Here is a 144,179-nt window from a genome sequence, read left to right as displayed (position 1 = left end):
TCCTGTGCGCGCCGGTGCGCACCGCCGAAAACCTACGCCAGCTGAGGACTGGAGTAGGTTTTCGGCGTACATTTGGCCGTTCCGCCCACTTCCCGCCTACTTTCCGCCCCCTTTCCGCCCCCTGGCGTACTCGGCGGAAAGTGCCGATTTGCGATTATTTTATTCGCAAATCGGCCATTTGCGTATAAAATAATACGCAAATCGGCACTTTCCGCCAAAAATCATCCGTCCGCTGGATGATACATGTGGCCCTGTCAGGGCTCCAGACTAAAAAATTTACCTGGGAGCCATTGGCTCCTAACCTGAAAAATTTAGGCGCCAAATAGAATATTTGGTCGCCAACATTTTAAACCATGTAAAATTAATGTTATGTTACTTGGGACTTACTGTGTGCAGAGGCCGCGGCAGCCTCCTCCTCCTCCTCCTCCTCCTCCTCCTCCTTTAGATCCTCTCTTTTCTTAGTTTGAAAACGTTCAACATGGAAACTTGCAACTTGACAACCATATCCAGTCTGACTCAGTACTTCAGCCTCACTTGGCTAGCCTATTAATGAGGCTTACTCTTCTGAACTTGAACTTAAAGGGAACCTCTCGACCCCCGTACCGGGGTGACAGGCTCCCAACCCCCCGTTAGAGCCCCCTATACTCACCTCATCTTCACCCCGCTTCTGAAGATGGTCGGGTCACGGAGATCTCAGCCGCTGCAGCCCGGCGTGCGCTGAGAGATGAGTCCAACACTCATAGAGAATGACGGGAGAGTCCAGTGCTCTGTCATTCTCTATGAGCGTTGGACTCATCTCTCAGTGTGCGCGTCGGGCTGCAGCGGCTGAGATCTCCGTGACCCGACCATCTTCAGAAGCGGGACCCAGCGCGATGAGGTGAGTATAGGGGGTTCTAACGGGGATTGGGAGCCTGTCACCCCGTCACCGGGGGTGACAGGTTCCCTTTAAAAGCTTGCAACAGTCTATACATACTGAGCTAGACTTATGACTGCAGCCATAGTGACCCCCCACAAGATGTGTATATAGATAGATATATCTCTCACCTAGTGACTAATGCAAGTGACCCCCTACAATACAGACACCTGAGGGGCCCTGATAATAATAATTGTGCATATATCTATCTCCCAGTGTCTGCAGCCAGTTTGCCCTACACTTATAGATGGCCCCCTCCCCTTATAGATGACCCCCTCTACCCCCATTATAGATGCCCCCTCCTCCCCCCCATTATAGATGACCCCCTCTACCCCCATTATAGATGCCCCCTCTTCTCCCCCCCTTATAGATACCCCCTCCCCTTATGGATGACCCCCTCTACCCCCATTATAGATGCCCCCTCTCCCCCCCCATTATAGATGCCCCCTCTTCTCCCCCCCTTATAGATACCCCCTCCCCTTATGGATGACCCCCTCTACCCCCATTATAGATGCCCCCTCCTCCCCCCCATTATAGATGCCCCCTCTCCCCCCCCCCATTATAGATGCCCCCTCTCCCCCCCCCCATTATAGATGCCCCCTCCTCCCCCCCATTATAGATGCCCCCTCTCCCCCCCTTATAGATACCCCCTCCCCCCCCCTTATAGATACCCCCTCCCCTTATAGATGCCCCCTCTCCCCCCCATTATAGATGCCCCCTCTCCCCCCCATTATAGATGCCCCCTCTTCTCCCCCCCATTATAGATGCCCCCTCTTCTCCCCCCCATTATAGATGCCCCCTCTTCTCCCCCCATTACAGATGCCCCCTCTTCTCCCCCCATTATAAATGCCCCCCCCCCTCTCCTCTATGCTAAGCAGTATTTAAAAAAAACAAACACACAAACTCACCTGACAACCCGCTCCCCCGGCGATCCTCTTCTTCTTCAGGCGCTGTCCCCGGCTGATGTGCGGCTGCCGGGGGTGTCCCGTCCTATCCCCGGCAGCGCGGCGCGTCAGTGAGCTCCCTGTACGCCGGGGCTGTGACTTCTGACACAGGAAGCGTCTCTGACGCGCGCTTCCTGTGTCGGAAGTCAGGGCCCCAGGCAGCTCACTGATGCGCCGCGCTGCCGGGGATAGGACGGGACACCCCCGGCAGCCGCGCATCAGCCGCGCATCTTAAAGAGACAGCGCGCCGCCGCCGGGGCCAGTCGCAAATGGCGCCCAGATTAATAAATCTGGGCGCCATTTGCAAAAGGTCAGTCGCATTGGCGACCATTTTGGTCGCCATCTGGAGCCCTGCCTGTGTGTACACTCCGGCCAGGATTCCATAGACTTCAATGCAATGCATAATTTTAATTAATTTGCAACAACGGCTGTGATTGATTGAGGGTATAGGTTGTGTGAACATAGCCTATAGCTGTAAAGACCTTATAAGCTTCCTGGTGAAAGATGTATGCTGCACCATGAGAGTACACAGGGGCGCCCATTTCTCTGCTTCTTTCACTATGTTTAGTCCCATCCATGCCAGTGATGGGCCAGCATATAACATTGGATTGTGGCACATGAAAGCAGCTCAAATACTGGATACCAAAAAAGTATCAGAAATGTTCCAGACTAATGAGAGAAACCTGGCCACAGTATTGTGAAAGAATCGGTACTGTCCCTTTAAGGGCAATTCAAATACATGGTGCAGTTTTGTCCCATTTGCACCATTTTATCATCACTTGCACCCACCCTGTGACACCGATGTATCCGTGCCACGGAGCCCTGACTGCCCTGACAGGCTATCTGCCCTTGTTGCCCCAGTAGTGGCAGTGCAGCTGGGCCCACACTCCGTTAGGCCTAAGTGACACCAGTGAGGCCGGACAGGTGGCAGATTATCAGACATGGCGGACGTCCCGTCACACTCCCCTCCATATAATACAGATCAGCGAAGGCTTCTCTGTCATCTCATCATAATTTGTTGGGGGAAATTACGGCCTTTTTAGCCATTTGTCAACACAAATAGTGACTGTGAGTTGGATGTGAGGATCTGAGGCGGCTGATCTCCCGTCCGTGCCCCCGGGCCACCCTCCCATTAGGATTTATGATGTGTTTGTTTTTATGGGGACGTCTCTATGAGGATGAGTGACGGCTCCTAACCCTGAGAAACAGATGTTACCAGAGCGTACAGGAGTGTGGATGGAGAGGTGTGTACATAGGACCGCCATACTCCTGACTATATGGCCGCTCTAAGTTGTACAAAGATAATGTTTTAAAAGGGGGAGATTTATCAAACATGGTGTAAAGTGAAACTGGCCCAGTCGCCCCTAGCAACCAATCAGATTCCACCTTTCATTCCTCACAGACTCTGAAAAATGAAAGGTGGAATCTGATTGGTTGCTAGGGGCAACTAAGATCTATTCTACTTTACACCAGTTTGATAAATCTCCCCCAATATGTCTCAACTATCGATCTAGGGGGACATGAGTGGTGGAGCTTGTGAGATGTGCCACCACCCTTAGCTTAGGGGAGTCATAAAAGGGGGGGCTGGGGGAGTGCCTTAAAGGGGTACTCCAGAGAAAAACTCGTCTTCCAGTACTTATTAGCTGCTGTATGTCCTGCAGGAAGTGGTGTATTCCTTCCATAGTGCTCCCTGCTGCCCAGCACAGACCATTGTGGAGCTGATCAGGAGGGTCACCTATTTAGGAATAGGGTCCCGAAGTGTATATGCTATCTCTCCATTAAAGGGGTTCTCTGGGCAGGAGGGCTTATTTTCACTATGGCCGGGGAGGAAGTGGATGAAATTAGATGTTGCTGCTTTCATCCACTTCCTCCATAGCCATAGTGAAAAAAGCCCTCCCACCTGGAATACTCCTTTAAAGTGTCACTGTCGTTTTATTTTAATTTTTTTTCAGAAATCAATAGTACAGGCGATTTTAAGAAACTTTGTAATTGGGTTTATTAGGCAAATCTGCCATTATCTGCATTCAGAAAGACTTTCCCTCACTGCTCATTATCAGGAAATCTCGACTCTTTTACATCAGTCGGCCCTGTCTATTCTATGAAGAGGGGAGGGGAGGAGGGAGATTAGTCGTCAGCAGAGAGCAGAGAACAAAGGATTACACAGCAGGAACTGTGTGAAAGCCGCTATTCAGGGGTGAGAGAGAGAGCAGTGCTGACTTTCATAGGTGAAAGCCGGGGGATGTAGCTGTAAATTAACTCTTTGTTGTCCTGTTTTGGTGCCTCATCTCCCTTCACCCCTCCCCTCTCCATAGAAAATCATGAAGACAGGGGGGAGAGCTTCAAACTGCTTTTTCATGATAAAAATGCATTTTTCGGCTAACAAACCCAATCACAAAGTTTATTAAAATCGCCTGTACTATTGATTTCTGCAAAAAAAATTTAAACGACAGTGACACTTTAACTCTCCAGATATAGTGACTGCATTCACACAGAGGGAAGGGACACTTGCGGTCATGAATGGTGGGGATGGGTGCCAGTGTTGGGACCCCCATTGATCAGATACTCATCTTCCTGTCCGGTGGGTAAATTGTAAGTTTAAGCCCCTTTGAGTCTTTGGCCGGTGACAATGTGGCCTGGAGTAAGTCATCTTTTTCTTTTGCAATCTTTATAGTGTTATTGGCTTTTCCATTGACTTTGTGCTTTGTTATTTGCTGAATGAGGGTTTGGCTTTGTCATCGGTTTATAAAGTTTTAGTGGGTGTTTCATATTTTTTTCACAAGATTGGTGGCTTTGTTTCTTTGAATAATTTCCCTATTGTTAAACAGTTATTGCAACAGGTCAAGAGGTCTGGCCGAGCTTGGAGGCGCCCAATGTCTACGTTGAGGAGGCTGCTTCAGTTTTCCTGCCTATAAAGATGGTATGTTTGTATGCTAGATTGTTTGTGCACCTTTAAGTATTTCTATTAGTTTGTTGTTACATGTTCTTCAATCCACATTGATCAATTCTTTGTATTTATATATGGGTGGTCTTGGTCCTGCTAGTGACTATGTTTGGTCCATTTAACTCAATGGGCCCAATAGGAGTATGCAGTTGTCTACATGATAACACCAATCTGCCTCTATACCGATGGATACTTGCAATAGAGTGCATGGACCAGTTTGGTAAGTTTATTTCTTCAATGTAAAAATCTCCAGTCTTTCAGTACTTATCAACTGCTGTATGTCCTGCAGGAAGTGGTGTATTCTCTCCAGTTTGACACAGTGCTCTCTGCTGCCACCTCTGTTCATGTCAGGAACTGTCCAGAGCAGAAGCAAATCCCCATAGAAAACCTCTCCTGCTCTGGACAGTTCCTGACATGGACAGAGGTGGCAGCAGAGAGCACTGTGTCAGACTGGAGATAATACACCACTTCCTGCAGGACATACAGTAGCTGATGAGTACTGGAAGACTGGAGATTTTTAAATACAAATAATTTACAAATCTGTATAATCTTTTTTGACACCAATTGATTTGATCTATCTCCTGAGGTGACCCCCAAATCTCTATTTCTTAGCCTGGAGACAGTGATGGTATAAGAAGGATTTCTTCACATCAATGTTAATGAGAGACATTTGCCTATAATCCTTACAGACCGGGGGATCCTTCCCATGTAGAGCAGCTAGGGCTTCCTAGAGGACACACAGACTCTGGTTATAGAGTTAAATCCACTCAGTAAAGATGTCACTAGAGATTGGGAGAACATTGTGCAGAAGCGGGATAAACGCCACCATCTGCTCCCGAGGACTTCACGACTCTCAGTTCCCTAATGGAATAGGACAAAAGTGACGGGGGCTCAAATGTAGTGTGATCTGAGGCTGAGAGGGAAGAATTTGTACCCTGTGAATTGCATAAGATTTCTTAGCAGCCCTGGATTTCCTCCATCGTGTGAGTGAAGGTGCGGATTGTCCATCGTTATTGGGAATAGACGGCCACAATGTAAGATGAGACCTGCTCGGGGCACGTGGCTTGTGCCAGAAGCCACTTCGTAATACAAGATACTGAGTTTGTATCCAGAACATTTATCTTTCTAGTCTGAGACACGTCAGAGACCTCACAGACCTGGCCTGGTCCCATGTTATTTCATATTCGTGTCTGGGAACATGGCCTGTCGGTGCAAGGATGGAAAGCCTGGTACTCAATATGGCCGGGTCTCCTGCTCTTCATTCAAACCTCTAACACGTATTCCCAGTCCACATAATAAGAGATAATTGTCTGATTGACTGCTGGGACCCCCTTCAATCTTGAAAATGGGGACCTGAGTCTCCTGTTAGAATGGAGTGACAGGTCGAGCCTCTCCATTCATTGCCTAGGCGAGACGCCGAAGAACCTGAATAGAGCGGTGGTTCTCGTGTGACCCATCACTTTAGTCCAATGGAAGACTTGGGTCCCATTTCTAAGATGAAGGGGGGTCCCAGCTGAAACCAGGTACATGTTGCTTATCCTCTGGATATTGGATAAGTGTTATAAACTGCAATACCCCTTTAAAGGGGTACTCCGGGCTAGGGGGCTTTTCTTGCCAGGGAGGAAGTGGATGAGGCCAACGACGTTCACTTACCTCCTAGGTTCCAGCGCCGGGTCCCAGATTGCGCTGCTCCAATGCGCTGCCCGGCCGCTTTTAACCGGCTTCCTGGTCTCTGACGTGGGCTTGAGACGTTACATTTTAAGCCCCCTAGCCCGGAGTACCCCTTTAAGGGCTTTGGTGTGAGCAGGAAGGCACTAGGGAACAGGTTGGGTCCTCAGCAGGAGAGTCAGCGCCAGAGTCAGACAGGCCAAGGGTCAGGGCAGGCGGATTCAAGTCAGGTAATCGGAGTCAGCACATGGGACAGACAGGGGTCAGGCAATAAAATAATATGGAGAACAGGGACAGGTCAGCAATCACAGAGAGTCAGCAGAATGGCAGAAACACACCTTCGTTTGGAATCCAAGAGTCCAACAACGCTCAGGCAGGGGGTATCAAAAGGTGCAGGTGGCTCTGGATTGGCAGTCGGCAGTAGCAGGTGGAGACAAGCTGACTCCAGAGCAGTTGGATGCCTGCGCACCCTAGTGGCCAGAGGTGTCATTACAGCAGACGGAGGAAGAAGATGCTGGAAGATGTGAGCACGGAGAGAGCAGTGGAGCGGACAGGACAGCGTCAATACTAGTGAGTCTTGTCCGGCAGTGAGAAAGATCTACCAAGTTGGATAAGGTGAAGTTTTACTCTAGGGACCATGTCGAAAGACAAGAAGGACCCACCAGCAGTTGTGTCCAGACCTTGTTCCCATTTCAAAATCTTCAGAGACTTAAAGAAGTAATTTATCCCTTGCTAGGTAAATGGGCATTGGCCACAACTATGTGACGACCGTCTGTTGGGGGATATGGCGATCAGTGTCGTCCATCTTGATATTACAGAAGGTCTGTTTCTTCAGGAGGCAATTGACATCCCCTTGGATTGGGAACCACCTGAAGCGCCATGAAGTGTAGTATTTATGGCACAACAGGGAAATGCATGAGGTCTTGTACATCTTTGGTGGTTCAATAGATTTTTATTGTGTAAATTTTTCAAATTTTTATCAAGAAAGGAAACATTAATAACATAATGAGTACTTAGTAGACGCAAACAATCATTGTCATTTCTTCTGTAGAGATACATCCTTCTCTCCACAGATATGAGTACTCCAGATATTAATACAATCACATAAGAATACAGAAAGAGAAAGAAAAAAAAGACAACAACAAATAAACCTATCGTTGCAGGTATGTTGTAATAATCTCAATCCAAATAAGTGTTCATCAATTTCAAATTCAAACATCTTTGGTTCTTGTTTGTGGAAAGAATAAGGAGATATCCGCAAGTTAGAATCTTCCTGATAGTTTCCCTTGTAATGAATATAGGCTCAGCTCATCCCGAAAGAGCAATTCCCCCTCCCCCATTTACATACACCTTCCTGCTTGCTTGTTGTACAGGGCCCCAATGTTTTTATAAAACCAACCTAAACCTCCTGGGAAAAAAGAAATGACTAATACAAAGACATAATGTTCTATATAAAGTGGAATGTTCTATAGATGTGAGGAAATATAAACATGTAACCCTGGCGGAAAGCCTGACGTGCATGTTATTTATTGCTCTTAATTGTTTCCTTTTAATCTTTAGGTATTAGAGATCGCAGCATCCCCCCCCCCCCTCCTCTCATTGCTCAACTCTGCTCAAACCCTCAGAAGTCAAAGAATTGCCAATCCAGCAACAAAGAGAAATTTTATGAATACTCTTAAAAAAAGAAAGTTATATTTCTTTTTACTCATATTGGAAATATTACTGCATAAAATATATATATAGTAGCAGTTTGGGGTGTGAGCTCAGGTAAAGAGACACTCTAAAGGCAGGTTTCTTGTCACCCAGACGTGTCAGCCGCCTTATTTTCAAGCATAGAGGCTCCACAAACAGAATACAGCTTTCTTCAGCAGAAATAAGTCTTACAAACGGCATAAATGAAAATCCACAGAAATCATACAGTCCTGTACAGTCTCCTAGAGCACAGTCACAGCAGATACGGGTTATCTCTCACTCATCTGCAGGTTAGAAGTCTCTCCTGGGAAAACAGTTCCAGAATCAGCAGCAGTAGAGCAGTGTCCACACCAGGCTGCTTCCAAGTCCAACTCCCCATCAGACTAGCTAGGGTTTTAATTTCCCTGCACCTGTGGGGAGATCAGCCTCCAGGTTAACCTTTTAGTAGCCGGAGAGGAATATACCTGCCTTGCCAGATTGACCCATTCAACCTTTCAACCTGTTACTATATATATATTTATAGTAACAGGTTGAAAGGTTGAATGGGTAAATCTGACAAGGCAGGTATATTCCTCTCCGGCTACTAAAAGGTTATGTTATCCTTGTACATAGGGTGCAGAATTACTGTATACATAGTAGTAATATCCTTCTACATAGGAGCGGTATTATAGTAGTTATATTCTTTTATATAGGGGGCAGTATTAGAGTAGTTATATTCTTGTATATAGGAGCAGTATTATAGTAGTTATATTCCTGTATATAGGGAGCAGTATTATAGTAGTTATATTCTTGTATATAGGAGCAGTATTATAGTAGTTATATTCCTGTATATAGGGAGCAGTATTATAGTAGTTATATTCTTGTATATAGGAGCAGTATTATAGTAGTTATATTCCTGTATATAGGGAGCAGTATTATAGTAGTTATATTCTTGTATATAGGAGCAGTATTATAGTAGTTATATTCCTGTATATAGGGAGCAGTATTATAGTAGTTATATTCTTGTATATAGGGAGCAGTATTATAGTAGTTATATTCCTGTATATAGGAGCAGTATTATAGTAGTTATATTCTTGTATATAGGAACAGTATTATAGTAGTTATCCAGCAAGGGAAGAAGGTCTGAGTTAGCACCAGAGTCTAATGTTGTATCATGTACACCCGTGAGCTAGGACATGTATATTAAGGATAGTAGGCTTACGGTATGCAGCATAGGGGTGCAAAGCTATAACAAGAGTATAGGTAATCCAACGAGGGAGACAAAGAAGCTTGCACTCACCAAGAACCGCTGCGGTATAAGTCCGTTTATTTCGTCTGAATAGACCGAAGTGGGGAGGGGAAGTGGAAGCAGGGGCGTCCGATGGCTACAGCCGTTTCACGTGACTAATCACGCCTCTTCTGGCCTGGGGACGCCAGAAGGGGGTCCCCAGGCCAGAAGAGGCGTGATTAGTCACGTGAAACGGCTGTAGCCATCGGACGCCCCTGCTTCCACTTCCCCTCCCCACTTCGGTCTATTCAGACGAAATAAACGGACTTATACCGCAGCGGTTCTTGGTGAGTGCAAGCTTCTTTGTCTCCCTCGTTGGATTATAGTAGTTATATTCCTGTATATAGGAACAGTATTATAGTAGTTATATTCCTGTATATAGGAACAGTATTATAGTAGTTATATTCCTGTATATAGGAACAGTATTATAGTAGTTATATTCCTGTATATAGGGGGCAGTGTTATAGTAGTTATATTCCTGTATATAGGGGGCAGTGTTATAGTAGTTATATTCCTGTATATAGGAACAGTATTATAGTAGTTATATTCCTGTATATAGGGGGCAGTGTTATAGTAGTTATATTCCTGTATATAGGGGGCAGTGTTATAGTAGTTATATTCCTGTATATAGGAACAGTATTATAGTAGTTATATTCTTGTATATAGGAGCAGTATTATAGTAGTTATATTCCTGTATATAGGGGGCAGTGTTATAGTAGTTATATCTTTCATTACTCCATAGAGACAATGAGCACATGAGAAATGTTTTGCTTCATTTAGAAAGTTGATGGGGAACATTTCAGCATAAAAGAAAATGTCTTTAGCAGTTCTCTTCTCTGCCGCTTTGATGTGAACGTCCGTTATAACCAGAATTGCTCTATAATGAACCTCTTAGACTTTCTCTTTGTTCCAATATCCATTGTGTGTGAGTAATATAACTTATGAAGACTACAGCTCATCCTTCCCCTCTGCTCTCACATTACCATGCAGGCCTTGGTCCCCCAGCCACGCAGTAATCATTGCTGATACAGACAGATGAGTAATTAATCCGCCTTCTTGGAAGATGTGTCAGTTTTTCTGTTTTTGTCCAAGTACAAGATTATAGTTTGTTATGGTTTAAAGGAGTTTAACCCCTTAACGACATCGGGCGTAAACTTACGCCCTCGCGCCCTGGTACTTGGCGCATCAGGGCGTAAATTTACGCCCGATGTTTCCCCGATCGCTGCGTGTTCACACACAGCGGTCGGGGAAGATGGCCTGCTATAAATCATAGCAGGCCATCTTAGCTTCACGGCACGGGGGGTGGTTAACACCCCCCGTGCTTACGATCGCCGCTATAGGCTGATCAATTCAGATCAGCCAATAGCGGCGATCGGAACCTTTCCGGGTCATCGGCGACCCGATGACCCGGAAAAAAATGGCGGTCGGTGCTGTCCGAGGACGGCACCGACCGCCATTACTGTAAAAAGTAATGGTGATCGCCGTGCCACCGGCCCGATCGCCGTGAACGGCCGGCCGGTACCGGCCGGCCATTCACGGCGATCGGGCCGGTGGCACGGCGATCAGAGTCCCACAATATAGTAAATACCTGCCCTGGACCCCTCAGCTAGGTAGCCGAGGGGTCCAGAGCAGGTATTTGTACATTACTCACCTGTCCCGGGCTCCTGATCGGCGTCTTCCGGGTTCGCGGCGTTCTCGTCTTCGTTCGGGTCTTCGGCTTCTTCCGTGACGTCACGTTCGGCTTCTCTCGGCTATTTTCGGCTCCAGCGTCGGCTCTTTCCGTATTTTGCGCTCTGCTGCCCTCTAGCGGCTGATATGTGTAATACACTTATCAGCAGCTACAGGGATGTTCAGAATTTTTTTTTTTTTTTTTTCAAATTTTTTTTTTTCTATTTTCCGCACCCTATCGCCGCTGAGTGTTGATCAGCATCGCACGAAAGTGCGCTGCTAATCAGCAACTCCTCCTTTTTGGCGTAGGGTGTTTTTTTTCTATATTCTACTGCCACGGTCTGCTTATAAGTGCCGCACATAAGTGCGGCATTTATCAGCAACTCCTTTGTTGGCGTAGGTTTTTTTTTTATACTTACTGTAAAAAAACACGTAAAAAACACTACATTACACCACACTACATTGAATAAAGTTTGACACTACACCACTACATACCCCATATACTAATCCCCGTATAAAGATGGCCCCCAGGGTGTTTTCGGCGTCAGAGGGATACGTTATTATTACCTCCGACACCGAAACAGCCAGTGAGGATGAATGGGGGGTCCTTCGTTCCTCCATTCATCCTCATCATCCTCATCCTCCAGTGACGTGTCTGGGGGTAGTGTAGCGTACGCTGCCCCCCAGACACATCTTTTCCGCCAGTACCGTCCCAATAAGAGATGACGGTATGGAGTGAAATTCTACAAACTCTGTGAGCGTACCTCAGGGTACACTTACAGATTTCGGGTACGTGCACACTGCGGAATGGCGAAGGATAACCCTTCGTGCATTCCACAGCTGGCACCCGCCGGCGGACTGATGCAGGCATGTGTCTCCACCCGTGTCATAGAATCCATTCTATGCACGGGCGGATTCCATCGTCCATCCAAAGAATGAACACGTTGGACGGAGAGCGGAATCCGCCCGTGCATAGAATGGAGTCTATGACACGTGTGGAGACGTGCGCCTGCATCAGTCCGCCGGTGGGTGCCAGCTGTGGAATGCACGAAGGGTTATCTGTCGCGATTCCGCAGTGTGCACGTACCCTTAGAGTGTATGTAGGAAGGGACACCCGAATCCAGCCCCAGATGCCCCCTCCCCTCCCATCCTCGGAACAAGTGGGAAGATCGTCCGGGAACTGATCTTCCCACTGCTGGATAAAGGTCACCACCTGCACGGGGATAACTTTTATACCAGCGCCCCCCTCTTCCAGTCCCTCGCTGCCCTGTAGCTTGCGGCACGATCCGAACATATCAGAAGTAGTAATAGCGCCCTAATATTTAGCAGCCATGGAGCGGACCCAGCGCTTCTGGATATGAAGGACCCCGTATCGCACCAGGGCAACATTTTCCAGGTGACGTCCCCCACACTGGAGAAAGGGAGACCCCAGAAGAAGTGCAGAGTGTGGTGTAACAGGGGGATCAGGAAGGACAACATTTTCCAGTGTGACGCCTGTCCTGATCACCCCGGCCTCTGCATACTGGATCGCTCCAAGGCGCACCACACGTCACTGGGGTTCTACATTATCTATATTCTGTCCCTTATTCCTATTTCAGGGGTCACGTTGATCCAGGGATTATTCTGATCGCCATTATGGAGTCGGGAAGGAATTTTTCCCCTGTGATGAGGCTACTGTCGTCTGCCTTACGAGGGTTTTTTTTTGCCTTCCTCTGGATCAACACAGGTTGAATTTGATGGACACCTGTCATTTTCAACCTTATAAACTAATAATTGGCCTAATACCCCCAAATAAATTAGAATTGTCCCTTTTCCCCAGCTAAATAGGTATGGCCGCCATTCCCATTAGAGGATGCCATGATGCAATTACAAAGCCTCTGTGCGGCCAGGACAGTAGAAACCCCCCACAAGTGACCCCATTCTGGAAACTACACCCCATAAGGAATCTAACAAGGGGGGCAGCGGGGATATGGCCCCCTGGTGACGGCCACATTTGGGACGTGAAAATGAAAAAAATTGTATTTTTTATTTTCTCGGCACATGTTCTACGTAAGTGCCCGTCACCAGTGGGGTCCATATGCTCACTGCACCCCTTGTTGGATTCCTTATGGGGTGTAGTTTCCAGAATGGGGTCACTTGTCGGGGGTTTCTACTGTCCTGGCAGCACAGGAGCTTTGTAATTGCGACATGGCCTCCATCCTCCATTCCAGCCTCTAAATGGCGCTCTGTCCCTTTGGTGACTTGCCCTGTGCCCATATGGCACATTATGTCCACATGTGGGGTATTTTCGTACTCAGGGGAAATTACCCTACACGTTTTGTGTTCATTTTCTTTTTTAACCCCTTGTGGAAATGGAAAAAAATCAAGGCTAGACCAACATTTAGTGTAATTTTTGTAAAATTTTTACTCTAAATCATTAATCTTGTCATGTTTTTTCATTTTCACAAGGGGTTAAAAGATAAAAAAAACATTTAATGTGTAGAGCAATTTCCCCTGAGTTTGGAAATACCCCACATGTGGACATAAAGCGCCATTCGGGTGCAGAGTAAGCCTCCGAAGGGAAGAAGCGCCATTTGGTTTTTGAAGGCTGGATTTGGATGGAATGGATTTCGAGGGGCCATGTTGCATTCAAAAGGCCCCTGTGTTGCCAAGACAGTTGAAACCCCCCACAAGTGACCCCATTATGGAAACTGCACCCCTCAAGGAATGTAACAAGGGGTGTAGTGAGCATATGGACCCCACGGGTGACGGACACAAATGTGGAACAATGTGGCGTGAAAATGAAGTATTACATTTTTTACACTATAATGTTGGTTTAGCCTTGAATATATCATTTTCACAAGGGGTTAAAAGAGGAGAAAAAAAACTAAATGTGTAGCGCAATTTCCCCCGAGTCCGTAAATACCCCACATGTGGACATAAAGCGCCATGCGGGTGCAGGGCAAGCCTCCGAAGGGAACGAGCACCATTTCGTTTTTGAAGGCTGGATTTGGATGGAATGGATTTTGAGGGGCCATGTTGCATTCAAAAGGCCTCTGTGTTGCCAAGACAGTTGAAACCCCCCACAAGTGACCCCATTATGGAAACTACACCCCTCAGGGAATGTAACAATGGGTTTAGTGAGCATATTGACCCCACTGGTGACGGGCACAAATGTGGAACAATGTGGCGTGAAAATGAAATATTACATTTTTTACACTATAATGTTGGTTTAGCCTTGAATTTATCATTTTCACAAGGGGTTAAAAGAGAAAAAAACACACAATATGTGTAGAGCAATTTCCCCCGAGTCCGTAAATACCCCACATGTAGACATAAAGCGTCATGTGGGCGCAGGGCAAGCCTCCGAAGGGAAGGAGCGCCATTTGGATTTTGGAGGTTGGATTTGGCAAGAATGGATGATGAACGCCATGTCACATTTACAGAGCCCTCCTGCTGCCAAAACACTGGAAACCCCCCACAAGTGACCCCATTCTGGAAACTGCACCCCTCAAGGAATCTAACAAGGGGTGCAGTGAGGATATGGACCCCTTGATGACGGGCACATTTGTGCCATGAAAGTGAAAAAATGAAATTTTTCCCTTTCACGTCACATTGTTCCACATTTGTGCCCGTCACCAGTGGGGTCCATATGCTCACTGCACCCCTTGTTAGATTCCTTGAGGGGTGTAGTTTCCAGAATGGAATCACTTGTGGGGGGTTTCCAGTGTTTTGGCAGCACGAGGGCTCTGTAAATGCGACATGGCCCTTGAAATCCTTTTCAGTGAAATTCAGCTTCCAAAAGCCAATTGGCGCTCCTTCCCTTTGGAGGCTCGTCCTGCGCCCCCTTGGCACTTTATGTCCACATGTGGGGTATTTCCGTACTCGGGAGAAACTGCGCTACACATTTTTTGTCTTTTTTTGCCTCTTATCCCTTTAAGAAAATGAAAAATTGAAAACTAGAACAACGTTTTAGTGTAAAAAATAAATTTTTCTTTTTTCACGCCATATTGTTCGGAAAATCTGTGAAGCACCTGTGGGGTCCAGATGCTCACCGCACCCCTTGTTACATTCCTTGAGGGGTGTAGTTTTCTAAATGGTGTCCCTTTAGGGGTGTTTTTTAGGTTTTGACACCCCAGAGCCTCTGCCAACCTGAAGTGGTACAGTCAAAAATGACCAAATATAACGGAGGCGTTGAAATTCACTAGGCGCTCCCTTATATCTGAGGCTTGTGGTTGCGTCAAATAGCGCAATAGGGCCACATATGGGGTATTTCTATAAACTGCAGAAACGGGGCAATAATTATTGGGGTGCATTTCTCTGGTAATAGGTTTATAATTATGAAAAATATTGGATTACAATAAAATCTCTGCACAGAAAATTAAAATTTTCAAATTCCTTACACACTTGGCTTTTATTTCTGTGACTCCCCTAAAGGGTTTAAACACTTTCTGGATGTGCTTTTGCAGAGTTTGGGGGGTGCAGTTTCTGAAATGGGGTGCTTTGTGGGGCTTTCTAACATACAGGCCCCTCAAATACACTTTAAACCTGAACAGGTCCCTAAAAATATCTGATTTTGAAATTTTACTGAAAATTTGGAAATTTGCTGCTAATGTTTTAAGCTTCCTATCGTCTAAAAAAAATGAAAGATAGTTTAATAAATGCCGCCAACATAAAGTAGACATGTTGCTAATGCTATTTAATATATAATTTATGTGGTATAACCACTTTCTGTATACGCAAAGAAGTTTCAAAGTTGGAAAAATGCATTTTTTCACATTTTTTCACCTTATTTGGGTTTTTTTCATAAAGATTTGTTATGAGTATCGACTCCAATTTACCAGAAATGTAAAGTACAATATGTCACGAGAAAACAATCTCAGAATCAGCCGGATAGGTAAAAGCATCCCGAAGTTATTAATGAATAAAGTGACACTGGTCATATTCATAAAATTTGTCTCTGTCATTAAGGCCATTTCAGGCTCTGTCCTTAAGGGGTTAATCCCGACTCACAATCCATCACTGGAGGATGCAACAGGAGTCTATTAGGACATGTAAATTTAGTTTATTCCTGTGCGGTATTGGAGGACAGTGTGATGGATGATTATAATGCACCTGGGTCTGTAAGATGGAAGGAGAGATGAATGAGGAGGGAAGAAAGGAGCAAAAATGATCAATGTCTGAGCGCCTAATAATTAATGTTGCGCATGGCAAAAATGTGCACAGAGTTTAATAGCTGACACCTGTGTAAGACAATTGTGCAGATCATACAACCCCCCCCCCCCCCCCCCCCATAGTTTAGAAAATAGCCCCCACATTTAGGTAGATTTTTTAGACACAGTAATTTCTGGATGTGGAAGCTAAATCCATATTCCATGCACCGCTCTCTCTTCTCTACTCGCTGCTTCTCTCCACCTCTATCTTCTCATTTTCTTCTTTTTACCATGATAACATATTCTCTCCTCCATATGTCTCTTCCTTTCCTCCCTTCTGTTCTCCTCTCCCCCATTTTATCTTCTCCCATTTTCCTCTCATGATTTTCTCCACCCCTCCTTTCTTCCGTCCTTTACTTCTTTCTTCTCTAATCTCTCCTACTCTCTTCTCTTTTCCTTTATTTCCCCCCCCCCTTCTCTTCCTTCCTCTTCTCCCACCTTTCATCCTCCCTTTCCCACTTCTTCCTCTCTTCTTCTACCTCCCTCCTCCTTCCTACATTTTTCCTTTCATTCCTTTTCTCTCTCTCTCTTTTCCTCTGCTCTCCCTAAGGGTCCTATTCCACGGGCCGAGGAGGGCCCGATCAACGATGTAAACGAGCAGCGATCTGCTAGATCGCTGCTCGTTTACTGGGCCTATTCCACGGCCCGATGATCGTTGAGCGAGGGCTGCAAGGACATAGTTACCAATGTCCTTGTAGCCCTTGCAGCATCATACATTACCTGGCTGCAGGGCTTGTCCTCCGCTCCGTCTCCTCCCCGGGTCCCCCGCACTCTATCTTCTGAATGGCCGGTCAGCTGACAGGCCACACTCAGCCAATCACAGGCCGCGGCGGTCCCGGCCTGTGATTGGCTGAGCGCTCCATCAGCTGACCGGCCATTCAGAAGATAGAGCGTGCGGGACCCGGGGATAAAGACAGGGCCGGGACAAAGAGTAGGCAGGGGTAGGCGATGGCCTAGGGCGCCAAACAGCAGGGGGCGCCACCAGGCCGAACCCGGAAGCAGTATACAGGAGCCAGGGGCGGGCTGGGCCGGGGGGCAGGGTGGCATCTGCCCCCCGGGCCGGTCTTCCCCTGTACATTAGAGGGCTGCGCTGAGGCTGCTTACCGCCCCAGCGCTCTCCTCTCTGACTCATAAACAAGCTGCAGGGCCGGCCTGGGATGCGGGCTGAAGCTGCTCCCCCCCCCCAGCCGTTAAGCCCCGCCCCCTGTGGACGTGTACCATGTTCCTCCTGGCCCTGGACTTCCTGCCTCTTCTGAAGGAGTAGAGGACAGCAGTGGCGGCAGGGCAGGGCAGCACAGCCTATTATTCACATCCAGTCACACTCACTGACTGTTGGCTGTGAGGAGACCATAGGTGCCCTAGCTCCAGCTGCCACCAGCAGCTCCTGTATGTGTCCTCAGCAGCTGCCTGTACTACTCCCTGTATGATAGAGTGTGGTGAGGAGGAGGCTGGCTGCTAACCTCCAGCTACACAGCCTCCTCCAGCTACACAGCCTCCTCCAGCTACAGGCTCCTGCTTCCTGTCAGGTACTGGGCTGTAGATAGGAGGGAGGTCGGGACAGAGAGAAGGGGGAGTCTGCAGAGCTGAGAGAAGCACACACAGTCTTCTAGCATTGTAGCCGCCGCCCTGTTCCCCCTATAGCTGCACCATCTCCCCCAGGCTGCTTTGCCTCTCTCCACCTGTACCTGTCATGTACAGTGTGCTGCAGTGTGCCCCCCCCCCAGACTGCTGTCTTCTCCCCCTCAGGGTGCTGGGCCCCCACACACTTCTGGCTGTTAGCATTAGCATTCGGATTCCTAATTGTACCAGAAGACGTCCAGTTATACTGCACAAAAGTAAGTGTGACTGTATGTACAGTATGACTGAACTACTGTATGTATACTTGTCTGTAACATGTATGTGTATGTATGGCCAGGTTCACACTATGCATTTTTTGCACAACTACGGTCATTGTTATAAAATATAGCTGTTGTCTTTACATAGAGTGAACCTGGCCTATGTGAGTAATATCCACACACACATACACACACACTTGTTGTTTCTGCTCCTGATCACTAAAGGAGAAGAATGGAAAAAAAATGCAGATGCTGCAAAAATGCTCCAGATAGAATGATACGCACCCATACAGAACAATAAGCACCCATACAGAACAATATACACCCATACAGAACCATACAGAACAATATACACTCATACAGAACCATACAGTACAATATACACCCATACAGTGCAATATGCATCCATACAGAACAATATACACCCATACAGAGCCATACAGTACAATATACACCCATACAGTACAATATACACCCATACAGTACAATATGCATCCATACAGAACCATACAGTACAATATACACCCATACAGAACCATACAGAACAATATACACCCATACAGAACCATACAGTACAATATACACCCATACAGTGCAATATGCATCCATACAGAACAATATACATCCATACAGAGCCATACAGTACAATATACACCCATACAGTACAATATGCATCCATACAGAACCATACAGTACAATATACACCCATACAGAACCATACAGTACAATATACATCCATACAGAGCCATACAGTACAATATACACCCATACAGTACAATATACACCCATACAGAACCATACAGTACCATATACACCCACACAGAACCATACAGTACAATATACACCCATACAGAACAATATACACTCATACAGAACCATACAGTACAATATACACCCATACAGTGCAATATGCATCCATACAGAACAATATACATCCATACAGAGCCATACAGAGCCATACAGTACAATATACACCCATACAGTACAATATGCATCCATACAGAACCATACAGTACAATATACACCCATACAGAACCATACAGTACAATATACATCCATACAGAGCCATACAATACAATATACACCCATACAGTACAATATACACCCATACAGAACCATACAGTACCATATACACCCATACAGAACCATACAGTACAATATACACCCATACAGAACAATATACACTCATACAGAACCATACAGTACAATATACACCCATACAGTGCAATATGCATCCATACAGAACAATATACATCCATACAGAGCCATACAGTACAATATACACCCATACAGTACAATATGCATCCATACAGAACCATACAGTACAATATACACCCATACAGAGCCATACAGTACAATATACACCCATACAGAACCATACAGTACAATATACACTCATACAGAACCATACAGTACAATGTACATCCATACAGAGCCATACAGTACAATATACACCCATACAGTACAATATACACCCATACAGAACCATACAGTACCATATACACCCATACAGTACAATATACACCCATACAGAACCATACAGTACCATATACACCCATACAGTACAATATACACCCATACAGAACCATACAGTACCATATACACCCATACAGAACCATACAGTGCAATATGCATCCATACAGAACAATACGCACTCATACAGAACAATATACACCCATACAGAACCTCACAGTACAATATGCATCCATACAGAACCATACAGTACAATATACACCCATACAGAACCATACAGTACAATACACACCCATACAGAACAATACAGTACAATATGCATCCATATAGAGCCATCCATTATGTGACCATTACAGTCATGTGACACAGAGCTGAGGGAACATACAGAGCACGAACTTCTCTCAGTTTGTTCTGATTAATTGCTGTCTAAACATTCACACTCTGACCAATAAAAAATATTTATATGTTTTTATGACATATGAAACATTTTTTTCTGGTGACATTGCCCAGGAAAACTCCAGTGATAATATAATTTTAGACTTCTAGCAAAAGTGATAAAAACTATAATGAAAATACAGAAACCCCAGTTTCCCAGCATATTGTATTGTAGTCAGTATGATGTGGTCATCCAGCTTTCCCACTATCTTATATTTAGTATGATGAAGGTCACCCAGCTTTCCCAGCATCTTGTGCTCAGAATGATGGAGGTCACCCAGCTTTCCCACCATCTTATACTCAGAATGATGGAGGTCACCCAGCTTTCCCAGCATCTTATACTCAGAATGATGGAGGTTACCCAGCTTTCCCAGCATCTTATACTCAGTATAATATGGTCACCCAGCTTTCCCACCATCTTATACTCAGAATGATGGAGGTTACCCAGCTTTCCCAGCAACTTATACTCAGTATAATATGGTCACCCAGCTTTCCCACCATCTTATACTCAGTATAATGGAGGTCACCCAGTTTTACCAGGATCTTATACTCAGTATAATATGGTCAACCAGCTTTTCCACCATCTTATACTCAGTGGCTGGTAGCCTCAGGGAGCTGAACAGTAGCTCTATACTGTGCAGCTGAAAACCATATCAGCACAATTGTGCAAATTGGTTCCCTTTAAGGAGCACTCCAGCCCTTATTACCCTCCTCACATCACTGCAGGGACGGTGGATGGCACCCCAGGCCTGTACTGCCCTGCTGGTCATTTGTGACCAGCGAGTTCCTACTGCTCTGTGTGAAGGGGCCTAAAGTCACTTTGTCAATGTAAGTCTATGGGACTATGGTTCTGTGTCAGTGCTGAGCTGTCCCATATACTTATACAGGAAAGTGACTTCCGACCTCTTCACAGCGAGCAGTAGGAAATCCCTGTTTACAAATGAATGGAAGGGTCGAATGTGTTATCCGAACTGTCAGAACATTGCCGCTGGAGGAAGTATTGGAGTGGCTGCCATCTACCTTCCTCGCACTGATGTGGGGAGCGTAATAATAAGTGAGGGCCAGAGTGGTCCTTGAATGATGGGCCGCTAGCCGGCTTCTCATGGGCCACTGCTGTGTGCTTGCCCCCCAGGCTAAAATTTGCCAGCCAGCCCCTGACAGGAGCTGATTACATCAGCCCCATGTCGGGAGATTCACAGCCTGTGAGTCTTCAGCTGCTGCTGTACATAGGAGGGGGGAGGGGCGGCCTCCTGCTGAGGACACTGCTGTGGCTGAGCTCCCACTCCCAGGAGGCGTCTGACTTGGTGCAGGACGGCAGCATGGGGGAATGTGCAGCATTACTCATCCCCTGCTGCACATCCGCCTGCCTGTGGGAGCTGCTCAGCTGTCGGGCCAGAGAGGAGGAGGTGAAGAATGGCAGCCTGCAGAGACCACACAGCACATGGGGACCAGGAAGTGTCTGCAGCTCCGTCTGTCCTGGGCCTCTCATCTGCATTGTTGTCTTCATCACCAGCAGACCCCTCCATGACAGTCCCAGAATGGAAAGAAGGTGCAAGCGCCACACACCTAGATGGGAGGTAGCTGTTGTGTGTGTGTGTGTGTATATATAAATATATATTGTACATAAATGTGTGTATCTGTGTGTGTGTGTGTGTGTGTATACATGTATATATACTGCCTGTCTGTATACATATATGTGTGCCTGTGTGTGTATATATACTGTACATAAAAGTGTATGTATATGCATAAATGTATTCGCATACATAAGTGTGTATACATAAATGTGTGTCTGTGTGTATATACATAAACATGTCTGTATACAGTATGTAGTTTTTTGTCTATGTATATTACTGGAAGGTATGTATAAGCTCAGGTTCACACTGCATTTTGTGTTCATGTTTCACAGTTTGAATAGAAAAGCGTAGGTGACTATGCTATTGTATATACAGTAATATAGATGACTATGCTATTGTATATACAGAAATATAGGTGACTGCTATTGTATATACAGTAATATAGGTGACTATGCTAGTGTATATACAGTAGCCTAGGTGACTATGCTATTGTATATACACTTTATATACAATAGCATAGTCATCTATGTTACTGTATATACAGTAGCATAGTCACCTATATTACTGTATATACAATAGCAGTCACCTATATTACTGTATATATCAGGGGTACTCAACAACTTTTAGTGAAGGTCCGTTTACCGGGGTCTATTGTCAGGTGAAGGTCCGAGCTGAACATCAGTAGGAAACGTGTTTTGTTACTTTTCACAAACGTTCAACTATTTACGTACAGAATTGCTGCTTATTAGTGGGGAAAACTGGCATTTTTTCTCTCTCACCAGCCCTTTGATATTAGGTACAAAGGGGGTGACTGCTCTGGTAGTATATAGCCCCCCTGTTGCTCCCCCAATAGTGTATAGTCCCCCTGTTGCTCCCCCAGTAGTGTATAGCCCCCCTGTGCGCTCTCCCCCAGTAGTATATAGCCCCCCTATGTGCTCCCCCCAGTAGTATATAGCCCCCCTATGTGCTCCCCCCAGTAGTATATAGCCCCCTGTGCTCTCCCCCTGTAGTATATAGCCCCCCCATGTGCTCTACCCCTGTAGTATATAGTCCCCTGTGAGCTTCCCCCAGTAGTATATAGTCCCCTGTGAGCTCCCCCCAGTAGTATATAGCCCCCCTGTGAGCTCCCACCAGTAATATTTAGCCCCCCTGTGCTCTCCCCCTGTAGTATATAGCCCCCATGTGAGCTCCCCCCAGTAGTATATAGCCCCCCTGTGCTCTCCCCCTGTAGTATATAGCCCCCTTATATGCTCCCCCCAGTAGTATATAGCCCCCCTATGTGCTCCCCCCAGTAGTATATAGCCCCCTGTGCTCTCCCCCTGTAGTATATAGCCCCCCATGTGCTCTACCCCTGTAGTATATAGTCCCCTGTGAGCTTCCCCCAGTAGTATATAGTCCCCTGTGAGCTCCCCCCAGTAGTATATAGCCCCCCTGTGAGCTCCCACCAGTAATATATAGCCCCCCTGTGCTCTCCCCCTGTAGTATATAGCCCCCCTGTGAGCTCCCCCCAGTAGTATATAGCCCCCCTGTGCTCTCCCCCTGTAGTATATAGCCCCCTTATATGCTCCCCCCAGTAGTATATAGCCCCCCTATGTGCTCCCCCCAGTAGTATATAGCCCCCTGTGCTCTCCCCCTGTAGTATATAGCCCCCCATGTGCTCTACCCCTGTAGTATATAGTCCCCTGTGAGCTTCCCCCAGTAGTATATAGTCCCCTGTGAGCTCCCCCCAGTAGTATATAGCCCCCCTGTGAGCTCCCACCAGTAATATATAGCCCCCCTGTGCTCTCCCCCTGTAGTATATAGCCCCCATGTGAGGTCCCCCCGGTAGTATATAGCCCCCCTGTGCTCTCCCCCTGTAGTATATAGCCCCCTGTGAGCTCCCCCCAGTAGTATATAGCCCCCTGTGCTCTCCCCTTTTAGTATATAGCCCCCTGTGAGCTTCCCACAGTAGTATATAGCCCCCCTGTGCTCTCCCCCTGTAGTATATAGCCACCCCGTGCGCTCTCCCCCCATAGAATATAGCCCCCTGTGAGCTCCCCCCAGTAGTATGTAGCCCCCCTGTAGTGTATATAGCCCTCTGTGAGCTCCGGCCAGTAGTATATAGCCCCTGTGCTCTCCCCCTGTAGTATATAGCTCCCTGTGAGGTCCCCGCAGTAGTATATAGCCCCCCCTGTGCTCTCCCCCTGTAGTATATAGCCCCCTGTGAGCTCCCCCCAGTAGTATATAGCCCCTGTGAGCTCCCCCCAGTAGTATATTGCCCCCCTGTGAGCTCCCCCCAGTAGTATATAGCCCCCCTGTGAAGTCCCCCCTGTAGTATATAGCCCCCCCTGTGCGCTCTCCCCTTATAGATGGCCCCCAGTCAAAAAAAACAAACCAACCACAACTCACCTATCACCTCGCTCCCCCGCCGCGCCTGTCTTCTTCTCCTCTCCTGGTCCGGCCCCCGGCTGATACGCGCTCTCTAGGGTTGTGCCGGGGATTCCCCAGCAGAGCGCGCACCAGTCACCTCAGTGTACGCTGCCGGCCTGTATTTCCGGGAAGTTCAGGCCGGCAGCGTACACTGAGGTCTGTGGTGCGCGCTCTGCTAGGGAATCCCCGCGACGTCCCCAGAGAGCGCGTATCAGCCGGGGGCCGGACCGACACTGCCCCCAGCCCCACAGGCGTACTGACATCTAAGGACAGTATGCCTATGGGGCGGGAGGCAGTGCGGTGGGGAGCGGGACCTCCTAACTTCCCCGGGACGGACCGGATCCGGGGTGGTTAGGAGGTCTGACCAGGGGTCCGGTTAGCTGTCCGCCAGTTGAGGACCCCTGGTATATACAATAGCAGTCACGTATATTACTGTATATACACTAGCATAGTCACCTATATTACTGTATATACAATAGCATAGTCACCTAATATAGGTGACTGTGCTACTATTGTATATACAGTAATAAGTGACTATGCTATTGTATATACAGTAATATAGGTGACTGTTATTGTATATACAGTAATACAGGTGACTATGCTATTGTATATAGAGTAACACCTAGGTATTCGAAACACATTTCCCTCTGAAGTTTTGTTCGGTACCGGAACATTGCTTTCAGAAAATTGGGGGGAGAACTGTCAGGTTGTATTAAGGTGTTCAGACACCAAGGTTACAGGTTCTGGATACCCACTGCAAATACTACTGTGTGTATTGGGGCTCATAATATAGTGTGGGGGCACTTTCAGGGCATTATACTGTCTGTGGCGCACCAATTCTGATAACACTGGGATCGGGGGGGGGGGGGGGGGGGGGGTGGTGGCGCCATTTGCCTTCTCTGCCTAGGGCACCAAAACTTCTTGTCCCGGCCCTGGATAAAGACATCGCAGAGAAGAAGCCCTGCAGCCAGATAATGTATGATGATGCTGCTGCTGTTTCTTCTCAAATCGTTGGTTGCCCGCCGCCCGCCGCTATTCAACCGTACCGATGCGCGGTGGGGGAACGATGATTTTAGGTCTGGCCCTAAATGAACGATCAGCCGATGACACGATCATCGGCTGATCATTCTCTCTATTTCACCGAACGATAATCGGCCATATCGGGCCAAATGGGGCCAATCCGGCCGATTATCGTTACTGTGGAATAGGGCCCTTACTCTTTTCATTTCTGTCCCCCACCCATCTATTTGTTGTGTCCCACCACTGGTGTAGTCCTATGCACCTTAGTAAGTATTTCTCTCAGGTTAACAAAGTGAGAGATGTAGTATTGTATTTTCCCCACTAGGTGTCACCACTGGTTTTTGTCTTCTATGCACAGCTGAAGAGTTAAGGGTTAACTGTTTTATACCATGTGTTTATATGCTGACCAGTCACAGGTTCGTTCTTTCTTTCTTTCTTTCCTTCCTTCCTATTCTTCTTTGCTCTCACCCACACTCAGCCCCACCACTAACAGGAGGGTTTGGATTTACCCCTGTAGGAGGAGTAAGTTCCGTGTGGGAGGAAGTACCGGGAGTTAGTTGTTGGAAATCCAAGCAGACAGGTGTGTGAGGGACTAGCTTTCTACAACAGACTTTCTTTTATTCAAGCAACTACTTTCACTATGAAGTGCTAAGTCCACCTTAGGGGAAAGAAGCCACCTAGGATAACCCTAGCCCATGCCAGGAACCTTTCTAAAACATGTAGGGCAGTCTCCTGACTCTGAAGGAACTGACCCAGTAGGACAAAGCTACCAAGGAAAAGGTCTACGTATCCTACTGTGCAGTGCAGGATGATTGGGGCTCGTGCTACCTACCTAGGATGGGTTCTATCCAACTAGGGGGCATAGGCAGTTCAGAGCCACAAGTAGGAATCCGTGAGTACGATAATCACTCATCTCTTCTTTTCTACACTCCTGTTCCAGCGGAACACATATTCTACATTGGGCAGGGCTTCTCTTGCAACTCCTCTCCTCTTCCTTCTCTTTGCCAAGCACTTACTACTACAAAGCACCTACATCCACAAAGAACTGGTTCTACCCTACTGTCAGCAACTACATGTCAGTGTCACGATTTGCACTAAGTGTATTACGTTAACTGTTCACCTCAAGCCTTGTTCAGTAAAGTGTTTAATTTTTTCTACTAAACGCATGGGACTCTGTCCTGTCTGTCTGCACCTGCACCCACGCACACCACTCTGTTTCTTGGGTTATTTTTCCCATTTCTGTGGGTGGCGGTACCAACATCCTGCGTGTGTCTACTACCACTTCAGGTTACTGTGACAAGTGCCCAAGGGACTCTCAACACTCCCAAAGGTTAACCACCACTTGGGGACAGCAAACCGGCCAAACAGGTATCAACATCACACCTGTGTGCACCTACACCCGAGGTCCTGATTCCATCACAGAACTGGCATCACAAGTTGTCACCGGCCGAGTCACCACATAGGCACTTCCGCATTTCCACTTTTGTCTGCTCTTTTCCTGTTTTCTCTTCTCCCCTTCTTTCTCTTTCTCCCCCTTTCTCCATTGGTTTCCCTCTACTCCCCTCTCACTCCTCTCCCCCCCCCACCACCTATCTGTTTTATTTCCTTTCCTTTTTTTCCTCCTCTGCTATCATCTTTCATTCTTCACCATTCCTCTCATCCCTTCTTATCTTCTCCTGTCAAGAAGTGTATCCTAAACCTACTGGACCCTATATACACAATACACAATATGGAATGTGTGACATCGACAGTAATGGCCGCCCCTTATATGACAGAGGAGTCTTTGGGTCCTGTACCAGGACTGGTGTTACTGCTGCCTCTTCACCCCTGATAGCTTCACCCCTGTGTCTATCCTCTCCTTTTGTTTCCTCCTCAACTTCTCAGTTTCTCCTTTCATCCTCTTTTCATTTTCTAGTATTCTCTCCTCATCTCTTTTTCTTCTCCGCTACATCAAACTCTACTACTCTGTATCGTAAACCTGACCTAGTCAATATCTGGGACATATTCTGCCATGACCTTCGTCTACCTCTGACCTCAATGCAATTTATCAGATGTTCTAATACTGTGTTGAGATTAGAATCCCTCACTACAACGTTATTAAAATCTATGGGTTCCATGTCACCTAGACTATGAACCGCCAAAGTAAAACCCAATTGGACCTTCAAACTAAGAAAAAAGTCAACTGTATATGTGGCTGTTGTGGAAATAGTTGTCCTTGTTCATCTTGTCTTGAAATTTGGAGTTTTCCTTATCTATTTGCCCCTGTCCACCAATGGTCTTCTAAAAGTAAGACCCTACCCTCAGAGGTGTAATTTCAACTTGATGTACCTCAATGCAACAGCCCTCCCTATCATTACGTGCCATTTATAACAGCAGTCTACTTATGTAGGGTAGAGGAACCTTGTAGACCTCTTGTGGACGGGAAATGGTTGTATAAGTATTTTCAAAGTCAGGAGACATCATTGATTGTCTTGCGTGCGTCTTTAAGAACTATGAAGACCGAGTTATTTCATCATCGTTTTAGACAACCCTCTTAAGCTCATAATGTATTATTACTTTTCTAAATGAAATCTGGCTCCTCGTAACCATTACAAACAAATGAGGGAACATCTATATTGGGTTTATGGGCATATTTACGGCATCAGAAACCGCCATAAATTAACTTCTGGCCTCCAGTACAAACTCCTGTCATCGTGTCCCAGTCCTGCGAGACTGACTTATTGCATCATTTCGAGATTTCAGAAGGAACGTCTTTCAGAATTCTTGTGTTTGTTCAACTACTGTGCCATTTCGGAGGTGAGAAGTGACTGGTTAAAGACAACTATGTTTTTATTATATAACATCGCACTGACGTATATGGGATATAGTAATGTAAATCCTCTATAGACATTGCCTATAAAGGAATGAAGGTAAAGCTGTTTAGCTTGAAGTCTGGGACAAAATTTTTGAGACAATTTGAGCAAAAAAAAAAAAAAAGAATTCTTTCCAATTCATGTATTAGCAGACCAGCCCTGCAGTTGTAACATATGTTAGTGTAATGGTCCAGTAGGACAGGTGTGTTATAGATCTCTTATACCATATGCGAAGAAGAAGGTCCGTAGTGTTGGGTACATGGGATACAGCTGGATGACAGAGGTGGACTGTCCTCCAGTCTTCTCTGGTGTCCCTGGGGAGAAATAATGGTCACTGTGGTAAAATTGGCACATAGCGGATCCTGTTCTACTATGCCAGGAAGACATATTTTACACACAGAAGTGGTGGCCCTGAAGCCTAGTATGGAGTAGTTGTGTAGATGTCACTTGGCAAGGTGGTGTTGCCCACAAACGAGAGTCTCCATGAGGTGGAAAGTCTTTCACCCCTGGGTTGTTCCCTTGTAACAATGCCCTGGCTGGTGGCACGTGGGTGCCCTTAATGTTTAGCATACAGTGTCCAGACCAAGACACCGGCATACAAAGGTGGCTGCAGCATAATGGATAACTTCGTCTACGAACATTTTCCATGCAATAGAGGCACAGTTCTGGTTGCAAAGAGAAAAGAAGAGTTAACCCGTTTGAAGTGCAGAAGTTATATAAAGCAGTTCCTGAGATGTTAAATCCCAGAAGTTCCTGAGCTTGGCTTTAGGCTGGGTTCAGAGGCTCTGAAGAGGCAAAAACTTGTCTTTTCTTGGTTTGACACTTTCTAAGAAAATCCTTCAGGTCAAGGTTAATTGACTAAAGTCTCTATCTCTATCTCTTGGCTGTAACTGACTAGGCCAGAGGGTTAAAGGAGATATCCAACGAAATTTTTTATTAAAGTATTGCCCCCCCAAAAGGTATAGAAATCCCCAATATACACTTATTAAAGGAAATAATTATAAAGTGCTTTTTTCCCTGCACTTACTACTGTATCAAGGCTTCACTTCCTGGATAACATGGTGATGTCACTTTCTAGATAACATGGTGATGTCACTTCCTGGATAACATGGTAATATCACTTCCTGGATAACATGGTGATGTCACTTCCTGCATAACATGGTGATGTCACTTCCTGGATAACATGGTGATGTCACTTCCTGGATAACACGGCTTTGGCTGTCCAGGCATGATGGGAATTGTAGTTTTGCAACAGCCAGAGGGCCGAAGGCTCCCCATCCCTGCTGAAAACAAAGGACCTGGTGCTTGAAGGGGCCCAAAGGTCACTCTGACGGCACATGGTAGGTTAGGGGCCTCTTACGGTTTTGCAATGACTTCGAATAGCTTCACGTTTCACATCTGGGTAATGCATATATCTCGGTGATGGCATTTAGGAACCATAAATGAAGAGGTGCCCTGTATTTCTTCTCCACTTAGAGCTTGTATTTCAATTTAATGCATTAAAAATGGAGGAACACTTCATAAGGAAACGTTCCAATATTTTCCGGCCTCACGGTCGGGCATGGGATTGATTATACTTAGTGAATTCCATGCATGTTACCCAGGGTCAGGAGCAGTGCACGGCTTACCATGGTTTAGTCTACATGAAGCAAATTACCGGCTCCTCGTGATAGAAGAGAAGAAGAGCTTCCCCGGTGGAGACGCGAGTGGCTTCATGATGGCGGCCCGGGCCGAGGGTAGATCGGGAGATCATGGCCTGGGCTGATTTACAACTTTCCAGACAACCTCTACAGCTCACATGTTTATTTGGTTAAATAATCAAAGACGAGTTTCTAATCAGACGTTGAGGGAAGATAAGAGGAGCGGGAGCCCAGATGAGAGAGATCTGTTGGCGGAAGAGCAAACCCGTCCAAACGTATCTATCTATGTAATAAGCCATGGCAGCCATAGACCGATGCCCTGACCATAGACTGATCACTGAGTATCTTGCTGATCACTGGGTAACCTGTGAAGGAACCTGCGGCAACTGTTCAATTTCCCAGCAGCGCCACCACAGGGGAAATAAAGCATTACACAGTCACTATTAAAGGGGGTTTCTGCTCAAACACAACTTTTGATAAGATGCTGCCCACGGTGAGACTAACAATTCCTTCCATACTTCTTGTTATCTATTCAGTCTCCTTCCCCCAGTTCTCAGCTTCTTTCTGCTGAAGACACAAAAATCTGTGTGTGAGCTTTTCTCTCTGTCTCCTCCTCCTCCCCCCTACCTTCTGAGACGGCTGATGTAAACAAGTACCTGACCTGTGATTAAAATTGCTCTATTCCACTATTCCATCATTGTAATGCTTTAATTTTTTGGTCTATGTGGTGTCATTTTTTGCACCATGATCTGTTCTTTCTATCGGTACCTTGATTGTATATATGCAACTTTGTAATCACTTTTTATTTTTTTCTAAATTTAATTTGACTAAATTTTGTGCTTTGATATTTTTTTGCGCACTTTGTGCACTCATTTACTGTGTGAGACCAGGAGTTATAATAATTTAATAGTTAGTGGTACCATTTCTTCTTATTATTTAGATAAAGAAGGGGGGGGGGGATTTAAACTTTTATTGGTTTTTTTTTAATGGGATTTTTTTTTTTTAAATAGTAATGGGGGACCTGGGGGACTTCTATTATGACCATTTTGATCCCTCATAGAGATCAATGTAGTACATATGTACTGCATTGTTCAATGAGATCAGTGCCCGATTACTATGGGCTGGTGGGTCCAGAGTAAGTGATTGCCGAGCCGGGATCAGGGTCATGGTGATGCTGAGTCCCCATGTGACCAGAAGCAGGGATTGCCCCTCCATGAGAGCATAGTGATGGGGGCAATCCTGCCACTAGACCACCAGATGAGTCCAGAGCAGGAGAGGTTTTGTTACTGCTCTGGACAGTTCCTGACATAGACACAGGTGGCAGCAGAGAGCACTGTGTCAGATTGAAGAGAATACACCACCTCATGCAGGGCATACAGCAGCTGATAAGTACTGGAAGACTGGAGATTTTTACATAAAAGTATATTACAAATCTACTGTATATAAATTTCTGACACCAGTTGATTCCCCCTTTAAGGGATTACTTCTAGGTCGCTTACATTATGACGCAGTGTGCTGTGTATTATCGCTCATTGATGCTCTAGCATATGGTTTATTCTTGACATAAATCCAGGACTTCCTAGTTATTGCCGTTCTTACAGGATTACGCAGTGCTGGATGGGGTCCTGGCAGAACTGCTCTATGCCCATCATAGGGGATATCACTCCTTATCTTATAGCTGCAAATAACCTGTGGGAGATTGGAGGGAGATGAGAGGGACGGCCGCTCTGTGGTGGGCCGCTGTCATATCAGGCCTTGTCTGTTCCCTATTACAGAGGAGCGATGCTCTTGGGGTTTGTACTTCTGCTATAACTGCAGATGGGAGACAAGGATAAACATGATGCCAGCAGGCCTGGATCCTGGTGCATAAGTTCCATTAGACCCCCCCCCCCCCATTTCATGCAGACATGGTTGCGGATTTAGATGCATTGCAACAAAGGAAATCCAATCTGCAACAAATAGGGAAAATTCCCAGCCTGTCTGGAATCCACAGATTTTTTTTTTTCTTTTCAGATTTTATGTGAATTGTGTTTATTAAAACCTTATTCGCCTACATTTGCAGCAGCTTTAACCCATTATATTGTAAATGTGAGGTGATTCTGCAATATAACAAGCGACCACTGGTACATCTATAGGTACACTACTGTTCTTGAATGAAAGGCGTACTCCAGAGGAAAAAAAATAGTTTTTAAATCAACTGGTATCAGAAAGTTATATAGATTTGTAATTTACTACTATTAAAAATTTTCCAGTCTTCCAGTACTTATTAGCTGCTGTATGTCCTGCAGAAAGTGCTCTCTGCTGTCATCTCTGTCCATAACAGAAACTGTCCAAAGCAGAAGAGGTTTTCTATGGGGATTTGCTGCTGCTCTGGACAGTTGGTGGCAGCAGAGAGCACTGTGTCAGACTGGAGAGAATACACCATGTCCTGCAGGACATACAAGAGCTGATAAGTACTGGAAGACTGGAGATTTTTAATTAAAAGTAATTTACAAATGTGAATAACTTTCTGGTACCAGTTGATGTAATTTATTTCTCTCCGAAGTACCCCTTTAAATAGAAAGCCCAGTGATCTTGGTAACTGTGTAAAGCTTTTGTGCCTCCTTACCTCCTGTAAAAGTTATAAGAAAATATTTTACTGTTTTTATAGAAAATACCCAAAATCCAACACTCCACATGTGAACATATCCTGAAATATAAGCCAATGATAGGAATGTGAACTGACCATCTTTACATTTCTACAGTAGTGACTACAAGTACCACCATGCCAAGTGACTCTTGTTTCTTTTTACATTTGGGTCAGTATAAATAAGTTAAAGGGCAACTCCAACAGAAAAAAAAAATCTTTCAAATTAACTGGTTTCAAAAAGTGCCAGATTTATCATTTACTTCTATTAAAAAATCTCAAGTCTTCCAGTACTTATAAGCTGCCGTATGTCCTACATATCTATGTCTATGACATACAGCAGCTGATAAGTACTGGAAGAGTTGAGATTTTTTTTATAGAAGTAAATTACAAATCTCTGACACTCTCTGACGTCAGTTGATTTGAGAGAAAAAAATGTCACTGCACTACCCCTTTAAGAAGCCCAGTTGTGATGTCCTGGGAGAGTGAGCGGCACAGTTTAGTCACTGGGTGACTCACACTACAATACATTACACTGACTGGAGAGTCCGGCCTACAGTCTATGTAAGAACAATTACAGTCTATGATAAGAGACGAACAACACTGCCCTACGGCACAGAGGGAAGAGTATCTCCAATATGTAAGGGTTAAAATCTGTATTTGCCTTTAACATTTCTCACCTCCATTACTGTAACTTTTTATTAAACAGTCGGCACCATTTCAATCCTTCATAAACAGAGAAGCCATGTTGATATTGTTGTCTATTAGTTAGAATGGTTATGGCTTCTTTCTAGAATAAAAAAAACCTGCCCCCCTTACTACTCAGTGCTCTCCCCCATGCTGCACCCTCCTCTGTGCAGAGCAGCAGCAAATCCCCATAGAAAACCCCTCTTGATCTGGACAGTTCCTGACATGGACAGAGGTGGCAGCAGAGAGCACTGTGTCAGGCTGGAAAGAATACACCACTTCATGCAGGACATACAGCAGCTGGTAAGTACTGCAAGACTTGAGATTTTTAAGTAGAAGTAATTTACAAATATGTATACCTTTCTGACTCCGGTTGATTTAAGGCTAATATTTTTTTCACCGGAGTACCCCTTTAATTATACCACAGTCCCACTCTATAGATTGCGCACTATGAAGCTCGTCTGAGCAGTATTTTAGTATTAGGGGACGCAGTGGTTACAATTGAGACCAGGCGGCAGGCCCCTTAACTAGAGGAGCCCATACCCTCACCATGTGCTAGACTGTAAGTGTTAAAGGGGAACTCCAGCGGGGGGGGGGGGCACTTTTTTGCTGGGACCAGGGAGGAGGTGGCCGAGGGAAAAGATGTCCACTCACCTCCCCGGTTCCAGCGGCGGGTCCCACATCGCGGCGCTCCGGTGCCCGGCCGGCCGTGATGTCTCAGGTCCGCTCAGCCACTCAGTGAAGGAGGCGGGATCTGAGCGGACTTGAAACGGATCCCGCCTCCTTCACTGAGTGGCTGAGTGGACCTGAGACGTCACGTGAGTGGACGTTTTTTCCCTCGGCCACCTCCTCCCTGGTCCTAGCAAAAAAGTGCCCCCCCGCTGGAGTACCCCTCTAAAAACTGCAGGGCTGCGCAAGCTCTGGACCCAGTACAGTTACATATGACAAGCACTTCTACATGCAGATACTGAGCCTCCCCTGATGTCTATATAATACATGTCATAATTAGAATAGGCATTGGAGAAGCTGTCTGTGTCACTAGTGCTGCAGCCTCCCCTGATGTCTATATAATACGTGTTACCATTATAGAAATTACACTGGGGGAAGCTGTCTGTGTCAGTAGTGCTGCAGCCTTCCATGATGCCTATATATTACATGTTACCATTAGTATAGCCATCAGGGGAGGCTGCAGCACTAGTGACACAGACAGCTTCCCCCAATGTAATGTCTCGTCTAATGATAACCTGTATAATATAGACATCAGGGGAGGCTGCAGCACTAGTGACACAGACAGCTTCCCCCAATGTAATGTCTCGTCTAATGATAACCTGTATAATATAGACATCAGGGGAGGCTCAGTATCTGTATGTAGAAGCGCTAGTCATACGTAACTGTACTGGGTCCATGGCTTGCACAGCCCTGCAGTTGCCAACACTTATAGTTATGGAGGAGAACTGCAATATATATGTTGTAAGTACGTGTATACTACATATATTGTATAGCTACAATAGAGCCATCACCTGTCACTCATAGGCTTCTGATTCTCATAACCCACCTGAGCCTGCAGCACAGGTGAAACCCAAGTCACATAACAGGAATTGTTTCTATTGTGAAAGATGAGAGAACTGATAATAATTCAATATTATTGTGTAAACAGAGAGAAATGGAGAATAAAAAAACAGCAACACTTGGGTGGATTTATTCTATGTACATTATTGAAGATGCATTCTTTTCAATTAGGGGTCAGGGGTCAGCTGCTCTCGGACCAGCCTTAAATTTCTAATAATCCATAACCCTAAAGGAACTTATGTCTTAGAGGCGACTTCAAAGAGTGACATCTCGTCTTACACATTAGGCACAAGATGACCCTAAAATGACCAGGATCAAGAAGGAAAAAATGTTTTACAAAAACAAGGATAATTACCCCCATAACATCAGCGCAAGTCCTTACATGTTTAATATATTTTATTGGAGAAGGAATTAGACCGGGTTCACACTACATTTTTGCAATCAGTTTTCTTTTTCACCCGTTTTATGCAAAAAATGGACAAAAATCCGATTGTATTTGTGTGTATCTGTTTGATCCGTTTTTTATTGACTTCCATTATAAAAATTTAAGGATCAAAACAAATCCATTTCTTTAATGTAAACAAAAACATGGTCAACCATGTTGTGTTAATAGTATGGCGCCTTGTGCTGAACAATGCCACCCAAAGAGAAGCAGGTAGTGAATACAGCAGCATATATGTAGTGTGGTACTTGGCCAGTGATGGTACTGTCATGATGCCAGTGCTAGTTCAGCACACAGGTGTGATATATGACCGGTTTGTACTGTTCCCCAATGGTCGTGACCTGCCGGGCTGTGATGGGTCCCTTGGGTTCTTGTCACGGTAGTCTGACTGGCAATTGACCTACCCGGACTATCAGTACCGCCACCCATAGAAAGGGGGAAATGACCCAAGGTGTATAGCGGATCTGTATAGGTGCTGGTGCTGATATAAGGAAGACTGAGTCCCAGTAGAATAAATAAAACAGCTTTACTGTACAGTCTCTGAACAATATAAATGCTTTAGCTTATCTTAATACAGACTTAAGTGCTGACTGAATCTGTGCTGTAGAGATACTTGCAAGTGCTGAATACGACAGAGGTAGTTGTAGCGGTGCTTGTATAGCTGAGAGTTAGAGTAGAACAACGTAGAGGAGAGGAGTTTGTCAAAGTAGTACTGTGCTCTGTCGGAACTTTAGAGAGAAGAATATTTGAGAGATACTTGGGTGTGATAAGTTAACTTGTGCTTGTGTTTAGACTGACCACCTTCTGCCCTACAGTGTTGAGTTACCTGCCTAATAGGGTGACACAAGCACCAGTCATGGTTACCTGGGTGAAGCCAAGTGTCCAAGGGTATCCCGGTGTCACCTGCACTGCAAGATAGAATACGTAGACCTTCTGGTAGCTTTGCTCTATCCAGGCTAGTTCCTCTGTAGTTCAGGATACTTCCCTGCACTTTGTAGAGTGATTCTCAGCGTGGGCTGGGTTTATCCCCTGTCCTCCTGTAGTGTCTAGCACTGCATAATCGAAATAGTGAGTAGACTAAAGAAACTGAGAGTCTCTGGTGGCTTCATACACTCCCTCACCAACGCACTGTCTAGACTAGACTGAACTAGACTTCCTGTCCACACCTAACTAACCACTTCCCCAGGGGCTGTGTGTGTGGAGAGCAGGGATAGGAAGAGGAAGAGAGAGTATCTCCTATAGGTCAGCACAGACCACATGGTACAGTAACAACAGTAACCCTTTGCTTACTTCAGCTGTGCAACATACAAGGCTTAATAGCAACACTGACACCTAGTGGTGAAGCTAGAGAATGCTACCTCCATCACCACTGAACCAAAGAGATAACTTTGCGACAGGTGCCTAGGGCGCTTAACTGTGGGACATCACATATTCAGACCTTCTCCATGGACAGATAGTCTGCTGTGTACGGCAATGTTCTGCAACAGCTCTGGATCAGGAACTGGTAGGAATTCTCTCGGAAGGGAATAGGCAGGGTTGGAGGGCTGTAATAAACAGCTAAAGGGAAGAAATGCATTCTGGGAATTGTAGTACTGAGCAAAAGCTCAACCTGGAAGGACAACCAGGAAGCACAGTGTTATCTGATGTAGGAAGAGTCCCACAAATACACAAAGCAAGTAGATGTTTGGTGATTTCAGAACAGGGGCAGAGAGGTGAGCAATGCTATATGCTTTTTAACTTACATTGGAGTACTCCTTTAAATAAGCCATCTCACTTTTGGGGCATCTGCTGATTGTAAGGGTTTGCTCTGAGCCTCCAGATGTTTAGTCCATACAGTTCTTCTATAGTAGAGACTTGCTTAGCCTGGATTCCCCACTGCTGTGACCTCTTTAGATTGTGTCATTGCACTTTGTGGTATTTTATTTTACTGTCGTCTTCCTGGAGCGAAAACAAGTTCTTAAGATGTTGTATTTAGAGCTGAAATAAATCACATTCTGAAATGTAAATGTTTAATTTCTCAGGATTCTTGGCGTCCATGAAATCTACGAAGCCAAGAAATAAGAGTATAGCTTAATTATTCATGGAATGATTTAGCCGCTCGTATGCCTCATCCATCATCATATCATTATAAGAGCACTGGATGGGTCTAGTACTATAGACAGGAAGTTATAGATTTCTTAAACATAAGTGAACTTTGTGACTTACACCAGATATATACTGAGAATCCTGAACCACTGGATAAGAGGGAGGCTGTCAGAGGCAAGGAGGATAGCCATGCTGGGGGGTTGGTCATGCTGGGGACCAAGAAAGAGAGGAAGCCATGCTGACAGGGGACTATTAATAAGAAGGGGAGCCATGCTGCGGTCTAGATATAAGAGGTGAAGCCATGCTGGTGTCTAGATATAAGAGGGGAAGCCATGCTGGGGTCTAGATATCAGAAAGGAAGCCATGCTGGGGTCTAGATATAAGAAGGGAAGCCATGCTGGGGTCTAGATATAAGAGGGGAAGCCATGCTGGGGTCTAGATATAAGAAGGGAAGCCATGCTGGGGTCTAGATATCAGAAAGGAAGCCATGCTGGGGTCTAAATGTAAGAAGGGAAGCCATGCTGAGGTGAGGTCTAAATTTTAGAAAGGAAGCCATGCTGGGGTCTAGATATAAGAGGGGAGGCCATGCTGGGGTCTAGATACTGTATAAAAGGGAAAGCCATGCTGGGGTCTAGATATAAAAAGGGAAGCCATGCTGAGGTCTAAATGTAAGAAAGGAAGCCATGCTGGGGTCTAGATATAAGAAGGGAAGCCATACTGGGATCTAGGCATAAGAAGAAAAGCAATGCTGAGGTCTAGATACTGTATAGGAAGAGAAGCCATGCTGGGGTCTAGATATAAGAGGGGAGGCCATGCTGGGGTCTAGATATAAGAGGGGAGGCCATGCTGGGGTCTAGATACTGTATAAGAGGGGAAGCCATGCTGGGTCTAGATATAAGAGGGGAGGCCATGCTGGGGTCTAGATACTGTATAAGAGGGGAGGCCATGCTGGGGTCTAGATATAAGAGAGGAAGCCATGCTGGGGTCTAGATATAAGAGAGGAAGCCATGCTGGTGTCTAGATATAAGAAGGGAAGCCATGCTGGGGTCTAGATATAAGAGGGGAGGCCATGCTGGGGTCTAGATATAAGAAGGGGAGCCATGCTGGGGTCTAGATATAAGAAGGGGAGCCATGCTGGGGTCTGGATATAAGAAGGGAAGCCATGGTGAGGTCTAGATATAAGAAGGGAAGCCATGCTGGGGTCTAGATATAAGAAGGGGAGCCAAGCTGGGGTCTAGATATAAGAAGGGGAGCCATGCTGGGGTCTGGATATAAGAAGGGAAGCCATGATGAGGTCTAGATATAAGAAGGGGAGCCATGCTGGGGTCTAGATATAAGAAGGGAAGCCATGCTGGGGTCTAGATATAAGAGGGGAGGCCATGCTGGGGTCTAGATATAAGAGAGGAAGCCATGCTGGGGTCTAGATATAAGAGAGGAAGCCATGCTGGGGTCTAGATATAAGAGAGGAAGCCATGCTGGGGTCTAGATATAAGAGAGGAAGCCATGCTGGGGTTTAGATATAAGAAGGGAAGCCATGCCAGGGTCTAGATATAAGAGGGGAAGCCATGCTGGGGTCTTGATATAAGAGGGGAAGCCATGCTGGGGTCTAGCAATGAAATGGGAGGTATACATGAATAATAGAATGAGAGGGGAGTGATGCCTGGGTATGCTTAGCTGTGGTTGGGTCCAGGAATAAGATTGGTAGCCATTCTACAGACTATAAATTAGATGGGGAATGATGTTAAATAAACTGTAACCTGCATTCTGTATACTATAACCTGCATTCTGTATACTGTAACCTGCATTCTGTATACTGTAACCTGCATTCTGTATACTATAACCTGCATTCTGTATACTATAACCTGCATTCTGTATACTGTAACCTGCATTCTGTATACTATAACCTGCATTCTGTATACTACATTTTTTTACTTTTTTGCACAGATTTGCACTGTGTATAATAAACCTTCTGCTGCTCTTCTGTTCTCTCTCTGAGGAGTTAAGGTCCCAGTCTCTGCAGCCATTGTACAGTGCAGGTCTCAGCAGCAGCTCTGGTTGGGGGAGAGCTGAGGGAATAGTTTTAGCAGTAGGTCAGTCCATGTTTTATTGTCTCTGCATGAATAAGGGGCATCTTGCATTTCATAAAGTATCTGTGGTTTGCAGCACTGATGACTTTCCTACTCCTTTAAGAGCACACAGTGACTGCAGGAGGTGGGGAGCAGAGAATAGGAGGCAGGCTAACTGTCTGAACAGGAGATCTGCAGGGCTTGTCTTCATTCCTGACGTCAGACCTGTCTCTTTAAAAAAAGAGTGAGACAAAAGGACATAAGTGGCTTTCTGCATGTGTGAAGTGGGACTGCCTGGTACTCCCCATCTTGTCACCAGAGATTCTGTGTCCAGGAGACTTCCTGCTGCCTTCAATCAATGTATTTAACACTGGTTCCTAGTGATGAGGTGGCTCTTATATTGGATTCTAGCAGCAAGCAGCATTGGTCAGGTGAGTCCATGGGATGAATGAGATGTAGCAGAGCTCAACTACTCTATAACATAATGTCCAAAGCTGCAAAACAATGAGGCAAATAACTGACTCAGCTCTGCATCAATTGCAACATTGTATCAATGTATCTTTAGTTCAGTGTCACATTAATTGTAACTTTGTAATATATTGTATTGTTGGGTTTGTTACCACTGCTCCATGTAAGTAGTTTAATGATCTCCAATCTGTGACTATTTAGCTGTGGCAAAACTACAACTCCCAGCATGCCCTGAGCCCAACATATCCTGACAGTATCTAGAATTTAGCTTGCATGGTTTGCTCTGCAGCCATGGTTTGTTCTAGCTCAATAATCCCCAACCTGTTGCACTCTAGCTACTACAATTCCCAGCATGCCCTGACAGCCAGACCCTAGCATGCACTGACAGTATCTAGACGGTGGCTTATATGGTTAGTTCTATAGTCCCAAATCCATGTCAGTAGTTCTGGATCAATGATCCCAAACCTGTGGCCCTCCAATTGTTGCAAAACTATAACCCTCTCAATGCCCTGCCCATGCTGGGAGTTGTAGTTTTGCAATAGCTGGAGGGCCACAGGTTGGAGATTACTGTGCCAGTTCTGTGGTTCCAAATCCTAACACATGAGAGCTCTTTGCCTTCCTCATTTCCCTCATACCTATAGCACTGCAGGTATAACCTACTACACCTGGTGCACAAAGAGTTAATGACTATGCACTTGACAGGAGATTGAGACAATGACAGCTCTTCCCATGCTACAGTGCTACAGATTTGCTAGGGTCTCTTTAATTTTAGGATATTGGGTCAGGCTCAACACACGTGGCAGAAACTTCAAGCTGGAGAAGAAGGGAGGGAGGGGGAGAGAAAACAACTTTAGGAAACAAGTTATGTGTCTGGAAGGAGAACACTCATTTATTGTACAATAAACAGTCGCAGCGCACCGGGAGATTCGATTTCTCTTATCAGGATGAATTCATTCTCCACATGGCATTGGCTGCGCTGCTTTCTGGGGCAATGTGTCCTTGGCTGCGGTTATCCCTTGGCCCTAGATCCCCCCCCCCCCTCCTTCCAGGTAAAATCTTGGAGATGGAGTTGCACATACTTCAGTGACGGCTGAGGATGACACTCCCTGAGGGGGTGCTTGTGAAGTATATACTGTATACCTGAGCCCAGGTCATTCTTCTGCTGTCATCTTATCCCAGCAAGCTGAGCTTTTCTATGAGCGGCTATTATACTCTGGAACAATACATTGTTTATAAATATCCAGAGCTTTGTTTTGAAAATAAATGTATCAAAATGTTTCATTGGATTCTTATACTTCATGTCCTGGAATAATAATGCAGTGTTTATACCTTTAATATATCATAACCCCCCCCCCCCCCCTCAGGTTTATGGTAACATGCCTAATATTTGATGCTGTCCCCATATGGTCCCATGGACTCGTGACCACATATCCGCTTGTTGGCCATAGAGCTCATGTACACTGTGATATGTCTGTGAAAATAGTTTTGGGTCTCATTCTGTGACTATGACTGTCAGATTAAATTCAGATTAAGATTCCGATTTGGAAGTGCTCTGATTATCCTGCGATTACTTACTCAAAATAATTACAGGAGCAGGGACACATGTCAATGACAGGTGTCCCTGCTCCTGTACAGTACACTGGGTGGCTGGGATTAGTGCAGAGCGAGTGTACGGGGTGGAAGCTGCAGTGTATACAGCATCTCTGCTTACCTCTGGGACATGCAGCGTACAGAGACAGGGACGGGATCAATCTGGAATGAATGATAAAAGCTTTCCATAGTGATGCCATTGTATTATATGTGGTGGGGGGGATGTATGATACGTCATGTATCTAAAGGAAGGAATGTAAGGATTTGGAGGGATTTGGAGCTGGCTGTTGCTATTTAAGACTTTTAGGTTGGAATAAAACTCTTCTAGGCTCTGTTCACATTGATTTTGTATCCTCTGCCAGGCTAGTATATGTTGGCCTACATCTTCCTAATTCTATAGTCAGGCATAATAAGTGACACTTTTCTGTATAGAATCTGTCAGCCACAATTCAGACTCCAAACTGTTAGAGCGAGGAGACACATGGTACCTTCCATATATCTGTCTGTACTTCTAGAACAAATGCTTTTATTCACAGGTGCAAAGAGTCTTAGGGGGAGATTTATCCAACATGGTGTAAAGTGAAACTGGCTCAGTTGCCCCTAGCAACCAATCAGATTCCACCTTTCATTTTCCAAAGAGTCTGTGAGGAATAAAAGGTGGAATCTGACTGGTTGATATGGGGCAACTGAGCCAGTTTCACTTTACACCATGTTTGATAAATCTCCTAAGAGTTGTTCCCCAGCCCCTGACATGCAACAACCTGGAACACCTCCTTGCTCCCCATCCCATCCCTACTTGATTGAAAGTCCAGGAGTGCCAAGCAGGGTGAGGTATGCAAGGGGGAGTGAGGAGACATGTGGACTTCAGGGTCTTGGGAATGCCTCCTTGACACTTTGCACTGGGGAAAAAGGCATTATTCTATGTTCTGGAAGCACAGAAGGATACATGAAAGATACCATGTGTCTCCTTGATCTAACAGCTATATAACAGTGCCGGCAGTTATACCTGAATTGCCGCTACAGACATGCAGGTCCCTCTATATTGTCAGGGAGCTATAGGGGTTATAGAGGTAATATGAATGGCAGGGGGTAGATGGGGCTCCTGGTACAGATTGTGCATCGGGGCCCACACACCTTGTTATACCTCCGCAGATAGGTATATACATTCCTGGTATTCTCCATCACACTTCGGAGCAGTTTTGCTGTGTTTGTCATTCGGGCAGAAGAAATGTAAGACTCTGGGAATGGATTTGGCCAGTTTGGCGGAGCATGTGGATTGGCTCCGTCTTCTTTTCTCAGGGAGTTCTGGGGATTCGGAGCGCTATGCATGATATTTCTTTTGGCTTCATTTGCAAATGTAACAGCGCTGACTTTATCTGATATAGCTGAGCGGATCAGAAATGGGTGATGTAAGGTTGCTGGAGAAAGGTGGAGACAGTAGGCAGGCAGGGGCTCTGTGAGGAAGGTAGGCAGAATGGAGACACTACCTGGTAGGAGAAGGATGGAGACAGTAGGCAGGCAGGGTGTAGACACTACCTGGTAGGGACAGGATGGAGACAGTAGGTGGGCAGAGTGGAGACACTACCTGATAGGGGCAGGATAGAGACAGTAGGTGGGCAGGGTGTAGACACTACCTGGTAGGGGTAGGATGGAGACAGTAGGCAGGCAGGGTGGAGAAACTACCTGGTAGGGGTAGGATGGAGACAGTAGGCAGGCAGGGTGGAGAAACTACCTGGTAGGGGCAGGATGGAGACAGTAGGCAGGCAGGGTGTAGACACTACCTGGTAGGGGCAGGATGGAGACAGTAGGTGGGCAGAGTGGAGACACTACCTGGTAGGGGCAGGATGGAGACAGTAGGCAGTCAGGGTGGAAACACTACCTGATAGGGGCAGGATGGAGACAGGAGGCAGTCAGGGTGGAAACAAAACCTGGTAGGGGCAGGATGGAGACAGTAGGCAGGCCGGGATGGAGACACTACCTGGTAGGGGAAGGATGGAGTCAGTAGGCAGGCAGGGTGTAGACACTACCTGGTAGGGGCAGGATGGAGACAGTAGGTGGGCAGAGTGGAGACACTACCTGGTAGGGGCAGGATGGAGACAGTAGGCAGTCAGGGTGGAAACACTACCTGATAGGGGCAGCATGAAGGCAGTAGGCAAGCTGGGTGGAGACAGTAGGCAGGCAGGGTGGAGACACTACCTGGTAGGGGAAGGATGGAGACAGTAGGCAGGCAGGGTGGAAACACTACCTGGTAGGGGAAGGATGAAGACAGTAGGCAGGCAGGGTGGAGAAACTACCTGGTAGGGGCAGGATGGAGACAGTAGGCAGGCAGGGTGTAGACACTACCTGGTAGGAGCAGGATGGAGGCAGTCGGCAGGGCAGGATGGACATAGTAGGCAGGCAGGACGAAGACAATAGGCAGGGTGGAAACACTACCTGTTAGGGGCAGGATGGAGATAGTAGACAGGCAGGGTGGAGACACTACCTGATAGGGGCAGCATGAAGGCAGTAGGCAAGCTGGGTGGAGACAGTAGGCAGGCAGGATGGAGACACTACCTTGTATGAACAGGATGGATACAGTAGAAAGGCAGAATGGAGATACTACCTGTTAGGTGCAGGATGGAGAGAGTAGGCAGGCAGGGTGGAGACACTAACTGGTAGGTGCAGGATAGAGACAGTAGGCAGGCAGGGTGGAGATAGTAGACAGGCAGGGTGGAGACACTACCTGGTAGGGGCAGTGTGGAGACAGTAGGTGGGCAGAGTGGGGAAGGTAGGCAAGCATGATGGAAACACTACCTGGTAGGGGCAGGATGGAGACAGTAGGCAAGCAGGGTGGAGACACTACCTGGTAGGGGCAGCATGAAGGCAGTAGGCAAGCTGGGTGGAGACAGTAGGCAGGCAGGATGGAGACACTACCTTGTAGGAACAGGATGGATACAGTAGAAAGGCAGGATGGAGATACTACTTGTTAGGTGCAGGATGGAGAGAGTAGGCAGGCAGGGTGGAGATGCTAGGCAGGCAGGGTGGAGGCATTACCTGGTAGTGACAGGATGGAGATAGTAGACAGGCAGGATGGAGATACTACCTGTTAGGGGCAGGATGGAGACAGTAGGCAGGCAGGATGAAGAAGCTACCTGGTAGTGACAGGATGGAGATAGTAGACAGGCAGGATGGAGATACTACCTGTTAGGGGCAGGATGGAGACAGTAGGCAGGCAGGATGAAGAAGCTACCTGGTAGTGACAGGATGGAGATAGTAGGCAGGCAGGATGGAGACTTTAGGCAGGCAGGGGCTCTGTATATGGGGTAAGGGGTAGGTAGTAGGGTCTTTAATCTAGTGGTGGGCACATATAACAGATTCCAGTAGTCACCTGTGTGGTCCCTGAGGTCAGTCCTGCTGGAAGCCCTGACTGAACCCATCAATGTGCAGGTCCTGTGATCTCCCTCCTCCCGGGGTCATGACCTTGTTGTTTACATCTGGTGCTGGATGTTGCTGGAGGGGGCACAGCGGGCATCACCTGGTCCAGATGGCAGCCAATGGCAGTAACAAGTAGTTCTGGATTTGGTGACTGATGGGACGCGCCAATCACAGGTGCCCAGTAATTTCCTGCTGGATTTCCAGCATCAGGGCAGCGTCCAGATGTAGGGGGGACGGAGGGGTCACATGTGGTTACTGGAAGGTAAATAAGAGGTAGATGGGCCAAAGTGTCCCGAATAATTCCATCCCCTGCTCACATCCATACACAGCACTGCCCATCCAGGCCGCTAAATCCTGGAGCCCATAGAAAACTGCTGGGTCCTGCATCAGTATAGACTATTCTGCTGGTGATGGGGAGCAGCACCCCCTCATTATACCGCAGGCCACATAAAAGCTGCTACAGATCATCCTCCATCCTTTGCTACAAAGCGGATCAAAGGGATTATCCAGGTTACCAAATCAGCGCCACCCCTGTCTTCAGGTTGTGTGTGGTATTACAATTCAGCTCTATTCACTTTAATAGAACTGAGCTGAAGAACCCCACATACAAACTGAGGACAAGAGTGGTGCTGTTTCTAGAAGTAAGCGGCCATATTATTTTAGGCGTGGATAACTCCTTTAAGTTTTGTCTTGAGGGAACTTACCGGCTTCATACTCCATGCCCATATGCCCATACAGTTGTTCTCAGTGCCCCTCTATGGTTTTAGCATATAGCGCATAGCATCTTCATAACAGGGTAATATAAGATGTGCATGCTGTCCGGGGAATGGGAGGTCCTCTCCTCTGCAGCAGGAGGTGAGTAGGGAGCATGCCCGGATCACACTGCTGTATTAGAGAGCAGGGTCAGCTGCAGTGTACAAACCTATAGAGCCTATAGAGGACAGCTCTATGGAGGATGCCGCCCACACACAAGGAAAAAAATATATATATTAGTCAGAACAGAAAAAGTTACAAAAAGTAAAATACCATTGATTCCTAAAATTGAACTGATGCATATACACCATTACACCACTAGGGGCACTAGACTAGATCCATGGAATCACACAATAAAAAAAATCTCTTCTGTATCTCCTATGTAGAATTGATTCCACTTTAGTAAGTAGCAGTTACCTGGCTATCTGGTTTGCCTTTATACCACGTCTCTGTTGGTGCCATGTGGTATAGGCAGCCTGTGGGGTAATGGACTCTTCTTGGAGGAAGAACATTAGCTGGGAAGATGCATATAAGTTACCAGTAATCGGAAGTGACAATGGAATGGATGGTGTCCAGGGTTACAAAAACATGTCCGCTTTCTTCTAGAAACAGCACCACACTTGTCTTCAGTTTGATGTGAATGTAGCCAAATTGTAATACCTGACACAACCTAGGGACAGGGGGTGGCGCTGTTTTTTTTTTTCCCTTCTAACCTTGGATAACCCCTTTAAAATTTATTTGTACAAAACTGAAAAGCTCTTTAATACTCAATCACTTCTGTATAAATAGAACTCCCATTATTCTTTTATATGCTTTTTTATGAATATATTTTAAGAGGATCGGGCACCAGCCAGCAAGTCTACCGCAACCACACCCAGAAATAAACAAGCAAAACGCGTCGCCTCCAAGTAGAGTCACTTATTCAGCATCCACTTTATTCTGAACAAATACCGCGCTGTTCACTGTGTATAACAGTGGTCTCCAACCGGTGGCTTACCAGCCATTGCAACAGCTGGAAAGTGAGCGGTTGGAAATAAATGCCCATTATAGAGAAACTATAATCTTCTGTATCCTGCATCAACCACCAGAGGAGCTAGAGAGCCTACCGCATACTTTTTATACATTTGAACATTGTATACAGCAAGCTCCCTCTAGTGGTGGCTGCAGGAAGACAGATTTTTTTCAGCTCAGATTTTTTTCAGGTGTTTATATGTGAATGTACATCATGAGAAATTGTACATTTTAGTGATATTCACAAGAACAGTGGATACATCTATGCATATGATGATTTTGTGTTGATACACTCTAAATATTTCAGCTTCATTTAATTTTTCTCTTGGCTCATAAAAAAAAAAAAAAACATATCAAGAAACTTAAAAAAACAAAAACAAAAAAAAAACACTGGACTTTGTGTACTCTGTTAAGAGTTGTGTATGATGTTGCATCTACATGTAGTCACCTGGTAGTTCTTGAGGGTTTTGCCGACTCATCATGATGATTTATTGAGTTTATTTCAAGTGCTACTACATCTGTGATTGCAGTGCTTCTGTGTTTAGCTCAAAGATTTACTGCACTAATACACTGTAACAGACTTAAGCTATAGCTGTGTCATTCCTTAATTTTCCTCTTTGTTTTACATACCCTGGCATGTATATCACAAGATTAATAACTTGGAAAACACACACACACACACACACACACACACACACGCACACGCACGCTATTAGGTGATAGTTATAAGTCGTCTATGCTATATGCATCCATATGTGGAACCCAGTGGGTGAGTTCAGAATTGCAGCCTGTTGAGGGTTTTCCCAGCATGTTCCAATGTTATATGAAATTTGCATCTTGGTAAAGAAAGGTAAAGGAAGATTTATCTGTAATTGCAGTGCTTCTGTGTTTACTGATACAATATATCTTCATTGAAGTGCTTCTGCATCACTGAGACAATGTATCTGTGATTGCAGTGCTTCTGTGTTAACTGATACAATGCTTTTGTGTTAACTCATACAATGCATCTGTGATTGCAGTGCTTCTGTGTTCATTGGGACAATGTATCTGTGATTGCAGTGCTTCTGTGTTCATTGGGACAATGTATCTGTGATTGCAGTGCTTCTGTGTTAACTGATACAATGTATCTGTGATTGCAGTGCTTCTGTAGCTCATACAATGCATCTGTGATTGCAGTGCTTCTGTGTTTGTTGGGACAATGTATCTGTGATTGCAGTGCTTCTGTGTTAGCTCATACAATGTATCTGTGATTGCAGTGCTTCTGTGTTCGTTGGGACAATGTATCTGTGATTGCAGTGCTTCTGTGTTAGCTCATACAATGTATCTGTGATTGCAGTGCTTCTGTGTTCACTGAGAAAATGTAGCTGTGATTGCAGTGCTTCTGTGTTCATTGGGACAATGTATCTGTGATTGCAGTGCTTCTGTGTTAACTCATACAATGTATCTGTGATTGCAGTGCTTCTGTGTTCACTGAGAAAATGTATCTGTGATTGCAGTGCTTCTGTGTTAACTCATACAATGTATCTGTGATTGCAGTGCTTCTGTGTTCACTGAGAAAATGTAGCTGTGATTGCAGTGCTTCTGTGTTCATTGGGACAATGTATCTGTGATTGCAGTGCTTCTGTGTTAGCTCATACAATGTATCTGTGATTGCAGTGCTTCTGTGTTCACTGAGAAAATGTATCTGTGATTGCAGTGCTTCTGTGTTAGCTCATACAATGTATCTGTGATTGCAGTGCTTCTGTGTTAGCTCATACAATGTATCTGTGATTGCAGTGCTTCTGTGTTCACTGAGACAATGTATCGAATTTGTATTGTAAGAAATTAGATTTCTTATTTAAATTTGAGGAAAAGTAAAGGTTGACCCATTTGTATGTTAACAGAACAAGGTCAAGAAGTCTTCTAACTTCTCAATGTGGAGATCAATCAGTGTCTCCTAATGGTAGTGCCACCAATGCTTAGAGTGCCCACAGTGATATGATAATGAAAGGGGAAGCTACTGCATAGAACAAACTATCTATCTCCTATCTATCTATCTATCTATCTATCTATCTATCTATCTATCTATCTATCTATCTATCTATCTATCTTCTATCTATCTATCTATCTGCTATCTATCTATCTATTATCTATCTATCTCCTATCTATCTATCTATCTATCTATCTATCTATCTATCTATCTCCTATCTATCTATCTATCTATCTATCTATCTATCTATCTATCTATCTATCTATCTATCTATCTCCTATCTCCTATCTCCTATCTATCTATCTATCTATCTATCTATCTATCTCCTATCTATCTATCTATCTATCTATCTATCTATTATCTATCTCCTATCTATCTATCTATCTATCTATTATCTATCTATCTATCTATCTATCTATCTATCTATCTATCTATCTCCTATCTATCTATTATCTATCTATCTCCTATCTATCTATCTCCTATCTATCTATCTAATCTCCTATCTATCTATCTATCTATCTCCTATCTATCTATCTATCTATCTATCTATCTATCTATCTATCTATCTCCTATCTATCTATCTCCTATCTATCTATCTATCTATCTATCTATCTATCTATCTATCTATCTCCTATCTATCTATCTATCTATCTATCTATCTATCTATCTATCTATCTCCTATCTATCTATCTATCTCCTATCTATCTATCTATCTATCTATCTATCTCCTATCTATCTATCTATCTATCTATATCTATCTATCTATCTATCTATCTATCTATCTATCTATCTATCTATCTATCTATCTATCTATCATCTATCTATCTATCTATCTATCTATCTATCTATCTATATCTATCTATCTATCTATCTATCTATCTATCTATCTATCTATCTATCTATGAGTGCCTGCATTAAGAAGACTCTTCAGGTATGAAGTCATGGTGCCCGGAGCTGTAGACGTCACACGGGTCACTGCAAAATTTAACGTAACCCTCCAGACACAATAAAAAAAAGAAAACTCAAAAACGTGTTTGTCGCGCTTCTTGTTGGTAACAGTTCCCAAAGGTTATGATGAAGTGCGAAAAGCTAATTGGTTAGTAAGGCGTGCATGGAAAGAGGAGCGATGGAGGAATGTGTGGCCCAAGGCGGGTGATGTTATCTGCCGGAACAGGTACAGGAAGAATTCAGAAGGGATTACTGAGCTTCTTAAAGGATTTGTTCGGTGTTATGTAAATAAGCGTAATCGTTGTATAATAAGAAGTTTTGCATTTTTCTATTTCGAAATGTCACAATTTATAGGATCTCCACTTGCTGGAAGCATTCTTGTTATCAATAAAGGGGTATCCCAGAGAAAAAAAACATGTTTTTTAACTCAACTTCCAGTACTTATTAGCTGCTGTATGTCCTGCAGGAAGTGGTGTATTCTTTCCAGATTGACACAGTGCTCTCTGCTGCCACCTCTGTCCATGTCAGGAACTGTCCAGGGCAGGAGAGGTTTTCTATGGGGATTTGCTGCTGCTCGGGACAGTTCCTGACATGGACAGAGATGGCAGCAGAGAGCACTGTGTCAGACTGGAAAGAATACACCACTTCCTGTACTTTTCCGCTGCTGTATGTTCTGCAGGAAGACTTGAGATCTTTACAAATCTGTATAACTTTCTGACACCAGTTGATTCTTCTCTAGAGTACCCCTTTAAGATGCCAATCATGTGCTCTTTCTATAAGCTGGCCAAAAACGTAACACAGAGTTAAGCCATAAAGCGGTTAGGCTATCTCCATCAATCGCTCCATGTATACGCATATTTGGCTCAGCGGACTCTTCTGGCAGCAGCTTATCTCCCTGGGAACAAAATATTGGACATTTTGAAATTCTACTACCCTTATCTCTTCTGACAGCATTATTGGGGGAGAGTTGTGAAACGTCCATATACATAAGGTGGGTTCTGCCAACAGTTATGAAATCTCCGTGGCCTTAGTCTGACTACATTTATAGTGTTTTGTAGAATCTACAATAAAAAAAGCTACTTTCCTAATGGCCTTTGTTGAATATCTTCTGCTCATTTGTGTATACAGCTCTTGTACAAACTCACATGATTCCATAGTCATAAGAGCTCAGAGGGAGTGGGACTGATTTGTTTCATGATTTATTATTATTATTATTATTATTATTATTATTATTATTATTATTATTATTATTATCCCCATTTTCCAAATCCTCTGCATAGACTTGAACAACATAATAAAAATCTGTTTTCCTTAATTTACCACTAGGGGGAGCTTAGGAGCTTACTCTAAGCTCATAAGCTCCCTCTAGTGGTAGCAACAGGCAGCAGAAATTTTTTCCATTTTATTACAAATTTTATGTAGCAGATTTGGAGCTCTGGATCTGCAAACAAAGCCTTGATCGTTCTCTAGTGTAAAATCAGCTAAAAATACATAAAATGTAAAAAAATAAATAAATATATATATATATATATATATATATATATATATATATATGGAAATCTTTAAAATAATTTCTCTAATATACTTGCCAAAGAATATATATATATTTAGTACTTTGGCACAAAACGCTTTATTATAACATACCAGATGTCTGCAGGACCTTTATATTGATGTGAACTATTCCGCCTCTTCATAGATTGCTGCATTCTTGTGGTGAAAGGTGAGGGGGGGATGGGTGCAGGTGTGACAGAAAAAAAACGATATAATAAGGGTGCTGAACACCAAGGGGAGGGGGATTATTGTATAGATTCAATGAATGTGAACATACAGGAAATCTGCTACGGTAAATGCACGGCTATGGTGGGAATATAATAGCAGGCATAGTGCTGGGAAATGGGACGAGCCGGATGTGGAAAAGATGTGGGACTGGGCTTTTAGGTGATGGGGGAGTGGATGAAAATCCGGGAATCCTGGATCATTTTGGACTGTTGTACATTATTCTCCAACCTGTGGATCTCCAGCTGTTGCAGAACTACAACCCTCAGTATGCCCTGACAGCCAAAGGCATGATGGGAGTTGTAGTTTTGTAACAGTTGTAGACCCACAAGGGAACACTGAGGACGAGGGACTATTTCAAAATCACAATATTGCATAAAAGTATTTCACCTGTCTCAAGGACGCCCCCTATAGGTGACAACCTGTACGCCTCTGTTTAACTGTTTTGAAAAATAAATTGTTAAAGGGGTACTCCGGCGAATAAAAAAAAAACAACAACTGGTATTGGAAAGTTATACAGGTTTGTAAATTGCGACTATTTAAAAAAAATCTCCAGTCTTCCAGTACTTAGCAGCTGCTGTATGTCCTGCAGGAAGTGATGTATTCTTTCCAGTCTGACACAGTGCTCTCTGCTGCCACCTCTGTCCATGTCAGGGACTGTCCAGAGCAGCAGCAAATCTGTTGCAAGACAAGAACTGTGAGCCCTCAGAGTATTTGGGGGTGCAGTTTTACAACGGATATTAGTTTGTATAGGACTATAAACAACGATGTTGAAAAGACCATCAGAGACAGCTATTTCAAGTTGTATGAGGGTGCAGTCCACCAGTACAGTATTTTGTGCTTAGTTGGACTAAGCTGAGCCCATGAAGCAACCCTAAAACACTGTACCATAGAGCATTACAGAAGACTGCACCCTCAAACAACTTGGTTAGGGGAAATTGCCCCAAGCCATGATGGGAGTTGTAGTTTTGTAACAGTGGGAAAGCCTTGGGCTGGGAATACTGGTTTATATCCTGAGGTTATGAAATAACAGTTTAATAGGATGAAGCAATTTTCCAGACACCCTTAGTCAACTTACTTCTTACTTGTATAAAGTTGTGTGAGGGTGCAGTCTTCCCATGCCGGTATTTTCTGGTCCCAGCTGTATTACACTTGCTGCGGCTTTGTACAGATACATTCGTACGCGGTTTGGCCTCTGTTACTGGTAAAGCTGGAGAAATACTTTGCTATGCGGTAAGATCTGTCTCCTCTGTGAGTCTTGTATCTAGGAAACTCATCAAACTTACAAGATGGTCGGCCGAGGTGTCATCCTGATGGAGTCAGTACTGGGATTGGGAAATGGTCAGAAATACAATGGACCATAGCTATATCATGCCACGTAATGGGGGGGGGGGGGGGGGGGGGGGGACTGGTGTGGCTACTGGTGGAGGGTGGGGCAGGGGAAAGGACTGCTGTTACTACTGGTGGAGGGAGAAAAAGGACTGCTGTGACTACTGGTGGGGGGGGACTGCTGTGACTACTGGTGGAGGGAGGAAAGGACTGCTGTGACTACTGGTGGAGGGAGGAAAGGACGGCTGTGACTACTGGTGGGGGGGGACTGCTGTGACTACTGGTGGAGGGAGGAAAGGACCGCTGTGACTACTGGTGGAGGGAGGAAAGGACGGCTGTGACTACTGGTGGGGGGGGACTGCTGTGACTACTGGTGGAGGGAGGAAAGGACGGCTGTGACTACTGGTGGGGGGGGACTGCTGTGACTACTGGTGGAGGGAGGAAAGGACCGCTGTGACTACTGGTGGGGGGAGAAAATGACTGCTGTGACTACTGGTGTGGGGGAAAGGACTGCTGTGACTACTGGTGTGGGGGAGAGGACTGCTGTGACTACTGGTGTGGGGTGAGGACTGCTGTGACTACTGGTGTGGGGGGGAGGACTGCTGTGGCTACTGGTGGAGGGTGGGGAAAGGACTGCTGTGACTACTGATGGAGGGGGAGGAAAGGACTGCTGTGACTACTGGTGTGGGGGGGAGGACTAGGACTGCTGTGACTACTGGTGGGGAGGAAGGACTGCTGTGACTACTGGTGGGGGGGACTGCTGTGACTACTGGTGGAGGGATGAAAGGACTGCTGTGACTACTGGTGTGGGGTGAGGACTGCTCTGACTACTGGTGTGGGGGGGAGGACTAGGACTGCTGTGACTACTGGTGGGGAGGAAGGACTGCTGTGACTACTGGTGGGGGGGGGGACTGCTGTGACTACTGGTGGAGGGATGAAAGGACTGCTGTGACTACTGGTGTGGGGTGAGGACTGCTCTGACTACTGGTGTGGGGGGGAGGACTAGGACTGCTGTGACTACTGGTGGGGAGGAAGGACTGCTGTGACTACTGGTGGGGGGGGGACTGCTGTGACTACTGGTGGAGGGATGAAAGGACTGGTGTGACTACTGGTGGAGGGAGAGGAAAGGACGGCTGTGACTACTAGTGGAGGGTGGGGAAAGGACTGCTGTGACTACTGGTGGAGGGAGAGGAAAGGACTGCTGTGACTACTGGTGAAGGGTGAGGAAAGGACTGCTGTGACTACTGGTGGAGGAAGAGGAAAGGACTGCTGTGACTACTGGTGGAGGGTGGGGAAAGGACTGCTGTGACTACTGGTGGAGGGAGGAAAGGACTGCTGTGACTACTGGTGGGGGGTGGGGAAAGGACTGCTGTGACTACTGGTGGGGGGGAAAGGACTGCTGTGACTACTGGTGGGGGGGAAAGGACTGCTGTGACTACTGGTGGAGGAAGGAAAGGACTGCTGTGACTACTGGTGGGGGGGGGACTGCTGTGACTACTGGTGGAGGGTGGGGAAAGGACTGCTGTGACTACTGGTGGAGGGAGAGGAAAGGACTGCTGTGACTACTGGTGGAGAGTGAGGAAAGGACTGCTGTGACAACTGGTGGGGGGGACTGCTGTGACAACTGGTGGGGGGGAAGGACGGCTGGGACTACTGGTGGAGGGAGAGGAAAGGACTGCTGTGACTACTGGTGGGGGGGAAAGGACTGCTGTGACTACTGGTGGGGGGGACTGCTGTGACTACTGGTGGGGGGATGGACTGCTGTGACTACTGGTGGGGGGGAAAGGACTGCTGTGACTACTGGTGGAGGGTGGGGAAAGGACTGCTGTGACTAATGATGGAGGGAGAGGAAAGGACTGCTGTGACTACTGGTGGGGGGGAAAGGACGGCTGTGACTAATGATGGAGGGAGAGGAAAGGACGGCTGTGACTACTGGTGGAGGGTGGGGAAAGGACGGCTGTGACTACTGGTGGAGGAAGAGGAAAGGACGGCTGTGACTACTGGTGGAGGAAGAGGAAAGGACTGCTGTGACTACTGGTGGAGGGTGGGGAAAGGACTGCTGTGACTACTGGTGGAGGGAGAGGAAAGGACTGCTGTGACTACTGGTGGAGGGAGGAAAGGACTGCTGTGACTACTGGTGGGGGGGACTGCTGTGACTACTGGTGGAGGGTGGGAAAAGGACTGCTGTGACTACTAGTGGAGGGTGGGGAAAGGACTGCTGTGACTACTGGTGGAGGGAGAGGAAAGGACTGCTGTGACTACTGGTGGAGGGTGAGGAAAGGACTGCTGTGACTACTGGTGGAGGGAGAGGAAAGGACTGCTGTGACTACTGGTGAAGGGTGAGGAAAGGACTGCTGTGACTACTGGTGGAGGAAGAGGAAAGGACTGCTGTGACTACTGGTGGAGGGTGGGGAAAGGACTGCTGTGACTACTGGTGGAGGGAGGAAAGGACTGCTGTGACTACTGGTGGGGGGGACTGCTGTGACTACTGGTGGGGGGGAAAGGACTGCTGTGACTACTGGTGGGGGGGAAAGGACTGCTGTGACTACTGGTGGAGGAAGGAAAGGACTGCTGTGACTACTGGTGGGGGGGGACTGCTGTGACTACTGGTGGAGGGTGGGGAAAGGACTGCTGTGACTACTGGTGGAGGGAGAGGAAAGGACTGCTGTGACTACTGGTGGAGAGTGAGGAAAGGACTGCTGTGACAACTGGTGGGGGGGACTGCTGTGACAACTGGTGGGGGGGAAGGACGGCTGTGACTACTGGTGGGGGGGACTGCTGTGACTACTGGTGGGGGGAAGGACTGCTGTGACTACTGGTGGGGGGGAAAGGACTGCTGTGACTACTGGTGGAGGGTGGGGAAAGGACTGCTGTGACTAATGATGGAGGGAGAGGAAAGGACTGCTGTGACTACTGGTGGGGGGGAAAGGACGGCTGTGACTAATGATGGAGGGAGAGGAAAGGACGGCTGTGACTACTGGTGGAGGGTGGGGAAAGGACGGCTGTGACTACTGGTGGAGGAAGAGGAAAGGACGGCTGTGACTACTGGTGGAGGAAGAGGAAAGGACGGCTGTGACTACTGGTGGAGGAAGAGGAAAGGACGGCTGTGACTACTGGTGGAGGGTGGGGAAAGGACGGCTGTGATTCGGCAGATAGTCGCTCCATGCAATAGACCTTAGGAGTGACCAGAATTTCTTGCTGTGATCATGTCCTGGATTCACCTCTTAGACGTCTCCTTTGTTTCTATCACTTATTTATTATGAAAAAGATATAGAAATAACATTGTAAGTAAAAATAACATAAAACGCAGAACAAGTAACATATGGTTCCATTTACCAGAGCAAACATAAAGGAAGTGAGAGCCCATTGTAGTGTGAAAGAATAAGGGAAAAAAAAACCTTCTCCTGAGTATATGCCAAAAATGTGGGAGAATCTTGGGATGAGACACTTTATAATAGAATTTGGGCTGCATGGAGTCACCATTAGGGGGAGCTAACTGCATATGCATGAATACAGGATGGGAGCTGTATACATCTGCATGCATTGAGCACCCCCTAGTGGCAGCTCTATCTAATTGCAGTAGGAGAAACAGATAAATGACCATTTTCACTATGGACGGGACCCCCACACTAAAGGGTCACTATGTGATTAATACACCACTGTAGGTTGCAATGGGGACATCAAGTGGTCAGCAGACATCCTTTAATTTTTTTTAAGGTATGGTTTGGTTTAACTCTTTCTGTTCCGCTTATAGTGATTACTGTATAGGAGGAATCAGAAGGCGTGTAACTTGGAGGCAACACTAGGGGGAGCCAGCTGTATATGGTTTACACTTTTCTCATGGGACCTCTTGGGTTGGTTGTATACAGACATCAATTATCAATGACGTGTATGGGTGTGAAGGGTAACATGAAGCTGACACTATATAGGTGCACACAGATGGTGGTATTATTTATTGGAATTCTTTATATATTATGTATCACTAAGTTTCCACTTTTCATTTTATTCTCAGCACTAAGTGACATAGTTGAACGTCCTGGCAGCGGTCGCCTCCGCCAGTACCTGCCCTTCTTGCTATAAATAGTAGGCTATCCTCTTTCCAGCAGTTTGTTTTCAGCTCCTATTATTTACTACCGCGCAGTAAGTGACGCTCCCCTGACATATCTGCTTCCCATAGGGAAGAACGACTGTGATAAATGATTTCACAGAGCTGAGAGCACAGTAGGACTTGGCAGGAAACTCAACACCACATCTATATGACCGTACTATAGAGTCTCCGCTCCGGGCAGCGACTGAGTCTGACTTATATTTACATAATTACCAGCTCTCTCCTGGCCTGAAATATTCTCCGAGCAAATACTGAGGTCACAGGAACATTCCAGATCCCCGCTCCAGGCTGAGCCTCCCAATATATACACTATGGTGGGAAGCCATTCAAATAGAATTTTATTTTTGTCTATAGAGGGCAGTATTATAGTAGTTATATTCCTGTATATAGGAGCAGTATTATAGTAGTTATATTCTTGTATATAGGAGCAGTATTATAGTAGTTATATTCCTGTATATAGGAGCAGTATTATAGTAGTTATATTCTTGTATATAGGGGCAGTATTATTGTAGTTATATTCTTGTATATAGGAGCAGTATTATAGTAGTTATATTCTTGTATATAGGGGGGCAGTATTATAGTAGTTATATTCTTGTATATAGGGGCAGTATTATAGTAGTTATATTCTTGTATATAGGAGCAGTATTATAGTAGTTATATTCCTGTATATAGGAGCAGTATTATAGTAGTATATTCTTGTATATAGGAGCAGTATTATAGTAGTTATATTCCTGTATATAGGAGCAGTATTATAGTAGTTATATTCTTGTATATAGGAGCAGTATTATAGTAGTTATATCCTTATATATAGGAGCAGTATTATAGTAGTTATATTCTTGTATATAGGAGCAGTATTATAGTAGTTATATTCTTGTATATAGGAGCAGTATTATAGTAGTTATATTCTTGTATATAGGGGCAGTATTATAGTAGTTATATTATTGTATATAGGAGCAGTATTATAGTAGTTATATTCCTGTATATAGGAGCAGTATTATAGTAGTTATATTCTTGTATATAGGGACAGTATTATAGTAGTTATATTCCTGTATATAGGAGCAGTATTATAGTAGTTATATTCCTGTATATAGGAGCAGTATTATAGTAGTTATATTCTTGTATATAGGAGCAGTATTATAGTAGTTATGTTCTTGTATACAAAGAAGCAGTATTATAGTAATATTCTTGTATATAGGAGTAGTAATAGTTATATGTATATACATAATAATTTGTGTATTATAGTAATAGTTGGTAGTTTTGGAGTTTTTAATATGAAGACAGTTTCAGTCAAAATCTCAGGACTCCAGGTCCCTGTTAAGCCTTTTGCAGCATAAAGTGCTCCCAGCTGTATACACACTGTCGGCTGTTTATTTGGAATAATATAACATCTTAGTGAACAAACATATGTAATTGCCTTTGACGAAATGGACATACATTTAATGACAATGGCCACGCAACATTTCCCTCTCCTGATCGGCTATGCCAGTTAGATGATTCCTTATGTGTGATCTGGCTGATTATTTACTTTACATGTTCATCAGACAATAAGATGTTGTTGTTTTCTTATTTTATTTAAGCCTCGTTCACATCTGCTTCTTGGCTTCAGTTTATAATGTAACACATGCCATTGTGACGGATCTGTTGTATGATAGATCCATATGGCGCAGACCGACTGCATTTACTTAGGTTTGGTTTTTATTAAGGATCCATTGAGGTTTCTATATTTATAATGGAAACAAGAGCAGAGAAAATGGATACCTATTGTTCATACAGAATAGACGGCATGGGGATGAACTAGTTATAGATCCACTAGACCAGGGAGGGACCTGTGGCCATAAGGCTGTTGAAAAACTACAATTTCCATCATGCTTTGGTTGTAGCGGCCCATGCATGTTGAGTTTTGCAGCAATGGAGGTTCGCAGGTTACCCAAGCTGTAAGGAAGATACCCCTTAGGGACTGGTAATTTCCAAGGAGCATCCTATTTACCATCATGAGGTCTAAAATTCTTTTAAAGCTAAACAGTTTACCAAAACTTTCTGTAACTTCAATCTTACACCCAAACTGCCAGACCAAAGTTGTGAATATATATTATATACCATATATTGTTATCTATTTATATATGTTTAGCACCCCCCCCCCCCTATTCAATACCCTGAATCTATAACTTGAAGCTATATGTCCAGGCCATAATTATGGAAATGATATGGAACACAGCAATCCCTTTGACAAAGAACCATTTTCCAGCACTGTGAACAGGAAAAACCACCAGTGGAGCAAACCTCTATGGAACCATGGCTGAAGGATTGCTATTCCCATCCAATTAGAGGGCAATAAAATTTTAAATGGTACCTGATGTACCATGGCAATATAAAGCAAATAATACATACAATAACACATGATGCATTATGCAGGAATAGACAAATATTAGACAAAAGACAAAGTAATAGACAAAGATTGCAACAGACAGGATGGGAGAGGAATGTCTCCTCCACTTCTGGTGAAGGAAAGAGGAAGAGTGATACACCAGGCACATACCCCATCTATCTATCTATCTATCTATCTATCTATCTATCTATCTATCTATCTATCTATCTATCCCCTATCTATCTATCTATCTCCTATCTATCTATCTATCTATCTATCTATCTATCTATCTATCTATCTATCTAAATCACAGAAGATAGCAGCAGCACTTCAGCAAAGGTCAATGTTCGGTGCCAGCGGATCCAAGTCGAGACCAGGGACCGTGTTTAGATAGTATAGGAAAATCCACAGCACTCCTTTTTGAAATTCAAAACGGTGAAATTTATTTAAACAGCATGTGCAGCATACAGACGCGACGTTTCAGCAGCTAATCGCCGCCATTTTCAAGCGTGCTTAGTGAAACTCATATGTGCAATATATAGCAAAAAGACATTCCGTGATTGGTGCATACAAATTAATTCATTCATTACATCTGTGTTAAAAGGTCACGAGGGATGCTTCAGTGCCTCCCCAGGAACACGGGAGAGAATTAAGTATCAACACCAGCTGATTATTTGGCCCCCTAACTTCGTGAAAGGTCTCGCCATTGTATGGGATTCACACAGCGCGGTCATATTCACTTGCGTTTTGGACCTGGATAGGTCCTCCGGAGATTGGCCAAATGCGATCGCTACTGGACTACTCGTTGGGGTGGACAAGTGGATGACTCGCCTGGCTACAGTTCACACTGTGGCCGCGGCCATATTCCGGCTTCCGAAGTGACCAAGAGCTGTTGTGAGCGTCCCAGGTGAGCAAACCACGAGCGTCACGTTGCCTGGTTACCGGGGTGCCACAGGTCACATGATCTGGAAACTGAAGTAATACCGTATCTTCTTACGCTTTACTCCAGAAGTGTATTTGGTATTTTCCTCATCCTTGAAGACATGTTATATATGCATCTATCATTATATCTATCTTTAGGGGCTGATTGCCTACATGAATTGTCAAGCGGACTTTTAATCACGGACACTTTGGACACTATTTGTTTATATGGTCACGTGATTGACCTCTGAACACCTGATATATGTAAATCACTGGGGAGGCACTGAAGCATCCCTCGTGACCTTCCAACACAGATGTAATGAATGAATTAATTTGTATGCACCAATCACGGAATGTCTTTTTGCTATATATTGCACATATGAGTTTCACTAAGCACGCTTGAAAATGGCGGCGATTAGCTGCTGAAACGTCGCGTCTGTATGCTGCACATGCTGTTTAAATAAATTTCACCGTTTTGAATTTCAAAAAGGAGTGCTGTGGATTTTCCTATACTATCTATCTATCTATCTATCTATCTATCTATCTATCTATCTCCTATCTATCTATCTATCTATCTATCTATCTATCTCCTATCTATCTATCTCCTATCTATCTATCTATCTATCTATCTATCTATCTATCTATCTATCTATCTATCTATCTATCTTCTATCTATCTCCTATCTATCTATCTATCTATCTATCTATCTATCTATCTCCTATCTATCTATCTATCTCCTATCTATCTATCTCCTATCTATCTATCTATCTATCTATCTCCTATCTATCTATATATCTATCTATCTCCTATCTATCTATCTCCTATCTGTCTATCTATCTCCTATCTATCTATCTATCTATCTATCTATCTATCTATCTCCTATCTATCTATCTATCTATCTATCTATCTATCTATCTATCTATCTATCTATCTATCTATCCCCTCCTATACCTTCGGATGGAGATGGGCTCCTACAATACGGAGCTCTTACCGTCCACCACACCCAGATCCCCTCATTCCTTTCTGTGGTTTATATTAAGAAGTTATTTTGGAAGAAATGTCTTTTTTTTCGCTGCTAAATATTTAAAGGGGGGTGGGGGGGGGGGGAATTAAAGGAGCCGCCCGCATCATGTGGAGGAGAATAAAGCTGCCGAGCACATTACTAACCACGACTTCCATCACTACATCTGCAAAGAAAACACGACCGCGGCCCAAACAAACACCCATGTAACCTCCATATGGCTCCTGCTCCGCCAGGGGAAGCTGTAGGGGGATCAGGGCTCTGGAGCTCACCATCCATACATCTCAGGAGTCTTATACAAGATCTGTCATCAGGTTTACTATGAAGCTTACCCCTGTCTTATACGAGGCTTCCACTGGCCAGGGGTGCCAGAAGAAAGTGCTGGGCCCCATAAGAAATTTCTGAAAGCCCCCCGGCCCCCCAGAAGTATAAGATTAAGAATAAAGTCGTCCACTTATTCTGACGAAATACATGTAGAGCCCCCAGATCAGGCAGCAAAATGAATTAAAACCCCAGAAAAGAACAAAGATCAAACAATATACCAAGACCCCAAAAATAACTGAGACCCCCCCAACCAATCCCAAAATAATTAAGATGGTAGACCCCTAAATATGATCCCTATTATAGTTCAGACCTTTAAAGGGGTTCTCTTGTCCTCTGAGTGCTGGTTTGCAGGTCAGTTCTATTAAAGTGAATAGAGCTGAATGGTAATACCACACACAACCTGAGGACAGGGGTGGCGCCATTTTTGCAAAAAAAAGTAGCTATTGTCCAATCCTGGATAATCCCTTTAATATACTGGTGGTTAATAGAACATTGGCTGTTTATATCCCTCCATACAGGTGCAGTGTCCCAGAACAGGCTGTCAGTTTCTCACTTTAAGTTACTTTTATTACTATAGCCATGCCTGTCCAGGAAACTATATGCACTGCAACTGTTACTGTGTAATCCCTATTACTCTCAGGTTAATGTGTGTATCTTGTGTGCATAACTATGTGCAGTGGTATGCAAAGGCTGGTGATCACGTGACCGTGCCCCGTAACCATGGTCGAGCTTTGGCCAGAGGTTACCATGTGACTTCCTCTGGCAAGTGTAGTCTATTCCCTGCCACAGAGGGGATAGGTTGTGTGTTCCGTTCTCTACCTCAGAGAGGACGGAGGTGTTCCTGTAGCCCCCCTTCACCTTTAGAAGGGTGGCTGGTGCTTTGCTGTAGCAGTTCCTGGCCGTCCACTTGCTCAAGTGCCTGGAGTATCCTCTCATCTGGGTGTCATTCCTGCTCTCCATCTCCTCATCAACTCAAGATATTCACCGCAAGTATTATAATCCACCCAGCCTCACTATTCCTCTCTCACTACTACTCCCATCATCCGGCACGTTTCACCTCAGTCTATGCAGCACCACCTTAGCTCTGTCTATACAAGTCTGCTATATACCCGGTTGCATCCGCAAGAGACTGTTGCTACCAGTTACCTCAGTTACAATAAACTTGTAACCACCGCTGTTACTGAGCCCTGGCATTGGTGGCCCTTATCTGGTGCCCCGACTAGGTACAGCGAAGAATCGCATGCCCAGTATCCCGCATAATACCGCAGACCGGCCTACAGCTGTGCCACCCTTGTGCCAGTACCGTGACAACTCTATACCCTGCAGCTGCCCCGGTTCCTGCCTGCTGGTAACACCTGCACTGCGGAGTGGCCCTCACGGGTTAGGGCATCGCATTTTTGGCGTCACTAACAGGATACACCACGCGGTGTCCATCCCTATACTGTCTGCAAGCTACTTATCACCCCCAAAGAGACTTTGCCCGATTATTATGGGTGTAATCGAAGTGCTTCGGGCCTTGGGCGGTACACAAGATGGCCGCCATCTTCTTCAGTTTCTGACTGCGCCATACCCCGGACAGGAGGGGGTTAACCGCCATGCTGCCAAAGCACGGGAATCACCCGGTGCCATAGACTTTGCATTGACTGTTCCTGATTGGCTGCCTGTGTCGGAGGACGTCCTGGTTACCGGGCAGACTGCTGGAGCGGAGCTTCAGCCCCTGCACTCTGCCTCCTCCCAGGTCCTCAAGACCCCGCCAGTGCGCAGCAAAATGGCGTCCTGCAAGGAGTGCACACCTGCTACTGCTGTACTCGTGCTACCGGAGCTTCCTGTCTCTCCGCTAGCGTTCAACCCGGCAGGCCTTCGATAGTGACAGCAGCCTCCGCTGCCCTCCGATAGTGACAGCAGCTGGGGATCCGTCCAGTCCGAAGATGGGCATCAAAGCCGGGCCTCTACTCCGAGCTCCCCTGGCCTAGGTGAGGAGACCTCTTCCAGCCTTAGCGGCCCCTCGAGCCCCGATCGTTCCGGCTCCTCGAAGTATACCTTCTCCACCGGACCGTCCCTCTCCTCCGAGGACGACGGGATTCTGGACGAGTCTTCACCGGTACCTCCAGATCCTGATCCCGGGGGTAAGACTTTCCTTAAGGGCCTAATATCTCTGGGCCTATGGCGGCCTCCAGGGCGTGATTCTCCCCCCCTACCACAATGGGTATTTGGCCGAGAGCCCAAAGTAATGCAGCTAGTGGAAAATATACAGCAGTCTCTCTCTCTCCACCCGCCACTAAGGCTGCACCCGCTGTGGCTACTACTGCGCCAGCAGCCTCCACTATTGTCTGGCAGTCCACAGCGGCTACTACTGCCAGCGATGCTTTCTCTGCCAAAGCCGGCCTAGAGCCAGAACCACCACCATCAGTGCCCTATCCTGATTATGCCCCACTCTGGGGTCATCCATATACCCCCTACCTGGAGTCTAATGCCGCGTCCGAGCTGCTCTTCATCCGCAAATTGGAAAGACCCAGGCCAGGTGCAGCTCCTCTGGAGAGGAGAAGGGGGACTGTCACAAAATTTGACAAGCAGCGGGGCTATGGTCTGGTGATGGACTCATACACCGGACTGCTGGTGCTGGTCAACAGACGAGCAGTGATGCGGGATTACCAGCCAGCCTACCTCAACAACCTTACTCCGGGAGAGGTCATTGAGTACACCCTGATAGGGTCCCCAAAAGGTCCATGGGCTGCAGCAGTTACCCGGCCTAAAAATCCAATACAACGGCCTTTCCTACCAACTCCATCAGAGAATTGGGAAGAAGATTGGCAGGATTTCAAACCTCTGGGCTCTATCACTGCTACTTCCAAGGCCCCAGGTTCAGCCACTACCACTGCTCACTCCACTGCTCCTGCTGCTGTGGCTAAAGCCACCTGCTCGACCACCTCAGTGACATACCACGTGGCTCCCATCATTTCCCCCATCACCGCGGTCACCCCTAGCGTTGTGGTCACCACTGTATCCAGCGATGCTTCTGCTCCAGCATCCCCACGCTTCTATTATCCATGGGAGAAGAAGAAGCAGAGGAAGGAGAAGGGGCCTAATGAGGTTCCTCCTGCCTCTTTACAATAGTCCGCTACAGAGATCAGAGTCCTTAGAGGGTCAAACTGTTTTGTGCCTGGTCCTCCTGACCAAGAACTTTGTGTATTAACCAGCTATGTGCTGATGGACACTCACATTGCTAAAAAGTTTTCAATGCCTGTCCCCGAGCCTTTTACATGGACGATGGTCTTATTGCCTAAAAGAGACTCTACCTAACAGAGACACTTATCCAGTTCTTCCTAAAGCACTTTCATTATGTGATTATGTGATTGCCAGAAGGTTATCATTGCACTTATTTCTAGTATCATACTTCAGTGTTATCAAGGGTATTTGTGTATCTCCTCCTCTGAGTAAGCAAAAGGTCATGGAGATAGCCTCAGAGTAGAGCGCCTCTTTTGGGAAAAAAAAAAAAAAAAACTATATTTTTCTGGTGTCAGAGTCAGATAGCTCCTCCTCTGAGTAAGAGAAGTCAGTTTATATACATCTCAGAGAAAGTCTAGTTTTGTAGGAGTGTATTTTCTTAACAAGTCTTGTGTTTTCCATTACAGTATTATTATATCTATAACTGGAAGGATTATTTTAGCCAGTTTTTTTCAGAAGTCTTCAGATCTATGTGAGCCAGTTCTCCTCAAGACCTCGCAGTATTTGTTGTCTCTTGTGTTTCCCTTCCTTCTGTCTCCAGTGTTTGTTCACCTCTGTCTTGTCCCAACATAGTAGTTGTTACACATAGTCACACTCAACATTTACACTTGTCCATACACATTGCACCCTGGATACCTTTTTGTGTGCTCGGCCTATGGACTGCTTGTGTGGTATGATTGAGTGGTGTGTATGAGGGTACCCAGATGTATGCTTGCTTTTATTATTTTCTTCTTTCTCTTTCAGGTGTCCAGGACACTTCACACAAACACCCAAGGTAATACACAGGTCTTCACAGTTCTCTCTCCAGTAGGGTAACACATATCACTGAAAACCTACTGTCTAACTGGCTGGAATATTGAGGGTCCTCCGCCAGCAGTTAAGTTGTCCTGGCTTACATGTCAGATGGTTCACCACTAACTATCTGTAACCAGAGTACGTTAGGCACCCCTAGGTGAAATCCTGCCTGAAATCTCTCTGTTGTCACCTGTGCCTTGAGCGTGGGAAACACACACTTCAACACTCAGAGTCACCATTCATTCCTGTTGTCTAATTGTCCAGTCCATTTATGTACCCCTCGAGATTCGCCGAGGTTGGCTCAAACTTGCTAGGGAGGTATGCAGTGTCCCAGAACAGGCTGTCTGTTTCTCACTTTAAGTTTACTTTTATTGCTATAGCCATGCCTGTTCTGGAAACTATATGCACTGCAACTGTTTACTGTGTAATCCCTATTACTCTCAGGTTAATGTGTATATCTTGTGTGCATAACTATGTGCAGTGGTATGCAAAGGCTGGTGATCATGTGACCGTGCCCCATAACCATGGTTCCTCCAATGGCCGTCGAGCTTTGGCCAGGGGTTACCATGTGACTTCCTCTGGCAAGTCAGTCTATTCCCTGCCACAGAGGGGATAGGTTGTCTGTAAGAAGTTCCGGTCTCTACCTCAGAGAGGACGGAGGTGTTCCTGTAGCCCCCCTTCACCTTCAGAAAGGTGGCTGGTGCGTTGCTGTAGCAGTTCCTGACCGTCCGCCTGCTCAAGTGCCTGGAGTATCCTCTCATCTGGGTGTCGTTCCTGCTCTCCATCTCCTCATCAACTCAAGATATTCACCGCAAGTATTATAATCCACCCAGCCTCACTATTCCTCTATCACTACTACTCCCATCATCCGGCACGCTTCACCTCAGCCTATGCAGCACCACCTTTGCTCTGTCTGTTTAAACCTGCTATATACCCGGTTGCATCCGGAAGAGACTGTTGCTATCAGTTACCTCAGTTACAATAAACTTGTAACCACCGCTGTTACTGAGCCCTGGCATTGGTGTCCCTTATCTGGTGCCCCGACTAGGTACAGCGAAGAATCGCATGCCCAGTATCCCGCATAGAACCGCAGACCGGCCTACAGCTGTGCCACCCTTGTGCCAGTACCGTGACAACTCTATACCCTGCAGCTGCCCCGCTTCCTGCCTGCTGGTAACACCTGCACTGCGGAGTGGCCCTCATGGGTCAGGGCATCGCACAGGACCTTACATGGCTTCAATATAACTGATCTTTAGTGATCAGTCCTATAGTTACTAATTGGTGGGCATTGTCATGTAGATTTGTAAATTACATCTATTTTTAAAAAAAAAAATCTCCAGTCTTCCAGTACTTATCAGCTGCTGTATGTCCTGCAGGAAGTGGTGTATTCTTTCCAGTCTGACACAGTGCTCTTTGCTGCCACCTCTGTCCATGTCAGGAACTGTCCAGAGCAGGAGAGGTTTTCTATGGGGATTTGCTGCTGCTTTTAGTGGATGTAAGAAAATCTTAAGAAACTTTATCAATATAAATTTTTACAAAAAAAAATATGTCACTCCAAACCAGGGGCCCAGAATAAGGAGCATCATGTCCCCCTTTATAGGCCTGACATTACACACATTCCCATAGACAAGGTCATAATGTTTGCTGCTGCCTCTGACCCCAAGGAGCCGCCTATCAGCCACAAATATAAAAGCAGTCACCTAAGGAATACGGGTCCTTGTTATAGGTTCCCATTACCTTGTGTATACAACCTTTACCATTACATGTGATGTCAGGTCTGGGGGTCCCTCGTAACTCTGCCAGCACCTGAGTGATAGGAATCATCCGGGTTTCAGCTTTTACTTGCCTTGAAGTCAACATGGGGGGAGGTCACCACTATAAAGGGTAAAGGACCAGACAAGGAGCGATATACATCTGTATCCTCAGGCTGTTGCACTTCTTGTGTCTGACCTCATCGCCATTTACTAAAAACCTCCAGATGCCAGTCATCTAGGTGGAAGCGCATAGCAGACATTACTCTACTGTCAACCCAGGACACTGAAACCAGCCTAAGGCCGGGGTCACACTGTCGCTTCATGCAAAAAAACGGATGAAAAAATGGATGTATTTTTGTGCATCTGTTTTATTACATTTTTTTACATTCACTTCTATTACATATATAAAAAAGTAAATAAATCGGAAAACAGACAAAAAAGCATCCTTTTTATTTATAGGTCAACCACGTTTTTTTGTGTACGCTAAAAAAAAAAAAACAGATGCGTTTTGATCAGTTTTTTTTCTTTTTTTAATCCCCTTTTTGTTATAATAGAAGTCAATTGGAAAATGTATCAAAACGGAGGCACACAAATACATCCATTTTTTTCATCCTTTTTTTTGCATAAAAAAAAAAAAAAACCAGTGTGAACCTAGCCTTACAGTCTTCTTATCCCACATCCTCTGTTTGTTCCTCTTTAAACCGCTGCCTCTGGTTATGCTCACATATAGAATTTCCTGTGGCCGGGTTCACACTATATTTTTGCTGTCCTTTTAACATATCCATTTAATGGGATCCATCTTTCCATTGAATTCCATTACAAAAAAAAATAACAGACTAATCTTTTTTTAGGCCGGGTTCACACACCGTATGACACCGGGCGTTCTGTGACACAGCCATATCACAGAACGGCCGGTGTCAGTGAAGCTCATCCCTGCTGGTACTGCAGTACTGGCCAGATAAACTTCATTTCTTTAGAATTGGGATGCGGGTGTATTCGGGTGCGCCCACATTTCAATTACCCATAGCCGACAATGTAAAGTGCAGCCAGAGCCTATAAGTGGATATGTTTAACAGACAGCAAAGACGGAGTGTGAATCCAGCCTTAGGCTCCATTCACATGGAATAAAACTGGCAGAATACCGCAGTAGAGAATTCCGCCAACTTCCGTGTCATAATAGGAGTCTATGGGAGGCTCATGCGCCTCCTCTCTCCACGTATCTCCACGCTGAAAAATGAACATATCCATTCTTCAGCACGGAGAGAGGAGGCGCGCAAGCCTCCCATAGACTCCTATTATGACACGGAGGCTGGTGGAGAAGTCCACCAGTTTTGCTCTGTGTGAATGGAGCCTTACTCTTACAAGAGAAATATTGATACATTGTGTCTACAAAATAAATTTCATAATAATAATAATAACTATAATAATAATAAAAAAGAACCTGAAGATATTGGCCACATCGATATACGCTATAATGAGCAGTTTATATAAATGCATTATATGTGTACAATGATCTGTATGGGAGACGGCTACAAGGTCCGGCTTGTCCCCGAGTCACCTTCGATTGCTTGTCGGTATTTCCATTATACGTCCTATAACGTTAAGGTTCTGGTGCTTGGCAGGCGGCAGCCACAGAATGTAATGTCATTATGCTGCCGATTTCCAGGAACGTTTCTTCTGAGCTACAACGAGAAGGGTGAAAGGCGCAGAAGGATGTGACCAGAACCGACAGGGCCTCTTCCTTCTGCTTCTTCTGTATGATTTATCTAGGGAAACTTCAAGGAAAAGTGTGCATGTATAATCTATAAAGAAGATTCTAGGAGTCAGATACTATCCGGGGACCAGGCCTGGAAAGAATATGTCCGCCCCTTGTTCTCCTGGAGCAGATTGGTGTCCACCAGGGTATAGCTATAGGTAACATACACACATGGGTCCTGGTGGATGGAGGAGACCCATATACCCTAATATCATGTAAGTAGATAGCAGTGGCCCATGGTAGGTGGGGGTCTGTTACAGGTTTCCCACTAGTTTCCGGTTACACTTCATAGAGCCCTTCCTTCATTGTTTCCATTGTTCAAGAACCATCCATCATGCGTCAGCTGCTCCGCTGCATCCAGCCCTTCGTGCCAGTAGCCTTGTGCACCAGTCCTAGGTACCTATAGGTGTATGCCTTAGGGCCCTATTCCACGGGAAGATTATCGTTCAGATAATCGTTAAATCGTTCGGATTGAAGCGATAATTGTTCAGTTAAAGAATAAAATACGAACGAGAAATCGCTGATCGCTTAATGAGACCTGGACCCATTTTTATCGTTGCTCATTTGCAAATCGTTCGCATGGAATAAGACGCCGCTCGGTCGTTCGCAGTAGCGATGAACGCAATAGCGACAACAAGATGACTGCGAGAACGATCATGAGTAACGATAATCGTCCTGTGGAATAGGGTCCTTAGTCTTTAACATATGATACAGCGTGCAGTAAAGCCTCAGGTACACCCTCCTGGTGCATGCTGGGACAGTCACATGATTCATCCTACATATAGGGAATGATATCAACATTCATTTTCATCCATTCCCCCTGTAAAGACTGTCATCTGATCTTTGCTCCATCTTGGGACTTTCAATTAATCCCTACTGATTGTTGGGACTTCTACTTGATCCCTGCTGCCCATCAGGACTTTTCCTTGATCCCTACTTCATTTTGGGACTTTCCCTTGATCCCTACTAAACACTGGGACTTTCCCTTGATCCCTACTGCCCATCAGGACATTCTCTCAATCCCCACTGTCTGTTAGAGCTTTCACTTATTCCCTACTGCATGTTCGGGCTTTCTCTTTATCCCTACTGCCTATTAGGTTTTTCCTTTGATCCCTACTGCATGTTGGGACTGCCACTTGATCCCTACTACATCTTGAGACTTTCACTTGATCCATACTGCACTTTGGGACTTTTACTTGATCTATATTGCATATTGGGACTTTCACTTGTTCCCTATTGCATGTTGGAACTTTTAGTTGAACTTGATCCCTACTGCATGCTGGGTCTTTGTCTTGATCCCTACTGCCTATTAGGATTTTCACTTGGTCCCTACTGCCCAAAAGAACATTCACTCCATCCCTACTGCATATTGGGACTTTAACTTGATCAGGTCTTTCCCTTGATCCCTACTGAATGTTGGGACTTTCACTTGATCCATACTGTCAGGTCTTTCTTTTGATCTCTACTAAATGTTGGGACTTACTCTTGATCCCTACTGAATGTTGGGACTTACTTTCACTCCCTACTGTCTGGTCTTTTCCTTGATCCCTACTGCACAAGACTTTTTCCCCCTTACTATAATTGAGAATCCACTGGCCTCATATGTCAAAGTAATCTAATAGACTCCGAGTTTGTTGCCCATTGTTACCTATTAGATTTCATTCTGTGTTTTTGGCCTCGCTCACATTATTTCCACCGTTTCTCATCAATTTTTCATTATTTTCAAGACTTCTGGTTTTATGTCAGTGAAATGAAACACTTGGAAACCATCTCGACCCACAGCTGAGGGTTTGTTACAATTGTATCCAGTCTAGACAATCAATCAACCTTCCCAATAATTTGATACAATGTAACCACAGATAGAGATATAGTAGGGATCCTACTGTGGTATAATAGGAGGAGAAGCTGAGCGACACCTGCTGGACACAAACAGTATTGCAGCTCTAACCCATAATCTCGACTACTAGAATATTCATAGGTGAATTAGCAGATATGGGTAAAACAAATTTAGCGCAACTACATTGCATTGTAACATTCAGATGCAGCAGAGCTGAGTTTCTCAACGCAGCAAGGCTACCTATTGTTTTATCTGCATTTACACCTGTGTTAGCCTAGCAGCAGAAGGGCATGATGGGAGTTGTAGTTTGCAACTGCTGAGAAACACAGTTTGGAGAACATGGTTATTGACAGTAAATTTCAAGCTTAAATATGTGTCCACTAGATGGCAGTATATCAGTATTAAAGTTTTTGTATTGTATTGGGCTGGATTGTATATACTGTCTATGAGCTGTATCTAGCAGGGCTGCAGGGTGGTCCGCCAATGCCCCTGAGATATCACATTACACAGGAACATACACTTTGTGCTCTGCTATGTGAGCGCAGCTTCCAGCCCAGGACCCCCATGGCCAGCCCAGGACCCTCATGGCCAGTCCAGGACCCCCATGGCCAACCCAGGACCCCCATGGCCAGCCCAGGACCCCCATGGCCAGCCCAGGACCCTTATGGCCAGCCCAGGACCCCCATGGCCAGCCCAGGACCCCCATGGCCAGCCCAGGACCCTCATGGCCAGCCTAGGACCCCCATGGCCAGCCCAAGACCCCCATGGCCATCCCAGGACCCCCATGGCCATCCCAGGACCCCATGGCCAGCCCAGGACCCCCATGGCACACTCACAATAACTTTATGCACCTTTATATAAAGAAACCTTTACTTTAATCACAGAAAGAACATAAAAACTGTGAAAAATGGAATCAGTCCAGGATAATATTTGGCTTCCATAGTAACTGTAGTAAAGAATCTGTCAGAAGGAGGAAGAAACCTAATATAGTATTTTACTCAGAGAGAGAGAGAGACATGTGGAGAAGAGATCAGGAATGTGGAATGACATGGGCGAATTCATTCAGAAAGTCACAGAAACAAGGAGGAAACTGCAAGGAGGAGGAGGATAGAAGAAACTGCAAGGAGGAGGAGGAGGAGGAGGATAGAAGAAACTGCAAGGAGGAGGAGGAGGATAGAAGAAACTGCAAGGAGGAGGAGGAGGAGGAGGATAGAAGAAACTGCAAGGAGGAGGAGGATAGAAGAAACTGCAAGGAGGAGGAGGAGGAGGAGGAGGATAGAAGAAACTGCAAGGAGGAGGAGGATAGAAGAAACTGCAAGGAGGAGGAGGATAGCAGAAACTGCAAGGAGGAGGAGGAGGATAGAAGAAACTGCAAGGAGGAGGAGGAGGATAGAAGAAACTGCAAGGAGGAGGAGGATAGAAGAAACTGCAAGGAGGAGGAGGATAGAAGAAACTGCAAGGAGGAGGAGGATAGAAGAAACTGCAAGGAGGAGGAGGATAGCAGAAACTGCAAGGAGGAGGAGGATAGAAGAAACTGCAAGGAGGAGGAGGATAGAAGAAACTGCAAGGAGGAGGAGGATAGAAGAAACTGCAAGGAGGAGCAGGATAGCAGAAACTGCAAGGAGAAGTAGGAGGATAGAAGAAACTGCAAGAAGGAGGAGGATAGAAGACACTGCAAGAAGGAGGAGGATAGAAGAAACTGCAAGGAGGAGGAGGATAGAAGAAACTGTAAGGAGGAGGATAGAAGAAACTGCAAGGAGGAGGAGGATAGAAGAAACTGTAAGGAGGAGGATAGAAGAAACTGCAAGAAGAAGGAGGATAGAAGAAACTGCAAGGAGGAGGAGGAGGAGGATAGAAGAAACTGCAAGGAGGAGGAGGATAGCAGAAACTGCAAGGAGAAGGAGGAGGATAGAAGAAACTGCAAGGAGAAGGAGGAGGATAGAAGAAACTGCAAGGAGGAGGAGGATTGAAGAAACTGTAAGGAGGAGGATAGAAGAAACTGCAAGGAGGAGGAGGATAGCAGAAACTGCAAGGAGGAGGAGGATAGAAGAAACTGCAAGGAGGAGGAGGATAGCAGAAACTGCAAGGAGGAGGAGGATAGAAGAAACTGCAAGGAGGAGGAGGATAGAAGAAACTGCAAGGAGGAGGAGAGCAGAGACTGCAAGGAGGAGGAGGATAGAAGAAACTGCAAGGAGGAGGAGGAGAATAGAAGAAACTGCAAGGAGGAGGAGGATAGAAGAAACTGCAAGGAGGAGGAGGAGAATAGAAGAAACTGCAAGGAGGAGGAGGATAGAAGAAACTGCAAGGAGGAGGAGGATAGAAGAAACTGCAAGAATAGTCTGTAATAGTCCAGAAGATGTCACACAGCACTCATCCTCCTCAGTCCAGCAGTCATCCTCCTTAGTCCTCAGCCAAGCACTCATCCTTCTTAGTCCTCAGTCCAGCACTCATCCTCCTTAGTCCTCAGCCAAGCACTCATCCTCCTCAGTCCAGCAGTCATCCTTCTTAGTACTCAGTCCAGCACTCATCCTTCTTAGTCCTCAGTCCAGCACTCATCCTCCTTAGTCCTCAGCCAAGCACTCATCCTCCTTAGTCCTCAGTCCAGCACTCATCCTCCTTAGTCCTCAGTCCAGCACTCCTCCTCCTTAGTCCTCAGTCCAGCACTCATCCTCCTTATTCCTCAGTCCAGCACTCATCCTCCTTATTCCTCAGTCCAGCACTCATCCTCCTTAGTCCTCAGTCCAGCACTCATCCTCCTTAGTCCTCAGTCCAGCACTCATGCTCCTTTGTCCTCAGTCCAGCACTCATGCTCCTTAGTCCTCAGTCCAGCACTCATCCTTCTTAGTCCTCAGTCCAGCACTCATGCTCCATAGTCCTCAGTCCAGCACTCATGCTCCTTTGTCCTCAGTCCAGCACTCATGCTCCTTAGTCCTCAGTCCAGCACTCATCCTTCTTAGTCCTCAGTCCAGCACTCATGCTCCTTAGTCCTCAGTCCAGCACTCATGCTCCTTTGTCCTCAGTCCAGCACTCATCCTCCTTAGTCCTGAGTCCAGCACTCATCCTCCTTGGTCCTTAGTCCAGCACTCATCCTCCTTAGTCCTCAGTCCAGCACTCATCCTCCTTAGTCCTCAGTCCAGCACTCATCCTCCTTAGTCCTCAGTCCAGCACTCATCCTCCTTAGTCCTCAGTCCAGCACTCATCCTCCTTAGTCCTCAGTCCAGCACTCATCCTCCTTAGTCCTCAGTCCAGCACTCATCCTCCTTAGTCCTCAGTCCAGCACTCATCCTCCTTAGTCCTCAGTCCAGCACTCATCCTCCTTAGTCCTCAGTCCAGCACTCATCCTCCTTAGTCCTCAGTCCAGCACTCATCCTCCTTAGTCCTCAGTCCTGCACTCATCCTCCTCAGTCCAGCACTCATCCTCCTTAGTCCTCAGTCCAGCACTCATCCTCCTTAGTCCTCAGTCCAGCACGCATCCTCCTTAGTCCTCAGTCCAGCACTCATCCTCCTTAGTCCTCAGTCCAGCACTCATCCTCCTTAGTCCTCAGTCCAGCACTCATCCTCCTTAGTCCTCAGTCCAGCACTCATCCTCCTTAGTCCTCAGTCCAGCAGTCATCCTCCTTAGTCCTCAGTCCAGCACTCATCCTCCTTAGTCCTCAGTCCAGCACTCATCCTCCTTAGTCCTCAGTCCAGCACTCATCCTCCTTAGTCCTCAGTCCAGCACTCATCCTCCTTAGTCCTCAGTCCAGCACTCATGCTCCTTAGTCCTCAGTCCAGCACTCATCCTCCTTAGTCCTCAGTCCAGCACTCATCCTCCTTAGTCCTCAGTCCAGCACTCATCCTCCTTAGTCCTCAGTCCAGCACTCTTCCTCCTTAGTCCTCAGTCCAGCACTCATCCTCCTTAGTCCTCAGTCCAGCACTAATGCTCCTTAGTCCTCAGTCCAGCACTCATCCTCCTTAGTCCTCAGTGTAGCACTCATCCTCCTTAGTCCTCAGTGTAGCACTCATCCTCCTTAGTCCTCAGTCCAGCACTCATCCTCCTTAGTCCTCAGTCCAGCACTCATCCTCCTTACAGCCGGTGCTCTGTAGGTTGCTGCAGTGATGAGGGGCCTGCAAGCATTGGTGTTGGTGTGAATAGTCCCCCTGGGCACAATGTATAGGATATCTGGTGTCATACTGAGTAGGTGGCACAATACGGAGTAGAATGGGCACAATTTATGAATATAAAAACTTCTTACAAAGTAATGGAGACATAATCTCCTGACAAGGAAACCTGGGCTAGAATCAAGATACCCCACAAAACTAAAGTGTGTGTGTTGGGGTGTCTAAAGCTAAGTAACTTTGCCAGTGACTACCCTCTTGCTGTTGGTTCTGTACTCACAATGAGCTGCAGTGCCCACCGCAGGGTGCAGGAGTCTTTCAGAAATGCAGCTTGCCAATCACTTGTTCCTAGGCCTGGCCTAAAGCCCTGGAAGGTCACTGCTAGAATGTATGGTGCTCACGTACATGTACTTAGTCCGGCACTTGTCCTTCTTCTTAGTCCTTGTCTAGTTCTTCATCCTCAGCCTTTCAGATAAGATATTTTCAGAACACAGACCCCTATACATGTCAGCGATATCTAATTCCAGGCTTTGCTGGGCGGCTGCAGGGGATTTGATAGGGAGATGGGAGTCTTGTATTTCCAACATCAACATTACATGATTCCATGATCCGGTGAGACTCTCCGCAGTATCAGTGTCTACGCTGCAATATGGCTGCCAAGCACCTGCTTCTCCAGGACTTCTCACAGCCTGCGGCCAGATGTTCCTCCTGCCTGTCCTGCCACATCACACAGGAACATCATACGCCCTGATGATGGAGAGAAGCGACCACAGTCATGTAGCCATAGTGTGAGATTATATCCTATAGGGTCTGCACTTATGGTTACATCTCCATTACTACCCACCCCAGTGCACTGCAGTGTCATACAGACAGTGAGCCAGCAGGGGGCAGCAATGAGGCTTCAGCAGCTTGGAAGTAGCAGAATTGTGAATGCAGCTCTGGACATAAGCTGAACATCTGGATATAAGATGTTTTAGAAGCTGTGGTATACACGGTCAGTATATTTACTCTCCTTTTACACAGAGATTCAGGTATTAAAGGGGTACTCCAGTGAAGATCTTTTTCTTTCAGGTCAGCTGGTTTCAGAAAGTTATATAGATTTGTAATTTACTTCTATTTAAAAATCTCCAGTCTTCAAGTACTTATCAGCTGCTGTATGTCCTGCAGGAAGTGGTGTATTCTTTCCAGTCTGACACAGTGCTCTCTGCTGCCACCTCTGTCCATGTCAGGAACTGTCCAGAGCAGTAGCAAATCCCCATAGAAAACCTCTCCTGCTCTGGACAGTTCCTGACATGGACAGAGGTGGCAGCAGAGAGCACTGTGTCACACTGGAAAGAATACACCACTTCCTGCAGGACACACAGCAGCTGATAAGTACCAGAGGACTGGAGATTGTTAAATAGAAGTAAATAACAAATCTATATAACTTCTTGAAACCTACTGAATTAAAAGAAAAATATTTTTGCCAGAGTACCCCTTTAAACTGTATCCTATTTCTGGGGGCTACTACAACACACCAACATAGGGGTTATCAAGGATTAGAAAAAGCACCACCCTAGTCCTTAGATTATGTGCAGTACTACAGATCAGTTCCATTGAAGAGAATAGAGTTGAGCTGTAATACCACCTAAAACCTGAGGACAGGGGTGGTGCTGTTTGTGGAAGAAAGTAACTGTTTTTCTAATGCTGGATAACCCCTTTAACTAAATGTAGCAGAGCTGAGTTTGCCATCCTTCCTTATATCACCATGTGCTATCTGACCTATACTACACTATACTATATACCACCTGAGGACAGGAGTGGCGCTGTTTATGGAAGAAAGCAGCCATGTTTTTCTAATCCTGGATAACTCTAACCAAACGTAGCAGAGCTGAGTTTGCTATACTTCCTGATATCACCACTGAACTGTACTATACTATACTATATACCGCCTGAGGACAGGAGTGGCGCTGTTTATGGAAGAAAGTAGCCAGTAGTGTTTTCCTAATCCTGGATAACTCTAACTAAATGTAGCAGAGCTGAGTTTGCTTTACTTCCTGATATCACTATATGTTATCCATTTTCCGTATGTCTGCAACTAAATCTATTCCTGTTCAATGAAAGAAGGAGGCAGTGCAATGACAAACTCTCCTCTGCTACATCCCCAGATTACGCACTCAGCCCTGCTACATCTCCAGTTTACGCACTAAACTCTGCTACATCTCCAGATTACGCACTCAGCCCTGCTACATCCCCAGATTACGCACTCAGCCCTGCTACATCCCCAGATTACGCACTCAGCCCTGCTACATCCCCAGATTACGCACTCAGCCCTGCTACATCCCCAGATTACGCACTCAGCTCTGCTACATCTCCAGATTACGCACTCAGCCCTGCTACATCCCCAGATTACGCACTAAACTCTGCTACATCTCCAGATTACGCACTCAGCTCTGCTACATCTCTAGATTACGCACTAAACTCTGCTACATCTTCAGATTACACACTCAGCCCTGCTACATCTCCAGATTACGCACTCAGCTCTGCTACATCCCCAGATTACGCACTCAGCTCTGCTACATCTCCAGTTTACACACTCAGCCCTGCTACATCTCCAGTTTACACACTCAGCCCTGCTACATCTCCAGATTACACACTCAGCCCTGCTACATCTCCAGATTACACACTCAGCCCTGCTACATCTCCAGATTACGCACTCAGCCCTGCTACATCTCCAGATTACGCACTCAGCCCTGCTACATCCCCAGATTACACACTCAGCCCTGCTAGATCTCCAGATTACGCACTCAGCTCTGCTACATCTCCAGATTACGCACTCAGCCCTGCTACATCCCTAGATTACACACTCAGCCCTGCTACATCTCCATATTACGCACTCAGCCCTACAACATCTCCAGATTACACACTCAGCCCTGCTACATCTCCAGATTATGCACTGAGCCCTGCTACATCCCCAGATTACACACTCAGTCCTGCTACATCTCCAGTTTACACACTCAGCCCTGCTACATCTCCAGATTACACACTCAGCCCTGCTACATCTCCAGATTACACACTCAGCCCTGCTACATCTCCAGATTACACACTCAGCTCTGCTACATCTCCAGATTATGCACTCAGCTCTGCTACATCTCCAGATTACGCACTCAGCCCTGCTACATCTCCAGATTACACACTCAGCCCTGCTACATCTCCAGATTACGCACTCAGCCCTGCTACATCTCCAGATTACACACTCAGCCCTGCTACATCTCCAGATTACACACTCAGCCCTGCTACATCTCCAGATTATGCACTCAGCTCTGCTACATCTCCAGATTACGCACTCAGCCCTGCTACATCTCCAGATTACACACTCAGCCCTGCTACATCTCCAGATTACACACTCAGCCCTGCTACATCTCCAGATTACGCACTCAGCCCTGCTACATCCCCAGATTACACACTCAGCCCTGCTAGATCTCCAGATTACACACTCAGCTCTGCTACATCTCCAGATTATGCACTCAGCTCTGCTACATCTCCAGATTACACACTCAGCCCTGCTACATCTCCAGATTACACACTCAGCTCTGCTACATCTCCAGATTATGCACTCAGCTCTGCTACATCTCCAGATTACGCGCTCAGCCCTGCTACATCTCCAGATTACACACTCAGCTCTGCTACATCTCCAGATTACGCACTCAGCCCTGCTACATCTCCAGATTACACACTCAGCTCTGCTACATCTCCAGATTACACACTCAGTTTTGCTACATTTAAATATTGAAAGTATATAGAAGAATAAGCAAATGAGGAAGTTAGGCCTTTGCTGTGACTTGTAGTCCTGCAGTGATTGCTGTAAGTTTGTGCCCCCCTGGCAGCAGCTGCGGTGGTGTGTATGAGAGCAGGCAGCTGCAGGGGCGGGGGGCAGGCGGGGATGGTCTGCCTGGACTGCACTGCACCGCTGGATGGGCCGCATCCCTATTGTTTGGGGATGTCAGGAACATCTCATGGTGTCAGTGATTCCTGGTGATTTCATGTGTGAGGAATGTGTCAGTGACTGGATGATATCCTGAGTGTACAGAGGGGGGCAGCACAGGAGCACAGGGGGGGATTACAGCCGGCAGATGACAGGCAGCGTAATCCCATAGACACAGGCGACATTTCTCGCATCGCTTTATGCAGCTTAGCACAGAGGTTAACACTTCATCCTGATACGGGCCGGACGCCAGCCATCCCTAATCCCTGCCACCGGATTTACACGCCTGCTCCAGACTCTGATCCCTAATCATCGCACGACGACAAGTTCTACAACTTTCTAAAATACTTTGTGTTTTACTACCTCTGCTTGCTGTCAGTGCATAGGAACATTTAAAGGGCTTAAAGGGATATTTTGGAGAATTGGTTTCAGAAAGTTATATAGATTTGTAATTTACTTCAATGTAAAAAATCTCCAGTCTTCCAGTACTTATCAATTGCTGTTTGTCCTGCAGGAAGTGGTGTATTCTTTCCAGTGTGACAAATTGCTCTCTGCTGCCACCTCTGTCCAGGTCAGGAACTGTCCACAGCAGTAGCATATCCTCATAGAAAACCTTTCCTGCTCTGGACAGTTCCTGACATGGACAGAGGTGGCAGCAGAGAGCGCTGTGTCAGACTGGAGAGAATACACCACTTCCTGCAGGACATACAGCAGCTGATAAGTACTGGAAGACTGGAGAGAATCCACCACTTGACCAGCCTATGACTAGCATATATAGTAAATGTCTTTGTATGACCTATATGTCCTTCTTTCCAGGTCCTGTTACAAAACACCACCACAACGCCACCTGTCCTTGCTGTCTCCGAAGAGTACACTAGGACTCAGTACTGCAAGTGGCCATGTGAGTGCCCTCCAGTCCCACCTGTGTGCCCACCCGGGGTCAGCCTGGTCACAGATGGTTGTGACTGCTGTAAGACATGTGCAAGACAGTTGGGTGAAAACTGCACGGAGGCGGACACGTGTGACACGCATAAGGGGCTATACTGTGACTACAGCGGGGACACGCCGAGGTACGAAGTAGGTGTCTGTGGACGTAAGTATCTCGTACATTCATCATTCATCTATGTTGTAAAACAGAATAGGCAATCAGAAGGGGGCGCTAGTGTACTGTCTCTGGGTCTCCCTCCTAAAGTGGCAATGCCTGACTTTAAAGGGGTACTCTAGAGAATAATTTTTTAAATCAACTGGTGTCAAAAAGTTATACAGATGGGTGTAATTGTTTCTATTTAAAAATTTCCAGTACTTATCAGCTGCTGTATGTCCTGCGGGAAGTTGTGTATTCTTTCCAGTCTGACACAGTGCTCTCTGCTGCCACCTCTGTCCATGTCAGGAACTGTCCAGAGCAGCAGCAAATCCCCATAGAAAACCTCTCCTGCTCTGGACAGTTCCTGACATGGACAGAGGTGGCAGCAGAGAGCACTGTGTCAGACTAGACGGAATACACCACTTCCTGCAGGACATGCAGCAGCTGATAAGTATTGGAATACTGGAGTTTTTTTTTATTAGAAGTAAGTTACAAATCTAATGTATACAGAAGTTGGTCGGCACAACCCTGTCCAATGTGTCGGGCCCGTTCAGTAGGCAATAGCGATGGGGTGCCAACCATCGAAAGAAACAGTCTCTAATAAGCGCTATTGCAGCAAGAAAATGAATGAGGTGGCACTCACCATCCGATGAATTTTTTCAGCTTTATTTCATCATATAAAAGGACATAAACGATGCAGTGAACAGCGTGCCAGCAGGTAGGTGGTAACAGTCTGTTTCGCGGTATAATCGCTTCTACGGACCGCCTCTAAGTTACAAATCTATACAATTTTCTGACACCACTAGATTTAAAAACTTTATTTAAAAGGCTATATATATATATTGTTTTTTTTTAAGAACATTCTTCTAATATTTAAAATAAATATGTTTAACTTTTTTTAAATTAATATACATTTATATATTTAATATATATTTTTATTTTATATAAATATATGTATGTGTTAAAATTAATTTATATATACAGTATATATGTATATATATATATATATATATATATATATATATATATATATATATTTATGCATATTTTTTTCAGAATTTAAAGAAGTTAAAAATTAAAAAAAAATAAAATAGTGCACGTAAGTTTTCTGCACCAAAAAAATAAATAAAAAAATGAGTTTATTGTAACCGTATTCCCTCTTGGTCTTTGCTATATATTTATAGAGATGACCGGAGTCGGCTGTCTTCTTAATGGTGTGCGCTACGTCAACGGTCAGAGCTTTCAGCCAAACTGCAAGTTCAATTGCACCTGTCTGAATGGGGACATAGGCTGCGTCCCTCTGTGCATGAACTCCCGCCCCCCGCTGGTCTGGTGTCAGAATCCCAAACGTGTTAAAATAGCTGGAAAGTGTTGCGAGCAGTGGATATGTGATGATTCCAAGAGGTTTCGGAAAGCATCTCCAAGGCACATTGCCTCCCCAGGTTTGTTTGTTCTTTTTTTTTTTTTTAACCCCATTACAAGTAATTGTATTTCGCTGGCCATGTATTTTACCGGCAGTACCACATTTAACCACCCGGTGTGCTGAAAATCGTGTATAACACCAAGCACAGTATAAAGAGTCTGGAGCGCCATCTAGTGTTAGAAATATTTAATGTAGGTGTACAGAAATAATTTCTGTTGGTGTAATCTGTAGAGGTAATTGTTGGTAGAGGTAGTCTTGTGTAGAGGTGGTCTTCTGCAGAGGTGGTCTTATAGAGATGTTCTTGTGTAGAGGTAGTCTTCTCGTAGAGGTGATCTTCTCATAGTAGTTGTCTTCTGTAGGTATAATCTGTAGAGGTGATCGTCTGTAGATATAGTCTTCTTGTAGAGGTAGTCTTCCCTAAAGATAGTCTTCTCGTAGAAGTGGTCTTCTGTAGAGGTGCTTTTCCCATAGTGGTGGTCTTCTGCAGAGATGGTCTTCTCATAGTGGTGGTCTTCTGTAGAGATGGTCTTCTTATAGTGGTGGTCTCCTGTAGAGGCGATCTTCTCATAGTGGTGGTTCACTGTAGAGATGGTCTTAGGAGGAGTGGTCTACTTATAAAAAATAGTATTTTGTAGAGGTGATCTTCTCATAGAAGTGGTCCCCTGTAGAGGTGGTAGGGTAGGGGTAGCCTCCTCATAGATGTTGTCTTCCGCAGATTTAGTTTTCTAGTAGAGGTGATCTTCTCATAGAAATGTTCTTGTGTAGAGGTAGTCTTCTCGTAGAGGTGATCTTCTCATAGTAGTTGTCTTCTGTAGGGGTAATATTCTGTAGAGGTGATTATCTGTAGAGGTAGCTTTTTTGTAGAGATGGTCTTCCGTATAGAGGTAGTCTTCTCATAGAGCTGGTCTTCTGTAGTTATAGTCTTCCTGTAGAGGTAGTCTTCTCGTAGAGGTGATCTTCTCATAGAGCTGGTCTTCTGTAGTTATAGTCTTCCTGTAGAGGTAGTCTTCTCGTAGAGGTGATCTTCTCATAGAGCTGGTCTTCTGTAGTTATAGTCTTCCTGTAGAGGTAGTCTTCTCGTAGAGGTGATCTTCTCATAGAGCTGGTCTTCTGCAGAGATGGTCTTCTCATAGTGGTGGTCTTCTGTAGAGATGGTTTTCTCATAATGGTGGTCTTCTGTAGAGATGGTCTTCTTATAGTGGTGGTCTTCTGTAGAGATGGTCTTCTCATAATGGTGGTCTTCTGTAGAGATGGTCTTCTTATAGTGGTGGTCTTCTGTAGAGATGGTCTTCTTATAGTGGTGGTCTTCTGTAGAGATGGTCTTCTTATAGTGGTGGTCTTCTGCAGAGATGGTCTTCTCATAGTGGTGGTCTTCTGTAGAGATGGTTTTCTCATAATGGTGGTCTTCTGCAGAGATGGTCTTCTCATAGTGGTGGTCTTCTGTAGAGATGGTCTTCTTATAATGGTGGTCTTCTGTAGAGATGGTCTTCTTATAGTGGTGGTCTTCTGTAGAGATGGTCTTAGGAGAAGTGTTCTACTTGTAAGAGTATTATTTTGTAGAGGTGCTCTTCTCATAGAAGTGGTCCCCTGTAGAGGTGGTAGGGTAGGGGTAGCCTCCTCATAGATGTTGTCTTACGCAGATTTAGTTTTCTAGTAGAGGTGGTCTTTTTTATAGAGGTGGTCTTCTGGAGAGGTTTCACTATGTTTGTTTCACCTGATCCTTCTTTCAGTCTATGGTGGAGAGAGTGAATCGTGGCACAATAACTGCATCATCCAGACCATTCCATGGAGCCCGTGTTCCAAGACATGTGGAATGGGAATATCTACACGCATATCCAATGACAACGACAAGTGTAGGCTCCTCAAGGAAAGCCGTCTCTGTGATATGAGGCCCTGTGAGGTGGACATAACCAAGCATTTCCGGGTATGAGAAACAAGACCATTATGTATGAAATAGGGAAGAAGACCAACTAAAGGATCCCTGAAATGGTCACAGCATTGTATTAGTTCAGTAAGATTTGTCTGCTCTGAAGTTCTAGGTTTCTTCTTGGGCTTGTGCCTGGCATTGCAGCTTTAAAGGGATTGTTCACCAATTTTTTTTCCTTTTGCTGTCAGAAAGTGCCAGAGATGTGTAACTTACTTCTATAAAAAAAATCTCCAGTCTTCAAGTACTTATCAGCTGCTGTATGTCCTGCACGAAGTGGTGTATTCTCACCAGTCTGACACAGTGCTCTCTGCTGCCACCTCTGTCTATGTCAGGAACTGTCCAGAGCTGTAGCAAGTTTCCATAGAAAACCTTTCCTGCTTACCAGACTGGAAAGAATACACCACTTCCTGCAGGACGTACAGCAGCTGATAAGTACTGGACTAATTAAGATTTTTTTTTTTTTTAATGGAACTAAATTACAAATCTCTGGCACTAGTTCATCGTAAAGATTTTTTTTTTCGTGAACTGCCCCTTTCACTTATTGACCAGAAAAAAAGCATATTTATTGTAAACATATGCAACACCTACAAGTTTTCCGTCTTCCTCTAGCTCATTGACTTCAGTTTCATATGCTTAAAGGGTTAGGGCCCTATTCCACCTGACGATTATCATTTGCATAATCTTAACGATTAACGATCTGAAACGACCACTATTGCGAAAGACCTGAAAACGATCACTCATTTCCATGGAACGATAATCGTTACTTATAATCAAAATTGCGATAATTTTTTTTCCCGTTATTTATTCGCTATTGCGTTCGTATCTATTGCGAACGACCGAACGATGTCTTATTCAATGTGAATGATTTGCAAATGTTTTGCGAACGAGCAACGATAAAAATAGGTCCAGGTCTTATAAAGCGATCAACGATTTCTCATTCGGTCGTTAATCGTTAACTGCATTTCAACCGAACGATTATCGTTTCGAACGATTTAAAGATAATTTGAACGCTAATCGTTCGGTGGAATAGGGCCCTTATGGTCCTTTTACACGGGACGATTGATCGTTCGTTTTTGCACGACAACGGTAAAATTTGAACAATAATCGTACGTGTAAACACAGCGAACGATCAAACGACGAGCAAAAAATCGTTCATTTTGATCTTTCAACATGTTCTCAAATCATCGTTGATCGCTCGCAAAAAATTCGCAGATCGTTCCGTGTAAACATTCTTTCAGCGATTTCACCTATGTGTGAGATAGGCTTAAACGATCGCAAAACAATCGCATAGTGAATTTTCCGTACGATGTATCGTTCCGTCTAAACCCTGATCATTATAAAAAAAACGACGTTCATTCAAAATCGTTAATCGTGCGATCGGGCGAATTATCGCTCCGTGTAAAAAGTACCATTACTCTGGCAAAAAAAAAAAAAATCAGCTCAGCTGGTGCCAGAAAGTTATATAGATTTGTAAATTACTTCTATGTATCCTTCCTGTACCTACCAGCTGCAGGAAGTGGTGTATTCTCTCCAGTCTGAGACAGTGCTCTCTGCTGCCACCTCTGTCCATGTCAGGAACTGTCCAGAGCAGGAGAGGTTTTCTATGGGGATTTGCTGCTGCTCTGGACAGTTCCTGACATGGACAGAGGTGGCAGTAGAGAGCACTGTGTCATACTGGAAAGAATACACCACTTTCTGCAGGACATACAGCAGCTAAAAAGTACTGGAAGACTGGAGATTTTCAAATAGAATTAAATTACAAATATATAAAACTTTCTGATGCCAGTTGATTTGATTTGAAGTTTGGAAGTGCCATAGACCTACTGCTACTTCTCCATTCACTTGAGGGACCTTTGACTCCATATACTCTTCATAAAAATATTTTAAAAACCCTACAGGAGATGAGAATAGACTTGTATTATGTACTTCATCACATGGTCACTTACACCAGTAATTCTCTTTCTTTCTTCTTCTAGCCTGGTAAAAAGTGTCTGGCCGTCTACCGGGAAACCAAACCGAAAAATTTCACGATCTCCGGCTGCGTGAGTAAGAAACCCTACAGACCCAAGTACTGCGGCGTCTGCTCAGACGACAGGTGCTGCACGCCATACAAGTCTAAGACCATACAAGTCCAGTTCGATTGCCCGGATGGGACCGAGGTCTCCTGGAACGTCATGTGGATCAACGCTTGTTTCTGCAACCTGAACTGCCGGAGACCAAATGACATTTTTGCCGATTTGGAAAGTTATCACGATTATACCGAAATTGTGAACTGAGGAAACGGGAGAGACCATGAGGACGCGTGGATCTGACGTATCCGTAGTCGCTATGATGATATTGGTGCTATACCTTAAAGTGCATTATTGAGTCTCAGGGTCAGAGATACGACGTATAATCCAAAGCCTAAGTTATTGTTAGTTCCGGCACTTGTATATGAAGATACTATGATAGAACAGAAGTGCCCCTTTCTCTCCTCGCAGCCTTCTGTTATCTTCTTTCCAGCAATATAATGTAAAACGCGGCCACGTAGGTCAGTGACTGATTCTTTCATAGAGTATCTGGGTTGCCATCTCATCATTTCTGGTGTGATAGTAACTAGTAAAAATTATTTATAGAAGAGAGGTATCTCTATAATACATACAGGGTCGAAAAGGTGCATGCATGTACCACAGAGGCAGACCATGTGACTGTAAGGGGGTCTCTGGAAAGAGGGGGGCCCAGAGGAGGTTGGCTGTGAAAACCTATATCCCTTCCATAGGGATCAGTTTCTGATTTCCCTCTATGTAGCTATATATAGGACAAGTGGGACCGCTCTTTTGCAGTTTGCATATTAATAAAAAAGTAGGGAAGGTGCAGGTTGTGTCTGCCGTGCTACCATGAGCCATAATAATAGGAATAATGAAAATATATATGTCAATAGGTAAAAAGTGACTAAAGAACAGCCATAAAATGCACATTAATACTACCACAATACACAATAATAAGGCTCTATAGAGTCTAACTTACATAGCCATACAATGCACATCGAAACCACTGCAATACATAATAACAATGTTGAATAGTGTCTAAATAATGCCGCTATACAATGCACATTAATAACACTGCAATACACAGTAATAAAGCTATATAAACTCTAAACAATGCTACAACAGAAGGTATATCAATACCCCTGCACTATACAGTAATAAAGATATATAGAGTCTAAATATCACCGCCACACAATGCACATCAAAACCACCAGAATACACAATAATAAAGCTCTATAGTCTAAATTACATAGCCATGCAATGCACATGGAAACCACCGCAATACACAATAACAATGTTAAATAGTGCCTAAATAATGCCGCCATACAATGCACCTCGATATCACCACAATATACAGTAACAAAGCTATACAGTCTAAGGCTATGTTCACACTACGTATATTTCCGCTCGTGGTGCGAACCGCGAATATACGCACGTAGTTTTGAGGTTGATGCGTTCGCTTGAAAGTATACGATATACGGCCGCACAGTTCACACTACGTATGAGCTTACGGCCGGATCGTATACGCCGCCGTGAAAAATGAACACGACCATTGTTTGAGGACGGAAATGTTCAAACTCACGGCCGTGGATTCCCATGCGGTCCCGTACGGAGTACTTATTTCAGCCAAATTGCACTTGATTTTTCGATCCAAAAGGTTCTGTGTGGTTTACGGGGCTGGGCGAAGATTTCCAAGTAAATGACCTGCCTCAGATCGCTTCGAAACAAGCTAGGGAAGCATAACTGTACTGCGGGCGTATATTCGCGGTGCGTATGCATCCGGCCACATGCCGATTTTTCCCACGGCCGTAGTTTCAGCCGCACATGTAAGGCGGCGTAAGAACTGCGGACAGAATCCTACGCGGTGTGAACATAGCCTAAATAATGCTGCAGCAGAATGCACATCATTAACACTGCGTATACAGTAACAAAGTTATAAAGAGTATAAATATTACCGCCACACAATGCACACTAATACCACCACAATACACAATAACAATGTGAAAGTCTAAATAATGCCACCACACAATGCACAGTAAATACAGTAAATACCACCTCAATACACAGTGACAAGTCTTTATAGAGTCTAAATGACAAGGCTACACGATGCACATCAATACCACCGCTATACACAGTAACAAAACTAAAACAAAATGCACAAGAATCCCCCTGCAGTTTACAGTAACAAAGCTATATAGAGTATAAATATCACCCCCACATAATGCACATAAATACCCATGCACTATACAGTAACAATGCTAAACAGACTATAAATATCATAGCCACACAATGCACAATAATACCACTGCAATACACAATAACAATGCTATATAGAATCTTAATAAGACGGCCATACAATGCACATTAAAACTACCGCAATACACAGTAACAAAGCTTTAAAGTACCTATGCCATACAGTACCCAATAATGTCGAGAACACATGGATAGCAGCGCCCAGACACTTGTATTTGTTGTGATGCCTCCTATTGGGGGCGATGGAGGCTGAGAGGTGGTGGAGGCCCCAGGCCTTAGTCTTTTTGCCCCTTCTATAATTTCATTATCATTATTTGTTTGAGTCAAAAGCGATGGCTTTCCCATCATGGGGTCTGTATAGAGACGGCTGTGTATAGCGGTATTACATTCTGTACGCCCTGGGATTAGATTGGCAACTATGAGATCCGGTAAGTGTTCGTCATTGTTTAATTAATTTAAATAAAAATTATCTATTTTGTTTGATGCTTTGTGTGCGGATTTGTTTGGGGTCCCAGTGACCATGGTTGTAGTGGCACAGCCCCCGTATATGTGAGGTTATTAGAGTAGATTTTGGTCACAGTGGGGCAGATTTCATTACTGGGGTAAATACATAAAAATACATTCCGTGATGGAGGAGATTTATCAAACATGGTGTAAAGTGAAACTGGCTCAGTTGCCCCTAGCAACCAATCAGATTCCACCTTTCATTCCTCACAGACTCTTTGGAAAATGAAAGGTGGAATCTGATTGGTTGCTAGGGGCAACTAAGCCAGTTTCACTTTACACCATGTTTGATAAATCTCCCGCCATATCTATAAAGTGACTGAGATTTATGAGAAGGTTTCTGCTGCTTTCTTCTCCTGTTGTTACACCACACCCAGCAGAGCTGTATAAATATGTATGGAGTGATCGCCACCTACTGGCGCTGCAGGTAGCTACAATCATAGTGTCATGTCAAGATAACAGACCTGTTCCAGGTCTCTTCCCACCACAGTCTGATAATCCAGCATCTGTACTGCCAGATATGCCATCTGTTATAACTCTCTAAGGCTGGGTTCACACGACGTTTTTGCAATCCGTGTTTTGCAACAAAAAAAAAAAAAAAAACGGTTAAAAACGGATGCAGTTGTGTACATCCGTTTTGATCCGTTTTTCCATTGACATCCATTATAAAAAAAACTGATTAAAACGCATCCGTTTTAAGTAAAGTAAGGTCAACCACGTTTTTGTGTATGTTAAAAAAAACAATCTGTTTTGATCAGTTTTTTTTTAATAATGGAAGTCAATGGAAAAACGGATTAAAACGGTAAGATCCAGAGTCAGTATATACAGTCTTAGTATATACCGGGCAAAGGGGCACATTGGGGTCCATGGTGCTCATAGCAGAGAATACAATCCCAATATACTATAGAAGAAAATAGGCAGAAATTCAAGTTTCCTCACACAACTGGTTATTACTTTATTCTCATTGAGGCGTGAATGTTTCCATAGGGGTCCAAAAATTTCTGTAATAGGTTTTATTAGGCGACATAGCCTCCCCCTGTACTACTAAAGCTGTTTCCCCACCTGCCCCCTCACTTCTTATCTGTTCATTATCTACATTACAGAGAAGCAGAGTGAAGAGGGGTGTGCACTGCCCATTATAACCTATGGAGGGGGGAGGGGTCAAGGGGGATGAGTGAACAGGGGTGGGGGGTGGGGGAATTAAAAAAGACAATATACTCATCTGTCCCCATGCCCTGTCCCATATCCCGCCGGGTCTCCTCTTCCCCGGGTATGTCACAACTCTCACAATCGGGTGGGATTTTGCACGCTCTGCCAATCAATGGCTGCAGCGGTGTTACCCCCAGTCACTGACTGGCATAGCGGGGCATCCCTCAACTGGGTTGTGACGTAGCTGGAAGGGAGCTAAGAAGACAGCCGGCGGAGTCCAGGAGCGGGACGCGGCCCTGCGCGGGCACTAGGACAGGTGACTGACTATGACTTCTTTTTTATGTCCCCCCCAGCCCAGAATAATTTTTGGCCTGGCTCTGGACTTCCCCTTTAAGGTAAAGGTTACCCCTCCAAGTGCAAATCTATGCAAGGTCCCCATAAATTACGTTACTTTTTGGAATGGACGTAATTTTTAGCGCATTTTTAAAAACCTTTTCCGGCTTTGCTAGAATAACGTTTCAGAGTGATGTTAGGAATCACGTTGTATATGACGATGACCATAGAATCCCATGTATGTATGTACAGTATGTATGTGTATATATAATACATAGGATAGTGTGACCACTGCCTCTATGGGAAAACACTGACGTCTGTAAGGAACGGTGCCAGGCTATCCATCTTCTATACGGCCTGAGAACATTCTCCGTCTTGACCCCGGTGAACCTTCCCAGGAGTTAACCCCTTCTCTCTCTCTGTCCTATAGTAAAGTATGCGTCTGGGAGAAGATGCAGATTACAAATGAAAGAAATGGATATTGGTCATTAGAAATAAGATTAATCCTGTGAATTTTTGCCTTTTACCATTATGTTGCTTTTTTAGCCCAAAATCATAGGCTGATACATGTATACAGCAGCTGACCTTTCATTTTTCAGATTCAGGGCTCCAAATAAAGTTTTACCTGATGGTACATTCGCTTTAACATGACCCACGGATAGATCGGCGCCGGTGCCGCAGTCCATTTTTTGAACCGCGGCCCAGTTCTGTTCTATCCACGGGTATCAAGCTGGGGCTGAAGCACTGGAGGCAGGCCGGGCCGTCCCCTTTGGGAGGAATCCCCTGCCCCTCTATGATGCGGCTACATTGATTCTAATGGAGGGGTGGGAATTCCCCCCACTGGGGGCGGTCTGGCCCGCCTCCAGTGCTTCAGCCTTGGCCCGGTACCCGTGGATAGAACGGCGCCATACATGAGAACCGGGCTGCGGTTAAAAAAATGGAACGCAGCACTGGCGCCGATCTATCCGTGGGTCATGTTAAAGCGAATGTACCTGATGTCCCAAGACCCCACAATGATCTCTGGATATAGCCAAGAGAATCATGTGATCAGGCCACTCATCACTTACCCCTACCCATTGCAGGTGACAGGGTCCATAGACTTGTAATGGACTGTTCGCTTTCAACGTGCATGAGTAGTGGTGCAATGTTAACGCTACTTGATCAGAGAAGACACCACCTGTGGTCACTGGATGTAGCTGCATTGTAATTACGATCTGCAGATTTTTTGTAGAGCTGCTTTCTAGCCCTGTATAGTCACTGTATAAGGGAAATACTGATCTCTGTATAGTGTTTTTTATTTATTTATGAAAGGGGTATTCCATTCAAACATAATTTTTTATATGTTGCTGCCCATGATGAGCCTAACAATTCCTTCCATACTTCTTATTACCTATTTAGTCTCATTTCCACAGTTCTCAGCTGCTGCTTTCTGTTAAAACTGTGTGTGAGCTTTTCTCTCTGTCTCCCCCTCCCTTCTGAGGTGGCAGATGAAAACAAGTCCCTGGCAGGCTGTATCTGCAACATTGTAGCTTCTTTGTAATACCTGGGGGTTAATTACAGTGAGTTAATCAGCAACTCGATCTCAGTATAACCCTCCCAGCATTAAAAAGAAGCTATAAAGTTGCAGACACAGCTGGCCAGGGACTTGTTTGCATTAGCCGGGAGGGGTTAGAAGGGGAAGACAGAGAGAAAAGCTCACACACAGATTTTTCTATCTTTAGCAGAAAGCAGCAGCTCAGAACTGAGGGAAGAAGAAGGAACACATAATAACAAGTCTGAAAAGAATTGTTAGTCTCACCACGGGCAGCAACATGAAAAGATATATTTGAGTGGAATACCCCTTTAAGTATGAAGTATGTGGCAGTAATATATGGTCATGATGTGCCGGTATTATGTGTCCCTCTTATCATCATTACTTTATAACTATGACTATTTTTTTTATCAATCAATGCCTGCAAATTGATTCTAAAATAATTAAATTTGTTTAAAATTTCCTAACAATTTAGATTTGTCTGAATCAGAATTTATATGGCAAATAGTTTAGGGCAAATTGCTTACTTACAGGAGAAGAGTCTCCTGTCAAAGACTGAGCTGTGAGGCATACAGTGTATGTGCTCAGCTGCCTGGAGGTAAGCAGCAATGCGCCTCTATGCATCACTGCTTACCCTCTACAATCGCTGGATCGGATGCGCTTCAGCCGACCTAGTGAATGTGAAGTAAGCAGTAAAAAAAATGTATTATTCAAATTTTTTTCAAATTAATAATAATTCAAATTAAGATATTAGCATAAAAAAAAACAACTACCAAAACAAAAAAAAAAAGCAAAATCGCATTTAAAATAATGATATATTCTATAAATAATTCTTTAAGTATGTGGCAGACAAAACCCTTTAAATGGGTATAAATAGATAAATGGTCGCATTGTGGCAGGAATAATATTCCAAAAAAAGCACAGCGAGGCGGCCGACCAAAGTTACAAGTTTATTGTTCTTTAATAAATACAATAATCCCATTCATGTGTATACAATGAGCTCCTTCAACTAGTTCTAGAGAATCACAGTTTTCTGCCGCAAAAAAAAAAAAAAAAACACTTCAAAAAAGAAATTATATAGAACAATGGATAATAAGCAACAGAGAACCGGCTAAAATCGACAAATCGATTATAACAATAAAACGGGTAAAACATAAGAGGAAAAAGAACATTGTTTAAGTATACTATTGATCGAGCTGATATTTTTGTAACTTTTTGTGTAATACAGGTTACTATAAGAATTTCTTGAATTTTTGGGGAATTTTTTAAACTTTAGTTATTAGCAGCAATCAGCTTCTCAAGATAAAACTTATTATTGATATTATTAGAACAAAATCAATGCATAAACAAAATCAATGCATAAACAATGGCATCTGTGACTCAGCATTAAAAAAAAAAAAAAAAAAAAAACGTAAAATTTTAAATTCTGTTTTTGTACATTTTGAATGAGTTATATAGCTCGAAATTAAAATTTTAAAAAAAATTAAGATTTTCTTTTAAAGCTTTTTATTCCTTTAAAATGTGTGATAATATTTCAAATATATTTTTTTACATACAAAATTCCACGTAGGCGTGGCTTATAATAAAAACTATTTCCTAGTATTTATAAACTATTAAAATAGATTTAAATGCACAACACATTCATAAATATTTTCAATTTTTGTATTTACATTGTGTGTAGCGCTAAATAGCCTGATATAGCTGCAGATACCATTACAGTGAGTGGTGTTAAAAAAATAAAAAAATAAATCGCCAGTGTTATACGAGCTATCGAAGCGCAATCAAATACAAAGATTTTACCACAAACTTTTTTCCTGACGTTTCGGTGATCTTTTTGGAGTGTGTTGCTATGTATTATGTCGCACTTAACAATCTTTGGTCCTTGAATATTTCTGTTTTCCAGAATTTCTATCAACTTTAACCCTTTGGCTGTCATGATACTTCGTCTCCAGAGCTGAGATTTTCTTCATCTGTACAGTTGGCAGGAAAGTTTACGCTGATCGCGGAGATCGCTGATTTAGCAGGAAACTTCCATGGATTTGACATTGTTGTGGTCGGGGTTGTTGGTGTTATTCACATCCATTCTGGTGTCTGTGTGGGAGCGGCCGCGGTTCCCGTCACCTGTCTGAGCTCGGCTTCGGTTACCGTCTCCGGTGTGGGAACGGCTCCGGGACCCTTCGTTTGTGTGAGACCGGCTCCTGTTGCCGTCCATAGAGGACACACTGGCTCCAGAGTTAGTTCTGGATCTCATCAGTCTGGTCATACTGGCTGCAGGCACTAAGAAAGAAGAGGAAGCAGTATTATAGTAGCTATATTCCTGTATATAGGAGCAGTATTATAGTAGTTATATTCCTGTATATAGGAGTAGTATTATAGTAGTTATATTCCTGTATATAGGAGGCAGTATTATAGTAGTTATATTCTTGCATATAGGAGCAGTATTATAGTAGTTATATTCTTGTATATAGGAGTAGTATTATAGTAGTTATATTCCTGTATATAGGAGGCAGTATTATAGTAGTTATATTCCTGTATAAAGGAGCAGTATTATAGTAGTTATATTCTTGTATATAGGGGGCAGTATTATAGTAGTTATATTCTTGTATATAGGAGCAGTATTATAGTAGTTATATTCCTGTATATAGGAGCAGTATTATAGTAGTTAATATTCCTGTATATAGGAGTAGTATTATAGTAGTTATATTCTTGTATATAGGGGGCAGTATTATAGTAGTTATATTCTTGTATATAGGAGCAGTATTATAGTAGTTATATTCCTGTATATAGGAGCAGTATTATAGTAGTTATATTCCTGTATATAGGAGCAGTATTATAGTAGTTATATTCTTGTATATAGGGGGCAGTATTATAGTAGTTATATTCTTGTATATAGGGTAGTATTATAGTAGTTATATTCCTGTATATAGGAGCAGTATTATAGTAGTTATATTCCTGTATATAGGGGCAGTATGATAGTAGTTATATTCTTGTATATAGGAGCAGTATTATAGTAGTTATATTCTTGTATATAGGAGCAGTATTATAGTAGTTATATTCCTGTATATAGGAGCAGTATTATAGTAGTTATATTCCTGTATATAGGGAGCAATATTATAGTAGTTATATTCCTGTATATAGGGAGCAATATTATAGTAGTTATATTCTTGTATATAGGGGGCAGTATTATAGTAGTTATATTATATTGTTTTCTTTGGAGCAGTATTATAGTAGTTATATTCCTGTATATAGGAGCAGTATTATAGTAGTTATATTCTTGTATATAGGAGCAGTATTATAGTAGTTATATTCCTGTATATAGGGAGCAATATTATAGTAGTTATATTCCTGTATATAGGAGCAGTATTATAGTAGTTATATTCCTGTATATAGGGAGCAATATTATAGTAGATATATTCCTGTATATAGGAGCAGTATTATAGTAGTTATATTATATTGTTTTCTTTGGAGCAGCATTGTAGAGAATCTATTTTGATATTTTTTGGTTTTCTGACATCAGGTATCTGTAACATTATACTTACTGTATCCCATGCCTTGGACAAAATATTTAAAGGCTTCAGCTAGCTTGGCAGGCTGAAAACAATAAAAAAAAGTTATTGCTTAATTATTTTAATTTATAGTCGTATTTATTTTGCTGTAATGCATAATATCATATAATGGAGATGAATCTAACACAAGCATCTCGTTACCTGAACAACTTGTGGAAATCCTCCGCAGTCTGACATCTATGGATGAATAAGAAACATAGTTGTGATAACATGAATGAAGATCTTGGGTCAAAAAAAAGTCCTCTACCTAGATACCAGTGGTTTTCGGGGGGAATATAGAATAATAGGTATAAATATGAGATTGAAAGGTGACGGAAATAATCTAACTATCCAAAAGATAAAAAGATCCTAACTAGAGATAAGGGAACTTTTAAAAAGTTTGGTTTGGCAGGGTTGCTATACTTTGAAGTAAAGTTTGGGTCCATCCGAACCAAATTTTGAATGCACTGCACTAAAACACCAGTCTCTGGGTTCCCCTGCAGCCACCACAATCCTGCTCAGCCAATCACTGGTGGCAGCGCTGTCTCATCTCAGTCAGTGATTGGCCAAGCGGGCTGGAGGCGTGTGAAGACACCAGAGACCTGGAGGAAGACACCAGGGGAGCGCAGACAGGTTTGTTTGTTTATTACATGAGCGTCCGCCATCTTTATAAAAGAGTTTTAAACTTTTAAAAAAGTTTGGTTTGGAACTGAACTTTTTGCAAAGTTCGGAAGGAATCTCGGTTCAGAAGATTCAGTTTGCTTATCTCTAATCCTAACCAAGGAGCTGGGACACTCTGTCTTCAATTTGGTGGGTAAATCAAATTTATCCTAGATGGAGGCGATGAAGTGTGCGGCTTCTGTGATACTAGCCCAGACTAAAGGGTATAATAAAATCGGGGTTCCTACCTTTAGTAGAGTGGTCTTGGTTGGGTCCAGTTTTGAATTGCATTCCACCTAAAAGGTATATAAAGATAATATATTAAACTTTTATTGTTATTGTTTTGACTGTCACATTCTCTATAGAAATGATAAGAGGAAATAAAGAATAAACTAAGGGGTGGGGGGGGGGGGAGGCTGGTAGACCATGTGATGGCAAGAGTCAGAGGTAACCTAAGGGAGACAAAGCAACAAGTCACTGTCCCCTCAGTCATTGTATTTAGGGCAAGTGATGGGAAGTCTAGTCAAATTCCTAACTTTCATCTTCCTGTATCTTTATAAATGGTTGCACCCTCCAACCACTTTAACCTCTGCACTTATTCTTCTTGATATTGTCCGTAACTTCTGTATCACTGCGGCCTTCTTACCATTCAGTGCCATTTACAGTATACACAGGTTAGAAGATAAGCTGATTGTTGGGGGTCCAAATGTTGGGACCCCCTTTGATTTTGAGTGTAAGAGTACCCTTTTAATAAATGAGCTACTGCTTAGATTATATATATATATATATATATTTAAATTTATCCAACAATAAAGATCCTTAATTGGGTATGGGTATATTGCTGCCCATGGCGAGACTACAACAAACAGCGTATTCTTACCTTTCTGTGCTCCCCCACTGTTCTCCAACATCTTCAGGACCCGGCCGAAGGACTGTCACCCTGAGACAAGCCCATCCTAGGATCAGCTTGGCCAGGACCTGAAGATTCCGTATGAGAACACCAGGTCCAGGGGAGGACGGAAAGGTATGAATACATTCTTTGTTATGTTCTTATCATGGGCACCAACGTATCCAAACTTATTTTTGGGCAGAATACCCCTTTAAGGTCAATGGATGATGGGAGCAGAAGATCATATATCTATAGTGCGGTCAATAATATTAGGACGTGAAGCTTACAACTTACCACAGCATCCACAGCAGGAGAACTGTCTCCAACAACCAGCAGAGCAGGACACCTAGAACACACAGAGAACACTATTTAGTCAGCCCTGGGGGGCTCCTGTGTACTGAGGGGCTGCGGGACCTATCAGTAGTCATAAGGATAGACACTGGAGTTGCTTGGTACAAGACGCCTCCAATTTTCATTCCTCCAATAGAGATGAGTGAACTTGGAAAACATAGATACAGCCATAGGCCATAGGCTATATCCATGTTTTCCCGGACTCCCTAAGGCGGCATCCAACTTCTTCAGCCACCGCTAATCAATTGCTCCACAATTGGGTTTGAACGGACTTAAGCGTGATCGGGGTTCACTCATATCTAACCTCCAGGCAATCCAAATGTCCATATGTTTGTGTCAGATTAAAGATATATGATTGTCACTGCCATGCTAATTGTCTGCAACCACAGGCAGTATTATGGGACATTAAATCCTATTCATCTATTCATACAATCTGTGCCGCAATTCAGGATTATTTTATATGAAGTTTCTGTTTCAAAAATTATAATCCAGGGTTTGGGGTATAGAGGACTAAAGGGGGAATTAAAAAAAATAACAAAGGTGCCGCACTGTTACGCTTTTACAGACAAATTGTATTAAGGAATGCAATGCTGAGCTCCGCAGGGGCGGGGCTAACTGGGACATTTTGACCACCTGTTAATTGGGTTAACTATTCTTTATATCCTATTTACTTTTTTAAAAAAATCACCTAACCTAATGCATTGAAAGAACAAATCATCAGGTGTTTGTCCACTGTAAGGTTACATTGTATGTCCTGCAGGAAGTGGTGTATTCTCTCCATCTCCTGCAGCACATACAGCAGTGGATAAGTACTGGATGACTGGGGATTTTTAAATCGAAGTAAATAACAAATCTGTAATTTTCTGATATTAGCTGATTTAAAAGGAGAAAAAAAATCATGTGAATACCCCTTTATAGACAAGAATTGCCCTAGAGGTAATAACACTAAAATAGTAGGAAGAGCAAACACATGAATTCTATCAGTAACTTTAGAAAAATATTAACACTTATGTCTCCTCTTTTGTAGAAAAGAACATTTTGGGCAAATACCGACTATTCTAATAAAATTAAGAAATAATTAAAAATCTTTAATTATAATAATTAAAAACTCACTTCAATGTTACGGCGTTTGTTCCAGGAATCGGACGTTCAATTTCGAGGTCTCTACGGCTGCGGAAAACAACAGAAGGGAGATAAATCTTAGTTTACAGTACATAGCTTATAGCGTCTATAGTATATTTCAGTCCTTGTGTTATCGGATTAAAGGGTTACTCTGGCACAAATCTTTTTTTATTTTCCCCAAATCAACTGGTTTCAGAAAATAGTTACATAGATCTGTAGATTACTTCTATATAAAAATTTCCAGTCTTCCAGTACTTCTCAGCTGCTGTATGTCCTACAGGAAGTGGTGTATTCTATCTAGTCTGACACAGTGCTCTCTGCTGCCACCTCTGTCCGTGTCAGGAACTGTAAAGAGCAGGAGCAAATCCTCATAGAAAACCTCTCCTGCTCTGGACAGTTCCTGACATGGACAGAGGTGGCAGCAGAGAACACTGTGTCAGACTGGAAAGAATACACCACTTCCTGCAGGACATATAGAAGCTGATAAGTACAGGAAGACTGGAGATTTTTATATAGAAGTAAATTACAAATCTGTATATCTTTCTGAAACCAGTTGATTTGAAAAAAAAAAAATCTTTTCCAGAGTACCCCTTTAATCCAATATACTAAATCCTATTCACAATACATAGTCTGATAATCTGAGATGTACAGTAAGTGACTATGGGGATGATGTCATCACTGTTACCTGTTGTAAGACTTGACAAACAGAGCGAGATTATTCTGGTTGATGTCATTGACGATGTGCTTCCGGTAGGTGTGCACTAGATCGTGATTGTTGTGGACTTCATCCTAGTAACACACACACAAAAAAAAAAAGTTAAGCTTAGATTAGATGGGAGATGGAGGGCGGATGGTGCGGTTATGATTTTCTGAATCTAGGTCAGTAAACAAGCTGCTTCACCCGAGGGGAGAAAACACATAACACAAGCTGCGTCCCGGGAGCCTGTAATGTAGATGGAAGCTTATGTCTCCCGGTGTTACACAAGATCACTTATCATAATGTCACCGTTTAGCCAATACTGTATAAAAGGATTTATTTAAAGGGCCGGGTCATCAGGCTGAATCCAAACATACATAACCATAACCTGAGCCCTCCAGCAATGATATGGTATTCATAGTATTACTTACTCCCCCATCCCTTTACCTATAAACACCACAAAACAAGAACTACATCATTTTTTTCCTACTAATCAACTGGTACAAGAAGATATATAGATTTCTAAATTCATTCTTTTTAAACATCTCCAGTCTTCCAGTACTTATCAGCTGCTGCATGTCCTGCAGGAAGTGGTGTATTCCCTCCAGTCTGACACAGTGCTCTCTGCTGCCACCTCTGTCCATGTCAGGAACTGTCCAGAGCAGAAGAGGTTTTCTATGGGGATTTGCTCCTGCTCTGGACAGTTTCTGACATGAACAGAGGTGGCAGCAGAGAGCACTGTGTCAGAGTGGAAAAAATACACTGTTTCCTGCAGGACATACAGCAGCTGACAAGTACTGGAAGACTTGACATTTTTAGATAGAAGTAATTTACAAACATGGCACCAGTTGATTTTAATTTTGTTTATTCGCCGGAGTACCCCTTAAACTTTCACACTAGTCTTTTTTCCTATTTAATTTTCCATCAGTAAGTTCCATTCATTGACAGCAAGAAGAAGACGGTTTGGTGAAAAGTTTCAGAACTTTTGACTGTACCCTTAATCGGACTATGTAATATAGATGTGAAAAATTTGTGTTTGCCACAGGACGATCATCGTTCGAAAAATTGTTTGATCGTTCAGATTTAAACGATAATCGTTTTGTGTGATAGCAGGCAACAATTAAATGAAACCGATGGTCGTTTGATAGAATTCAGACCTAATTTTATAGTCTGATTGTTCGCAAATCGTTCAAAGACAAAACGACTGCAAGAACGATCATAAGTAACAATCATTGTTCTGTGTAATTGGGCGAACGATTTCGGGTTGTTTGCCGTAGCGGTCGTTTGAGATCGCTTATCGCTAGTCGTTAAAAAAATCGCTTGGTGTAATAGTACGCTAACATTTCTGGAATCTTTACAATCTTAATTGTACAATAAGACAAAACTTACCTTGGAAAATAGATGAGAAATCACCATATCGGGCAATCCATGGGTAAGTCCTGAAAGCTATGAAGCAAAACAAAACAAAAAAAGTTTTAAAAAGTTATGTAAAACTTTCTTGGAACCCAACCAATGGGTGTCAATGGAGAGTAATGGAGCCTTCCTTAAACAAGTTCCAACCTTTATAGAGCTAGAGAGGGGGAGGAGAGTAAGAACTGATGGCAAATCCCAACCGAGTCCACCATGATGGGAACCATCTTGGATCCTGTCACCTATCTATGCTCCTCCTCCCCATACAGAGGGTGACACCCTCAGTTACCAGATGGGGATGTGTTCCCTGGGTACTCCTATGTATTTGATGGTATCTTCATGGGACATTCCCTTTAAATTAAAGGGGTTGTCAGACTTGGCTCCTTTTTTGGCCCGCACTACAACAGGAAGTAATATGTTGCAGACCCATGCTGGGGACCCTGTTCAATTATTTCAGGAATTTTGAATGTTGATCCAGAAAAAGTCACAGTGATCATCGTAGATATGTACACAAGCACAAAGTATGTCAAAGTCTAGGCTAGCAATGTACTTGAGGAGATCTAAAAATGGCAAGTGACCCACTGCGTACATATTGGACACCATTTGCCCTATTACTAAATAGAAATCTCCCGACAGATACCAAAACCATTGGCTTTCCCATTGAAAGACTTCGCCTCTCATTCCATTACACTGACAATATAGATAACCATTGTGTATATGCAATTAAAAGGGTTTCCAGGACATTTTGTTATTTGATGGCCAATAAGCTGATCGGTGAGGTACCGCATGGTGTAGTGGGCCTGCTGAGATACTTATTTAAATAGTCATGGAAAACCCCTTTAAATTCTGATGATGTCATGGGTGGCAGTTAGCGTAGCTCAGGGGTAGGGACACTTGGCTCTCCAGCTGTTACAAAACTACAACTCCCATCAGGCCTGGACAGCCAAAGCTAAAGCTTTGGCTGTCCAGGCCTGATGGGAGTTGTAGTTTTGCAACAGCTGGAGCGCCAAGGTTCCCTACCACTCGTGTAGCTCATGTCAGTCTATAAATCAGGATACAGAACCATCCACCTCCACTAGGTGGCAATGTAGAGTAAATTCTTTGCTCTGGAGCTACTTTGCATATTTTTCCCATGGTGCACTGCATGGCTTGTAAGACTTTATACACCAGTTTAGTGATCTCTTTAAGGAGACAGACTACCCCCACAGTCCAAGAGATGGAGGGTAAACATGTATAAACCCAGACAATAGCAAGTTAACTGAGAGAGGTTGAAATGCGTTTCTCCACTTTACCTTGGTAGCTGCCCAGTCCATCCAGCCCTCGGCACAGGGGTTAATGTTAATGAGCACCAAGCCTTCCACCATGCTGGGGTGATTCAGCTGGAAGAGAAAGCATTGTTTGTTCTGAGCACAATTCAGTAAATTTCCACTGATAGAACAACAAGCCGCATTTCATGTGGAGTGGCTGCAGCTGGAGCCAGCGCACATTCCCTAGCTGGTTTGTTGTGAACTACGGAGCCTCGTCTAATCCCTTTAATGGGTCCTAATGAGAACTTTATGTTCCATGTAGAAAATAAAAAACTTGGGTCACACTGTGCGCCATCTTTATATGGCGGAAACAGACTTTTTATAGGTGAAATATAGTTGGCATGAGCCATGGCAATTTTATAAGCTTTGTTTTACAAAGGATTGTGAGTTAGCCAGTTGTCTTCGAGGGCTTTTCCAGTCAGGGGTTTCTGAGAGTTACATAAGTTTGCCAGGGGGCGGGAACATGCATGATAAAGAAGGTGCTGGATCGGCACCAAGCGGAGGGGAGAGTATAAGGTTTTTTTTTTCTCTGCCAACTCAAAACCCTCTCTCTCTCTAGCAAAACCCCCCAAACCCCTTTAAGGGACAGTCCCTGCACAACATCAATGTCATCTATTCACTCAGCTGTGTTATAACTAGTGCAGTTCCTCAGGGGTGGGGCATAGCACTGATTAATAGACCAACAAAAATAGAATCTTTGCATCAAGCTCCGCCCCTGCAGAACCTAAATAAGACAAAACATTGCTCATCAGTTTTGTATTTTGCATCTGGGCTGTTCCTTTAAGCTAGGGCCATTGGGGACAGTCCCTTAGGCTCCATGTATACATTTGTGAAAAGTATTAGGGCAATTTAAAAAAAAGTGTATGCAAATAACATGTAAATAAGTGATACTTACAGCAAATCTAGTGAGGATATAGGCACCAGCTCCGATTCCTAATCCAATGACGCTCTTTAAACTATGGGAACAAAAAGAATTCTGACATTACTTTCTGCAGCTTGTGGGGTTGTCTAAAAACTTCCTATAGGGGGCGCCATCTAACTAAGAGATAAGATTCTTAATGCAAAGATGAAGCATTCTATAAGTAGCGACGAAACAAGACAGGTTCCCGAAGCAAAACCTGAAGAATGTTCCCAAATTCTACTTGCACCTTCTCCTACTTCTACCCAGTACTCATCCCCCTACTAGTGGATAAGAGACCTGACAGAGAAGGATCCCACATTCTCCTAACTTGTGGGGCATTAGAGAAATGGTTCTCGATAGGATATACTGTATAGTTATATATAAAAACCTATGTGACTCCTTACCCGAGCTGCTGTACAACACCAGGAAGCATCTCAGCCAGTTGGTCCATTGATGGGTACACGTACCTGTGCAAAATACAAGATATTAGATGTAATATATAACATACATATTCCTCACAATTGGAGAACAACTACAAAGAGTGTCTCTCACTCTGGAGGACCTATCCTGTCCTACGTCACACAGACAACCCATTGATATGAATGGACACTATGTAATACCTCTTTTCCCCTGTGGAGGTGCTGTAGGAAGAGTAAACACCTTCTCTCAGACTATACTTATAAACTATGGTTAATAGCAGGGGGATACTTTGTAATCAATTATTGTCAAGAGACTTTTGTATCAAGAAGGAATTATCCAAACTGGCGAACCCCTGTAATATTTGGATTTATTTTTCGAGCTATTGCTAGCAGCAAATAAGTTTGACCAGTCCTCTATTCTTTTACCAGAAGTATCTTCTATTGTGTTTGGGATCTTTGCTAGTAGCTCGGGAAATGTTAGGTTCGATCGAAATCGAGCCTTCTCGTACCTTCAGCATTCGATTCCCAATGCCTTCCCGTTCTGTGGGGAAGGTGAAGACTGCCCGAGTACCGCCTGGAAAACAGGAATACATGTATTTTCCAGGTGGTATTCGGGCAGTCTCCACCTTCCCCACTGAACGGGAAGGCATCTGGAATCAAATGGAGAAGGTTCGAGTTCAATCGAACCTAACATTTCCCGATGTTCGATCATCTCTACCAGTGACATCACTGCTCCTGGGTGATGACATCAGAGTTGTCCATCTGAACACTGTTTATAGTTTTAATTTTGACATGAAGTGTTTATCGGAGTTTGTGAACTGTTCGGATTCGTCAACATTATCCAAACCTAAACGCTCAGCATTTGACTTCAAAAAAGTTCGATGCCGCCCTAGGGAGTCCTGGCAAACATGGATACAACCATAGGCCAGAGTCAAATACCGAGCATTCAGGTTTGGAAAAAGTTGCAGAAACCAAAAAGTTCGGCAACTCTGCTCAACGCTATTGAAATGCCATGAAATATTTATCAAAGGTTCCTTCCACTAGGACCTCTTGATGAGGATTGCCGACCCCTTCTTTAACAGATGGGAGGGCAACCATACAAATAAAAAGAGTAGAGGATAAAAGAAAGCGTGAGCAAGAACTGGAACGGCCTGAAATGCGTTTGAATACCTGAAATGTTGGGTTCAAGTTTTTTACGAGAATCTAATAAAGAAGGAAGAACTTTAAAGAACTCCAGATTTTTTTGGTACAAGAAAGTTTGCCCACTCACTTAGCATGCCCATTATTTCCACAATCAGTGGACGTTATTATATTTCAAGTTCCACCGGTCACCCATTAAAAGATAAAAGCCCGATGGAAAGAAAAGGTATTGGCTCCACTGAGAACTCTTTTTAGTACTTCCACCATCAGGCTTGGCTCCTCGTGCCGGAAGCTAATTGGTGAAGGTCTTAGAATTCCCATAATGGGGGCAAGGATCCCAGATTGACAGCCCACTAGACACCAACGCATTTTGGTCTACACGATATAAACCTGAGTTTGCCCCCTTGTCTGTTGACGCCCTGTGCACAAATTAAGACCTTTTCCGCCACTGAGCCCTACTTAGCTGTGATTTCCCGAGCAGCAATCCCAAAGTCACTAATCATTACTAAATCTTAATTCTGATAAGTCTCATTGAGGCTGACAGGGCTTAGTGGTCCATTAACCTCTTATGTCCCAAAGTTTCTAATCTGAGGAGACAAACACATTGCCAATCATCTCATTAGGTCCTTACCCGGCTGGAAAAGACGCCGCTCCTTCGTGCTGACCAGGCGCGTCCACATGGCACACAGAGAAATGCTGGGTGATTTCGTGCATGTCTTCATAGTTAAACAGGGAGTTGAAGCAGGTTTTATCTGTAAATTAGGAAATGCACAACATTTATAGTTGTCAAAATTCTATTGAAAAATTGCAAAAAAGTTCAAAAAGTTTGGACAGCTTGAAGTGGTCTAGACCGTGATAGATGTAAATACTGTATCTGGAGGTGTTGTTTGGCACGGTGACGGCACAATGCATGGTTTTCCAGCACACTTGGGTTAACCTCACTTCTCAAAGGCCATAGTACATCGGCATATATGGCACATATAGGTTTAGTCCACCATAAATGGTGGATTGTGTCCAGAAGCACCATGACAAAAAGTAACCTGTTAGTAGGATATACTATAAGATCATGGTCATGTGATGTTGTGTCGCCATAATTTAGATATAATTTGCCAGCATCCCTAAGAATTCCATTGGGATTGGACATTATCAAAGTGACTCAAGGTCATCAAGGATTGGATACTAACCCAAGGGACCACTAGAGGTTGACACTATCTTATGGGTTCCCCCATATATGATGCCTTTATATAGGTTCCATAGGGAGATGATGCTAGTGTAAGAGGGTGGACATGATAAATGCCACCCTTTGGTTGACCTGACTGGTACCTCTCCTTTGGGTTCCTTTTGGGTAATTGGGGAGATGGTTCTATTTTGAAAGGTCCAATAGCATTCTGCATAGTAAATTTTAACCTTTAATCACCAGAGAGGAGTCACTATATCCTGGGGTCACCAAGGGAAACAAGTGTTACCATTAGGCACCAGCGTGTGGTCACCATTGGGTGGTTATTCTAAGTCAGGTCAAGCGTTCTTATTTCTGGTCCTATGACGTACATCCAGACGTTGTATAGAAACGGTCCATAAGCCATATGGCCATTTTATTAAAATAACTTGACTTACGATTTAGACCAATGTCGTGGTAGGTCAGGATGACAGGTCTGTTCTGTCTTGGCGTTCCACACATTGTGACGTGGAGGATGCCATGAGCCGTTTCGATGTCATGTTCCTGAGGAAGATAAGAGCATGGGTCACATTAATGGCCGTACACCAATGGTTTGGGTGGGGGTGGTTCTCGTCATCTGGATTGTGCAGCATGTGATGGTATGGGGCATCTCTCTCATAAGGGTTCTTGCCTTATTCTGGATTAACACAATGGGTTGATCTAGATGGAATCTTGTTTTTTGTAACCTTATCAACTATGTTACTAAAAAAGCGAAACAAGGACCGGTCCAAACACCAAGACGTCTCCCAAGAGGGCCTATCGGTAAGTCGACTACATGTCCAACCACCATGTCGTTTTTAGTTTTTTTATCTATTTTTTTCCATGAAGGGTCACATGACTAATGTTCTCACCTGGTCCAAAATAAAGCAAAGAGATGGAGTGCAAAAAGCTATAACATGGGGTCCTGATATCAAAAGCATCTACATGTAACAGATAGTTAAGCAAACATAGCTGCTTTCTTACAAAAATAGTGCCACCCCTGTCCTTAGGTCATGTGTGTCATTACATCTTGGCTCCATTCACTTCAATGGAACCAAGCTGCAATCCCACATACAGACTGAAGACACAGGTGGCGCTGTTTCTGGAAGAAATCAAGGAGACCCTATTCTGGATTAACATCGACACAGCAATAGAACGGCAGGCCAATAATTCGAGCATGTATGACCTTAAACCAAAATATTAGGAAAACATGGCTGCTTTCTTCCAGGAACAGTGCCACCCTTGACTATAGGTTGTGTCTGGAATTACAGCTCCATAGCAGTGAATGGGGTTTCATTGCAATACCATGTTTAACCTGTACACAGGTGTGGCGCTGTTCTTGGAAGGAAGCAGCTGGGTTTTTCTATTCCCAAGTAATAAACCTTGACTATCTTAGCTCAGTACTATCTATATACATACTAACCAGGGGGTGGAACAGCCCTTTAAGTTCTTCCTGGCCGCCATTTACTACATTTCATAAGCGGCTCATTCATTGAGGATAATTCGCCGCTGCTTTGGGTTATGTAATACATTTGTTCCTTCTACTCATTGTCATCCGTCTGGACAGATGTAATGAACCCTGAAAAGGGTCCCAGCCGGGGTCTCCATAGTGATATGGATTATATGTCGCAGCGGTGACCCCTGACTACACGATGGTAAACTCCACCAACTCATCCTGGTGCATTGTGTGTGCGGGTGATACAGGGCGAGTGGATACAGAGCTAAGGGACCAGGATAGTATCCTACAGCCAAACAGCAGGAATAGTGTATAGCAGGGGTGAGGGTCAGCACCGGGATATAACCGGGAGAGAAAACAGCAGGAATAGTGTATACCAGGCCGGGCGTATACATGGAGGGATCAGCACCGGGATATAACCGGGAGAGAAAACAGCAGGAATAGTGTATACCAGGCCGGACGTATACATGGAGGGGTCAGCACCGGGGTATAACCGGGAGAGAAAACAGCAGGAATAGTGTATAGCAGGGGTGAGGGTCAGCACCGGGATATAACCGGGAGAGAAAACAGCAGGAATAGTGTATATCAGGCCGGGCGCATACATGGAGGGGTCAGCACCGGGATATAACCGGGAGAGAAAACAGCAGGAGTAGTGTATACCAGGCCGGGCGCATACATGGAGGGGTCAGCACCGGGATATAACCGGGAGAAAAAACAGCAGGAGTAGTGTATACCAGGCCGGGCGCATACATGGAGGGATCAGCACCAGGATATAACCGGGGAGAAAACAGCAGAAATAGTGTATACCAGGCCGGGCGCATATATGGAGGGGTCAGCACCGGGATATAACCGGGAGAGAAAACAGCAGGAATAGTGTATACCAGGCCGGGCGCATACATAAAGGGGTCAGCACCGGGATATAACCGGGAGAGAAAACAGCAGGAATAGTGTATACCAGGCCGGGCGCATACATGGAGGGGTCAGCACTGGGATATAACCGGGAGAGAAAACAGCAATAGTAGTGTATACCAGGCTGGGCGCATACATGGAGGGGTCAGCACCGGGGTATAACCGGGAGAGAAAACAGCAGGAATAGTGTATACCAGGCCGGGCACATACATGGAGGGGTCAGCACCGGGATATAACCGGGAGAGAAAACAGCAGGAATAGTGTATACCAGGCCGGGCGTATACATGGAGGGGTCAGCACCGGGATATAACCGGGAGAGAAAACAGCAGGAATAGTGTATACCAGGCCGGGCGCATACATGGAGGGGTCAGCACTGGGATATAACCGGGAGAGAAAACAGCAATAGTAGTGTATACCAGGCTGGGCGCATACATGGAGGGGTCAGCACCGGGGTATAACCGGGAGAGAAAACAGCAGGAATAGTGTATACCAGGCCGGGCGCATACATGGAGGGGTCAGCACCGGGATATAACCGGGAGAGAAAACAGCAGGAATAGTGTATACCAGGCCGGGCGTATACATGGAGGGGTCAGCACCGGGATATAACCGGGAGAGAAAACAGAAGGAATAGTGTATACCAGGCCGGGCGCATACATGGAGGGGTCAGCACCGGGATATAACCGGGAGAGGAAACAGCAGGAATAGTGTATACCAGGCCGGGCGTATACATGGAGGGGTCAGCACCGGGATATAACCGGGAGAGAAAACAGCAGGAATAGTGTATACCAGGCCGGGCGTATACATGGAGGGGTCAGCACCGGGATATAACCGGGAGAGAAAACAGAAGGAATAGTGTATACCAGGCCGGGCGCATACATGGAGGGGTCAGCACCGGGATATAACCGGGAGAGAAAACAGAAGGAATAGTGTATACCAGGCCGGGCGCATACATGGAGGGGTCAGCACCGGGATATAACCGGGAGAGAAAACAGCAGGAATAGTGTATACCAGGCCGGGCGTATACATGGAGGGGTCAGCAGCGGGATATAACCGGGAGAGAAAACAGCAGGAATAGTGTATACCAGGCCGGGCGCATACATGGAGGTGTTAGCACCGGTGTATAACCGGGAGGGGAAACAGCAGGAATAGTGTATACCAGGCCGGGCGCATACATGGAGGGGTCAGCACCGGGGTATAACCGGGAGGGGAAACAGCTATAAGACTATACAAAGACTATAAGCAAAGGGTTCTGGGTTTTAGCCCCTACTGATTTTGGCTAAAAGTACTGATCAAATTCTATGAACCCGGCGATAGTGAGAAAGTCATCAACTATACTGAACTAGCAGAGCCGATTGTGTTATAGATAGATAGATAGATAGATAGATAGATAGATAGGAGATAGATAGATAGGATAGATAGATAGATAGATAGATAGATAGATAGATAGATAGATAGATAGATAGATAGAGAGATAGATAGATAGAGACATAGATAGATAGATAGATAGATAGATAGATAGATAGATAGATAGATAGATAGATAGATAGATAGGAGATAGATAGATAGATAGATAGATAGATAGAGACATAGATAGGATAGATAGATAGATAGATAGATAGATAGATAGATAGATAGATAGATAGATAGATAGATAGATAGGAGATAGATAGATAGATAGATAGATAGAGACATAGATAGGATAGATAGGATAGATAGATAGATAGATAGATAGATAGATAGATAGATAGATAGATAGATAGATAGAGACATAGATAGGATAGATAGATAGATAGATAGATAGATAGATAGATAGATAGAATAATTCCTTTATATAGCCCCATCTTGTTCTGCGGTGCATTAAACATAAAGGATCTCCTCTAGGACCCTGTACACCCCCTCCAGTCTGTTACTTACCTCATTGGTGGTATAGAACACACAGTCATCCACATCCAGCACCATTATGGAGGTATGAGATGAAGCGATGGCAGCAGTGCCCACAACGTACAGCCCGGCTCCCATCTACCTCCCTTATATATAGCTCACCTGCTGCCCTGTATAAGTCCGCCGTCTCCCAGCATGCACTGCCACCACAACAAGCTAAGTTGGGATGAGGATGTACTTAACCTGGATCTGTGTCAAAGGTTCATCATATGACAAATGCTCTCCCAATCCAGCTCAGACAACAAAACAAGGTCAAGCGCAGAAAAAAGATGGGGGCCTCCCTTACTGGCAGCGAGCCAGCAGGATAAATCCCCTCCATCGCCAGTTAAGAAGGGCACGGCATGGGATGTGGGGCAGGCGTCCCACCCAGCCGAACACCACAACAACCCGATTAGTGCCAGCAGCTCTCCTCTATAATGCCGGGTCACCGGGATCCCATCCTCGAAGGTTTTACAGTACTAGTCAGGATGGTCAGATAGAGGTATAAGCCTGATATTATTTCCAGAAATGATGATTTAGGATACAGAAAATTATATAGTTTTGTAATTTACTTCTATTTAAAAAAATCTTAAGTCTTCCAGTACTTATCAGCTGCTGTATGTCCCGCAGGAAGCGGTGTATACTTTCCAACAAAACACAGTTATCACTGAACTCAAGGAGAACAGTGAAAAAAAATTCCAATGAAGTACTCAATCAAGAGTCTCCACTGATGCCCCCAAAAATTTAAATATGCAAAACAGGAGTCCGTGGAGCCTCGGTTGCGAGTCTCAAAACACGGGATAGCCAGATATCTCTAGCCTGTTGCCACAGGGTGCCTCCATGATAGGGAGAGCCCCACACCACCCTTTCCAGTCTGACACAGTACTCTCTGCTGCCACCTCTGTCCATGTCAGGAACTGTCCAGAGCAGGAGAGTTTTTCTATGGGGATTTGCTACTGCTCTGGACAGTTCCTGACATTGACAGAGGTGGCAGCAGAGAGCACTTTGTCAGACTGGAGAGAATACACCACTTCTTGCAGGACATACAGCAGCTGATAAGTACTGGAAGACTGGATATTTTTAAATAGAAGTAAATTTTAAGGGTGTAAGCTTTTGTTACATTTGTATTCACTAGAGTGAAATATATCAGAGACAAATCTGTACAGTTTGCTACAATGTATCAATATATTTATATTACAGAGCATTGTCAGGACTTGATACAGTTGCAGCAAACCCTCAGCTGTGACAAGTATTGGGTCTGTACAGGTTTCCAGAAGTAAACTAGCACATTCAGTGTTAGAAATCAGAGATCTTACAAATAGTGAGGAAATAAAACAAGGTAAACTAGAAAGCATCAAACCTTAAGGGTATATTCACACGAACGGACTCGCAGCGAGATTCTCGCTGCGAGCCCGGCAGCTCCTGGCAGTTCCCACACACTATATACTCGCTACAGTCTGAACGACCGCAGCGAGTATGTAATTCTACCGCCCCAATCAGTGTGTTGCCCAGCCGCAGCCACTGATTGGCCGGACGGGAGAGCAGGACGCCGGACCCGTGCAGCGAGAAGAGAGGTAATGTATGCTTAAAGCGGGGGAGCCGGGCGGGAGCAGAAGGGGTTAAGGGCGGTAGAATTACATACTCGCTGCGGTCGTTTAGACCGCAGCGAGTATATAGTGTGTGGGAACTGCCAGGACCTGCCGGACTCGCAGCGAGAATCTCGCTGTGAGTCCGTTCGTGTGTGCACAGACAGCTTTATCTGCCAGTATCATGTTATACAGGAAGAAGAGCTGAGCAGAAAGATATATAACTTTGTAGGGAATTTTTTTTTAAATTACTTGTAATTTATTAATTATATTGCCAGTTGAGCGGCACAATCCATTGGAGTCCTAGGGTATACTGATCCTTTCCCCACAAGGTTATATATCAATCTGCTCAGCACTTCCTGCTCTATATAACATGGTGCCCATAGATGACATAGTATTTTCATTAGTCAGTGACTAATCTTTACAGACTCCTTTTTATCAGACTAGTCCTAAGGATAGGTTACACTGATACTTTGTAGTTTCCAATAAGATCTCTTGCTTATCAACAGATGTAAAGTATAAGTAGGGATCTCCACGGCTGCTAATCCCATCCTATCCCCATAGCCAGTAGTATGTTATTATGGATAATAATACTAGGATACTATCTATAGCACTGTAACATAGTACCAGCTCTGTCTCCATCCAACTACAGAGGTGACATAAGAAGCGGCCGTGATTGATGCAGTAAGTAAAGTCTGAGCTGTCCTCCTATAGGCCTATACCGGATACTAGGGGTTACCACCTCCGCAGCCTGAAATAATCCACAGGTCCAGACAAAGTGCCTTATACATGATGCCATGTTGGTGGTTTGCTGGTGAAGGTCAGGTGTGGGACACCACTCAGAATATGGGGACAACAGGGAGTGATCAATGAAGGGGCCTCCACACTTACTAGAAGTCCAAAAAATAGGCCTTATGGTTTCTGCATCAATCTAACCTGTCATCTCTTTTTTTCAGCTACATGGTATTAAAGGGCTATTACACTCAAACATAACTTTTGATATTTTGCTGCCCATGGTGAGACTAACAATTCTTTCCATACCTATTATTATGTATTCAGTCTCCTTCCTCCAGTTCTGAGCTGCTGCTTTCTGCTGAAGACACAAATATCTGTGTGTGAGCTTTTATCTCTGTCCCCCCTGTCTCCTCCACCCTCCCTTCTGAGACAGCTGATGTAAACAAGTCCTCGGCAGGCTTTATCTGCAACATTGTAGCTTCTTTGTAATGCTGGGAGGGATAATCACAGTGAGTTCATCAGCAACTTGACCTCAGAATAACCCTCCCAGCATTACAAAGAAGTAGGGATGGTCTGAACCGAGTTCATACGAACCCGAACCATCCGCAATGATTACCGCTGTCTGCCCGCTCCGTGCAGCGGGCGGATCCAGCGGGAGGACCGCCTGGAAAATTGGGATACAGCCATAGCCATAGGCTGTATCCCAGTTTTCCAGGCGGTCCTCCCGCTGTTTCCGCCCGCTGCACAGACCGGGCAGACAGAAGTAATCCGATGCCAAGCGTTCGGGTTCAGCCGAACCCGAACCTTGGCGGGTTCGGACAATCCCTACAAAGAAGCTACAATGTTGCAGATAAAGCCTGCCAGGGACTTGTTTACATCAGTTGTCTCAGAAGGGAGAGGAGGGGGAGGGGGAGACAGAGAGAGAAAAGCTCACAGATAGATTTTGGAGGGGAACTGGAATACCCAGAGGAAACCAGGCAAACACGGGGAGAACATACAAACTGCATTTTAAACAAAAAATATTTAAAAAACAATTAAAAAGAAAAAAAAGAAGTGGTGTGTGTGTGTCTTGTGAACGATCAACGGCTAAAATAAGTCCAAATTCTATTAAACGGTCGTCGATTTCTCGTTGGTCGTTTAATCTTTGCCTGCTATTACACGGAACTATCATCGTTCTTTTTCCAAACGATCTAACGATTTTTCAAACAATCATCGTAGAGGTAGAGGATGTAGAGGTAATGGCGGAGATTTATCAAACATTGTGTAAAGTGAAACTGGCCCAGTCGCCCCCGGCAACCAATCAGATTCCTCCTTTCATTCCTCACAGACTCTTTGGAAAATGAAAGGTGGAATCTGATTGGTTGCTAGGGGCGACTGGGCCAGTTTCACTGTACACCATGTTTGATAAATCTCCCCCATTATGTCTGTTTCTTGTGGAGGAGATATCCAGCTGGGAAAAGTATAGGGTCCAGCTAGAGGTATAACCAGTAGGAAGAGGAGATTGTGATCCCGCTGTATACATCTCTAGTGACATCACATCTGGAATACTTGTCCAGTTCTGGAGACCTCACCTACAGAAAGATACTGATAAGATACTGATAAAATAGAACAGGTCAAAAGACGGCTACAAAAACGGTGGAGAGTGTGGGGGATGGGAATAATAGGGCCCTATTCCACTGGATAATTATCGTTTGGATAATCGTTTACGATAGACGATCTCAAACGACTGCTTTAGTGAGCTTCTTGAGATCGTTCGCACAATTCAATGAAAAGATGGTCTTTAATTCTAGTCGTTCTGACCTCGTTGATCGTTCGCTTCAGAGTGATTCCACGGAACGATGAACAACAGGAGGTGGGGGCGAGTCATTTTTTTTTCTCATTCTCTCCACCTCCGGTGGGCGTATTTTTCATTTTATATTGTTATATATTTTATATATTCTTTAACATTTTATTTTTTTATTTTAGCAATTTTGATTTACAAAAAGAACACGAGCGGCGGGACTTTTGTATGCAGTGTACGAACTTGAGCGAACTTTCTGTTGCGTAGCTAAACCGCCGACACTTCCGGTTGGTACACGCGCTGGGATGTGGATTTTATTCCCCTTTTTCGTGTGCAGTGTATCCCATTGCTCAACATACATTTTTAAAAATAATACTTTGAGCGCGTTTTCAGTGCGTTGGCCTCTTTAAATTAGCACGGAGAATTTATATTTCATATATTTAAGCTATTTAGTGGTGTCCGTCAATCCACAACCATCGAATTATTCGAATAATTAATAGAATAATGAATAGAAAATGCTAAATAAAGTTTTAAATGGAAGTATGGTCCCTGTCAATCAATGTGTTTAGCCAATAGGATTTGCCCTGTTAGGTTATGTTCACACTACGTAAGTTCCGCAGAACGGCTGTGAACGGCCGTGATTTCTGCGGTACTTACGTTGTGCTGCAGGTTAAGGGAATACCAGCCGGAGTGTATTCACATGGTATAGCAACGATAAAGATAGGTCCAGGTCTCATTAAGCGAGCAACGATTTCTTGTTTGTCGTTTAAACGTTAACTGCTATCCAACCGAATGATTATCGCTTCGTTCTGAACAATTTAACGATTATCCAAACGATAATCGCCCTGTGCAATAGGGCCCTTAGACCGTTACACATTCATGTCCGCTACTCAGTAGAAGATGAATGGCTGTGGAGGGTGGGTGGTGGGGTCCCAGTGTCCTTACTATAACCCCTGGGGTCTTCTTATTGGGGGGCTTTGGCCCACTGCACCGTGTACTAGGAGAAGAGTTTTCTAGTAGGCTGCGTTTTTGCAATCTGTTCTTTTTTTCACCCGTTTTTTGAAAAAAAAAAAAAAAAAACGGATCAAAACGCATCCTTTTTTAGCCTACACGAGAACATGGTCGACGACACTTTTGTGTATGTTAAAAAAAAAATGTGTTTTGATTTGTGTTTTTTTCTTTTGCCAAAAATGGCAGAAAAAAAAAAAGGATTGCAAAAACGCATTGTGCTCTTCATCCTCTTCTTCATCCTGTTAGGGTGTGTCGAATAGATGGGAGGCCCCGCTCATCGCCATCTTGTTTGCTGTAATGGTATTAGTGGGGCCATTTGTGCTGCTGACTTCATAGGAAGTAACAAGCTGTAAGGGATGCGCGGCCTATTACCGCGGAGACAGATGGCGGCACATAACTCGCCAACGTCACTGTTATTAGGGGAGCAGCCTCTTTAACCAGCGATCTGCATTAAAACACCATCTCAGGGAAAAAGAGGAGGAGGAGGAGGGAAGCCCCGGAGTCTGCCCTGGTAATCTGCTGAGGATGAAGTCGCTCGCCATCTGTCCAGACATTGTGACCTTTATACAGTACAAGAATTCTGCCATCTATAACATTGGCGCGGAGCGTGTATACAGAGGGAGACGTCAAAATGTCACAAGAAGACGGACGTGATGGTGACGGACATGAGATGGAGGACACAGAGTGTGATGGACACCGGCCAGAGGACGGGCCAGAGAGACAGAGCCAGAACCAATATAATTGTAATAACTAATAGAGGTCACCAATGGCCTCCCCCTCCTCCAGTCATGCCTGTGCCCCATCACGTCCAGCCATACCCTCCCTGATATGGAGGAGTCTCCTATAGGATCAGCACACTCCTGTAGGGTCAGCACACTCCTCTCCTGTAGGGTCAGCACACTCCTCTCCTGTAGGGTCAGCACACTCCTCTCCTGTAGGGTCAGCACACTCCTCTCCTGTAGGGTCAGCACACTCCTCTCCTGTAGGGTCAGCACACTCCTCTCCTATAGGCTCAGCACAATCCTCTCCTGACATACTCTGTGCTGCAGGGAACCCTGCTCTTTCTAAGCACTTTAAAGATATCCCCTTCCCCCAGTCATGGTGCTGCCCTTCTTATATGCACATGCAATCCCTGAAGTACTCTGTGCTGCTGAGGTCCTTGTTCCTTCCTCTAGGTCTGTGACCTGACACAAGTGAATAAGTCACTGCCCCCCACCTCATTAGCGGGAGGAGCAAGGTCACCCAGCGGCACAGAGTATTTCAGGGAAAGAATTCACTGTGATGAGGCAGTATTATAATGTGAGAAACTTAAAGGGGTTGTTCACAAAATTTATTTTTCGTTCAAATCAACTGGTGCCAGAAAGTGCCAGAGATTTGTAATTAAAAAAAAAAAATAAAATCTCCAGTCTTTCAGTACTTATCAGCTGATGTATGTCCTGCAGGAAGTGGTGTATTCTTTCCAGTCTGGGGAGCAGGAGAAGTTTTCTATGGGGATTTGCTACTGCTCTGGACAGTTCCTGACATGGGCAGAGGTGGCAGCAGAGACAGCATTGTGGCTGGAAAGAATACACCACTTCCTGTAGGACATGTAAGTACTGGAAGACTGGAGATTTTTAAATAGAAGTAAATTACAAATCTCTGGCACCATTGGATTTGAAAGGGAAAAAAATGTGGTGAACTACCCTTTTAAAGGGGACATCCAGAAAAAATGCAGCTACTACCTTGCAAAAACAGCGCCACCCTGTCCTCAGGTTGCGTGTGGTATTACAATTCAGCTCCATTTACTTCAATGAAACTGAAATACAAACCCACACTGAGGTCAGGAGAGGCCCTAATTCTGTATTCCCTGACACCCGGCTATAGCCACAATGTTATTTCCCATACGGTGCAGGGCAGACTGGGCACCATCTACCGTCCCGGGTCTGTCGGCCCCTCTGCAGTTATTCCTAGAGACACCGATCGCCTTTGCTGTAGAGACTAATCGTGTAGACAAGCTCTTTCTGGGGATCGGCACGTATGGCAGCTTTGGAGCGCTGGATATAACATCAGTAAATGGATTAGCCTCCCCTCACTGGCTGACACACTTACATGTATGGGGCCAACAAGCCGAGTGGGACGGGGACAGCCGGGGGGGGGGGGGGACACGTGACCGCTGCTTCTATAGGAGAACAAGGATATTCCTTCTCTTTCTTCTCACTGTGATAAAACTGATACTACCAGATACTGAGGATAACCCTGTGTGATACAGTGTGATGAGCAGGTCCCTGCACCGGGGGTCACATATACATAGACAGATACATATACATATACATAGACAGATACATATACATAGACATGGGAACTTCTCTTGTCATTTGCTGTATACACGTTATGTATATGTTTCCTTTAGTCTCTTCATATTATATCCCAGTAAATCCGGTGACTGCGCATGCCTGACATTAGGGATGGATATGTTTAAGGGGTTGTTCACCAAAACTTTCTTTCACATCAACTGGTGCCAGAAAGTGCCTGAGATTTTACAATTTTTTTCTGTTACAAAAAAAAATCTCCAGTCGTCCGGTACTTATCAGCTGCTGTATGTCCTGCAGGAAGTGATGTATTCTTTCCAGTCTGACACAGTTCTCTCTGCTGCCACCTCTGTCCATGTCAGGAACTGTCCAGAGCAGTATCAAATCCCCATAGAAAACCTCTCCTGCTCTGGACAGTTCCTGACATGGACAGAGGCGGCAGCAGAGAGCACTGTGTCAGACTGGAAAGAATACACCACTTCCTGCAGGACATACGGCAGCTGATATGTACTTGAACACTGAATATTTTTTTTTAATAGAAGTAAATTACAAATCTCTAGCATTTTCTGGGACCAGTTGATTTGAAGGAAAACAATTTTTGGTAAACATTTCCTTACATTTCCCATGGACTCGGAAACTTTAATAAACCCATCTAATAATGTCACTTTTTATGGTGTTATATGAGAAGTTCTTATTCAGAAGACATGGCTGCTCCCGCCGGGCCGTGGGTTGTATCTGTGATTGCAGCTCTGATGAAGTAAAGTGGCTGAGAAGCAATACCAAGCTATGGACAGGTGAGGCGCTATTACTGGCAGGAGAGCAGCCGTGTAAGCCTGTACAACCTATTTAATGCTGTGATGCAGAACCCACTTACCAGTGCCACAAGTACTGTACATAAATAAAGGCGCTATACATGCTAATACTCCTATACATTCCTTACATAGTATTAGCTTAAGGCCCTATTACACGAAACGATTATCGTCTGTATGCGGCCGATAATCATCTCGTGTAATAGAAGACAACAATCAGCCGACATGAACAATGCCGGATGATCATTGTCTGTCGTTGTCTTTCAACATATTGAAAGACAAACGACTAAGATAGCAACGACTGCTGCTATCCTCTATGGGCTGCCCAGATCTAGCCATCACCTTGGCAGCCCCCTCGCAGCGCCCCGACTTTTACCCACTTGCTGCCGACACGTGTAATAGAGCCATCAGCAAGTGGGGAACGAGGAGCAAGTGAGTGCTGACAGTGCTCATTTGCTCCTCTGCATCGCCCTGTGTAATAGGGGCTTTACAATGGCCAGAAACAGCACACTCAAGAGACTGTGACGTCATAATACTGCCATATAGTGTCACCGTAATAGTACCATAGAAGGCCAACATAATACTGTTATACAGTGTTACCATAATACTGCCATACAGTGCCAGCATAATACTTTTGTACAGTACCACAACACTGCCATACAGTACCACCATAATACTTCCATAGGATGCCAGCATAACACTACGATAGAGTGCCACCATAAAACTTCCATACAGTGCCACCATAATACTGCTATACAGTGCCACCATAATACTGCCATAGTGAGCAACCATAATACTGCTGTATAGTGCAACCATAATACAGTGGCACTTCGGTTTAGGAGTAACTTGGATTAAGAGCGTTTTGCAAGAAGAGCTCACAGTTTTTCAAAATAGTGACTTGGTGTAAGAGCATTGCTTTGGTGTAAGAGCTTCCAGGACTGGGTGGGAGAGGGAGTGGAGGAGGGGCATGGTCTGCTTAGTGGGGTCTACAGCCCTGTACTCTGACCCAGGAAGTCTCCTTCCAAATCATAGCAGATCCACTTCAGGCTGGGGCTTACATCAGGGGACAGGACGGTGGAGGTAATCTCTTCATAGGTTTAACCCATCTCTCCCCGGACAGAGAGTGCTGCATGTATGTGCCCACATCTGCCCTGCTCCTTCCTTCCTGCTCCCTGCAGTCTCTGTCCGCCCTTGTGTTTCCCATCCTCTCCATTTCTGTACAGTAACTTATAATATCACAGATTCTGCTGTTTCTGAATGTTTCGTCTGTTTTACATGTTATTCAGAATAATAAATCATTATATTTGGGGTGTGGAACCAATTGTCTGCATATCAGTGATTTCTTATGGGAAAATTTGCTTTGGTTTAAGAGTGGATTTTGATTACAAGCGCGGCCCCGGAACCAATTATGCTCCTAATACAAGGCACCACTGTACTGCCATAGAGTGCCACCATAATACTGCCAAAGAGTGCTACTAAAATAATAGCATATAGTGCCGACAAAATACTGCCAAAAAGAGTGCCACCATAACACTGCCATAGAGTGCCACCATAACACTGCCATAGAGTGCCACCATAACACTGCCATAGAGTGCCACCATAACACTGCCATAGAGTGCCACCATAACACTGCCATAGAGTGCCACCATAATACTACTATATACTTGAACCATAATGGACCTTTTGTGCAATAACATTACAGCACAGCGCTTGCACAGTGCAATGCAGTACGGGGATAAAGCCGCCATACGCTTCCTCCATGATACTGCGGTAGGATCCAGGTGGCTTTGGTCCACAGAAGCAGGAAAATGTCCCGATACTATAGCACGGTCCTGGCTGTCAGCGGAGCACCGTCATGTGGTTTACACCGCCTGCTCGTGCTCCTTTGCTGCAGAGGAAACAGCGTATAGTCCTCTATGCTCCTCACGCACCAAGGAAGAGAAATCAACGTAATACTGCCATATAGTGCTCACATATTATCGCCATCTAGTGCCATTCTACAAGTGGAAGGTATTAGATACCAAAAAGATCCTTTTGGATGGGTGACAGGGTAGAGCCCCCCGACATGTTGTATTTGCCTCCTTTATACATGTAATAGCCCAGTCCTAAGTAACACTATGTGCACTGCACAGGCCGTGTCAGGGAGCAGAGCGTGCGGCAGATTCACAGAATTGGAATGTACCATATGGTGACCAGTAGTGAATGGACGTATTATCACTGGACTTACCTTAATCTCATACTCCTGCATTAGTACAGTGATTCCCTAGGAGGGAGAAGAAAAATAAAAGCACATTAATAAGCTCAGAAAATAAACCCACACCGCAGTTCTATCACTGGCCACCAGAGGGAGCCTGTGTGCAACACTTCCCTAAAATAGGGAAGTAGGGAGCCGTCTGGTCTGGGGTGTAAATTAATTTTCATTGTCTATATACTTGTGACTATACTTGTGATTGCTTTCGTATCTATATACTGTGACTATATTCCTGATAGAATTCGTATCTATATACTGTGTGTTCGTATCTATATACTGTCACTATATTCCTGATTGTGTTCGTATCTATATACTGTGACTATATTCCTGATAGAATTCGTATCTATATACTGTGTGTTCGTATCTATATACTGTCACTATATTCCTGATTGTGTTTTGTATCTATATACTCTGACTATATTCCTGATTGTGTTTCATATCTATATACTGTGACTATATTCCTTATAGAATTCATATCTATATACGGTGACTATATTCCTTATAGAATTCATATCTATATACGGTGATTGATGCGCATCTCATCCCAGAAAAGACAATTTTTACATGATGTTTAACAGCGTCCGTTGCACAGCCGACCGCCGGGCCGCTTCACTTTACATTGTGTGAACAGCTGTTGTTTCTGGACGTTGTTTACTGAACACCGTCCAAAAATAATACATTATTGTATATAATTCAATACAATATTGACTACAATGCAATGCCGTCCCTGCAGTGCAGAACGGATGTTAATTCCCTTGCAATCAGCGTCCGTAAAATATTAGCTAAAAGAAGGAACAATGTGGAATTACACTGAACCATTAGGTTGAGTTTGCACCAATTTTTTTTTTTTTTATCCGTTTTTCTACTGATTTACATTATTAAAAAAAAAAAAAAAAACATATGAAATTAAATCTTTTTCCCACATTTTTATGTACACTAGAATGTGTTTGTTTGTTTTTTATAATGGAAGTCAATGAAAAGAATGGATACACACAAAGGCACCCGTTTTTTCAATCCGTTTTTTTTTTTTTTTTTACAAAAAACGTCCGGGGGAACAAAAAAAAAAAAAACATATGAAAACACGTCTGTTTTTCCCACATTTTTATGTACACTAGAATGCGTTTTTTTTTTATAATGGAAGTCACATTACAGCGAGCGATTAACGATGAATTCGGTGTCAGCGCCGAACGAAGGATGAACGACTTCTCGTTGGTTGTTTGATCGTTGCCGGTATTTACATGAAACGATCATTGTTAAAATTTGAACGATATAACGATAATTCCCCCGATAATCGCCGTCCCTTACACACAGAGCAGGTAAATGGTCCTGGTGGGGAGGTGGGGACTGTTCTGCTATTTCTTTTCTTACAATAATATTCTATCTCTTTAGCGACCGTCTCGCAGTCGAGCAGATGAACGGCCAACATTCCTGAGAACGTGCTCATCTCCACAACCGCTGGCAAACCCGTCCTGTAACTGCGGAGATTCCCTGCCAATACTGTAATCCTGGCGGCCATGATGGAAGGATTTCAGGGTCATTACCTCTTCCTTCTCCACCAGCAGCGGCTTCCCCTCCCCGAAATTAAAGTCCTGAAGCTGTGTGGACATTTTGTGAGTCTGCAAAACAGAAAGAAAGTTACAGATTAAAACAGTGCATGATGGGAGGAATGAATATAGCAATATACTGTACTGTCCCTTTAAGGCCTAATGTAAAATATACAGCGAACAATGCAATAGATATTACATGGGGGGGAGCTGTCTGTGTCAGTAATGCTGCAGCACAGTGTAGCAGAACAGTCAGTGACTGACAGTTATCCCTGACTGCTTTGCTACATTGTGCCACAGTTGCAGCGCTACCGACACAGACAGCTTCCCCCAGTGTAATGTTTATTCTAATGGTAATATGTATTATATAGACATCGGGGAGGCTGCAGCACTAGTGACACAGACAGCTTCCCCCAGTGTAATGTCTATTCTAATGGTAATATGTATTATATAGACATCAGGGAGGCTGCAGCACTAGTGACACAGACAGCTTCCTCAATGTCTATTCTAATGGTAACATGTATTACATAGACATCAGGGGAGGCTGCAGCACTACTGACACAGACAGCTTCCCCAAGTGTAATGTCTATTCTAATGGTAACATGTAATATACAGACATCAGGGGAGGCTGCAGCACTAGTGACACAAGTAGCTTCCCCCAGTGTAATGTCTATTCTAATGGTAACATGTAATATATAGACGTCAGGGGAGGCTGCAGTACTAATGACACAGACAGCTTCCCCAAGTGTAATGTCTATTCTAATGGTAACATGTAATATACAGACATCAGGGGAGACTGCAGCACTAGTGACACAGACAGCTTGCCCCAGTGTAATGTCTATTCTAATGGTAACATGTATTATACAGACATCAGGGGAGACTGCAGCACTACTGACACAAGTAGCTTCCCCCAGTGTAATGTCTATTCTAATGGTAACATGTATTATATAGAAATCAGGGGAGGCTGCAGTGCTCCTGGCACAGACAGCTTCCCCAAGTGTAATGTCTATTCTAATGGTATTGTTTATTCAAATGTTTATTTATTTATATATTTTTATTTATAAAATGGGAAAAGGGGGGTGATTCAGACTTTTATTAGGGGAGGCGATTTTTTTTACTAATAATAAAACATTATTTTTTTTAAGTCCCCCGGGGGTTAGGGTTCGTCCCCCTGAGGGACTTCAAGTATAACTACTCTAATCGCTCTGCAAAACACCACAAAATCTTTCTACATTTCTTATGACGGTAACCTCACGGGCCTGGAGAGGAATTGTAGTTGTTATTGTCTATTTCTTTCTTGTTTCTCACACATTATATAACAAAATTAAATGGTGCCATTAAAAAGCCCAACGTGTCTGGCAAAAAAAGTTACAGTAAACAAAGAAATAATAATAATAATAATAATAATAATAATTATAATAAATTAAATGTAGAATTTCCCTCCCTTTGTATCTCCAGCCACAAGGATTTTACATCCTCACAGTCATCACCCACTATGACATCTCTCACATTCTCCACTTCTAACATACATACCTCCTCCTCTAATAATAATAATTTATTATTATTATTATTAGCCCTGTCCATAATTTATTATTACCATCTATACATAGAACTTTACAGCCCCCAATATTACCGACCCTGGACATGAATATAATACAACCCTGTCATACTCTATACATACTGTATAGTAGAACACCACTGGATCAGTAATGTAATGTATGTACACAGTGACCCCACCAGCAGAACAGTGAGTGCAGCTCTGGAGCAAAATACAGGATCAGTGTCAATCATATAATTAAAAAAAACAAAAAAAACATAAACTTTATCTGGAAACTGACGTCAAAGTTTTTAAAGACGAATCAGCAAATAAGGTGAGCTCTTCAGCTCTGCTACATGTGTATACCTCTGTGCATGTGACTTTACACTTGAAGATGAGACGTTGCGCTGTCAGCAGACTCCTCACCTTTGCTCAATGACAGTTCGCAGGTCTTGTGACAAACCTTGTGCAGATATAATGAGGCAGCTGGAAGGTGTGGGGGGTGCACGGTGACCTGCAGGGGTTAATGATTACACCTTATAGAAGACGTCTGGGGGAAGGAGCAGTCTGTATTGTAGAAAGCTCCATTATATGGCAGTGATGTCATCAGACTAAGGGCCCTATTCCACCAGATGATTATCTTTCGCATAATCGTTAACAATTAACGATCTCAAGCGACCGCTATTGCGAAAGACCTGAAAACGTTCACTCATTTCCATGGAACGATAATCGTTACTTATGATCGTATTTGCGATAGTTTTTTCTTCGCTATTTATTCGCTATTGCGTTCATATCTATTGCAAACGACCGAACGACGTCTTATCCAATGCGAACGATTTGCGAACGTTTTGCAAACGAGCAACGATAAAAATAGGTCCAGGTCTTATAAAGCGATCAACGATTTCTCGTTCGGTCGTTAATCGTTAACTGCATTTCAACCGAACGGTTATCGTTTAGATACGAACGATTTAACGATAATCTGAATGATAATCGTCCGGTGGAATAGGGCCCTTACACATCCCAGTCTGAGGGTATATTGCGGTATATTGGCCATACAGTGTGCTGCATAGTCCACCCCACTGCAGTTGCTGCTGATATTCTCATCCAGTATCACCAGTAAGATGGGACACTTCACCTACTAGAAGTCATTCATTTACAGGTTTACAGTTTAAAATCTCAGAAGCAGCAGATAAACTTCTCTCTTTGCTGTATAGACATTTGCACAATCTGCTGACTCAGTAGTATGGCTAAGGTAATATTGTACTTGGTTCATGCGAGCGATGATAGAGACGTCTCTCCACATCAAGAGGACTTAGAGGGTATGTTCACAATTCACGAGTCTACATAAATAGTTGAGTCATTTAGAAAATCCATTACACTCACCCCAGAGCTGCACTCACTATTCTGCTGGTGGGGTCACTGTGTACATACATTACATTACTGATCCTGTACTGATCCTGAGTTACATCCTGTATTTCTTTTATTAAAATATTAAACATAACAATAAATAAATACAGAAATAACACACCATATCTAACCAGAACAAAACAATGAATAGAAAAATGAAACCATAACATAAACCACCGGTCCATCCCCACACTCATTCCTCCACACAGACAACCCATATACCTATATACAATATATACACCCATATACCCATATACAATATATACACAATATAAACGATTTAGCTAAACATAATAATAAACTATATACACTACTATATACAAACCTATATATACTACTATATACTATACACCTATAAACAATACACCACTATTTACTATACAGCTATATAAATAACTAAATGTGAACCCCCTGGCCCAGTTGCATTGTGCACAACCTAATACCACAGACATAATTCTACTCAACCCAACACCAACTAAACAAGACATCATTACACAAATAAACTAAAACATACATATAATATTTTTAATAATTTTTTTTCCTGTATTGTACTTCAGAGCTGCACTCACAATACCATAGATATCAGCACTGAAATTTCCCACCATCCTCTGCTCAGTCGGTGTCTGCTCGCAGCCTGTGGTGGGGATTTCATTTCTAGTAGTTATGGGTAATCTCTTCTCAATGTTACCTAAGCAGTAAGTGCAGGGTCTAGTGACTCGCATGCTATGTCCAGTAACAAGCAGCAGGATTATGATTACAGCTCTGGAGTATAATACTTTTTCTGCACCTTCTCCTTTCTCCATTGGCAGAAGCTGGCTTCTCCACACTACACATGTATTCTTCTGATGATGGAGCAGATGAGATGGAGAGGCGCAGGTAAAAAGCCTGTATAAGGGATGTAGGGACAGTCCAGTATGATAATGCTATAAGCGAGGAGTCACACAGGATTAAATTAAACTGCATCAGACCCTAAATCTGTAGAATTTATAGCTGCATCCTGTAAAGGTGAAAACTCAGGTAACTATCAGGTCACAGTTCCATCTCTGTCCTACAGATGGCGCCAGTGCACTGACTTTTACATGTGGTTCCTGCAGCTTCTGTTCTTAGTGTCAGTGATATGATGGGGGCTGCTGCCTGCTGGGACCCCTGTGATGCTGAGAATGATAGAGTACGGATATAATGTTGGGGAAAGGAGAACTTAACTAACTTTACGAACTTTACTAGCCCTTCATATAATGTAGAGATGGGGCGATCCTGTCAAATTCTGCACTTTAAGGGTTAATAACACAGGGCTTCGAAGAGCACCAGAGATTAGTTGTGTCATGCTCCGCCCATAACACAGTGTATCCCATCTATGTGGAGTGTCCCTTTAAGTTTCCCTCTCTCCATCAGACCTCCTATTATCTGTGCTGATACAATAGAGACAATAGGGTCTCCCCTGCATACAGTATCTGTCTGGGCAGCAACTCGCTACAATGTTTCCGATAGATAAATCTGCTTGCTGATTGGTCGATTCTGAGCGTACGCATAAATGTTGCCATCACGACTATTCTCATTACTTTAATATAGTATAATGGTATCCAGATGTAGCAGAGCTGATGATGTTATTCGCCTCTATGGGGTCAGTGTTTCCTACCTGTGGCTCTATAGATGTTACAAAGCTACAAAGGAGCCGTCCAGATGTTACAATACTACAACTCCCATTATTCAATGTTTATACGGCATCCTGGCAGCACCCTACTGAGGGTTAGCATTAGCTTTATAGAATTTCTCAGCTGGTGGCTCTCGAGCTGTAGGAGAACTACAACTACCAGCATGTCCTGACAGCCTCCAGCTGGGAGATGTCGTTTCGTACAAGCTGGGTTGGGGATAGCTGGTATATAGTCAAATGACCTCTATAAGACTACAGGAGGCCATGTAAACATTGACTGTTCTTATGGCATGATGGGAGATGTAGTTTCGCCATTGCTGCACATTGAGGATCACAGTCCTAAGGTGAGAATACTCCTCCACTGGGTCCCAGGATATGTTACAGCGATTCTCTGGTGAAATCTCCAGTCTTCCAGTACTTATCATGTTCTTGACATGGACAGAGGTGGCAGCAGAGAGTACTGGGACAGACTGGAAAGAATACACCACTTCCTGCGGGACATACAGCAGCTGATAGGTACTGGAAGACTGGAGATTTTTAAATAGAAGTAAATTACAAATGTTTATAACTTTCTGACACTAGTTCATATGAAGGACAAACATTTCTGCTGGAGTACCCCTTTAACATAGAGGGCAGTCTAAGAATGATGGGAGTTGTAGTTTGGCAGCAGCTGGAGAGACGCAGATTAGGGAACACGCTATATGCCATGACTTCCCTTACATGTGGTCTGTGGTTTACAAATCCCCCGGCCATCACATTCAGCTGAATCAGTCTATAGTGAAAAGTTTTTGCAACTTTCTAACTTCCTTTGTGTTGTCTTCCTTCTCTCTTTAAGTATCTCTGCTTGCTGTCAGTGTATTGTGACGTCCTCTGTTTGGGGGTCTCTGCTTGCTGTCTGTGTATAGTAACTTCCTCTGTTTCGGGGTCTCTGTTTGCTGTCAGTGTATAGTAATGTCCTCTGTTTCGGGGTCTCTGCTTGCTGTCAGTGTATAGTAATGTCCTCTGTTTTGGGGTCTCTGCTTGCTGTCAGTGTATAGTAATGTCCTCTGTTTTGGGGTCTCTGCTTGCTGTCTGTGTATAGTATATAGTAACGTCCTCTGTTTCAGGGTCTCTGCTTGCTGTCAGTGTATAGTAATGTCCTCTGTTTTGGGGTCTCTGCTTGCTGTCTGTGTATAGTATATAGTAACGTCCTCTGTTTCAGGGTCTCTGCTTGCTGTCAGTGTATAGTAACTTCCTCTGTTTTGGGGTTTCTGCTTGCTGTCAGTGTATAATATATAGTAACATCCTCTGTTTTAGGGGTCTCTGCTTGCTGTCAGTGTATAATATATAGTAACGTCCTGTGTTTCGGGGTCTCTGCTTGATTTCAGTGTATAGTGCATAGTAACGTCCTCTGTTTGAGGGTCTCTGCTTGCTGTCAGGGTATAATATATAGTAACGTCCTCTGTTTGGGGGTCTCTGCTTGCTGTCAGGGTATAATATATAGTAACGTCCTCTGTTTGGGGGTCTCTGCTTGCTGTCAGGGTATAATATATAGTAACGTCCTCTGTTTTGGGGTCTCTGCTTGCTGTCAGGGTATAATATATAGTAACGTCCTCTGTTTGGGGGTCTCTGCTTGCTGTCAGGGTATAATATATAGTAACGTCCTCTGTTTGGGGGTCTCTGCTTGCTGTCAGTGTATAATATATAGTAACGTCCTGTGTTTCGGGCTCTCTGCTTGATTTCAGTGTATAGTGCATAGTAACGTCCTCTGTTTGGGGGGTCTCTGCTTGCTGTCAGTGTATAATATATAGTAACGTCCTCTGTTTGGGGGTCTCTGCTTGCTGTCAGGGTATAATATATAGTAACGTCCTCTGTTTTGGGGTCTCTGCTTGCTGTCAGTGTACAATATATAGTAACGTCTTCTGTTTTGGGGTCTCTGCTTGCTGTCAGTGACTGGATCTCTCCCATGACTGTTTATGTACAAATAATTGAACTTTGGCTGCAGTTCTATTCTGCGCAGACAATGCAGGGATGTCACCGCACTGATACATCTCACCTACACTGATACATTGTAACAAGACAGTGGAAAAGTTTTGCTGCAGTGATCACATAGGATGACCTGCACTGATACACTGCACCAAAGCTTCAGCTGTGTGAGCAGGAGGGGAATTCATTCTTTAGATCTAAACCAACTGTTTTTATTCACTGACAGCAAGCACAGCTCTTAGTAATGTCCATGGTGGGCGCAGAGTGTACACCTGCTCCGTAGCCGCCGTAGGTTTCTGCCATGGCTTCTATCTGTTTCCAGGCGTAAACCATGATGAATTTGGCGCGGGAGGGGCGGACATTGACAAACGTGCCCCATAGTATATTTAAAAAGCTATAGAAAATTTGCACTCTTAAAGGGATACTCCCCCTTAAATGCACAGCTGGATAGTTTGCGCCCTAAGGTTTATTGCCCATCCATAACATTTCCAGCCGGTGTGATAACACAGCTCTGCTATGCCGGAACGTACCACCTTCAGGGTAACGGGGGTCTACACTGATTTGTTTGGAGCCCTGAGTCTTCCCCATCATAGACAGATGCGTATAGATCTCCAACACAAACACCAGGTCACTTCAGTTCAATCCGGAGCAATCCAGGCCAAGTACCCATCGTACGCAGAACGCAGGCTGAACGCCGAGATGTAGCAGAGCCCAGCCTGTTATATTACTCAATTTACATAGGACTGCAGGTAAATCTGCGAAATTATTTTAACTATTAGTAATGCTCAATGGCAAAGGTCCAAAGACCAGTTCAGCTCTGCTACATCTGTATACAAACTAAACAAAGTCCGCTCGATGGACACATGATGCCGCAACTTGTATATATGGCTGCTGGGACTTGTAGTTCCCCAGCCTCAGGAAAGCTGGCTCCATCTAACATCTATCCCTATGGTGCATCACGGTGGCTTTGTGGACTACAATTCCCAGTATATCCGTTCTCAGCCCTGAGGAACTACAAATCCCAGTAATTAAAGGACTACAACTCCCAGTATATCTATTCTCAGTCCTGAGGAACTACAAATCCCAGTAACGGAAGGACTACAACTCCCAGTATATCTATTCTCAGTCCTGAGGAACTACAAATCCCAGCAACTAAAGGACTACAACTCACAGTATATATTTCCGGCGTATTTTTCGCACTTTGGTACACAAAACTCCTCAGTTTACAGGTCGTCGTTGCTGGGACTTGTAGTCCCCCCGGCCCTGACGGCCCCCACAGCCTCTTACCTTTCAGCGGTGAGATGTGCCTGTGTCCCCAGATGCTGCTTTCTCTCCTTCCAGTGTTTTTATTTTTTTCACTAATCCGTCCAGCTGAGTGTGGGGGGTTATATGGAGATGGAGCTGCTCCACCCCACGCTCCCCCCACCCCAGGGCTGAACACTTAGAGGGTTGGAGGGGCTGGATCTGGAGTGGGTCAGACAGGCACGCCTAGTAAACAGCACAGCAGCATGGAGGACAGCCATACACCCTGACTGGGGAAGTTGTACTCTGGATGTCATGTATGTGATCGCTGGCACCGCACTACATCTTGTCACTCCTCGATTGTCTGCACATGTAGCAGAGCCGAGCTGGTTAGTTTTACAGCTGCAGTTCTTCTGCCTATAAGAAAATACAGTAGGCAGCTGTATGTAAACCACAAGCAGTGTAGTACAAGATAGATCTGTTTAGCTGTGCCAAATGACACACTCAGCTCTGCTATGTCTGTATGTAGGATAAAGTAGGATAAAAGAAACCACGAAACACCAATATAATAGTAATAGTAGGGCCCCACTCCACCGGGACCACCGTCAGCAGCACATTCAGAACATGAAAAGTGCTGGATGGTGGTGGTTGCACCTAGTGTATATCTAGAGTAGAGATGAGCTGCCTTAGTGATCAGGTGACCATACCGCATAGTGATAGCACAATACCCCATAGTGATAACACAATACCCCATAGTGATAATACAATACCCCATAGTGATAGCACAATACCCCATAGTGATAGCACAATACCCCATAGTGATAACACAATACCCCATAGTGATAACACAATACCCCATAGTGATAGCACAATACCCCATAGTGATAGCACAATACCCCATAGTGATAGCACAATATTACATAGTGATAATACAATACCCCATAGTGATAACACAATACCCCATAGTGATAACACAATACCCCATAGTGATAGCACAATACCACATAGTGATAGCACAATACCCCATAGTGATAACACAATACCACATAGTGATAGCACAATACCACATAGTGATAGCACAATACCCCATAGTGATAACACAATACCCCATAGTGATAGCACAATACCACATAGTGATAGCACAATACCCCATAGTGATAACACAATACACCATAGTGATAGCACAATACCCCATAGTAATAGCACAATACCCCATAGTGATAGCACAATACCCCATAGTGATAACACAATACCCCATAGTGATAGCACAATACCCCATAGTGATAATACAATACCACATAGTGATAGCACAATATCCCCATAGTGATAACACAATACCCCATAGTGATAGCACAATACCCCATAGTGATAGCACAATACCCCATAGTGATAGCACAATACCCCATAGTGATAACACAATACCCCATAGTGATAGCACAATACCCCATAGTGATAATACAATACCACATAGTGATAGCACAATATCCCCATAGTGATAACACAATACCCCATAGTGATAGCACAATACCCCATAGTGATAGCACAATACCGCATAGTGATAGCACAATACCGCATAGTGATAGCACAATACCCCATAGTGATAACACAATACCGCATAGTGATAGCACAATACCGCATAGTGATAGCACAATACCCCATAGTGATAGCACAATATCACATAGTGATAACACAATACCCCATAGTGATAACACAATACCCCATAGTGATAATACAATACCACATAGTGATAGCACAATACCCCATAGTGATAACACAATACCACATAGTGATAGCACAATACCCCATAGTGATAGCACAATATCCCATAGTGATAGTACAATACCCCATAGTGATAGCACAATACCACATAGTGATAATACAATACCCCATAGTGATAGCACAATACCACATAGTGATAGCACAATACCCCATAGTGATAGCACAATACCCCATAGTGATAGCACAATACCCATAGTGATAACACAATACCCCATAGTTATAACACAATACCCTATAGTGATAACACAATACCCCATAGTGATAACACAATACCCCATAGTGATAGCACAATACCCCATAGTAATAGCACAATACCCCATAGTGATAAAACAATACCCAGAGTGATAACACAATACCCCATAGTGATAACACAATACCCCATAGTGATAATACAATACCCCATAGTGATAGCACAATACCCCATAGTGATAGCACAATACCCCATAGTGATAGCACAATATCACATAGTGATAATACAATACCCCATAGTGATAGCACAATACCGCATAGTGATAGCACAATACCCCATAGTGATAGCACAATACCCCATAGTGATAGCACAATACCCCATAGTGATAACACAATACCCCATAGTGATAGCACAATACCCCATAGTGATAGCACAATACCCCATAGTAATAGCACAATACCCCATAGTGATAAAACAATACCCATAGTGATAACACAATACCCCATAGTGATAGCACAATACCCATAGTGACAACACAATACCCCATAGTGATAATACAATACCCCATAGTGATAGCACAATACCACATAGTGATAACACAATACCCCATAGTGATAGCACAATACCCCATAGTGATAGCACAATACCCCATAGTGATAACACAATACCCCATAGTTATAATACAATACCCCAGAGTGATAGCACAATACCCCATAGTGATAGCACAATACCCTATAGTTATAGCACAATACCCCATAGTGATAACACAATACCCCATAGTGATAATACAATACCCCATAGTGATAACACAATACCCCATAGTGATAGCACAATACCACATAGTGATAGCACAATACCCCATAGTGATAGCACAATACCCCATAGTGATAACACAATACCCCATAGTGATAGCACAATACCCCATAGTGATATAGCACAATACCCCATAGTGATAGCACAATACCCCATAGTGATAATACAATACCCCATAGTGATAACACAATACCCCATAGTGATAACACAATACCACATAGTGATAGCACAATACCCCATAGTGATAACACAATACCCCATGGTGATAGCACAATAGCCCATAGTGATAGCACAATACCCCATAGTGATAACACAATACCCCATAGTGATAACACAATACCCCATAGTGATAATACAATACCCCATAGTGATAGCACAATACCCCATAGTGATAGCACAATACCCCATAGTGATAGCACAATACCACATAGTGATAATACAATACCCCATAGTGATAACACAATACCCCATAGTGATAGCACAATACCCATAGTGATAGCACAATACCACATAGTGATAACACAATACCCCATAGTGATAACACAATACCACATAGTGATAGCACAATAGCCCATAGTGATAGCACAATATCCCCATAGTGATAGCACAATACCCCATAGTGATAACACAATACCCCATAGTGATAGCACAATACCCCATAGTGATAGCACAATACCCCATAGTGATAGCACAATACCCCATAGTGATAACACAATACCCCATAGTGATAGCACAATACCCCATAGTGATAACAAGACTACGATCCTATAGGGGAATCATCTGGAAGCTTATCACAGGCTGTAACTTTCTAATATACCTAATGTTTCAGTTTCTCATCATTACCAATATCCCCAGAGAACACTCAGCTACACAGACCAGCAGCACAGCTCTCTATCCTGTCCTAACAGTGTAGTTTGTTACAATGTGTCAGTGCAGGTGCAATGCAGCAGTCAGGAGTCCAGGAAAGTATCAGGACAGGAGAGTTTTCCTGCATCTGGATGTAATCGGGAATATTTCCATTCATTTCCAGCCAGCAGAGATCCTGAGATGGTGAATATTACATTTGTGTGTGCTGGGATAGTGGGAAGGATGAGGATTCCTACAGGCCAGCAGGTTTACTATATCTCATGGTGTGAATTACGCCCGCTCACATCTGGTTTGGATTACAGTGTGTGACACATAGGAATACAGCGATACGTCAGACGTAATAAGAAGCAATTGCCTAATATAACTGTGCATCTTACTCCAACCAGCTCCAGTTTAAAGTGTCCCTGTCTCTATAAAAACTTATGACGTGAAAAGTTTGCATGAATTGGGGTCTGGGAGTTTAGGGAAGCGCCCAGCTAAGTGCTTCACTCCCCGGCTGACTGACTCCATAGTAAGACATTGGAGACAGTTTTCTGCAGTGAGACGGTGATGAACTAAGCAGAATGCTTTTCCCAACCCAAACTAAGACTGATATCTTTGTCAAAAGTTCCTTTTTAAGACAGGAAAACTTTAGGGTTGTCATAAAAACACCAATCTTAAAGAAGCAATCCAGGGAGATCTATCAAACATGCTGTAAAGTGAGACTGGCTCAGTTGCCCCTAGCAACCAATCAGATTCCACCTTCCATTCCTCACAGACTCTTTGAAAATTAAAGGTGGAATCTGATTGGTTGCTAGGGGCAACTGAGCCAGTTTCACTTTACATCATGTTTGATAAATCTCCCTCCAGGTTTTTCTTTCTTGCCCATTCACATGAACATTCACCGTCACACCGTCCTATAGTGCCATTTGTTTTAATCCAATGCAGTTGCATCTATGCTTTTCATTACTACAACTGGGTCATGTGACCGACAGATGACCCACAGAAAATCACAGTGTTTCATGTGTCAGAGGGAGTGGTCTATCCTGGGTCAGCTGGACTTCCTGTGAACTACTTCATGACATCATCACCTATCAGATCTCCTCTGCCTGCTCATAGAGGAAACATTTCCAGAGAGCTCCTTTTAATATATATGCCACAAAGTGTATATATATATATATATATATATATATATATATATATATATATATATATATGTTGGTTAAAACTTTTCCTTATGCAATAATGTCCCTGTTAGGACTATATCACTGCTCTTACCCAGGGAGTCTGATAAGTCGGACACTGACCCCTGAGATCCCATTGTTATGGAGACTGATGGTTCCTTCTCACTATTCAGGACAGGAAAGTTAGCTATGCACACACTGCTTATCTCTACGGCAATATTTAACATACCTGCTCCTTCCTCTGGTTTCTGATAAATCTGTGTATACCAGACGCTGGACCACTACCTATCATCACTTTATTAAAGGGGATATCCAGCAAAAAAAATAAAAATTATATATATATTTTTATATATATATATATATATATATATATATATATATATATAATTATTATTTTTTCCTTTAAATTAAATTGTTTCAGAAAGTTGTAATTTACTTCTCTATAAAAATCTCAAGTCTTCCCACCCATACTTATCAGCTGCTGTATGTCGTACAGGAAGTTATGTATTCTTTCCAGTCTGACACAGTGTTCTCTGCTGCCACCTCTGTCCATGTCCAGAACAATAGTAAATCCCCATAGAAAACCTCTCCTGCTCTGGACAGTTCCTGACATGGACAGAGATGGCAGCAGAGAGCACTGTGTCAGACTGAAAAGAATATACCACTTCCTACAGGACACACAGCAGTTGATAAGTACTGGAAAACTTAAGATTTTTAAATAGAAGTAAATTACAAATCTTAATAAATTTCTGAAACCAGTTGATCTGAAAGAAAAAGATTTTCGCTGAAGTACTCCTTTAACTAAAAGATCATAAAAGTTCAAAGAAAAAGAGTGGCCATGTGACAAGCCCTTTAAGCCCCGCCCATTACCCACTAAAGTGGTTAGGAATGGCCGGCTGCTTTTATATCTTATAGATAGATAGTTCCAGACTTTCTCTCCCCGGGAGAAGTACAGACCCCTTCATCATAATGACTGAGCGAAGAATGAGACGTGACGCAAGAGAATAGTCCGGAATGTTTATAATGGGCTTCATAGACTTTAATTGATGTTGGAGTCACAGGTCGCCTCCATCTCTGCGGGGGACTCCTACAACCCTTTGTGTTCTGTTCACATTTGGCAGCGACTGATGAAGTTTACAAGTGGATGAACTTCTGCTGGCCTGGCCCGGGTCCCGAGCATTCCCAAGCAGTAGGGCATCTGATGGACCACAGGAATCGCTCACAGCTCCGCCAAGGTCAAATCAATGTCAATCAGGGATAATGGTGATCGGAAGAGGCGAGAAGAGCGACGACGCGCTGCACAATGGAGGGAGAGGGCAGCTCTGAATATGGGGCTCAGTATCCATAGGTGGTGATATCTGAGGGGTGTAGATAGGGGCATCATGGTATCAGAAATGTAATATAACCTCCATAATGTATGTATATTACCGCCATACAAGGCCCTACTATTATCACCACGTCATGGTATTGCATAGTAACTGGATACTTCTAGCAGACTAATATTACTAATAATTACTCCACATGATCAGCAATAATACACCATACTGTTACTGGATATAAATCCCTATAGAAAAGCAATCATTCCCCCATACAGTGATGATATAGTGGCTCTCCAGATCTTAAAAGTGAGTACAGTGCAGTTACATCCAGTGTCTATAGGGGGCTTTGCTTCTTTACGTGAGCCCACATTACTATGAAGACTTCTTCCAGCTGGGACTCTTGTCTGAAGAGTTTTTCTAAACCACGACTCTCAAATAGGTGACATACGTGATGCATGTGGCCCCTGAGGCTATCACCTGCTGAGCCTGCAGGGCACCAGAGCTCCTGACAGGGGCATCACTACACCATATACAGACGGGATATCCTCCCTTTGCTGCATCTGGTTTAACAGGGGGTACTTTTACAGTATGATGATACTGGAGGCAATATTACTGTATGATGGCACAGGAAGTATTATTATTATTATTATTATTATTATTATTATTATTATTATATAGGGGCACAGGAGACAATCTTACTGTATTTTGGCACAGGGATTATGTTACTCTATGGAGGCACAGGGGACATTATTACTATTTAGGGGCACAGCAGGGGGCATTATTACTATTTGGGGGCACAGCAGGGGACATTATTACTATTTGGGGGCACAGCAGGGGACATTATTACTATATGGGGCACAGGAGACATTATTACTATATGGGGCACAGGGGGCATTATTACTATATGGAGGCACAGGCAACATTATTACTATATGGAGACACAGGAGACATTATTACCATATGGGGCACAGGGGGCATTATTACTATATGGAGGCACATGGGACATTATTACTATATGGAGGCACAGGGGACAGTATTACTATATGGAGGCACAGGGAGCATTATTACTATAAAAAGGGCCATGGAGCATTATTACTATATGGGGCACAGGAGACATTATTACTATATGGGGCACAGGGAGCATTATTACTATATGGAGGCCCAGGGGACATTATTACTATATGGAGGCACAGGGGACAGTATTACTATATGGAGGCACAGGGGACATCATTACTATATGGGGCACAGGGGACATTATTACTATATGGAGGCACAGGGAGCATTATTACTATAAAAAGGGCCATGGAGCATTATTACTATATGGGGCACAGGAGACATTATTACTATATGGAGGCACAGGGAGCATTATTACTATATGGAGGCCCAGGGGACATTATTACTATTTGGGGGCACAGCAGGGGACATTATTACTATATGGAGGCACAGGGGACAGTATTACTATATGGAGGCACAGGGAGCATTATTACTATAAAAAGGGCCATGGAGCATTATTACTATATGGGGCACAGGAGACATTATTACTATATGGGGCACAGGGAGCATTATTACTATATGGAGGCCCAGGGGACATTATTACTATATGGAGGCACAGGGGACAGTATTACTATATGGAGGCACAGGGGACATCATTACTATATGGGGCACAGGGGACATTATTACTATATGGAGGCACAGGGAGCATTATTACTATAAAAAGGGCCATGGAGCATTATTACTATATGGGGCACAGGAGACATTATTACTATATGGAGGCCCAGGGGACATTATTACTATATGGAGGCACAGGGGACAGTATTACTATATGGAGGCACAGGGAGCATTATTACTATATGGAGGCCCAGGGGACATTATTACTATATGGAGGCACAGGGGACAGTATTACTATATGGAGGCACAGGTGACATTATTACTATATGAAGGCACAGGAGCATTATTACTATATGGAGGCACAGGGGTCATTATTACTATATGGAAGCCCAGGGGACATTATTACTATATGGAGGCACAGGGGACAGTATTACTATATGGAGGCACAGGGGACATTATTACTGTATGGAGGCACAGGGGACATTATTACTATATGGAGGCACAGGGGACATTATTACTGTATGGAGGCACAGGGGACAGTATTACTATATGGAGGCACATGGAGCATTATTACTATATAGAGGCACATGGAGCATCATTACTATATGGGGCACAGGGGACATTATTACTATATGGAGGCATAGGAGACATTACTATATGGGGCACAGGGGACATTATTACTATATAGGGACACAGGGGACATTATTACTATATGGAGGCACAGGGGACATTATTACTGTATGGAGGCACAGGGGACAGTATTACTATATGGAGGCACATGGAGCATTATTGCTATATAGAGGCACATGGAGCATTATTACTATATGGAGGCACAGGGGACAGTATTACTATATGGGGCACAGGGGACATTATTACTATATAAGGGCACAGGGGACAGTATTACTATATGGGGCACAGGGGACAGTATTACTATATAGGGACACAGGGGACATTATTACTATATGGAGGCACAGGGGACAGTATTACTATATGGAGGCACATGGAGCATTATTGCTATATAGAGGCACATGGAGCATTATTACTATATGGAGGCACAGGGGACAGTATTACTATATGGGGCACAGGGGACATTATTACTATATAAGGGCACAGGGGACAGTATTACTATATGGAGGCATAGGAGACATTACTATATGGGGCACATGGAGCATTATTACTGTCACTAGTTGATTTGTATTGTATGTGATAGGAATGCACCTGTCAGCTGTACATTTACCCAGTCTCATTCACCCAGCCAAGTTTGAGCTTCCTAACTTTTCCAAACTTTCACAAACCTTATAGTCCTCCTAAAACAAATAGCACAACACAAACTGTAACCAAAAAACAATAGTGCCATATAGTTTCCCCAACCTGAATAGTACCAATAATATAGTGCCCCCCTGAGTGCTTTGTGTCCCTTAGGATTGCCCACCTGGAGTAAACACGTTCTGTGCTGCTTAGGGGGAGCGTGGGACAGACCGGGGATGCAATAGGGATTTTGTCTTCCAGAGGGACCACATATCCCCGGAGTCCTGGGTGTAATCACTATCACATGATGATGATGAGGAGGAGGAGGAGGCCAAATTGGATGCAAACATTTCTTCTAAGGACACAGCGAGCGGCTGGAAGCTCAGATCACATAATATATTCCATTCTCTCATCTCATTACAGGAACCCGTAATCCCTCTCTGCCTCATTTATCCAGGACCTTCAAAAAGTCTTCACTCATATTACGTTTTACAAGTTTATAGCCCCTGAAAAACCGAAGAATCGACGCCTGACCGCCAACCATCACATAGACCAAAATCCATTGAACTATTACCTATATTTAAATGAACTTTTACCGTCTCATTTATAAAACGTATTAAGTGTAGATAATTCCCAAAGTCTTATGTCGGCTTCATACACTGGGGTGTCTAAGTAACTTAAAGGGGAACTACAAAGAAAAAAATCTAATCAACTGGTGTCAAAAAGTTAATACAAATTTGTAAATGACTTCTATAAGAAAAAAAAAAAACTCCAGTCTTCCAGTACTTATCAACTCCTATATGTTCTGCAGGAAGTGGTGTATTCTTTCCAGTCTGACACAGTGCTCTCTGCTGCCACCTCTGTCCATGTCAGGAACTGTCCAGAGCAGCAGCAAATCCCCATAGAAAACCTGTCCTGCTCTGGACGGTTCCTGACATGGACAGAGGTGGCAGCAGAGAGCACTGTGTCAGACTGGAAAGAATACACCACTTCCTGCAGGACATACAGGAGCTGGTAAGTACTTTTTTTACCTGTATACATTTCTGACACCAGTTAATGTCCATATGCCCTAAAAAGACACATAGAACTGTGTTGCCCTATACTCTTACTAGTATCCTGACTTCCAAACTTACAATATCTAGAGGAGAATCCTGTCCACATTCTTAGTTCCTACATTCCACAAAAATTCCTCTCTGACCCCAGGTGGGGATCGGGATGGATCACCGCTTTTACAGTAAAGAAAACATCTCACCTACGGAGACTGAATGTTTTTCTCCAGACTGATGGAATATCCCTATGACTGATCGTTTCCTTATGACTAAGATGCTCCATGCCCCTCACTCATTTAATTGTTCTCCTTGCATCTTTTCTTACTTCATACTTCATATTATTTTCAAATCAACTGGTGTCAGAAAGTTATATAGACTTGTAATTTACTTCTACTTAAAAATCTCAAGTCTTCCAGTACTTATCAGCTGATGCACGTCCTGCAGGAAGTGGTGTATTCTTTCCAGTCTGACACAGTGCTCTCTGCTGCCACCTCTGTCCATGTCAGGAACTGTCCAGAGCAGGAGAGGTTTTCTATGGGGATTTGCTGCTGCTCTGGACAGTTCCTGACATGGACAGCGGTGGCAGCAGAGAGCACTGTGCCAGACTGGAAAGAATACACAACTTCCTGCAGGACATACAGCAGCTGGAAGACTGGAGATTTTTTTTAAATAGAAGTAATTTACAAATCAGTATAAGTTGAAATGATTTATTTTTTGTTTTCCGGAGTACCCCTTTAACCAAGAAGTGAATTATGTTCTCCAGATGAATCCACATTTATGCTTTGTAAATCGGTAATGACAAATCCCTGTCTCTCGAGTCCATATCCACATTGCAGCACAATATTCTGCTGGCTTTAGCAGCAGCTAATTGACATTAAATCCCATTCTATACTAATTTCCATAATCCCTGATAACTTCTTGTATTTGGCACCCTGTGACCGTCCATTGTCGGCCATGTTATTGTATTCTGCTGTTGTTTTCCTTCCCTGCTCTATATAAGTAATGTATTACATGATGATTCATGTGCAGCTTGTGGTTTCCTGTGTTTTCCTCTGGTTTGTAGCTGATGTTTTGCTTAGTGGCATTGAAGTCACTGTAAATTGCTGAATGTGCCCCTGTTGCATCACATTGTGGGTGGATAAAGTCTCGTGATTCCTCGCTGGAGATGGTTGTTAATATTAAATATCAAACCTGAACTGGACTGGAAATCTAGAGATTCTACACTAGACATACAATGATACACGACAGGGTTATCCTCCTATTCTTCTCTTGGCAAATATTAATACTGTGTTGGGTTTCAAGTCCAGGTGGGGGTCAATATTTTAGGATCACCCAAGTTTCCCTTTAAGGGCCATAAGGAGAGGGGATTGTGGGGTAATTGTTGTCCTCTAACTATTAGTGCATGCCATACATTTGTACTACAGGGAAATGTAAGAAAAATGAAGCTTCAACCTAAGACACCATTGCCTGGTAAAGAGGGGACATGGCTAACCCCATGGCTGTCCTTTGACTCTTTTGGTCTTTGCACCACCTTTTGCCCACCAGTGTCAGGTGACCCATCCTAAATGGTGACACACGCCCCAGACCTTGTTACCTGGGTTGAACAGAGTGGTCAGAGTTCTCTGATGACATCCGGGCTGAGAGATAGAGTGTATAGGCTTCTAGCAACTTTGCTCTATCCGGATCAGTTCCTTTACTTTGTGTGGGAGCTGTCCTGCACTGTGTTTCCTCTGGTCCACAGCGTGGGTTGGGATGATCCCTGAAGTGTCCTCTCTAGTAGCGAATTAACACTGCATAGTGTGGAGTAGTTTTGCTTGAAGAGAAACTGTCTAGGTACATGTGCTCTACGTCTAGACTACAACATAGACTGGGGACCTGGCAGGAGCCAGGGCCCAACTTGACTACTGTAGGGAGCATCCTAGGAAGAGTCCTTCCTCTACTGAATCCAAAGGCAAAAGACCCTAAACTTCCTCTACCCATGTGACTTCCTTTCTACAGCGCATGTCAGGTGTGCTGTGAGTGGATGAGGTGCGCGTGTGAAGAAGTAAAAAGAGAGATGATAGGTGAGAAGAATAAGGAACTTTCATCGGTGTACAGATCACTGTGACACACAAAAACAATATCTAGGCATACACTACCATTCAAAAGTTTGGGGTCACATGTCCTTATTTTTGAAGGAAAAACACTTACTTTTCAATGAAGATAACTTTAAACTAGTCCTAACTTTAAACAAATACACTCTATACATTTCTAATGTGGTAAATGACTATTCTAGCTGCAAATGTCTGGTTTTTGGTGCAATATCTACATAGGTGTATAGAGGCCCATTTCCAGCAACTATCACTCCAGTGTTCTAATGGTACAATGTGTTTGCTCATTGGCTCAGAAGGATAATTGATGATTAGAAAACCCTTGTGCAATCATGTTCGCACATCTGGAAACAGTCTAGCTCGTTACAGAAGCTACAAAACGGACCTTCCTTTGAGCAGATTGTGTTTCTGGAGCATCACATTTGTGGAGTCAATTAAACGCTCAAAATGACCAGAAAAAGAGAACTTTCATCTAAAACTCGACAGTCTATTCTTGTTCTTAGAAATGAAGGCTATTCCATGCGAGAAATTGCTAAGAAATTGAAGATTTCCTACAATAGTGTGTACTACTCCCTTCAGAGGACAGCACAAACAGGCTCTAACCAGAGTAGAAAAAGAAGTGGGAGGCCGCGTTGCACAACTAAGCAAGAAGATAAGCACAGAAACAGAGAGAAACAGACGCCTCACAGGTCCCCAACTGGCATCTTCATTAAATAGTACCCGCAAAACACCAGTGTCAACATCTACAGTGAAGAGGCGGCTGCCGGATTTTGGGCTTCAGGGCAGAGTGGCAAAGAAAAAGCCATATCTGAGACTGGCCAATAAAAGAAAAAGATTAAGATGGGCAAAAGAACACAGACATTGGACAGAGGAAGACTGGAAAAAAGTGTTGTGGACGGATGAATCCAAGTTTGAGGTGTTTGGATCACAAAGAAGAACATTTGTGAGACGCAGAACAAATGAAAAGATGCTGGAAGAATGCCTGACGCCATCTGTTATACATGGTGGAGGTAATGTGATGGTCTGGGGTTGGTGCTGGTAAGGTGGGAGGTTTGTACAGGGTAAAAGGGATTCTGAATAAGGAAGGCTATCACTCTGCACCGCCATGCCATACCCAGTGGGCAGCGCGTGATTGGAGCCAATTTCATCCTACAACAGGACAATGACCCTAAACACCTCCAAATTGTGCAAGAACTATTTCCAGCAGAAGCAGCAGCTGGTATTCTATCATAGGTAATGGAGTGGCCAGCCCAGTCACCAGATCACCACCCCATTGAGCTGTTGTGGGAGCAGCTGGACCGTATGGTACGCCAGAAGTGCCCATCCAACCAATCCAACTTGTGGGAGCTGCTTCTAGAAGCGTGGGGGGCAATTTCTCCAGCTTACCCCAACAGATTAATAGCTAGAATGCCAAAGGTGTGCAATGCTGGAATTGCTGCAAAAGGAGGATTCTATGACCAAAGCAAAGTGTGATGGAAGAACAATGTTATTTCACATACAAATCATTATCTCTAACCTTGTCAATGTCTTGACTCTATTTTCTATTCATTTCACAACGTATGGTGGTGAAGCAGTGTGACTTTTCATGGAAAACACTAAATTGTTTGGGTGACCCCAAACTTTTGAATAGTAGTGTACGTACTTACAACAACGACATCTAGCGGCAAACTTTTGGTACTGCTACATAACCACTTTACGCTTAAAAGTACAGGCTTTTACAAAAGGGTGTAACCAATAGTAACACCCGTGGTTGGATACCACAGAAGGACAGGGGGATAGGCTTCCTGTGAGGGAAACATCTAGTATTGCGGAGCTACGAGGAACAGCAGCATACACATTTAATAAACATAAAAACAAAAAAAAAGCCTATACCTGTCCATGCTCCCTCAGTGTCCTTCTACAGGTCCTTGGAGTCCCCCGCCGGCTTGTTTTTTGTTTATCACAGCATTTGAAAGGAAAACCTGCTATTATAAACAAAAACAAGCTGGCGGAGTAGAAAGCAATACACGCGATCCCCGTGTATGTCGATTAGTTTCTACTTTGCCAACTTGTTTGTATTTGTCACAGCATGTTTTCGTTCCTGTGTTGCTGTTTTTAGTTTCTAACATCAACACTGGAACAAAAACATGTGGTCATAAGTAAATATACACAAAACAAACTGGCGGGGAAGAAAGCAATTGGCATAAACAGGGATCACATCTATTGCTTTCTACCCCGCCAGCTTGTTTTGTGTATATTTACTTATAACAGCATGTTTTTCGTTCTAGTGCTGCTATTAGAAATAAAAAACAGCAACATTGGAATGAAAACATGCTGTGATAAGTAAATATACACAAAACAAGCTGATGGGGTAGGGGAATCTTGTCTATTCAAAGTTAGCATACAGAAAACTAACTGTATCCAACTGCTTAACCCTCAATAATATTATAAATTATATTATTTTTGAGAGAGTTCAACGAACTTGCTTATCTTTAATGCCCATTAATTTAGATGGCTGCTATCCATGCCATGTTATACTACTACTATATCTTAAAAAAAGATAACATAGCAGATAGCATGGGATTTAAAGGAGTTCACAACTTTAGACAATAATTGTTAGAAGGAAACATTGTCCAAAACCTTATCACAAAGTATCCACTAAGTGAGACCACCAGTGATCAGCTGCAATCTGTTGGGAAACCTGATAGATGAGTGTTAAGTTTCCCTGCAGTGCCCCCACAGGGGAAGTTAGGTATTACACATTGCTTATTGATGGTTTGTTTTCTTTTTTAGACTACAACACCCAATGGTCATACACTGTCCAGTGTGTTGGGAGTTATAGTTTTACAACTAGTTTTGGAATCATCTATTTCTTGGGCATCAGCAATGTCCATGTGATTAGAGATATAGGACATTGAGCTAAATCGGACCAAGTTTTGCCCTAACTTCTCCCATAGGGACCCAGTAAGTATATACAGATCCTCAGACTCACAAGTAAGTCATCATCCAGCTTCAGTGACCTGTAAACCTCAGGTTGTAAACTGCAAACTGGTCTGTTGTCCTTGTAGCCGGGAACTCAGCCAGAGGACAGGCAAATGTGCCCTGAAATGGCCGATTAAACAGAGACTATCAGGAATAGAGAAAACAGGAGCCCAAATTTCCTCCACAGGGTGCACAAGTGTGCAGAGCCCAGAGAAACCCGCAGGGGATGGAAAGAAAAACATGTTTCTCTCAAATGCAGCAGGTTCTGTCAAGGTTACAGCACGGAGAGTGATGGGAAGTCCTGGTCTGCTGGAGGGACTCTGCATAGTTTTCTCATATCACTTGAGAGTCTTGAATATTTCTCATATTTGGGATGACAAGTCTGGGGCACAAACATTCATTGTCATCTTCAGAATGTTCCACCCAGACTTGTGTATCTTGTATTTTGGTAAAGTGGTTGCAAATAAACTAAGTACAAACCACTAAACACCAGGGACTGGAGCAATAAACCACTAGACACCAGGGACTGGAGCACTAACCTACTAGACACAAGGGACTGGGGCACTAACCTACTAGACACCAGGGACTGGAGCACTAACCTACTAGACACCAGGGACTGGGGCACTAACCTACTAGACACCAGGGACTGGGGCACTAACCTACTAGACACCAGGGACTGGAGCACTAACCTACTAGACACCAGGGACTGG

At 44.1% G+C, this 144,179-nt stretch overlaps 2 protein-coding genes across 3 annotated transcripts; one reads left to right on the top strand and one right to left on the bottom strand.

Annotated features, from left to right (window-relative positions):
- The first annotated feature begins 39,237 nt into the window (after positions 1-39,237).
- CCN4 (cellular communication network factor 4) lies at positions 39,238-87,621 on the top strand. Of its 2 annotated transcripts, XM_069957074.1 has the most exons (5): positions 39,238-39,429; positions 79,241-79,517; positions 80,693-80,950; positions 82,662-82,855; positions 84,835-87,621. In XM_069957074.1, the coding sequence occupies exons 1-5, from the start codon at positions 39,382-39,384 to the stop codon at positions 85,132-85,134; spliced, it is 1,077 nt and encodes a 358-aa protein (XP_069813175.1). In that variant the 5' UTR covers positions 39,238-39,381; the 3' UTR covers positions 85,135-87,621. The 2 variants fall into 2 exon arrangements, with proteins under 2 accessions (XP_069813175.1, XP_069813176.1); XM_069957075.1 differs by lacking the exon at positions 39,238-39,429 and having other exon boundaries at positions 79,279-79,494.
- A 3,971-nt stretch (positions 87,622-91,592) lies between these two features.
- On the bottom strand, positions 91,593-128,536 carry NDRG1 (N-myc downstream regulated 1). The gene is made up of 16 exons (XM_069957073.1): positions 128,428-128,536; positions 120,578-120,652; positions 119,013-119,048; positions 104,711-104,816; positions 103,728-103,848; positions 101,942-102,004; positions 101,532-101,592; positions 100,622-100,708; positions 99,309-99,365; positions 97,908-98,011; positions 97,214-97,270; positions 96,044-96,095; positions 95,109-95,156; positions 94,363-94,398; positions 94,195-94,246; positions 91,593-92,932 (listed from the first exon to the last, which is right to left on the bottom strand). The coding sequence occupies exons 2-16, from the start codon at positions 120,641-120,643 to the stop codon at positions 92,673-92,675; spliced, it is 1,206 nt and encodes a 401-aa protein (XP_069813174.1). The 5' UTR covers positions 120,644-120,652; positions 128,428-128,536; the 3' UTR covers positions 91,593-92,672.
- Between the last annotated feature and the right edge of the window lie 15,643 nt (positions 128,537-144,179).

This window comes from Dendropsophus ebraccatus, chromosome 2 (genome assembly GCF_027789765.1).
Source record: "Dendropsophus ebraccatus isolate aDenEbr1 chromosome 2, aDenEbr1.pat, whole genome shotgun sequence".
NCBI classification, from domain to species: domain Eukaryota; kingdom Metazoa; phylum Chordata; class Amphibia; order Anura; family Hylidae; genus Dendropsophus; species Dendropsophus ebraccatus.
Note: the sequence above shows the minus strand (reverse complement) of the source record. Positions and strands in the feature narration are given on the sequence as shown.

Coding starts and splice junctions, on each gene's coding strand:
- CCN4 (XM_069957074.1), top strand. CDS start 39,382: ATGAGGTGGCTCTTATATTGGATTCTAGCAGCAAGCAGCATTGGTCAG. Junction 39,430..79,240: donor CAGCAAGCAGCATTGGTCAG/GTGAGTCCATGG, acceptor CCTTCTTTCCAG/GTCCTGTTACAAAACACCAC. Junction 79,518..80,692: donor CGAAGTAGGTGTCTGTGGAC/GTAAGTATCTCG, acceptor ATATATTTATAG/AGATGACCGGAGTCGGCTGT.
- NDRG1 (XM_069957073.1), bottom strand. CDS start 120,643: ATGTCCACACAGCTTCAGGACTTTAATTTCGGGGAGGGGAAGCCGCTG. Junction 103,849..104,710: donor CCACGACATTGGTCTAAATC/GTAAGTCAAGTT, acceptor CCTAATTTACAG/ATAAAACCTGCTTCAACTCC. Junction 102,005..103,727: donor GCGGCGTCTTTTCCAGCCGG/GTAAGGACCTAA, acceptor TATTTTGCACAG/GTACGTGTACCCATCAATGG.